We start from the raw sequence: 129,160 nt of genomic DNA, 5'->3' as shown, positions 1-129,160 counted from the left end.
AACTGGATCCCTTCCTTACACCTTATACAAAAATTAATTCAAGATGGATTAAAGACTTATATGTTAGACCTAAAACCATTAAAATCCTACAAGAAAACCTAGGCAATACCATTCAGGACATAGGCGTGGGCAAGGACTTCATGTCTAAAACACCAAAAGCAGTGGCAACAAAAGCCAAAATCGACAAATGGGATCTCATTAAACTAAAGAGCTTCTGCACAGCAAAAGAAACCATCATCAGAATGAACAGGCAACCTACAGAATGGGAGAAAATTTTTGCAACCTACTCATCTGACAAAGGGCTAATATCCAGAATCTACAATGAACTCAAACAAATTTACAAGAAAAAAACAAACAACCCCATCAAAAAGTGGGCAGAGGACATGAACAGACACTTCTCAAAAGAAGACATTTATGCAGCCAGAAAACACATGAAGAAATGCTCATCATCACTGGCCATTAGAGAAATGCAAATCAAAACCACAGTGAGATACCATCTCACACCAGTTAGAATGGCCATCATTAAAAAATCAGGAAACAACAGGTGCTGGAGAGGATGTGGAGAAATAGGAACACTTTTACACTGTTGGTGGGACTGTAAACTAGTTCAACCATTGTAGAAGTCAGTGTGGCGATTCCTCAGGGATCTCGAACTAGAAATACCATTTGACCCAGCCATCCCATTACTGGGTATATACCCAAAGGACTATAAATCATGCTGCTATAAAGACACATGCACACGTATGTTTATTGCGGCACTATTCGCAATAGCAAAGAGTTGGAACCAACCCAAATGTCCAACAACGATAGACTGGATTAAGAAAATGTGGCACATATACACCATGGAATACTATGCAGCCATAAAAAATGATGAGTTCGTGTCCTTTGTAGGGACATGGATGAAACTGGAAAACATCATTCTCAGTAAACTATTGCAAGGACAAAAAACCAAACACCGCATGTTCTCACTCATAGGTGGGAATTGAACAATGAGAACTCATGGACACAGGAAGGGGAACATCACACTCCGGGGACTGTTGTGGGGTGGGGGGAGGGGGGAGGGACAGCATTAGGAGATACACCTAATGCTAAATGACGAGTTAATGGGTGCAGGAAATCAACATGGCACATGGATACATATGTAACAAACCTGCACATTGTGCACATGTACCCTAAAACCCTAAAGTATAAAAAAAAAAAAAAAAGAAATGAAGAGCTTAATTCTTATACCACAAGTGCATCTATTCCAGCATAAACCAATTATATCTTTGACCAGAACCTATACTTTACTAATAGTGGTAGTCACCTATTTCTGAGAGTGTGTCAAGCTGGAGCAGGAGCATGGAAAATAAAACAGAGCTGGAGCTTGAATTGACACTGACATCATCCCTACCTTAGAAGACAAATATATGTATGTGTATACACACACACACACACACACACACACACACACACACAGACACACAGCAGAGCCACAGATATAGTCAATCTGAATACTTCGGTAAATTTGTCCTGGAGAGAAAACTTATCAGACAATTGAATTTGGTGCTATCTTCCTTCTTCATTCTGACTTCCAACATCAGAAACTCCATGTGCGCAAGAAGTTCCACTTTCATTTTGCTCTGAATGACAGGGGAGTGAAACCTCAGTAAAGAATGAATTTTAAGGGACAAGACAGGAAAATGGTGAATAGGAGGCAGGACTAAATTGCAGCTCCCACTCAGATGGACAGAGCAGTGTGTGGAGACTAACATTGTGAACTTTTGCTCCAAGAACTACCACAATAACATACCAGGAAAGCCAAGAGAACCCATAGACCCTTTGAAGGAAGTGGATTGCTCCTGCAGGCCCCAGGAGACAGCTGAAAAACTGTGGGTGCCCAAAGTGTGAAAGGGGGATCATCTGCCCCTGATCACTCACCGTCACTAGGGAACCTGAAGGTCTAGATCACAAGAGAAGGATGTGACTTTACTTGGAGCTGAAACAAAATTAGAGAACTGAGTGAAACACAGGGGTAGAAGCAGCAGTGGGAAGAGCCCTATGCATGCTTGGTCCCCAGGGAAGCCATTTCTGACTTTGTCTCAAAGAGGTCCTTGGGGAAGGTTGCTAGAGGAACTAAGACCACAGAGAGAAGGAAATGTCCAGCTGAACTTTGTATGAATTTTGACCAAATTCAAAATTTCTTGTACAGAACTCCCGGGAGGGGGTGAATCGGGAGTGCAGACACAGCACAGAAACCACATTAGGTGCGGAGGCACAAAACCTGAAAGCACTGCTTGCTTTCTCAGCTAGGAGGCTGGTAGGCTGGGGCAAGTTCTCAGCCCTGCTCACCAGCTGCCTGGAAATAAACTCAGTGCAGCTGGGGGAGTACGGTGGGCGTGAGACTGGTCTTCTGGGCTGTGTGTGAGCTGGGTGAGGCCTGGCCTATAACTGCCAGCTTTCCCCAACTTCCCTGGCCACCCGCATGACTCAGCAGAGGCAGCCATAATCCCCCTGGGAACATATAACTCCATTGGCCTAGGAACCATAATCCCATCCCTCAGCAGCCACAGCAAGACCTACCCAAGGGGAGTCTCAGCTCAGACATGCCTGACCCTGCCCCAACCTGATGGACTTTACCCACCATGCTAGCTGAAGACAAACGACATAATCTCTTGGGAGATCTAGGGCCCCACCCACTGTCTGATCCTCCGTATACTACCACAGCTGATGCTGTCTTGAAAGCACCACCTCCTGGCAGGAGGCCAACCAACACAAAACTAGTGCAATAAACAAAACTACAACTAAGGATCCTCACAAGAGCCCATTTCACTCCCCTGCCACCTCCACAACAGTAGGTGCTTGTATCCATGGCTGAGAGACTTGAAGACTGTTCACATCACAGGACTCTATGCAGACTCCCCCAGTACCAGCCCAGAGCCACGTAGCTCTGCTGCGTGGCTAGATCCAGAAGAGAAGACAATCACTGCAGTTCACCTCTCAGGAAGCCACATCAGTAGGGGAAGAGGGAGAGCACAACATCAAGTAGTCCCCGTGGGACAAAAGAATCTGAACAGCATCCCTAAGCCCCAGATCTTCCCTATGACATAGTCTACCCAAATGATAAAGAACCAGGAAAACAATTCTGATAATATAAAAGGTTCTTTAATGTCCCCCAAAAGATGATACCAGCTCACCAGCAATGTATCCACGCCAAGAATAAATCCCTGAATTGCAGAGAAAGAATTCAGGTTGATTATTAAGCTAATCAAGGAGGCACCAGAGAAAGGCAAAGTCCAACTTAATGAAATAGAAAAAAAAATGAAACAAGACACGGAAGGAAAAATCTTCAGTGAAATAGATAGCCTAAATAAAAATTACAACTTCTGGAAATGAAGGACACTCTTAGAGAAATGCACAACACACTGAAAAATCTCAGCAATAGAACTGAACAAGCAGAAGAAAGAACTTCAGAGCTTGAAGACAAGGTTTTTGAATTAACCCAATCCAAAAAAGACAAGGGAAAAAGAATTTTAAAAAATGAAGAAAGCCTCCAAGAAGTTTGGGATTATGTTAACCAAATGCAAGAATACTGGTGTTTCTGAGGAAGAAGAGAAATCTAAAAATTTGAAAAATATATTTGAGGGAATAATTGTGGACAAATTCCCTGGCTGTGCTAGAAATCTAGACATCCAAATACAAGAAGCTCAAAGAAGACCTGGGAAATTTATCACAAAAAGATCATCATCTAAGCACAGAGTCATCAGGTTATCTAAAGTCACAACAAAGGAAAGAATCTTAAAAGCTGTGAGGCAAAAGTGCCAGGTAATCTATAAAGGAAAACCTATCAGATTAACAGCAGATTTCGCAGCAGAAACCCTACAAGCTAGAAGGATTGGGGCCCTATGTTCAGCCTACTTAAACAAAAGAATTATCAGCCAAGAATTTTGTATCCAGTGAAAATAAGCTTCATAAATGAAGGAAAGATAGTCTTTTTCAGACAAACAAATGCTGAGAGAATTAGCCACTACCAAGCCAGCACTACAAGAATTGCTAAAAGGAACTCTAAATCTTGAAACAAATCCTTGAAATACACCAAAATAGAACCTCCTTAAAGCACAAATCTCACAGGACCCACAAAACAAAAACACAATAAATAAAAAACAAAACAAGGTATTCAGGCAACAAATAGCATGATGAATAGACTAGTACCTCACATCTAAATACTAATGTTGAATGTAAATGGCCTAAAAGCTCCGTTTAAAAGATACAGAATGGCAGAATGGATAAGAATTCACCAAACAAGTATCTGCTGTCTTCAAGTGACTCACCTGACACATAAGGAGTCACATAAACTTAAGGTAAAGGGGTGGAAAAAGATATCCCATGCAAATGGACACCAAAAGTGAGCAAGAGTAGCTATCCCTGTATCAGACAAAGCAAACTTTAAAGCAATAGCAGTTAAAAAAGAAAAAGAAGGACATTATAAAATGATAAAAGGACTTGTCCAACAGGAAAATATCACAATCCTAAATACATATGCACCTAACACTGGAGCTCCCAAATTTATGAAACAATTACTATTAGACCTAAGAAATGAGATAGCAACACAATAATAGTGGAGGACTTCAATACTCCATTGACAGCACTAGACAGGTTATCAAGACAGAAAGTCAACAAAGAAATGATGGATTTAAACTATACCCTAGAACAAACAGACTTAACAGATACTTACAGAACATTCTTCCCAGCAACTGCAGAATATACATTCTATTCATCAGCACATGGAACATTCTCCAAGATAGACCGTACGATGGGCCACAAAACAAGTCTCAATAAATTTAAGAAAACTGAAATTATATCAAGTACTCTCAGACTACAGTGGAATAAAATTGGAAATCAACCCCAAAAGGAACTCTCAAAATCATGCAAAGACATGGAAATTAAATAACCTGCTCCTGAATGATCATTGGGTCAACAATGAAATCAAGATGGAAATTTAAAAATTCTTTGAACTGAATGATAATAGTGACACAACCTATCAAAACCTCAGGGATACAGGAAAGGTGGTCCTAAGAGGAAAGTTCATAGCCTTAAATATCTATGTCAAAAAGTCTGAAAGAGCACAAATAGACAATCTAAGGTCACACCTCAAGGAACTAGAGAAATAAGAACAAACCAAACCCAAACCCAGCAGAAGAAAAGAAATAACAAAGATCAGAGCAGAACCAAATAAAATTGAAACAACAAAAAACAATACAAAAGATAAGTGAAACAAAAAGCTGGTTCTTTGAAAAGATAAAACTGATAGACCATTAGCAAGATTAACCAAGAAGAGAAGAGAGAAGATCCAAATAAGCTCAATTAGAAACCAAATGGGAGATATTACAACTGATACCATAGAAGTACAAAAGATCACTCAAGGCTACTATGAACACCTTTATATGCATAAACTAGAAAATCTAGAGGAGATGGATAAATTCTCGGAAATATACAACCCTCCTAGATTAAACCAGGAAGAAATAGAAACTCTGAACAGACTGATAACAAGCAGCAAGATTGAAACGGTAATTTAAAAAATGGGCAACAAAAAAAAGTCCAGGACTAGATGGATTCACAGCTGAACTCTATCAGACATTCAAAAAATTGGTACCAATCCTATTAACACTATTTCACAAGACAGAGAAAGAGGGAATTCTCCCTAAATTAATCTATGAAGCCAATATCACTCTGATACCAAAACTAGAAAAGGACATAACAAAAAAGGAAACTATGGACCCTGATGAATATAGATGCAAAAATCCTTAACAAAATGCTAAGTAAATCCAACAGCATATCAAAAAGATAATCCACCATGATCAAGTGGGTTTCATACCAGGGATGCAGGGATGGTTTAACATATGCAAGTCAATAAATGTGACACACCACATAATGGAATTAAAGAAAAATCACATGATCATCTCAATAGACATAGAAAAAGCATTTGACAAAATCCAGCATCGCTTTATCATTAAAACTCTCAGCAAAATCAGCATAGAAGGGACATACCTTAATGTAATAAAAGCCATCTATGACTAACCCACAGCCAACATAATACTGAATGGGGAAAAGTTGAAAGCATTCCCCCTGAGAACTGGAACAAGACAATGATGTCCACTCTCACCACTTCTATTCAATATAGTACTGAAAGTCCTAGCCAGAGCAATTGGACAAGATAAAGAAATAAAGGGCATCCAAATTGATAAAGAGGAAGTCAAACTGTTGCTGTTTGCTGATAATATGATCATACAGCTAGAAAACCCTAAAGCCTCCTCCAAAAAGCTCCTAGAACTGATAAATGAATTCACCAAAGTTTCAGGGTATAAAGTTAATGTACACAAATCAGTAGCTCTGCTATACACCAACAGCCACCAAGCTGAGAATCAAATCAAGAACTCAACTCCCTTTACAATAGCTGCAAAATAAAATAAAATACTTAGGAATATATCTAGCCAAGGTGAAAGACCCGTACAAGGAAAACTACAAAACAGTGAATAAAGAAATCATAGACAACACCAACAAATGGAAAGACATCCCATGCTCGTGGATGGGTAGAATCAATATTGTGAAAATGACCATACTGCCAAAAGCAACATACAAATTCAATGCAATTCTTATGCAAATACCACCATCATTCTTCAGAGAAATAGAAAAAAAATCCTAAAATTCATATGAAACCAAAAAAGAGCTCACATAGCCAATGCAAGACTAAGCAAAAAGAACAAATCTGGAGGCATCACATTACCTGACTTCAAACTATAAGGTCATAGTCACAGAAACAGCATGGTACTGGTATAAAAATAGGCACATAGAGAAATGGAACAAAATAGAGAACCCAGAAATAAAGCCAAATACTTACAGACAATTGATCTACAACAGAGCAAACAAAAACATAAAGTGGGGAAAGGACATCTTATTCAAAAAATGGTGCCGGGATAATTGGCAAGGCACATGTAGAAGAACAAAACTGGATCCTCATCTCTAACCTTATACAAAAATCATCTCAGACGGACGAAGGACTTAAACCTAAGACCTGAAACCGTAAAAACTCTAGAAGATAGTATTTAAAAAGCCCTTCTAGACATTGGCTTGGGCAAAGAGTTCATGACCAAGAACCCCAAAGCAAATGCAATAGAAACAAAGATAAATAGATGGGACCTAAACCAAAAAGCTTCTGCAAAGCAAAAGAAACAATTAGCAGAGTAAACAGACAATCCAAAGCATGAGAGAAAATCTTCACAACCTATACATCTGACAAAGGACTAATATCCAGAATCTGCAAGGAACTCAAACAAATCAGCAAGAAAAAAAACAATCCCATCAAAAAATGGGCTAAGGACATCAATAGGCAATTCTCAAAAGAAGATATACAAATGGCCAACAAACACATAAAAAAAATGCTCAACATCACTCATTATCAGGGAAATGCAAATCAAAACCACAATGCAATAACTTACTCCTGCAAGAATGGCCATAATAACAAAATAATAGATGTTGGCATGGATGTGGTGAAAAAGGAACACTTTTACACTGCTGGTGGATGAATGTAAACTAGTACAACCACTATGGAAAACAGTGTGGAGATTCCTTAAAGAACTAAAAGTAGAATTACCATTTGATCCAGCAATCCCAATACTGGGTATGTATCCGGAAGAAAATAAATCATTATATGAAAAAGATACTTAAACATGTATGTTTATAGCAGCATAATACACAATTGTAAAAATATGAAACCAGCCCAAATGCCCATCAATCAACAGTGGATAAAGAAATTGTGGTATATATACAACATAGAATACTACTTGGCCATTAAAAAGGAAGAAAATGATGGCATTTGCAGCAACCTGGATGGAATTGGAGACCACTATTCTAAGTGAAGTAACTCAGGAACGGAAAACCAAACAATGTGTGTTCTCACTAATAAGTGGGAGCTAAGCTATGAGGATGCAAGGGCATAGGAATGATACAATGGACTTTGGGGACTTGCGGGGAAAAGATGGGAGCAGGGGTGAGGGATAAAAGACTATACATTGGGTACAATGTTCACTGCTCGGGTTATGGGTGCACCAAAATCTCAGAAATCACCACTAAAGACCTTATTCATGTAACCAAACACTACCTTTTCCCCAAAAACCTATTGAAATACATAAAATAAAATTTTAAAAGAATGAACTTTATAGTATCAAATAAGGAAGAAGTTTCAGTCTGAGCCTGGGGGTTAAGTCAGAATGTTTAGGCACAAATGCAAGTCAGACTGATGTTAATTTGGTATCCAGTTATTAAAAAGCAGACAATCCCTAATTAGATACCTCAATGTAAGGACTACAGGAGAACTTAATCATGTTTGTCCTGCCTTGAAGAATTGTCCTGCCTTAAAAAGTCACTGTCCTGTGACTTAGTTGGAAACAGTTCCTTGAAGCAAGTCAGATTAGTAAAGAATGCTGGGGCCTCTCCTAAGGTATAAATTTACCTAATAATGTTTTAAAGTCACCATTTGTCTTCATTATCTCTCACTCCAAATTATTCTGTATTGTTTCCAAGGTTACTCTCATATTCCATTGTTCTATAGTACACTTTAAAGATAAAGCTATGTACTTGGATAGCTAAATTTTCCCATCAAATTGCAGTGTATTCTAAGTATGCTGAGTAATATAGCAAATTTCAGGTCTTGTTTTGGTTGCAAGGAGGGTTGCAAAAGAGATTCCCTGTAAATTTGTTGTCTAATAAAGGATATGCCCTGAACAAAAACAACTACCATGTAAGGCAGCAGTATTTAAGGAGCACCATGAACACGGTGTGTGCAGAAGTACCATATATGTTCAGTACAATGGTGTGGTAGACAGTCATTCTCTTGGTACAGATCTCCAGGAACATTTGTAATGTCTTTTCCTAACCCTTTCACAATGACAAAGGTGTTGACCTCTCCTACAGTGTGATCTTTTTTGGGTTTTTTAAAGAGAAGACCAAAAGGAATAAAAACTAGAAGCAGAAACCATAAAACAAATTGGCACTCAATATTGGCTGCAAGGATTACACCACTTACTAGCTATATGACTTTTAAAATTCTACTTATGTTTTTCTCATCCATAGAATGGGGATATTAATAACTTAATATTTGTAAAACTCTTAGAATAGTCATATGTAGCAAATGCTAAAAGTTTTTGTTCAATTTTTTTGTGGGTGTGAATTAGGAGTCATCCAAAGTTGTTCTCCTGTATCCAACTTCATCTAACCTAGGAGACCTGATATGGATCAGTGACTGTCACTTAGAATTATGTTCAGCTGGGAATAACAAATACCCCCACCCCACCCCCAGTAACAATGAATTCACCAAGATAGAAGTTTTTTGCCCTCACATGTAAATCTCAGCCGTAGGCAATTTTCAAGACTCTTTTCCAGTCTTCAGGGAACCAGGTTCCTTCCAGCTTACTTCACTTCCTGGGCAGGTGCTGGTGTGTACAGCATGGGCCAGTTCTGCTCCAGTCTTAGGGTGTCACTCCCCATTTTCCTTGGGCTCCACATTTACTTCTCAACTGTAGAGTGGTATATTGAGTGCCATGGAGAGTGTGGGTTAGGCTCAGAGAGTTAATCTGCCCAAGGTTACATGGCTGAAATTCAAAGACTTTCTGGTGCCAAGACCCACATACAGTCCACTATTTATGCTTTTTCGTAACATACTGTTTCTATCTTCTGCATAGCTGATGCTCAGATTTGCTCTTCATAACTTTCACAGTCATTGTTTGGAGACAGGTTTGGGGAGGGGGAGGGTCAAGGAAGGGTCTGGTGAGCAGTCAAGCAACATCACAGAACTGTGGTCTGAATGATGGCAAAGAGGTGGAATGGTGTGAATGGATTCAAGAGATATTAGAGGTGAGTGGTAGAAGAGGGTCACAGGTAACATTTAGGTGTCTTGTTTGATAACCTGGGTGTTCAGTGATATTATTTACATAATTATGGAACCCTGGAGAAGAGAAAAGCAGATTTAGAATATGGGAGATATAAAGTGCAGCCTCTGATAACTGCCAAGTGGGGATGGCTAGAGGGCTCTAAAGTGAAATACGAAAGTGCAGACATGAAAGTGAAATACGAAGTTATTCTGTAACTATTTCCTGTCTATATTAGCAATTACTATCTGCACCACTCATCATTTAACTAAAACCTGCATTCTATTAATACCCTTTTGTGGGTAGATACTTAGACACCAGACACTTCATCATTTAAAAGTAGAAACCAACCCACCCTGGTGATGTATTTCAGAAAGAATATCAGATCAATTACAGGAAATAATGAACTTATATTTTCTTTGAACATCTTGCATGGAATAGGTGAATCTGTGACTATATTACGCGCAGCTTACGCTTTCACCAGTCATCCACATAATAAACATACCTGTTGAAAGAATTCAAACCTGACCACCTGCCTTCCAGCCAGGAAAGGGACTGTAAATATTAGGATATGAAAGAAAGGCAAGGAGCTGTTGTGGCTACAACCCACAGAAATGAGGTGGAGCCTGTCTTCTCTACCCTCCAGACTAATCCACCAATACTAGACTTCAACACTAAGGAGTCACAGCCTGTATCATCCACTTTTCCAAGTGTTTCTCCTTCAGTTACCTATCACTGACGACCTTAAGCCTAGACATCTCCTCAGGTGATTTCAACATGGCCTTTATGTTGACTTTATGCCTATCTTTTCCTTCACTCTCCTGGTTACTTGTTATCCTGATTTGCTTCATGTTTCCTTGGTTTTCTTTACTCCTCTGACTTCTGCTGCCAACTCACACAATCACCATAGGATACATCTATCATTTCAATATTCAAAGGCACTGCTTCACCTCTGGTTTTTCTTTTATAGCACTCTCCTTCAATATCCATGCCTGACCCTTCTCACTTACACACAATCCGATCCAGTTTTACACCAATGCTAAGGTTTTTAGTCTCTTACCACCTATGTTTTGTTTAGATCATTCTTACTTCATAGGCTGTGTCACTAGTTTGAACTATGGAGTCAGCACCATTCTATGGTTACTATGACACTGCTTGCATCTTTAAAATGGCATGCTCCAGAGAATTGTTTTTTAAGAGGCAGGATTTCCTTCTTTAAATGCACAAAATAGGCGGGCATGGTGGGTCACGCCTGTAATCCCAGCACTTTGGGAGGCCGAGGCAGGCAGATCACAAGGTCAAATCGAGACCATCCTGGCCAACACGATGAAACCCTGTCTCTACTAAAAATACAAAAATTAGCTGGGCATGGCAACACGTGCCTGTAATCCCAGCTACTTGGGAGGCTGAGGCAGGAGAATCGCTTGAACTAGGGTGTCGGAGGTTGCAGTGAGCCAAGATCGTGCCACTGCACTCCAGCCTGGCCACAGAGCGAGACTGTGTCTCAAAAAATCAATAAATAAGTGCACAAAATAGTCTATTGAACAAATACATGATTTCCCATGTCTGACACAAAATTTGACATAGACAAAGGTACTACAGTTCAAAATTTTCACAGATAATTTTTAACATTATTTGTTAACAATAGTCTTTGAAACTCTATATAAATGTCTGATTTTTTAAAGTATTATTTAATAACTTCATTACATATATCAGATTTACTTTGGGAGGGTACAACAGCATGTACAATTATTATTTTTCTATGTCTTATTAATGTCTGCACTATGTCCATTTTATGTGCCCTAATCTGACAGATCAGCATTGTGTTCCAAGTAGAAATGTGCAACAAATCTCCGAAAATCCAAGGGGTCTAGAGAAGCACCTGGGTTACAGGCTCTGTGTAGTAGCCATGCATTGTTCATGGCCACATCAATCATGTAGCTCACCAAAATTGAGTACCATTTCTTGCTTCTTATCCTCACCCTGTATTTTGAAATAATTTGATCCATTTTAGCTACACCTTCCTTGCATTCATCATACACTTTTACTATGGATGGTTGACTTATCTGAGGGATTCCTTCATTATCAGCATCACAACAGCTTACCTCATTGACTGGTTCTATGCCCACAGCATTGGAGCACAGACTGATAATGCCACCCCCATACCAACGACACAAAATTATCTCATTGTTTTCTTCTACTCGGAAATCAAAATACCCTCTCTTCATTTTCTTCATATGGTCTACATTCAGAAGGGGACATTTTTCGGTCCTGTTCTCACGAATTGTTCCTGTTGCTCTCACCCCCTTCTTCTTCAAGGCTGACAACAATTTGACACTTGTAAAGAAGCTATCAAAACACAGGTGATAGGGATACTGACCTCTCTCTAAAAGAACATTAGCGAAGTTCATCACTAGATTTCCACCTAACCCAAGATCAGGATCCTCATCTACCTTCGTAGTTGATTCTTCTTGATAGGGTTCAAACCAAACCAGATAACCCTGTGTGGTTGTACCACACCAAATTTTATAGCCAATTCTGATAGGCTTTCCATTCAGGAATTGATCACTATCAAAGCATTCACACATTGACTTATCAAAGCAATAGTATTCTTCCAGGGGAGCATACAAGAGGAAATTTTTATTCATTTGTTTTATAAGAGGTCTCAACTTTGTAAACTTATCTTTTTGATCTAGGTGGCCATTATCTGCAAAATGCAGGTTTGAGAAGATCAATTCAAATCTGTCCCTTCTGATTGCATCTCTAACCAGGTTTTGATCGGTGTCAGAGATTTCCCAATACATTTCCCTTCTAGGATGCCTCATAAATCCACTCAAAAGTAAGACACCAAACACACACCTCATTTCCTGAACTGTGACTTCCAAGCTGACATTTTTCTGAGAAGCATAATTATTGGTTTCACTGACAATTAAGTTGAATGTTTCATCATCAAAAAATAATTCAAAAAGCTCTACTGGGTTCAACTTTTCACTCTTGAGATTCAAAAGTCCAGAATCCAGTGCTGACCAGCTTGGAAAGTTGGGTTTAATGTCTCTTTTGGTCCAACTCTTTTCTGGGAAACATGATACTTTTAACTTCTTTTGAGCAGGCTGGATCTGGATCTCAGGCTCATTATCTTTTTCCACATCTGAGTCACCAGAGAATGAGAGGCCTTGGAGCAGTTCACTCACTCGAGCTTTGTCTTTTTTTCTCCCTTTTCGGGTAATGTCTCCTGCAGCATATTCCAAGGATGAGATGTGCATCCGGGCCCACAAATCACCTGGGTGACGGTCCTTCAGAGTGTTCAAATGTGCAACTGTCCTTTCAGTAGGGATAGGAGTACTACAAGCAATCTGGGGTGCACACACTCTGGGAAAGAAAAAAAGAACATCTTATAAAAATCCTCAATCATATTCTCTCACACATGATAAATCTGCTGAAGCTTAAATCTTTTGGGGCTTGGGGTGGGTGTGGGGGGATACTTACTTATTTCTCTTAAGTTTCCACGGGGAGGACTTTGGCTAGATTGAACATTTCTAACCTCTCTCCACCTCTCACTCACGCCTCAGGATGGAACTAACTGTTGAGCCTGGGAGAAAGAACTGAGTATCCTTGGTACACTCCTCCCTCTGTCCTCTTTAGGAGCAGGATGCAGACACCCCATGCTCCTTGGTGCCCCAAGTTGCATTGAGAAGACCTATGCAGAGGGACATCTGCTACAATCCTCCTCTGCCAGTACAAGCCTATTTAGCTCTGCCTTTAAGCCGTTTTTATCCGGTCTAACTTCTGTCAGTAAGAAACTCAGGTTTCCAGAACCATCTATTTTACTCCTGCATCCCTGTCAATTGGTTCTGAATCTGAATAAGAAAAAAAGGTTATTATTTACCAGGTCTTCTGACATCTCTCACAGAATTTCTGAACATGGAAGGACTTAGTCCCTGCTAGTTCTACATTCATCTGATGGACATACTACTCTGGGGAAAAACAAATGAAACTCAACTCATTGCACTTGGACTTATTTTTATGGGGTTTACAAGGAAGTAAGCTAAAGTTACAAAGGTGAAAAGTTTTTTTTTTTTTTTTTTTGTGACAGAGTCTAGCTCTGTCACCCAGGCTGGAGTGCAGTGGCATGATTTCAGCTCACTGCCACCTCCGCCTCCCAGGTTCAAGCAATTCTCCTGCCTCAGCCTCCCAAGTAGCTGGGACTACAGGCACGTGCCACCATGCCTAACTAATTTTTGTATTTTCAGTAAAGACAGGGTTTCACTGTGTTGGCCAGGCTGGTCTCAAACTCCTGACCTTGTGATCCACTCACCTCGGCCTCCCAAAGTGCTGGGATTACAAGCGTGAGCCACTGCACCCAGCTGAAAAGTATTATTTTACACAAAGTTTTTAATTTTTAGATATGTGCATTTAATTTATTAGTGTTCTGTTGGTAAACTAGTCAAGTTTTCAAAGACATTTAAGAAGCATGAAGAGTATATTTTAATATAATTTACACTACATACATTTCTTTACGTAAAGTGTTTATCATCCAGGGTGTCTTCAATGTCTGCATGTATTCAACGCACCCATCTTAAAGTTCCCTGACATCCATAACTTCAGTGACATTCCTTGATCACACTGAGTCTTTCTACTGTTGACATCTAAACTCTAAGAACCACAGTGCGTTAAGCCCAATATTGTGAGGGAAGGAAATGGGAGTGAGAAATGGGAAAAAAGAGCTAAGAATGTGGGGTGGAGGTGAGGGAGGGAGACTAGAAGGAGGGCAGGGGGCTAGATCTTTGATACCATGGTTAAGCTACTGCACCAAACCTGAAATAGCCTACCTTCATACTTTTTGTTATATGAATATCTTTATTCTTATAGGCACTATGAATTACCTGTTAGTTGCCTGATACTAAATGCACCTCACAGGCACAATAGCAGATTCCTATTCTCCAGTTGCATAACTCTGCTCTAAGTTACTGAACATCATTTCTCTTCCTTTAGTGGAGCCTGGCTCAGTCTTCACTAATCTTAATGCAAAATTTCACTTCTCTTCTTAAGCTTTAAGACATTTCTACTTTAGCTGAGATTTAGCTCCCAGTTTCTCTAAGTTGAACAAATGTGAATAAGGAAAATTCATACCCCCTTCTCAGCTCTTTAGCCAAGTAGCACACCTTGCTTACTCTCTCTTTTCTCAAGTCTCTGAGGACCGAATGGCGTCACCAGAAGCCAACCCTCTGCTTGTGATTTCTTCCCTTTCTTTCTGCAATCCTGAGAAGCCTCGGAATGTTGGGCATCCCCGAGACTTCTCCACCTTGTTCCATTTCTTCAGAAGTTTCTTGCTTTGCATAGGAGTATCTGTTACAAGTTCATTCATTCCCACAACCAGCACATATGAAGAACCCACCACTGTCATTCATTTCTACTTCATCAGCTAACTTTCCTTTTGACCTATACCTTGTTCAGGTCTCCTACTGGCAGTTGAAAATACAGGTTAATTTTCCCTTATCTGAAATGCTTGGGGTCAGAAGATTTTTGAATTTTGGATTTTTTTCAGATTTTGGAATATTTGCATTATACCAGTTGGGCATCCCTAACCAAAGATCCGAAATCCAAAATGCTCCAATGAGCATTTCCTTTGAGCATCACGCTGGTGCTCAAACAGCTCAGATTTTGGAACATTTCAGATTTGGAATGCTCAACCTGTACCCTGCTTGTCCTCTTCCGCTCTGACATTTCTTTCTTAACTGTCATGGCAGCTTCATCTGTAGCCCTCACTCTTGTTAAATTATCTGCCTTCTGGCTTCTCCGCAGCTCCATAAAAATGTAAGGGAGCCCAGGGAAGGGTAATCAAGCAGGACAGACTGGATCAGGATAGGCTTCTTGGAGGAAACTGAGTATCAACTGAAGGTTTTGTATATTTATTGCATACTGAAATTTTGAATAGGTCACTTTCTTGGCACGGACCTCCTATGATCACAGAAGTGAGTGGCAGTCGTCATATCTTATTCCAGAGAAGCAGGCTTTTGACCAATTGGTTTCTCTGATTCCATTCCAATTTCTTGTATCTGCAGGATTTGATTCACTGAGGACCATGGACACTCACCTGTTGGGCTTTCCTGAGGCTTCTCCACTTTGTTCCATTTCTTCAGAAGTTTCTTGCTTTGCATTAAACAATCTATCTTTAGTTACAGTTTCTTCAGCTAAAATATAACATTAATGATTTAAATGTCATCTGTTACGCGAATTTTGAAAAAAAAAAAAAAAACTTCCAGGGTAGGGAATAGATGTTCCAAATCAAACAAAAAAAAATCATATTGGTGTTTCAAGGGTGCACAGTTTCAGCAATCCTACAAAATGTGGCATGGTATGGGAAAATGATAAGAAAGGTGCCTTAATTATAAGGCACCAAAGCCCTGCTGGAGAGAGGGCCCAACAGGGCAGAGCACATTTCAAGAAAATTAGGCTGGGTGCTTTGGGAGGCCGAGGTGGGAGGACTGCTTCAGGCCAGGAGTTCAAGACCAGCCTGGGCAACATAGCGAGACTCCGTGTCTACAAAAAATTACCTGGGTGTAGCCCCAGCTTTTTAGAAGTCTGAGGTGGGAGGATCAGTTGAGCCCAGGAGTTTGAGGCTGCAGTGAACTATCATCGTGCCACTATGCTCCAGCATGGGCAACAAAGTGAGACCCCATCTTTAAAAAAACTAAAAAAATAAAATAAACATGAACCGTAGTGTTCTTAGAGAGTGAAGATGACCTCCTCTGAGGCAAAGACAAGATCAGACAGAGGTGTTCATGGGGCTTCCAAGTATGAAGGGATATCTGAAAGACAAGTTATATGGAATCCTTGAGAGGGAAGAAAAAAGGGGAAAAGGATACAAAGGAGTCACTGAAGGAATCAGGGAACTGGAAGGCATGATCAGAGAAGATAACCACAAGAATCAGTAAGCTGATTAGCAACAGAAGAAAATGTGATTGGGAAGGATGCAAAGTGATAAGGGCTAGGAGAAGTCTGGAGGCAGAGGCTAGAAGAAGGGAAAGGAAGGGTGTGGGTCTGTAGGAAAAGTGGCCTCCCAAGGGCCAAGCCAGGGTGAGTGACGGGAAAATGAGAGTCCAGACAGGGGTCCAGTCAGAGGCCTGGCCTTACTCATCAGACTGAGGCTCGTAACTGTCTCCTGAGCTGTGTTCCCACAGAGGTTCCTCCGAGCCAGACTCAGATGTGACCACTTCTCTGCAGCAAGGGCCTGGGCTGTTTCTTCCTCAGTCTTCACCAGTGTCTAAAAAGACAAAAAAAGAAAATAGCCTCTTTGTTTTCACATGGTAAGGAATCCAGTTGTGAAGGGTGTTGAATACCACACTGTAGACCAGTAGTTCCAGCCCCTCAGGGCATTTTGTAAATTTGTGGGAACCTTTCTGATTATAACAATGAAGTCCACCACCACCTCAAGCCAATGCCATTCAGAGGGTGAGGCCAGAGATGCTAGGCATCTTGCAATATGTGGGACAGTCCTACACTACAAAGAATTCTTCCACATCCTGCAGGACTTTTGAGTGTCCTCCTGAACCAAACCTACAATCAATAAATTAGCTACACTGAAACATAGGAATCCTGAAGAGTTTTTACAGGATGATACTGGAAAAAAAGTCAGTAATTCAAGAAAGTTAGAGAAGGAAGCTTACATCGATTAAAGACATTGTCACAAAAGTTGACTCACTTGGATTGTTCTACACACTATTTTACAGCATTTTCTATGTATTTGGTTGAACAGCACTTCAATATAATATTGTAGTTATAACAAACTCAATTAAACTGACTACAAATACATAATGGAGTTTTGAGACTTAATAGACTTGGAATCTAATGTAAATGCATAAAGCTCACTGAATTTCATGAACAAAGATTGTTTAAAAATATTTCAAAGCTAGTAATGATATGTAGGCTGGAAAAATCATACACCGAAATTATTTATTTTGGGAACTGTCTGATTTTCTATCTCTCTGACACTGTCCCAAAAGGCTACCACATGGTTTCATTAGCCTCTTGATTTTCTCTCATTTTCCAATCTACTTTCTCTTTCTTGTTGCCTGAAAAAGGATACAGTGCCAGTCTTTTAAAGAATGAATGTCTGTTTTGACAAGGAGGGGGTTTCAAGACAGAACATGTTTTCTCTTTAACTCATCATCACCCTATCCCAAACTACAAACAGATAATTATTTTGATAATAAAAGGCAAAGCCCACCTCATTTAAACATAGGCCTACCTCAGAGATATTGCAGGTTCAGTTCCAGACCACCACTTATAAGGCAAATATCACAATAAAGCAAGTCACAGAAATTTCTTGGCTTTTGAGTGCATGTGAAAGTTATGTTTACACTATACTATGTAGTCTATTAATTGTACATAAGCATTATGTCTAAAAAAGTATATATCTTAATTTAAAAATATTTTGTTGCTAAAACATGCTAATAATCATCTGAGCCTTCAGAGAGTTGTAATCTTTTTGCTAGTAGAGGGGCTTCCTGCAATGTTGAAGGCTGCTGACTAATCAGTGTGGTGGTTGCTGAAGGTTTTGGTGGCTGTGGCAATTTCTTAAAACAAGACAAGAGTAACGTTGGCCACCTTGATTGACTCGTCCTTTCACAAAAGATTTGTGTAGCATGGGATGTTGTTTGATAGCATTTTACCCAGAGTAGAACTTCTTTCAAAATTGTACTCAATCATCTCAAACCGGCTGCTGCTTTATCAACTAAGTTTATGTAATATTCTAAATCCTTTGTTGTCATTTCAACAATCCTTCACCAGGAGTAGATTCAATCTCAAACTACTTTCTTTGCTCATCCATAAGAAGTAATTTATCTGTTTAAGTTTTATCATGAGATTGTAGCAATTCAGTCACATCTTCAGGTTCCAATTCTAATACTAGTCCTTTCCACCACATCTGCAGCTACATTATCCACTGAAGTCCTAAACCTCTCAAAGACAACCATGAGTGTTGGAACCAATTTCTTCCAAACTCCTGTTATTGCCGGTATTTTTACATCCTCCCTTGAATCACAAATGTCCTTAATGGCATCTAGAATGATGAATCCTTTCCAGAAGGTTTTTAATTTACTTTGCCCAGATCCATCACTATCTACGGAATCACTTTCTATGGCAGCTGTAGTCTTACAAAATGTATTTCTCAAATAATAAGACTTGAAAGTCAAAAGTACTCCTTGATCCATGGGCTACAGAATGTGTATTGTATTGGCAGGCTTGAAAACATTAATTTCCTTGTACCTCTCCTTCAGAGCTCTTGTGTGACTAGGTGCTCTGTGAATAAGCAGTAATATTTTCAAAGAAATCTTTTTTTTTTTTTTTTGAGTACTATGTCTCAACAGTAGGCTTAAAATATTCAGTAAACCATGCTGTAAACAGATGTGCTATCATCCAGGCTTTGTTGTTCCATTTCTAGAGCACGGGCAGAGTAGGTTTAGCATAATTCTTATGGACCCTAGGATTTTCAGAATGATAAATGAGCACTGGCTTCAACTTTAAAGTCACCAACTGCATAAGCCCCTAACAAGTCAGGCTGTCCTTTGAAGCTTTGAAGCCAGGCACTGACTTCTCCTCTCTAGCAATCAAAGTCCTAGATGGCATCTTATTCCAATATAAGGTTGTTTCATCTTCATTGAAAATCTGTTGTTTAGTGTAGCCACCTTCATTAGTGATTTTAGCTAGATCTGGATAACTTGCTGCAGCATCTACATCAGCACTTGTTGCTGATGCATTTTATGGAGATGGCTTCTTCCTTACACCTCACGAACCAACCTCTGCTAGCTTCCAATTATTCTTCTGTAGCTTCCTCACCTCTCTCAGCCTTCACAGAATTGAAGAGAGTAAGAGATGTGCTCTGGATTAGCCTTTGCCTTAAGGCAATGCTGTGGTTGGTGTAATCTTCTATCCAAACCACTAAAACTTTCTCCATAACAGCAAAAAGCTATTTGCTTTCTTATCATTCGTATGTTCACCAGAGTAGCACTTTTCATTTCCTTCAAGAACATTTCTTTTGCATTCACAACTTGCCTGTTTGGCACAAGAGGCCTCCTAGCTTTTGGCCTATCTCGGCTTTCAACATGCCTTCCTTACTAAGCTTAATCACTTCTAGCTTTTGATTTAACCTGAGAGGCATGTGACTCTTCCTTTCACTTGAACACATAGAGGTCACTGTAGTAGTATTATTATAAATGGCTTCATTTCAATATTATTGTGTCTCAGGACATAGCAAGGACCAAGGAAAGGAAAAGAGATGAGGGAACAGCTGATCAATGGAACAGTCAGGACACATACAATGTTTATCGATTAGGTTTGCCATCTTAAATGGGCATGGTTTGTGGCACACCAAAACAAATTCAATAGTAACATCAAAAATAACTGATCACAGATCACCATGACAGATACAATAATAAAGGTTGAAACATTTTAAGAATTACCAAAATGTGACACAGAGACACAAAGTTAGCACATGCTGCAGAAAAATGTTGCTGACAGACTTGTTCCACACAGGGTCGTCACAAACTTTCAGTACTGCAAAGCACAATAAAGTGAAACACAATAAAGGAAGTGTATCTGTAATACCATACCTCCTTATTTTCTCCCTTCATCAGTCCATCATTTGTTTTGTAACTTATATTGCTTTCCTACGGCTCTCGTAACAAAGTACCACAACCTCAATAGTGGAAAACAATAGAATCGTATTCTCTCATGGCTCTGGAGGCTAGAAATCCAAAATCAAGATATCAGTAGGGCCATGTTATCTTTGAAAGCTCTATGGGAGGCCCGGCGTGCTGGCTCATGCCTGTAATCCCAGCACTTTGGGAGGCCAAGGTGGGCGCATCACTAGGTCAGGAGATCCAGGCTATCCTGGCCAACATGGTGAAACCCCGTCTCTACTAGAAATATAAAAATTAGCTGGGCATGGTGGCACATGCCTGTAATCTCAGCTACTCGGGAGGCTGAGGCAGGAGAATCACTTGAACCAGGGAGTCGGAGATTGCAGTGAGCCAAGATCACACCACTGCACTCCAGCCTGGCAACAGAGCAAGACTCTGTCTCAAAAAGAAAGAAAAAGAAAGAAAAGAAAAAAGAAAAGGAAAGGAAAGGAAAGGAAAGGAAAGGAAAGGAAAGGAAAGGAAAGGAAAGAAAAGAAAAGAAAAAAGCTCTATGGGATAATTTTCCTTGCCTCTCTCCAAGTTTTTAGTGTTTGTCATCAATTCTTGGTGTTTCTCAGCTTGCAGATGTGTTATACAAATCTTTGCCTCAGTCATCACATGGCATTCTCCCTGTGTGTGTTTTCACTTGGGCATTTTTCTTTCTTTTTTTTCAACCCCTTGGTCAATTTGCAAATATGGACTTCTTATAAGAATATGAGTCATTAGATTTAGGGCTCACCCCATGAATTTTTTTTTTCTGATTTTTGTGAGGAATGTCATTGGTGTTTTGAGAGTGATTACACTGAATCTGTAAATTGTTTTGGGAAGTATTGTCATTTTAATAATATAAATTCTTCTAATCCATCAGCACGGAATATCTTTCCATTGTTCTTGTGTCCTCTTCAATTTGTTCCATGAGAGTTTTAGTTTTCCTTATACAGGTCTTTCACTTTTTAGTATTTAAATTAAATGCTAAATTATAAATTATAAATACTAAAAAATATAAAATACCTAGGGAATTTAAACACTAAATTTAACTTAATTTGGTGTTTAAATTTTTAGTATTTAAATTCCCTAAGTATTTTATTTTTTTGTAGCTATTGTAAATGCGATTATTTTCTTGATTTCTATTTCAGATTGTTCACCATTGAAGTATATAAATGCTACTAATTTTTGAGTATTGATTTTTTATCCTGCAACTTTACTTAGTTTGTTTATAAGCACTAACAGTTTTTTTGGTGTAGTCTTCAGGTTTTTCTAGGTATAAGATTTTATCATCTGCGAACAGACTAACCTGACTTTTTGCTATCCAGTTTGCATGCCATTTATTTCTTTCTCTTGTGTAATTGCTCTGGCCAGGACTTTGGGTATTATATGGAACAACAGTGGTGACAGTGGGCATCCTTGTCTTGTTCCAGTCCTTAGAGAAAAGGCCTTCAGTTTGATGTTAGCTGTGGGTTTGTCACATATGGCCCTTATTTTGAGGTATGTTCCTTTTATATCAATTTTGACAAGGGTTTTTATCAAAAAGCAATGAATTTTGTCAAATGCTTTTCAGCATCTATTGAAATAATCATATGGTTTTTGTTCCTGATTATATTGTGATATATCATTTATTGATTTGCATATGTTGAACCATCCTTGCATCCCTGGAGTGAATCCCACTTGATTATGGTGAATGATCTTTTTAATGTGTTGTTGAATTCAGTTTGCTAGTGTTTCACCGAGAATTTATGCACCTATGTTCATCACTGATATTGGTCTGTAGTTTTCTTTTTATGTTGTATCCTAGTCTGGTTTTGGTATCAGGGTAATGCTGGCTTCCTAGAATGAATTTGGAAGTAGTCCCTCCTCTTCAATTTTTTTTTTTTTTTTTGAAGAGTTTGAATAGGATTAGTGTAAGTTCTTTTTTTAAATGTTTGGTAGAATTCAGCAGAGAAGCCAGCAGGTCCTGGGCTTTTCTTTGATGGAAGACTTTTTATTACAGACTCTATCTTGTTACTTGTTATTGGTTTGCTGAAGTTTTCTATTTCTTCATGGTCCAATCTTGGTAGTTGGCATGCATCTAGGAATTTATCCATTTCTTCCAGGTTTTCAAATTTATTGTCATATAGTTGTTCATAATAGTCTCTAATGGTTTCTTTGTATTTCTGAGGTCTCACATGTTATGTCTTTTTCATTTCTGATTTTATTCATTTGGGTCTTCTTTTTTGTCTAGCTAAAGGCTTGATTTTGTTTACCTTTTAAAAAAAATCCAACTTCTTCTTTCATTGTTCTTCTGGGGTTTTTTTGGTCTCAATTTCAGTTATTTCTGCTCTAATCTTTATTATTTGTTTCCTTCTACTAATTTTGGTTTGGTTTGTTCTTGCTTTTCTAGTTCCTTGAGGTATATCATTAGGTTGTTCATTTGATGTCTTTTTACCTTTTTGATATAGGTGTTTATTGCTATAAATTTCCTTCTTAGTACTGCTTTTGCAGTATCCCACAAATTTTGATATGTCACATTTTCTATTTTCATTAGTTTCAAGACATTTTAAAATTTCCTTCTTAATTTCTTCCCTGACAAATTAGTTGTTTAGAAGCATGCTATTTAATTTCCATGCATTTGTGTAGTTTCCAAGGTTTTTCTTGTTTTTGCTTTCTAGTTTTATTCCACTGTGATTAAAAAAGAACTTGATATGATTTATATTTTTTAAAAATTTGTTCAGATTTGATTGTGGCCTAAGATATGGTCTATTCTTATGTTCCATGTGCTGATGAAAAGAATGTGCATTCTGTAGCAGTTGGGTGACATGTTCAGTAAATATCAGTTAGGCTTATTAGATCTAGTATGTAGTTTAATTCTACTGTTTCTTTGTTGACTTTCTGTCTGGATGATGTGTCAGTTACTGACAGTGGGGTATTAAAATCTCCTACTATTACTGTATTGCAGTCTAGCTCTCCTTTTAGATCTATTAATATTTTCCTTATATACTTGGGAGCTCTGGTGTTGCATGCATAGGTATTTATAATTGTTATATACAGCCGGGCATGGTGTCTCACTCCTGTAATCCCAGCACTTTGGGAGGTCAAGGTGGGCAGACTGCTTGAGGACAGAAGTTCAAGGCCAGCCTGGGCAACATGGCAAAAACCCAGGTCTACAAAAAATACAAAAAATTATCCAGGCATGGTGGCACACACCTGTGGTCCCAGCTACTTGGGAGGCTGAAGTGGGAGGATCACTTGAACTTGGGAGGCAGAGGTTGCAGTGAGCTGAGATGATACCACTGCACTTCAGCCAGGGTGAAAGAGCGAGACCCTATCTCAAACAACAACAACAACAAAAAAAAAAACCTCTGTGGCTAAGTGATTTTCTCTTACAGTATGCCTTCATTTGTTGCTATTTTTAGTGAGTTTATTATAGGTTTTTGCATTGTGGTTATCATGAGGCTTACAAAGACCTTTAGATATAATAAGTTATTTTAAAGAGATGACAACTTATCTTAGATCCCAAAAACAAGAGTAGAAACAAAGGCAGAAACACACAGAAAAAAATTATCGGCTTTAATTCCATTTCTCTAGATTCTGACTTTTCGTTGTCTAAATTTATATCTTTATATTACCTATCTCTTAACAGGTTGCTGGCTATTATTGTTTGTTTTGTTTTGTTTTAAAGATATGGTCTCACTCTGTCTCTACTCTCCAGGTAAAGCGTCAGGGTCTTACCATATTGGCCAGGCTGGTCTCAAACTCCCTTGTCTCAAGTGATCCTCCCACTTCAGCCTCCCAAAGAACTGGGTTTACAGGCATGAGCCACTGTGTCCAGTCCTATTATTGTTTTTGATAGGTATGTCTTGGGACTTCACAGTTGTGAGTATATTATATGTCACTATTACAGTAATAAAGTATTCTGGGTTTGTCCATGTACTTAGTTTTATCAGTGACTTTTATGCCTTCAAAAGTTTTCTTTATGCACATTAGTCTTCTTTCCTTTTAGATTGAAGAATTCTTTAGCATTTCTTGTAAGATGTGTCTGGTGGTGGTGTACTCTCTCAGCTTTTTTTGCCTGGGAAAGACTTTCTCCTTCATATATAAAAGATAATTCTGATGGATACAATATTCTTGAATGTCAGTTTTTTTCTTGGAGTACTTTGAAAATGTCATTCCACTTTCTCCTGGCCTGTATGATTGCCATTGAGAAGTCTATTGCCAGACGAGTTGGAGCTCCTTATTTGTTTCTTTTCTCTTGCTGCTTTTAAGATCCTCTCTTGTTCCTTGACAGCTGAGTTTGATTATTATATGCCTTGGAGTAGTCTTATTTGGGATGATTCTGTTCAGTGTTCTCAGATCTTCCTGTACCTGGACATTTATATCTTTCACAAGTTTTGTGAAGATTTTTGTAATTATTACTCTATTTATTAAATTTATTTTTAATTTATTTTATTTTAATTTTTTTGAGATGGAGTCTTGCTCTTGTTGCCCAGGCTGGAGTGTAATGGCATGATCTCGGCTCACTGCAACCTCCATCTCTCAGGTTCAAGTGATTCTCCTGCCTCAGCCTCCCGAGCAACTGGGATTGCAGGCGCCTGCCACCACACCCGGCTACTTTTTTTTTGTATTTTTAGTAGAGATGGGGTTTTGCCATGTAGGCCAGGCTGGTCTCGAACTCCTGACCTCATGATCCACCTGCCTCAGCCTCCCAAAGTGTTAGGATTACAGGCGTGAGCCACCGCACCTGGACTATTCTTTTTTTTAATAGATACAGGGTCTTGCTGTGTTGCTCAGGCTGGTCTCAAACTCCTGGCCTCAAGCAATCCTCCTGCCATGGCCTCCCAAAGTTCTGGGATTACAGGTGAGAGCCACTGCACCCAGCCTATTGTTATTTCTTTGAATAAGCTTTCTATTCTTGCTCTTGCTCAGCTCCAAGAGCAGGCTGTTTAAAGGATGGCTGCCTCTAATGTGTGGTCTCCTTGCACACACTTGATTCTCCATCATTCCACTTTCTGCCATGACCTAAGGCAGCATGAGATTCTCACCAGATAGGTTGATGATCTTGGACTTCCCAGGTTGCAGAACTTTGAGCTAAATAAACCTCTTTTTAAAATAAATGACCCAGTCTCAGGAATTCTGTTATTAGCAACACAAAATGGACTAAGACAGAGCCTGTTTCCAAATCAGGTCACATTCACAGGTACTTGGGGTTAGGATTTTCATATATCTTTTGGAGGGACATAATTCAGTTTACAATATCTAAGCCTTACTTCAATTAAGGACTCTACTTTCTCTGTCTAGTCTTGTATTATCTGACTCAATACTAGTTTCATTCCACTGTCCACCTATACCATTGCCCTTTGATTTTCTTGGGCTTCTGATCTTCTTATTCCTCCTTAATTTGAACTTACTAACTATATTTCAGTGCAAACACCTGACTATGTTGTAATTTCCTTAGTTATAATCACATCAAGCACTTGCATTTTGAAACACTACTTTTAAAACAAATAACTTTTTGTTTCTACATTATACCATTATATTACATTTAAGGGAATTATGTTGATTTTCAGAATGTGCACGAGTAGGTTTTATTTTCTAGACACTTCTTTTCAGGAAGTATTTGTTAATAACAGGAGGCACTGGGTCTGACAGAATTAAAAATCAATTAGAAGCCATAGAAGAGGACTGAGCAAGTGTCTTGAGGAAACTGATGTGGCAGCAGTATGCAAGAGGACTTAAATGAGAGACTTACTTTTTTTTTTTTTTGGTAAATAAATGACTAGGAAAATGAATGAACCACTGATAAGAAAAAAAACCAGAGTCCATTTTGTGAAGAAGATGTTAAGTATTACCTTGGATATATAGAATTTCCATTATTATCACCAAGCATTAATTGCATATGTGCTGAATATAAAGTAATGTGAGAAAGGGCCCTTATTCTAAGGCTGGGGAGATAAACCAGAGACTTCAAAAGAGAAAATATCAGTTACTCAACATCAAATGAGCGGAGCACTTTCTGAAACCAGGAGCCTCATTCCACCCCTCACTCCCATGCCTTGAGATTTGGATGTGCCTCCTAAACAATGAAATGAGGCAATGGCATGTAATCAATACAAGCTCCTTGAATGATGCAACACACTTTGTGATATTCTGTGACAAGGTGAAGGCAGAGGGACTATGCCACCTGAATGGCTCTCAGGATGATAAGTGTGAGCCAAGAGAAGGGCAAGGAACATGGAATGAGGGAGAAAGACCACTACTGACATTCCTAGAAGCTTGGCATCCTACTTACCTGGGACCTGACTGGGTTAAACACAGACACTGCAGCCTTGTCTCCGGGGTTTTTTTCCTGGAGATGAGCTGATCCGTGGGGAACAGGCCCTGTAGAGAGAGAAGGCAAGAGTCCTAAACGAGACATGATGGCCTTTAGCGTACCCTTTTTGGAGACCTAGCCTTTTCCCCCAAATGTTATGTTTGTTAAACATTCAAGAACTAAGACGTAGATTTTACTGTGTGAGAAAGAGCATCACAACTGCTTTCATTCTGTCAGAAATTCTAAAATTCTACAACTTTAGGGTCTCTCACCCAAAAAATGGAGTGGGATTTAGGAACTCATAAGGTGCTTTACAGGCATGCACTTTAACATAAAGAAAAAATAAAAATCATAGATAAAAATAAAGGGGAGGAAGAAGCTGGTGATAAAAGGAAGGATGAAGGAGAGAACACAGAGGCAAAAGAAAGGATGTGGAGAGTAGAGAGATGAGACTGATGGGAAACAGGAAAGCAGAAGAAAGGAAGACGGAGAGAGAGACAGGAAAATAAAGATATTTTAAAAAATAGAGAAGAGATGTTAGCCATGAACTAGAAAAACTGTTAGGAGGTACTGATCCCAAAGAACCACCAATAATCAAAATGGCGATGATGACTGCACAATGCCAGCCACTGTGCTGTTACTTTAAAAGATTATTTCCAATCCTCAAAATAATCAAGAAGGTCCAAATTATTGCCTCCAAAATCCTAGGCACATTCAGAAGAATCACAGCTGAGTGCAGAGTACACACAGAGATCAAATAGATAATTGTTGACTAATTGAATAACCTATTAAATGACTTGCCTAGGTCACACAGTTGGCAGTTGGCAGATGGCAGAGTACAAAATTATCAAATGAAGAGCACCTGTGGTAATGTTAACCCAAAAATATAAAACAGAACATCACTTTTCTTTGCTCTGCTTTTCTTTGCTTCCATAATGGATCACTATGCAATCTTTTTATTGCTGTTGTTGCATTTCTAGAAGGAATAAAGTTTGCTGGAAAAAAACAGCTTTGCCCCGACACACTTTTACTATCATACGTACTTGTCCACAACACATACATACTAAATAAACCAGCTTAAAAAGCATACTGTAAAATAAAGCAGGTCTTTAAAAGTTTGTTCAGATACAGGGTTAGACAAAAAAATAAAACTTGATGTTGGTCAAAGGGTACAAACTTGCAGTTATAAGATGAGTAAGCTCGGCCGGGCGCGGTGGCTCACGCTTATAATCCCAGCACTTTGGGAGGCCGAGGCGGGCAAATCACGAGGTCAGGAGATCGAGACCACGGTGAAACCCCGTCTCTACTAAAAATATAAAAAATTAGCCGGGCGTGGTGGCGGGCGCCTATAGTCCCAGCTACTCGGAGAGGCTGAGGCAGGAGAATGGCGTGAACCTGGGAGGTGGAGCTTGCAGTGAGCCGAGATTGCACCACTGAACTCCAGCCTGGGCGACAGAGCAAGACTCTGTCTCAAAAAAAAAAAAAAAAAAAAAAAGATGAATAAGCTCTGAAGACCTACGTACAGAATGCTGAGTATAGTTAGTAATAATGTATTGTATATTTGAAATTTCATGAGAGTAGATTTTAGGAATTCTTACCACAGACACATAAAAGGTAACTATGAGATATGTAAGTTAGCTTGTGGTAATCATTTCACAATGTATACAAACTTGAGGACAAGAAGGCTGTGCAAGTGTCAGTGGCCAGCTCCCAGTGTCCTCACTAAACTCACTCTAGCACTCACCACTCACTTCTTGGGGGTTCTCTTGAGGAAGCTGTGGAGGTTCACACTTCAGGGTGGTTACCCCAAGCAGGAGCTGCAGGCTCTGACACTCCAAAGAGACTCCTTGATATTCTGTCACCATTGGGTGCATGTCCTGTCCCTGAATATAGACAGAGGCCTGGAAACAAAAGATTTATTTTGAAAGGGCATGCATATATGGACTGCATGATAAGAGCCAGGCACTGTTCTATATGCTGGGGATACAGCAGCAAACAAGGCAGAAAAGACAGGCAAAGGATCCCAGCCCAGAAAAACAAAAACAACAAACAAGTGGATGTTTAAACTAGCTGTTTAAAATTTAATGAGGAACAGGATATGTACACCACCTCAAAATGTCTTAGTAATTACAAAGGGGAAAATGGTAACTTTCTAGTAAAGAAATTTGACAGGTACCACCATAACCTCATCAGTAATGGGACAAATCATCACTATGCACCTCCTGAAGTAATGCACTAAGAACACACATTACTTCTGTGGTATTCTAGCCAAAATGTGCAGCCTGAATCATGAGGAAATATAGGACAAACTCAAATTCAGGGATTCTCCAAAAAAACTAGCGGTACTCTTCAAAAATAACAATGTCATGACAAAGACAGCAGCTACTCCAGATTCACAGACTAGAGATACGGCAACTAAGTGCAATATGTGATGCTGGCTTGTATCCTGAATCAGAGGAAAATTATCATAAAGAACATTATTAGGATAACATGGCAAAATATGAATAAGGACTAAGGTTAGATGATAGTATCATAATTTTAATTTCCCTAAACTTGATTTTTGTATTCTGGTTATACAAGAGAATATCCTCACTCTTCAGAAATACACACCGAATGGCTGGGTGCAGTGGCTCATGCCTGTAATCCCAACACTTTGGGAGGCCAAGGCAGCATGATCACTTGAGGCCAGCAGTTCAAGATCAGCCTGGGCAATACAGTGAGACACCACCCCCTCTACAAAAAATTAAAAATAAATTAGCCAGGCATGGTGGCATGCACCTGTAGTCCCATCTACTCAGGAGCCAGAGGTGGGAGGATTGCTTGAGCCTTCCACCATTGCAGTTCAAGGCTGCAATGATGCTATGATCGTACCACTGCACTCCAGCCTGGGCAACAGTGAGGTAAAGGGATATAGTGTTTGCAACTAACTCTCAAATAGTTTGAGGAAAAAAAAATACTGTATATGTGTATGTATGTGTGTGTATGGGGGGGAATGCACTTCCTTGCACGAGTGTGTACACAACAATGGGACTTCATGAAACAAATGTTAACAACTGGCAAATTTGGATGAAGGGTTTACAGGAATTCTCTATTCTTCTAATACTTCTATAAATTAGAAGTTATTTCAAAATAAAAAGTTAAAAATAAACCAACACATGTCCCCCTTTTCTTCTCCCACATCACCACACACATTCTCTTCCCACCTGTTGTCCTGTGTCTCCACTTCCTGTCTCTAGATTCTCCAGCACTGTCACTGCCTCCTCTCCACTCTCCAGAGGATATGTCTTCACACAGGGCTGGAGCTCCTTGGGCAGGATGGTCAGGAACTGCTCCAGCACCAGTAGTTCCATTATCTGTTCCTTGGTGTGCATCTCTGGTCTCAGCCATTGATGACAAAGTTCTCGGAGTTGGGCCAGAGCTTCCCGGGGTCCGTGAGCCTCCTGGTAGCAGAAGTGCCGAAAGCGCAGGCGGCAAATCTCCTGACTGTGGGAGCTGCCCTCCTGTGAGTTGCACACCTGCTCCCAGGTGGGATCTTCCTCCTTCACTTTCACAAGGCCATCTTCATTTTCAGGAGCAGGGCCTGGCAAAGCTTCATACATGTTGAGCTTAGAGGCTAAAGCTTCACTTAGCTTGGGGTCTATATTCAGAAATAGAGATCTGAGGCATAAGAATTGATCAGCAACATGCAAATTATAAGAGCTTCCAAACTGTATGTAACCTACTTACATTTTTGTCCCCACTGTAGGTAATGCTCAAAAGCTGAGCCTGCTTGCTTCTATTATCAGTGAAATGAATCAGAAGTATATTTTGAACTAGTACTAAAGGGCCTGAGTCCAGAGATAATGGATGTATGACATGAGGGAAGAAGGGTTAGCAATAAGAAAGCTTGAGTAGCTTGCACTTCAGCTGGGGAGAAGGGATAATTTTACCCATTAAGGAGGCAGATGGCTGCCTTCATGGACAAATAATACAGTCTCAAAGGTCATCTATATCTGTGTAACTCTCATTGAATATTCCACTTTAAATGTAGGAGATTTTGCCACTGTTCTTGAAGGGTGACAGGCTGGTCAGAGACGACACCGGTGGCAGCCAAGAGATCTTTATTGGAGAGGTAGAGGTCAGGTCGCGCGGGGGAGAAAGAGAAGAGAAGAGAAGAGAGCTGTTGGTGTGCTGGGTTTTATATCCCTTGGGCCTACGTGGGGCGGGCCCAAAGGAAGGGGCGAGATGCTTCTTTCTGATTGGCCCTCCTTTGGCGGGTTCAGACAGTGCCCGGTCAAGGAGGGGAGAAGAACCTGGAACTGGCCCCATCTTAAGGTACGGCGCCATTTTAAGGTACCCCATGTTACCTAACAGTTCTCATCAAGGGGTGGAGTCTATTTTTCCTTCCCTTGAATCTGTTCTGGCCTATGACTTGCTTTGACCAATGTAATACAGAAGAAATGACATTGTAAGAGAGAGTGCTGCTGTAGCTCTTGGCTCACTGCCATAAGACTGCCATGCTGTGAGGAAGCCCAAGCTAGCTATACAGAGGTCATGTGGATGAGAACCAAAATGCCCAAGCTAAAGCCCAGCCAGGCCTAGTGCTCAAATAATTCACCAGCTGAATGCAGCGCTATTAGTAACTTACAGGTGAGACTAGTAGAACTGCCTAGTCAACCCGCATAATCCTGAGGAACAATAAGCTGAGCTTGTTTTCTGCCACTAAGTTTAGTTTTATTTTTGATGCAGCAATACATAACTGAAACAGTAGACATGCATCAAGTTCTTTTATTCCCTCTTCTCGTTTTTTCCTTTGTGATCTCCTTAGTCACACTTTCAATATATCTCTGTTCCAAGAAGACTCAAATCTTTGGCTCCAGCTTGCTTTTTGCACTCCAAACCCACATCTTGAAATGCCAGCAGCTGTGGGCCTCTCCTGCACTATAATTTCAACAGATCTCAAACTGAGATCAGAGTCCCTCAAAGCTGCATTCACTCTGTATTTCTCCATTTCTACTAGCATCACCATCATCTTCCATGCATTCAGTCTTTTAAACAGCCTCTATATACAATCAGTGAGTCATGTCAATTCTTAAAAACGCCTCTTGCAGCCATTCTTTTCTTCTTATTATTTTACTGTCATTTTCATTTACTGTTACAACAATGTTCTGTTATGGCATTCCTGCCCAACTCCCCGCTTCTATGGTCACTGGATTAATATTCCCTGAAGCACAATTGTGACGATATTCCACACACACATAAACACACACAAAAGTTTTCATTAAACTCGTTGAAGTAAATTCAAATTCCCCAGGATCTAATCTTTACTGGGTTTTGCTGACTTGTCACTCAATAAACATTTGTGGAGCATCTCATTATTTTCCAGGCATAAAGCTAACTCTGGAATAAAAGACTTGGTTCCTGCTTTCAAGAAAGCCATGGTCTTCCCAAATTCCTTATGTCACTGCCATGCTAAGTACTCAATTTTTTTCCACCCACTCTATACAGTCAGGACTGCCCTTCTAAGGGTAAATTCCCAAGGCCCAGAGCAAATGTGCTATTGTAAAACCTTCCCTGGCCACCCCTAACCCTAACATATAGACAGGAAAAGTAAGCCACACAGGTAGAGATGGGGTGTTCCCATGGAAAACTGCACCTAACTCTCATCTCCATCTCGTATTACAGATCCCCCACCCCATCCCCACCCGGGTTCTTGAGGACAGGAGTTTATCTCTGCATAGACTCTACATGCCCGGCACGTACCTGGTATTCAACAAATACTGATGGGCTTCTTCACGAATGCACGTAAAGCACCTGAGATGCCAGCAGCCAGCACCCTCAGGCGATCCCCTGAATGTATTTCTCTAAGATTACACCCAGCATCTAGCACCGCGCCAGGCACTGAATACCTGCGTGTCTAACTGTTGGTTAACGGACCAAAAGTTCAGGAACGCGCACAACAAAGACGTAGCTGACCTCGTGAAAAGCTCCCGAGGGAGCGCAGACGCCCGGTGCTCCCCTTTCGGGAGCGCCGGTTTCCCCAGAGCCCGGGCCGCTGGGCTGGCGGGGTTGGCGGGTGTTGCCGGCGCCTCCCGCAGCTGGGCCGCCACAAAAGCCACACCCCGCCCCGGCCGCGCCCGCAGCCGAGCGGCGGAGTCTGGCGGGTTCCCTGCCTCTCTAGGAACACGGCCGCTCGTCTCTCTGGTTAACCGGGAGGACCCCCGCTGCCACCTCCGGCCCCGCCCAGGTCGCTCTCCCCCGCCGGACCCCAGGCCCATTCGCACGGTGCAAGCACGACCCAAATTTATGTACATCATTTCGATTAAAAACCAACAGAATGTCTGACTTCGGAGTCATCACTGGCTGGTAGGCGAGACAGATCAATAAAAAGACCATTATAGTAAGCTGCACAAATTATTTTAAGTATACATAATATATGTACAATAAAAAAGTCAAGTTGCAAAAGGACCATAAAACGAACAGTGTCCCCTCTTTAGAGCTAACTGTTGTATTTTGTTCATGTTTATCTAGGACACTACCTGCCACACAGTAGCACTTAATGAACATTTTGTTTAGTGAATAAGTATTTACACATTTTAAAACACTTATGGTATCATAATGTAATTTTGCACCTTAGCTCTTTTCGGTTAAGACAGCTTGGAGATCTTCACAGATCAGCTTATTCTTTAACAGCTAAGTAATATTGTATGGGTGTTCCATAATTTACTTAACTATCCTATTGATGCATACTTAGGTTATATTTTTTCTTTAAAAGCAATGCTAGAGGGAACACCATTTAATACCTTTACGTTCTTTTAAGAATATATTTCTAGGATAAATGCCACATACTAGAACTGATCAGCCAAAGGACATGTGCATTTAAAATGCTGAAATGCAAGTTCCCTATTTTATTTTTAAGGGCACTTCTGTTTAAGAGTAAAAGGAGACTTTAGTAGAAAAATTAGTAAAGGATATGAACATTACTATACACAAAACAAGATAAGTGACAAATTAACATGTGAAAAGATGTTCAATAGTAAAAATATAAAACACTCTTTTAAAAACAGACCCATTATTTATTCATTTACCTACTGAGTTTTGGCAATTATGAATAAAGCTGTTATAAACACCTGTGTGCAAATTTCTGTGTAGACACTGGTTTTCAGCTCCTTTGGGTAAACACTAAGGAGGGCGATTGCTGGATCATACGGTAAGACTATGTTTAATTTTGTACGAAACTACCAAACTGTCATCCAAAGTGGCTGTATCATTTTGCATTCCCACCAGCAATGAATGAGAGCTCCTGTTGCTCCACATCCATACCAGAATTTGATGTGTCAGTGTTCTGGATTTTGGTCATTCTAATAGATGTGTAGTGGCATCTCACGGTTGTTTTAATTTGCAATTTCCCTGATGGGATATGGTGTGGAGCATCTTTTCATATGCTTATTTTCCATCTGTATATCTTCTTTAATGAGGTGTCTGTCAAGGTCTTTGGCTCATGTTTGAATTGGGTTCTTTCCTTACTTCTGAGTTTTAAGAGTTCTTTCTGTATTTTGGATAACAGTCCTTTAACAGATATTTCTTTTGCTGTGGTATATGCAGACAATGGAATATTATACAGTGCTAAAAATAAGCTGGCCAGGCACGGTGGCTCAAGCCTGTAATCCCAGCACTTTGGGAGGCTAAGGGGGGTGGATGGCTTTGAGCTCAGGAGCTGGAGACTAGCCTGGGCAACACAGCAAAACCCCATCTCTACTAAAAATACAAAAAATTAGCCGGGCATGGTGGTGTGCGCCTGTGGTCCCAGCTACTCAGAAGGCTAAGGCTGGAGAATTGCTTAAACCCAGGAGGCAAAGGTTGTAGTGAGCCAAGATCGTACCACAGCACTCTAGCCTGGGCAACAGTGAGACCTTATGTCAAAAAAAAAAAAAAAAGAAAGAAAGAAAAAAGAAATGAGCTATCAAGTCATGAAAAGACATGGAGAACATTTAAATGCATATTACAAAGTGAAAGAATCCAATCTGAAAGCTTGGATGATTTCAACTGGAGTTACTGTATGATTTCAACTACAAGTTGAGTGTCCCTTATCTGAAATGCTTGGGGCCAGAAGTGCTTCCAATTTCAGATTTTGGAATATATACATAATGAAATATCTTAGGGATGAGGCCCAAGTCTAAACATGAAATTTGTTTCATATATACCTTACTCACATAGAGCTAATTTTATACAGTTTAAATAATTTTGTGCGTGAAACAAAGTCTCTTTTTTTGAGATTGAGTCTTGCTCTGTTGCCCAGACTGGAGTGCAGTGGCACAATGTTGGCTCACCGCAACCTCCGCCTCCTGGGTTCAAGCGATTCTTGTGCCTCAGCCTCCCAAGTAGCTGGGACTACAGGTGCATGCCACCACACCCGGCTAATTTTTATATTTTTAGCAAAGACGGGGTTTCGCCATGTTGGCCAGGCTGGTCTCAAATGCCTGACCTCAGGTGATCCACCCGCCTTGGCCTCCCAAAGTGCTGGGATTACAGGCTTGAGCCACTGTGCCCAGCCGAAACAAAGTCTTGACTGCATTTTGTCTATGACCTGTCACATGAGGTCAGGTGTGAAATTTTTCACTTGTGGCATCATGTTGGTGCTGAAGTTTCATATTTTAATGCATTTTGGATTTTGGATTTTCAGATTAGGTGTACTCAACCTGTATACATGACATCCTGGAAAAGGCAAAACTATAAAGACTGTAGAAAGGTCAGTGGTTGCTAGGGGCTGGAAAAAGGGAGGGATGAATAATAGGTAAGGCACAGTGGATTTTTAGGGCAGTTAAACTGTAATGGTGGACAAGATATTATGTATTTGTCCAGACCCATAAAATGAATACCAAGAGTGAACACTAATGTAAACCATGGTCTTTGGGTGATAATATGTCAATGTAGGTTCATCAATTGTAACAAATGTCACCCTGGGAGGGGATGTTGATAATAGAGGAGGCTATACATGAATGGGAGCAGTGGGTATATGAGAAATCTTTGTATCTTCCTCTCAATTTTGCTGAGAACTTAAAACTGCTCTAAAAAAATGGCCTATTAAAAAAAAGCAATCCATTTTGTACACATCAGACTGTCAAATATTCAAAAGAATAATTCCCAGAGTTTATGTGGGTATAGAAAATTGGGCATTATCACAGGCTGCTAACAGGGTGTACAAATTAGTGTAACTTTTCTGGAGGGCATTCTGGAAAATGCATCAAAAGCCTTAGAAAATATGCCTACCTTCTGCCTCATTGATTCTCATTATGGGAACTGAACAAAGAAAAAAATTTTGTAAGTATGCAAAGTTGTATATACAAGGATGTTCACTGAAAAATTGTTTATGGTGATCAAACTGTAAATGACGTAAATGATTAACACTGGGGACATATACCATAGAATATTGCACAGCTTATATAGAAAATTATCTTCTATGAAGACTTTTAATAAATCTGCAGGGATTTGTTTGAAACCTTTATTAGAAGGAAACAGTATTCTATGGACTCCCAAGACCAGGGTATATATGGATTGCAGAGGCTGAGGGCTGAAGTTGCCCCACTTGATTCTCTCGGAGCCCTCATGGGATTCCCACTTCAGGAGTCCGCTTCATTTTTTGTTTCTCAGTTTGTCTCTATTTGGTTTTCATCTGGCCACAAAAATTGTTCCAGTGTGCGCTTGTGTCCTCTCTCTCTTTTTCTATGTATATTTTAGACAGAGTCCTGTTCTGTTGCCCAGGCTAGACTGCAGTGGTGCAATCATGGTTCACTGCAGCCTTGATCTCCTGCACTTGAATAAGCCCCCCATCTCTGTCTCCCAAGTAGCTGGGACTACAGGTGTGCACCACCAACCTAGCTAATTTTTTTATTTTTTGTAGAGATGGGGTTTCGTCATGTTGCCCAGGCTGGTCTCGAACTCCTGGGTTCGAGTGATCCTCCCATCTTGGCCTCCCAATGTGTTGGGATTACAGGAATGAGCTACTGCATCTGGCCTCCAACTCTGTATTACTTTTGGGTTCAAATACCTAATAAACACCAATCAAAATCTGTGACCCAATGTCAAATTTTTATGGGCATCTAAAGCCTGGCTTGAGGGTCCCTTCTTGATCCAATCATCAGTGGTGGGGGACAGGTCACATGGCAGGCTGCACACTCAGAATTATGGCAGGAGTGGATTAGAACAGGATGTGAGGATAGGTAAACTGACTATCCTGTCTGGTACAAATAAAAATTGTTCATGATATAAAGTCCAGTGAGAAAAGTCAATTGTTTATGAGTGAAAAAGACCAGTTATCTACAAATCTACATTAAGAGGTTATATTTGTACCATGAACAAGATGATTTGTTTTCTTTACATTTTTCAAGTTTTTTAAACAATGGATATGAACTTCTATCAGACATAATTTAATAAGAATTTATGAAGATATTAATACAGACTATTAGGGTTATTTTTCCCCTTTCCTATTTTCCCATACTACTTTTAATAGCAAACTACTTAGTAACTTTATCAGTTTTTTAAACAAGTGAGTGAGTGGGAAATGGAGAAACAGTGACTTCCCACTTCACTGTATATTTGGATATTACAAGATACTACTCAAACAGAAATGCCTGATCAGTAGAAAATATTGCTGCAATACATCCCTCCTGGGTTCCTGTCCTCTGAATAGGGATTTTTAATTTACCTTTCAGGGTGTCTTCCACTGCAAGCAAAACCTTGAGATTTGTTATGACATTTGCCCTTTGTTAAATGTTTCTATAACTTTTAAGAATTACGTAGTAAGAAGACATTATTAATTAAATATACCTCTAGTTGACATTTATGCCCAGGTGGATATGGGTCTGACCAAAGGGAAATAACGAGAACACCATTTCCTTTGGATCTATAAGGAAGAAGTAAGTTGTTTAAGGTGTCAATACATTTAGAATGTTTACACCTGTTCTATAAAATCATCATGGAGAAAGCCAATATACGTCTTCCAGATAATTGTGAGGGAAAGTACTTCACACTTTGAATCTTTTCATTTTCATAATAATAATATATTCTATGTACTTTCTTAAACTGAACAGAATCAAATAGATTTAAACTATGAGATGGTGCTAAATGTTTAGATACCGATCTTAACATAGTCCTCAAAATACTTGGGGGAAAATTCCGGACATCAACTTAATTTTACTCATAAAGGCAGAATAAAATATACATAGCTTTCTGGCTTCCTAAGCAACACAATGCAACTGATTTTACATGAAATCTTTTAGTGTCTCAAAAAGTTATAGCTGAAGGCTGGGCGCTGTGGCTCACGCGTGTAATCCCAGCACTTTGGGAGGCTGAGGTGGGTGGATCACCTGAGGTCAGGGGTTCAAGAACAGCCTGACCAACATGGTGAAACCCCGTCTCTACTAAAAATACAAAATTAGCTGGGCGTGGTGGCACATGCCTGTAATCTCAGCTACGTGGGAGGCTGAGGGAGGGGAATTGCTTCAACTCAGGAGGGGAAGGTTGCAGTGAGCTGAGATCGCATTATTGCACTCCAGCCTGGACAACAAGAGTGAAACTCCGCATGAAAAAAAAAAAAAAAAGCTACAGCTGCTTCTATGACAGATTTGTTTTCCCTCCAAGAAATTGTATTGATTGTTGCTTTTGATCAGCTTAACTCTCCCCTTTATCCTTAGTAATGGAAGCCTAATTTTCAGCTGGGCACTCTGCAATCCAGAATAAGACACGCTTTCCAGCCTTCTTTGCCTAGGTTTTGCCTATGACATACTTACTAAGTGATTTTTGGAGAGGCTGCTCAAAAGGAGGTGACTGAACTGGGATGAGCCTCTTTTTGTTCCTCTGCCTTTTGTCCAGATTTTGCATGTGATAACTGGAGCTTCAGCAGCCATCAAGGATGGACTAATTATCTCCAGCCCTTTTCTATTAGAGAGAAAAATAAACTTGTATGAAGTCATTCATGCTTTTTTTTTTTAAATTATATGCAGCTGAATCTAGTCCCAATCACTACATGAGGGTTCACTGATCTTTTCACATTGGAAGACCGAGAAGTTTTCTCGTGACAGGAATACCCTCTGCAGCTGCTAACGATAAGTAAGTGGTATTTGTCACTCTGGTGATACGTTTTGGAGTGGACGCCCCTAATTTTAATATTCTTCATCTGTGACATTCTGGTATTCACAATATAAAGATCATGATCTCCTCTCCAAGCTGACTTTATTGTTTAACTTCCGAAGTATTCCAGAACAAGCAACATTTCAAAATTGCATCATCAATATTAAAGGGAAAAAGTCCAATTTCTTTCATCAGGCATTTACTGAATAGTGTCTATGCAGCAGCCACTATACTGGCACTGGAGTTATCAAGTCAGACGGTTGCTATACAGATTAATTCAGCAAGGTTCATTCAAATTACTCATGAAATCTCTTTCAAAGTCTAAGTAAAACATTGATTTATAACTTGAATCTTGACATAATGTGGTGGGGAATGGGGATGGGAAATGGTAAAATTACATGAAGCTAACCCTGAAGGCAAATTCTAAAGTTCACCAGCGAAAATTATCTTTGCTTTTGAAAATGCTTCCACTGGGGAAGGAAGGGGTAAAGCCAGTGGGAGGAATGAGGTGAAGCCACTGGGGGAAAATGTTCACCATTAACCTGTACTTTAAGACACCTTTGAGAGTAGTATACTTCCAAACATCATCAGTTTTATTTCATAGGAGTAAGTTGCTATAGCATACGCAAAAATATCAATCTTCCCTTGTTCTGCTTAAGCCTGCAAATCTGTGGGCACTTGATTCACTGCTGACTTCAAAACCCTTAGTCATGAAGCTCTCTATTGCTTAGAGTATATAATCATGCAGTTATGTTAAATGCTCTGAGATGTCCTGCAGTGAAGAATGCTGTTTAACTTTGATCCTAGCATATCATCTAGAGTGAAATTATTGTGGTCCAAAGCTGACTTCAAGGAAAGCAAAGCAGAGGGAATAGAGGCAGGGAGCCTCCAACTCAGCCCCCAAGAATTTTCTGATGCCACAGTGGGCTACGGTGACTTTTCTTAAAGTGCTGTTTGCTAGTCAGTGTGCCCTCTCTGATGTTCTACAAGGAAAGAACACCTCATCAAGCCAGTTTGTCTTTGTGGTGATATCTCTGATGTTGAAAAAGACCTGACCTTTGCCTGAAGGCTTCTCCACATTCACTACACTGATAGGGTTTTTCTTCATTGTGGATTCTTACATGCTGAGCAAGGTGTGAGTTTAGTCGGAAGGCTTTCTGGCATATGTTACACTTGAAAGGTTTTTCTCCAGTATGAATTCTGTGGTGTCGAATAAGGTCTGAGGTCAAACTGAAAGCTTTTCCACACTCGTTACATTGATGGCTTTTGGAGTGACTATGGATTCTCTGATGGTGGGTGAGGAGTAAGGCCTGACTAAAGGTTTTTCCACACTCCTTGCACTCACAGGGCTCCTCCTGACTGTGAATTCTCTGGTGTCGATTAAGGTGAGAGCTGCGCCTAAAATTTTTTCCACAATGGATACATAGATAAGGTTTCTCTCCAGTATGAATTCTGAGATGCTCCAAAAGGCCTGCATTCTGGCTAAAGACTTTGCCACACTCATTGCACTGATAAGGCTTCTCACCAAGATGGATTTTCTGATGTCTGACGAGGTGTGAACTCCTCTGAAAGGCTTTCCCACACTCATGACACTGATGACCTTTCTTTCTAGAGAGGACTTTCTTATGTCCTGTAAGACTGGAACTCTGACACACATCAGACTCGCAGAGTTTCTTTCCCGTGTGTGTACTCGCATGTTCAATCAGGTCCAAGTGCTGGATGAATCCCTGCCCACGTTCTGAGCATTTATACTCAGTCTTCTCTTTGGGCTTGGCCTGCTGCCTTTCCAAGTTAGAGCCCTCATTATGAGCCTCCATGGGTTCAGATATTTTCCCAGATGACTCTACTCTTCCACAAGAGTCTGTTGCTACAACAAGCTTCCCATTCTCAATCCTTGTCTCCTCACCTGCAATATTAAATATATACCACCAATTACTTGTCTTTTGATGCTTGGGGAAAGGAATCTGCAACTAAAAGGAAAAAAAAATTTAACGAAGCCATGTGTGCAAAGTAAAAACATTGTGGATGCTTGTGATTGTATAAAATAGTTACAGGATGGTACACAAGACATTGTTAACTGTGACTGCCTTTGGGGAAAGATGGGGAATTCTGGTGGGAGGTGACTTATTTTAAAGTTTAAATTTTATCATGGGATACCACACACAGAGAACCTAGCAAGCAAGCAAATAAACTGCCTTAAAGGGCATGGCTGTACAGTCTTGAAGATAACTTGTCACATGGAAAATAAAAAAAGCTAGGTTAATTGAGGCCCCCAGGGCCCATAAGAAAGGGACAGCATTTTAACTGAAAATGAAGAAATGTAGATGTGGTGCCAATTTTATCACTAACTGTGTAATCTTAAAAAAGTAAGGTAAATTATCTGGGCTCTGTGTCCTCATCAATAAAGAAAGAATAATGTACTATAAGACCTTGACAATAACATGAAGTTCACAAAAATGCCTTCGCCTTTCCTAATCTCCTTGGACAGCAGTAACTGCTCTCCTGTGTGGTTCAACAGAGCTTTTATCTCAACGCTGTGATAATTTATTCATGTCTATCTCTCTCCCTGCACCCCTGATGCACAATGCCCCAAGAGACTGTAAGCACATGCAGAGCAGACTTTGTTTTCTCTAGCACAGAGCCTGGTACATAACAGACATTAAACAAATGTTTACTAAATAAATGGCCTGTGTCCTAAGGGTGAAATTAAATGAAAATAGAGAAAACTTAAGCTCAGATACACAAGCAGACGGGTGAGAAGAATGTGAAGTTTTTTTTTGTTTGTTTCGTTTTATATTTTCATTTACCAGTTTTTCTTGTAGCTGAGGATAACTCTTTAAAGGCTAGGAGCATGACTGGGGATGCAAAGTCAGAATGAGAGAGTAAAAGGAAAGCTGGATGGAGAAAATAGAAGAGACTCTAAGCAGCACTAATAACAAACAAAAGAGGGTTAATCAGTGTGAGCAAGTTAATTCAGCAGATAATTAAAAAGGAGAGAGTGGATGACAGCTGAAAGGAAAAGTAAAAGTAAAGGGATTAGTAAGGAGACATCAGAGAAAGGAAGGTCACAGGTGGGGAGTGAAGAAATTAAATAATGTAATAATGTACTGTGTACAAAGACCCTGTACAACAGAATGAAGTATTCAATCCTACACAGGGGCAGGGGGCAGGAGTGAGAGATTAAGGGAAAGGAATAAGACTCTTCCAGTAATGACATAATCACATATACAACTTTAAAAAAGCAAGAGAGGATGAAACCAAAAAACAACCTGAACTTTGAATACAAAATAACATTTTTAACAGATCCAGAGGGTAAGGGACATTTTCAAGAGTCTACTGACATTACATTCACTTTTTTTGAGACATGGTCTTGCTCTGTTGCCAAGGCTGGAGTACAGTGGTGCAATGGCATAGCTCACTGCAGTCTTGATCTCCTGGGCTCAAGCAATCCTCTTGCCTCAGCCTCCCAAGTGGCTAGAACTACAGCTGCATGCCACCACGCCTAGCTATTTATTTATTTTTTGTAGAGGACAGGGTTTCACTATGTTGCCCAGGCTGGTCTCAAACATCTGGCTTCAAGCAATCCTCCCACTTTGGCTTCCCAAAGTAGTGGGATTATGGCAGCCACATTTACTTTTTGTATTTAAACTATACACCCATCACTGATTACATGGTAATCATTTCTGCAAGGCTAATTCATTTCTGCAAGGCTATTGAGAAAAGGTAGGCCCCTTTCTTTCAGCTACTTTATTCAGGATGCTCCCAGAAGAAAGGTAACTTTGAAGCTGACTTGGAAATTGAACAGAAGAATAGCTAGCATGTAAAGCATGATTTTAGATATAAAACCAGCCATTCATCAAACAGACATTTATTGAGGGTCTACGCTAGGCCAGACTGTAGCTGACTCAGAAAACAAAACAAAATCCCTTCCCTTTTAGTCTGGCAAGAGAAAAAGAGAAGCAGACTAGAAACTACAATATAATGTAATTAGTTCTATGACAGAAAAAAAAAAAGAAGAAATGAAAAAATGTTAAGGAGCAAAAATTAGGAAGAAGAATTTCAGTGACAAAGAAAATAAAGGAGGCTGGGCGAGGTGGCTTGCACCTATAATGTCAGCACTGTGAGAGGCCCAAATGAGAGAAATGCTTAAGACCAGGAGTTCGAGACCAGCCAGGGCAACATAGGGAGACCCTGTCTCTACAAATAATAATAACAAAAAGCCAGGTGTGGTGGCACACACACCTGTAGCCCCAGCTACTTGGGAGGCTGAGCTGGAAGGATCACTTGAGCCTGGAAGGTCAAGGCTGTAGTGAGCTATGACTGCACCATTGTACTCCAGCCTGAAGACAGAGCAAGAACCTGTCTCAATAGAAAAACAACAACAAAAAAGAAAATATAGAACCAAAAAAAAAAAAAAAAAATCCAGGTGACATTTAGAAATGAAAGATAGTGGCCATTTACAATAATTTGAAGGAAATTTTAAAAAATGAGTAATGAAGCATGTGGCTTTCTTTGCCTTGATTAAGAAACTATCACTACTTTTTTTTTTTTTTTGTCCTGGGTTCAAGCAATTCTCTGCCTCAGCCTCCCGAGTAGCTAGGATTACAGGCACCCGCCACCACACCTGGCTAATTTTTGTATTTTTAGTAGACACAGTGTTTCACCATCTTGGCCAGGCTGGTCTTGAACTCCTGACCTCGTAATCTACCCGCCTTGGCCTCCCAAAGTGCTGGGTTTACAGGCATGAGCCACCATGCCTGGCCACTACTTGCTTTTTTAAGAGATGTTGCCCAGACTGAAGTGCAGTGGCACAATCATTGCTCACTGCAGCCTTGAACTGGGCTCAAGCGATCCTTCTCCCTTAGCTTCCCAAGTAGCTGGCCTAGCACTGCTTTTTTTATTCACCACTACAGTAAGAGGAAGAAGAGCAAGGTGAAGGTCCAGGTTCCCTTTGTACCCTTTCCTTGCTATTTTGTTCAACTAAAATATTTGGGGTGATAGACATCTCTTATCTCTTGATAGTGGTCCTGATTAGACCATAATTATTTTGCATTTGTGAAAACTCATTGACCTGTACATCTAAAAAGAGTGAATTTTACTACATGTAAATTATGCTTCAGTAAACCTGACTCAAAACAAAAGCAAAAAACAAAATACAAGGGTGCTAAGCACAACCTCAGAGGGAAAGGCACAGTCCATCACATCTCACACACAGAGGATGCAATCCAATTCTTACCCTTCTCTTTCTCAGGCTTTGTAACTTCACACTCAGGCCGAACCTGCTGTTCCTGTACTCCTCTCAGAGGGGCCATCTCCTCCACAAGCATTTTTTGTTTCTTTGCCTGGTCTGGGTCCTAGGGACAATTAGGTATATGGAGGCATAATTAGATATATGTGGGTTTAGGAAGCTGCTGTTCAGTAAAACACCTAGATGTTAAAAAACAGAACAAAGAGAAACCCCAGAGGGGCAAAGAAAAGAAGATGGGGAATCTGCTGCACATTCAGTTTTCTCCCAGCAAGGGCCAGGTAAGGTTGAGGTAAGACCTATAGAAATTAACAGCTAGACTGGAAAAAAACTGAATCAAAGCTTAATAATTCTCCTTCCGCTGATGAGCCCATGTCCACCTGTCTGGCCAGAGATCTCAATTCCTGCATTCCTGAAAAAGAGCACATCTGACCCTTACCACCTGTTGTCCTGTTTCTCCAAGATCCAGCTGCAAATCCTCCAGAACAACAACCACGTCCTCCCCGCTCTCTGGGTGATGCTCCTGTACCCAGGCCTGGAGCTCCTGAGGCAGGATGATCAGAAACTGCTCCAGCACCAGCAGCTCCAGGATCTGCTCCTTGGTATGGGTCTTGGGCTGTAGCCACTGTTGACAGAGCTCCCGGAGCCGACTTAGTGCTTCTCGAGGTCCTGTGGTCTCTTCATAACGCAACTGCCTGAACTGTTTGCACAATGGCTCCTGTCCAAGGCCTTTACTGTTTCCTTGCAGCTTGAATCCCTGTTCCCAAGTAGAGTAGTGATCCTCCCTCACTACCCGAAGCCCCTCCTTCTTCAGATTCAGGGGAGCCAGGGAATGGGCACTCACCAATGCTGTCGCCATCCCCAGCTTCAGACTGCTCTCCTTATTTTGGAGAACTTTCTTTGGACTGTATCTTCAGAGACACTCCTAAAAATATAGTAACAAGAATGACAGAAACAGTAATAGTACTGCTAACAAGAACAATAACATTTTCTTGGGTTTATAAGTTTCCTATTATCCATTTTTTCTCTCTGAAACAACCATTTCTAAACACACACAGAAGGAAAAAACTATCTTACAGAATACCATCTAATGTAGAAGGAATAATAGATTTGAAAAATCACCATTTTGTAGCCCTCAAAATAACTGAGGCTAGGCATTGTGGCTCACATTTGTCATCTCAGCACTTTGGGAGGCTGAGGTGGGAAGACTGCTTAAGCCCAGGAGTTTGAGTCCAGCCTGGGCAACATAGTGACACCGGGCATGGTGGCACATGCCTGTAATCCCAGCTACTCGGGAGGCTGAGGAGGGAGAACTGCTTGAGCCCAGGAGTCTAAGTTCAGCCTGGGCAACCATAGCAAGACCTATATTAAAAAAGGAAGAAAAGAGAAAAAGAATCAAAGAAAGAAAGAAAAAGAAAAGAAAAAAGACAAGTGAAAGACAAGGAAATAAAGTTTTTTCAGACAAAGAAAAAGACAGCATAAAGCTGCTGGATGTTCAGTGTAGTAGTTATGGCTGGGAAAACGTTATATGGAGCCGGAATCCTGGGAAACATCTACACGTAAGAAACAGACGTGAGATGGGACTGGAAAATTAGGAGGAGAAAAAAGACAATAGTATCCAGAAGGTCAAGGAGGTCTATTTCTGTAAATGTGGAATGGTGGAAAGACCCTGGGCCTTAGACAGGCCTGGGTTCCAATCCAGCCCTGTCACTTACATGTTGTGACCTGGGGCAAGTTACTTATCCTTTTGGACTTAGTTTACTCATTTGTAAAGTGAAGATAATACCTAATTCACAGAAGTTTTGAGGTAAATGAGAGAATTCTAAAGAACAGAAGGAATTCACTGATTTACAAGGGAAATGATATGAACACAGTGTTCAAGAGTGTGAAATGCTATAAGATGGTGAATTAATCTAAGACCTGGCATAGACACTTGATTCAAAAACAAAGATGTCATTAGTGACCTCTGTGAAGGTCATTTTGGTAGTAAGAATAGCTAACCTGCCACAGGAAATGAGAAAATGGAGAGTGAGCATAAATGACAAATTTCAAAAAAGTAATACATTGAATGGAACAAGAAAGATAGGGCAGAAACTAGAAAGGGCTAATGTAGAGTATAAGTATGTTTGCGACTTCAATTACTTTCCTTATGCTGATGATTTCCTTATTCTTCAGGTCAGATATATCAAGTGTCAGACTTGAATTTCCTTCTGGCTATTTGGGACCAGGATACCCTACAGAAGCCTCTCAAATCCAACATGTCAAAAATGAACTCAGACAATTCCCTATCATCCTTTGGGGCAGGCCCTTGGTACGTGGGGATTTAGCATTCTTGATTTTGACTATGCTTAAGTATCCCTATAGATCAGTGAAATACCATCTGTCAGCTGCTGACACATGCCTTTGAATCAATGTGCATGCGGTAAGTGGGAGAACGGGAGAAGGCTCACTTAATCAGTGGCTTAGCCTCCAAACAGTTTGCTGTTATATATTGCTGAATGTGTACATAGTTAACACTTCCCAGCTAATAATTATTTTTCTTAGTCAAAATGAACTTAAACTTTAAAAAGCCAATTCCTAGTATTCTTAATATAAGTAAAAAAGTCCAAGAAGTGATGGTTATCAGTGAAACCCCGTGTCTACTAAAAATACAAAAAATTAGCCAGGCGTAGTGGCACACGCCTATAGTCCTAGCTACTTGGGAGGCTAAGGCAGGAGAATCACTTGAACCCGGGAGGTGGAGGTTGCAGTGAGTTGAGATCACACCACTGCACTCCAGCCTGGGCGACAGAGTGAGACTCTGTCTCAAAAAAAAGCGATGATTATTAGCCAGAAAATAAAAGATTGGTATTGTAATGGTTAATTTTATGTGTCAACTTAACTGGGCCACAGGGTGCTCAGATATTTGGTCGAACATTATTCTGGATGTTTCTGTGAGGGTGTTTTTGGAATGAGATTAACATTTAAATTGGTAGACTGTAGACTAAAACAGACTGCCCTCCATAATGTTGGTGGGCCTCATCCAAGCAGTTAAAAGTCTGACTAGAACAAAAAGGCTGACTCATCCCTGAGTAAGAGAATTCTTCCTGTCTAAAATGCTTCAAACTGAATCATCAGCTTTTTTCTTGCCATCAGACTTGGAAATAAAACAGCTCTTACTGAATCTCAAGCCTATGGCCTTCAGACAGGAACTACACCATCAGCTCTCCTGGTTCTCAGGCCTTTGGGCTTGAGCTGGAACTAAACCATTTGCTCTCCTGGGTCTCCAGCTTGAAAATTCACTCTGAAGATACTGAGACTTGCCAGCCTCCATAATGACCTATGCTAATTCCCTATAGTAAATCTCTTTCTAGATCTCTACCTATCTTTACCGGTATAGATACCCTAGTTATACAAATAATGACACAAATACAGGCATATGTATATATATACATAATTCGTATTATTGTTTATGTATATATACCTGTATTCGTATTTTATGTATATACCTGTATTCGTATTATTATATCTATAGAGATATCTATACTGATATCAGTATATAAATATATCTATACCACATACATATATATATATACTGGTATCTGTATCAGTATTGGTATATAAATAAACATGTGGTATGATGTTGATATGTATATATAGGGTATGATGTGTTTTTTCTTTTTTTTTTTTGAAATGGAGTCTGCCTCTGTTGCCCAGGCTGGAGTACAGCGGCTCAGTCTTGGCTCACTGCAACCTCCGCCTCCCGGGTTCAAGTGATTCTCCTCCCTCAGCCTCCTGAGTAGCTGGAATTACAAATGCCTGCCATGACACCCAGCTAATTTTTGTATTTTTAGCAGAGACAGTGTTTCACCACGTTGACCAAGCTGGTCTTGAATTCCTGACCTCAAGTGATCCACCGTCCTCAGCCTCCCAAAGTGCTGGGATTACAGGCATGGGCCACCGTGCCTAGCTGGGTATGATGATGAATTAGTGGTGAGTTCATTTCTATAATGTGATTAAATATATCAAACACAATATATAATAAATAATTTGATAAACTGTTTTGGGAGGAGCTCCATCTACCCAGCTATTTGAGCCAAAACACTGACCATTCTTTCCTCCTTTCATATCTCACGTATCTGATCAATCAAGTTCTATTGATTCTATTGCTTAAATATCTCTCAAATCAATCCACTTCTCATCCCCTTTGCCATCGTCTTCTACCCAGACTACTGTGACAGACTGTCACCAATCTATTTTCCACATGCAAACAGTGATCATTCTAAGGAGGATATGAAATATTATGATGTCCCTGCTATGCCTGTTACATATAATGGCTGATTATTACCCTTAGGATCAAGTTCAAAACATTTAATATGGTTTAAATTGTTTTTTGATCTAATGAAGTACTTTATTTCCTCAAATTTGCAATACTCCTTCTTGCTCCTTGGCCCTTCCACAGCTTATTCCTTCTGCTTGGACCACCCTCCAACCCTCCAATTTTCTTCTTGTTAATGCCCACTCACACTTCATGTCTCAGCATAATAAAACAATGAGCCAGGACAACTATACTACATGTTTCACATATATTAATTATTTAACCCTCACACAACTCCATAAAGAAGACACTATTCCTAATTTCATCGTGCAGAGAAGGAAATTGAGACGGGGAGAGTTGAAGAACTTACACAAGGTACCAAAGCTAAACCTCAGATCTTTCCTCCAGTATCTCTTGCACCTACAGGCCCAAAACCTTGGATTTATATTTGCCTTCTTACTGTCACACCCTACATCTGACCCAGTAGCAAATATTATTGTCTCTATTTTCAAAGCAGATCATAATCTGACCACTGGCTCAATATCTTGAGCCACCTGAATTACTTATCTCCCACCTGAATTACCTGGAATTTTAAAAAATTACTCTTAACTTTTAAGTTTTCTTGATTCCATTCTTGCCCACTTACAATCTATTATCATCATGAGTCTCCAAGTAAAGATGCTTTAAAACGTAAGTCAGATCATGTTTTCTTCTGCTCAAAATCCTCCAAAAACACACACCAAAAAAAGACAAAATTCCTTACACGATACAGTTCTCATTTACTCTACACTCTTCCTCTCCATACCCCAATCTCTCTGACATCATTCCCTACAAAGGTCGCCTCTGTTCACTGCTCCAACCACTCCAGTCTTCCCGTTATTCCTCAAATATGCCAAGCAAGCTCCTGCTTTAAGACCTTTGCACTTGCTATTGCCTGTACCTAAAAACTTCCTGCCCGCAAAAGCCACTTAGGTGTTTCCACCCACCTCCTTCAGATTTCTGCTCAAATATTACCTTCTCGGTGACGCCTACCTTTAATGTCTACTTAAAATTGCGCTGAATGGATGAAAAATACGCAGCAGAAGGTTGTACTCCGTTAACTAGATCCACAGCTTCATCACTCTCATAGGTCCCAGGGCCGACACCTCCGCTACAGACCCCGCCCCCTCGGTAGAGGGAAGGTTCTCGGCACCGGCCGGGAAGTAGCAGCTCCCTAGGCCCCTAGGCCGCAGTTCCGCCCCAGCCCGGGGCCCAGCTCCAGGGTCCGCTCACCTGGCCAACGGGCCTTAGAGGAACCAAACGCTCTGAAACACCGTCTTAGCTCATCGCCGAGTGTCAGCTCTAGCTCTTCGGAGCGCTTTCTTCTCCGCTCTAGGAACGCTGGAGGACCGTGGCTCGATGGTGCCGCCGCTTAGGCATGCAGAAGGAGACTAACATGGGTACCGCCTGCTGAGGATGGCTGGGAGGGTCATTTCGTTGTGAGCTGAGATTGTTGGGGTTTTTTTGCTTTGTTTTTGTTTTTGTTTTTGTTTTCTCATTTTAAAGCGGATGTTTATTTTATTCATGTAAAAACAGGCCAGCTCCTTTGAGTGTTATTACAAATAGCCAACATTTCCACTTTGCTCACATAAATAAAACACACATACTTCGCCATTTTTTCCCAATTTAAAAATTCATCAAACACAATGGCAAAAATGATTGTCAAAGTATTTCGAAAATTAAACTAAACAATGGACATATGTTTGGATTGAAAGGTTTAAGGTAATAAGAAATTAGGGCTATTACTGTGAGAAAAAATAAGTCAACAACACTTTGCAATCAATGTAAGTTCCAGGGGGAATAAAAGCAACAGATATCACTTTATCAAAATAAATTCTACAACAGAGAACAGAAATAGTCTCTCTCTTGCCCACAGTATCACAAACTGGGTTTTTATAGTTTTTGAATAAGATAAACTCTTTGAATGCTTATACATTGCTGGTGGGAATGTAGATTAGTTCTGCCACTGTGGAAAGCAATTTGGAAATTTCCTAAAGAACTTAAAACAGAGCTCTCATTCGACCCAGCAATTCCATTATTGGGTATATACCCAGAGGAATGTACTGTTCTACCATAAAGACCCATGCATGTGTATGTTCATCACAGCACTTTTCACAATAGCAGAGACATAGAATCAACCTAGATGCCCATCAATGGTGGACTGGAAAAAGAAAATGTGGTACATACACCATGGAATATCATGCAGCCAAATGAATGAGATCATGTCCTTTGCAGCAACATGGATGCAGCTGGAGGCCATTTATCCTAAGCCAATTAACACAGGAACAGAAAACCAAATACTGCATGTTCTTACTTATAAGTGGGTGCTAAACATTGAGTAGACATGAACACAAACGGGAACAACAGACACAAGGACTTCTTGAGGGTGGAGGGTGAGAGGAAGGTGAAGATTGAAAAGTTACCTATAAGGTACTATGCTATGACCTTGGTGACAAAATCATTTGTACACCAAACCCCAGCAGTATGCACTTTATTCATGTAACATACCTGCACATGTACCCACTGAACCTAAAACAAAAGTTGGAAGAAAGAAAAAACCCCTTCAAAAAATCTGAACAAACTTTTCTGTTTAACTGATCAGTTGACAGAAGCTTTGAAATATCATTAAATATACAAAACATTGTACTGACATGTAATTTATTCAGTGTTTCAAGCATTGAAATTACCACAACAGAAAAGAAAAAACAACCAGTTTCATTATCACAAGCAGTTATCTTTTCTTCTTAGGTGTCTGAATATATCTTTGAAAGCATATTTTTAAAGTAAAAATTAAATATGTTTACTTTAAAACTTTTCATTAGGCCAACAAATCACAAATCTAGTCAATATAAATGTGTTACTAATTAGAAGTCAATATTCTTTCTTGAAGGGAAAACTCATATATCTTATTTTTTAATATCTAGAAAAGGACTTTTTCAAAAATTACATAAGGGATAAACATAAAGAAAATTTAATTTAAATAGAAAGTAAATACTATATCCTATTTACTCCCCCTCTAAAATTCCCTACCATGACTAGTTTCTTAAATCTGTCACTTTTATTATCAAGGCTGAGATTATTGGCATGGCATTGGATATCCCATGAAAATCAAAACCTTTAAAGTAGCTAGACAAAGAAGAGTTTTTTTAAATTTTCAAGGTGTGCATTTTTCATTTAAACAGTCTGTATCTTTTGGGAGGGGTAGGGGTAGATAAGGTGAGAATAACTCAAAACACTTATCACTAGGAGAGACAAAATACTAAAATACAAATCAATTTTCAAACTTGAGGTTTTCATTATCCTTATTTTTGTAAACTATAGTGATCCCGTTTCTGCCAGGTTCATTCATAGGATATTCGAGATAAGAACTTTCTTTTCCATATTATCAGTAGAGATGCTATTGCATTACGAGTCATGCCACCATGCTGCAGCATAAGATTTGCAGTTCTTATCTTCTGGTAATGATGCTTCCTGCTCTTCTCTCTGCTTCTACGTATACAGCAAGGTCTCATTCATTACTCTGAGTTTTTAAATAAATTATTTGTCCAGTGATTGTTTTAAACAATCAAAGCCTACAAATGAATCTAACAAATTTATAGCTTAATATTAGGAAATCTATAACTTTAAGTCACCCATATGAGTAGGCTGATAAAGAAAAATCATATAATCTCCACAAATGCTACAATGTCATTTCATGAAACTCAACATGTATTTCTGACTAAAAGCAGAAACTCCTAATAAAAAATAGATGGATGATTCCTTTATAAGGCAAAAATAAATACATCTCAAATATACCAAAAAACCTCCCTTATATTTGATGGTGACATCTTAGACATATCGCCCATAAATTCAGATTAAAATCTAGCTGAATTGGTTAGGCTAAGAATAAAAAGAGCAATTTTGCTAAATCTATAATTTCTTACTCCCTAAATTGCTGGTGGCTAGGTTAAGAAACACCTTCCCTTGTGCTACAGAACTTTAAAACAAACATGAAATACACATTAGACCCCTTATGCCAGTGGGAGATTTTTATATTTCGTGAAACACTACTTTTGATAATTCCACAAAGTCATATAATAATGGTCTGTGAGAACATTAATGCTATTTCATAAAATGTATCAATTGTAAATTAGCACAGCCTCACTAGTTTGCTTTCTTAGGCTGTTTCTCAGCACTGAATAAAACTCAGTGTAACTCTACTGGCTAAGACAAGTTATTTGATCTGTTCAACTTCCTGCTTGAGCAGAGTGAAATAATAAAGTGATTCTGATGGTTTCTTGAAATGTAAACATAATACAAAATTTTCGTTATACTGTTTTTCTTCTATTTCACAATCCATAGCTACATACTCTGGACAAAACTACTTCAAAGGAAAAGTTGTAACCCTTTTTATTAGCTCCCCTGAGACAACAGTGATCTGCAGTCAAATTCCAACTCTTGAAATCTCTTTTAAGGCAGATTTATTGGCCAAGTCCCTCTCTAATAGCAACATTAAATGGCAAGTTAAGCATAACCACAGCAAAAAAGCTATCATGAGTATTCCACTGTAGGCATTAGATATACTATTTGTTGCATGGTGTGTATTTTATCTTTCTGGGAAAGAAGCTCACCAATCTTACCTTGGCTTACTTAGAAGTCAGTTTCTCAGCTGCATCTTCTAAGTGAGAAAGATAAAGATATTTGTTTGGCTACTCTTAGAAAATCTTTTTAGGCTTTAAAGGGCATTATAGTCAAGTGTCTCCCAGAAAAACAAGTCAAAGGTAAATAACATGGAGATATATTTGCAAGATATTTGATAAAGATCTAATTTATTAAAGAGTTTTTATGATCAGTTAAGAAAAAAACACCAACAACGCTATAGAAGAATGGGCAAAGGTTATCAGGGGAGCAGTTCACATACACACAAAAGAATTTCAAAAGACTCGTAAATACATCTATGAAGGCCAGGCGCGGTGGCTCACGCTTGTAATCCCAGCACTTTGGGAGGCCGAGGCGGGCGGATCACGAGGTCAGGAGATCGAGACCACGGTGAAACCCCGTCTCTACTAAAAATACAAAAAAAAAATTAGCCGGGCGTGGTGACGGGCCCCCTGTAGTCCCAGCTACTCGGAGAGGCTGAGGCAGGAGAATGGCGTGAACCCGGGAGGCGGAGCTTGCAGTGAGCCGAGATTGCGCCACTGCTCTCCAGCCTGGGTGAGAGAGCCAGACTCCGTCTCAAAAAAACAACAAAAAAAATACATCTATGAAAAGATGTTCTATCTTACTCTTAATAATAAATAAAAATAAAATGCCATTTTCACCTTAGATTGGGAAATATCAAAAGGTTTGAAAATACAATATTGGTGATGATGTTGGTGAGTGTGTAAACATAGAAGGTGGTGTTGCAATATCTATTAAAATTTAAAAGCACACAGAGCTTAAATCTGGCACTCTTAGACTTTCCTTGACCACTATATCAAAAAAGTTCCCCCCAATTCTGTCTCTAGCCCGTTACTTTCTTCACATCATACTGTAATTTGTAATTTTTGTCTGTTGGCTTTTGTAAGTCTGTCTCCCCCAGTAAAATGTAAAATTCTGTGATGGCAAGGAGCAAGTCTAACTTGTTTCTTGGTTTATCCCCAGTACCAGCCATAGTGCCTAATACATAGGAAGCACCTGATATTTTCCCTTTGTTTCAATAATTCTATTTTGAAGTTAGCATTTCTAGATGACCAAAAGGATTCTTTTTGGCCTAATATTCATCTATTTTTAGATGAATATGCTACAGATATACTGTCACATATCCACAGAGGCTTTCAATATAGTGCTCTGTGATAGCAAAATACAGAAAAACATCTTAACCATCCAACAAAATATGGTGCTTTCATATAATGGAATACTACAAGGTTATCTAAAAGAAAGAAAGATTCATATGTATTGATATAAAACATCTCCAGGATGTATTAATCGAAAAGAGCAAGGTGTCAATCCATGTGTATAATGTGGTATAGTTTGTTCTAAAAATGGAAATTCGCACATGTAACAGCATGTCTATCACCAATATGCCACAACCCCCTTTGGCGAAAATCTCAAGCTGGTGTGGTCCAGTATCAGCCATGTCACATCCTGTGGAAGGGTAAATGTGCCCTGCCACTTCACACTGCCCTGCCAGATTCTAGAACCCCATTTCCTCACCTTCAGTTCTCTGGGGGCTAATCAGTATTTTGAACTTTGAAAAGGGGGTTATCCAAATGAGATAGTTTGGCTAGTGTTGAACTAAAGTCTCAGGGGCCAGGCACATGTCACTGAATGACAACAAAGGCCTTTTAATAGACCATGAATGGAGCTCACTCTGAAGTATTCCCAAGACTGGTGCTAGCCAGTCTCTAGATGCTAATTCTCCTGTCCTTGTGGTCCCTCCTGACCTGGTCTCCTCCTCATGAGTTCTGCCAACTACCTTATTCTTCTTCTAGTTCTGTCTCTCTTGTTAGTTCCAACTGCATCATTTTGTAAGTCTCCCACCATTTCTCAGACCTTGATCAAAGTGAATCATTCCACGGGGGTTCAGGCTGTGAGAAACAGCCTGCCTTTTATCATATTCTGCTGGGAAAAACTGCACGGAACATCATATTCTGTGGGAACAAGAGCCAAACTGCCTCATCATGGGAACGCCTTACCAACACATAGCAGTACATAGCAGCAAGCCATACTGCCCAGACCCCTCCCACCTAGGCCTATAAGTACCCCAGCCTGTAACTGGTGGTGGGCACTGGCATTAGGCTGGTTCCCCACCTCTGTAGGTGTTATGCTGGACATAAAGCCGGCATTTCCTGTTGAACTGCCCTCTGTGTGTATGTCTTTCTTTAACCCTTATCTTCCCTTCACAACCTAACGTGTGTGTGTGTGTGTGTGTGTGTGTGTGTGTGTGTGTGTGTGACTAGGTCTGGCTATGTTATTCAGGCTGCTCTTGAACTCCTAGCCGTAAGCAATTCTCCCACCTCAGCCTCCGAAAGTGCTGGGATTACAGGCAAGCCATCATGCCTGGGCCTCCTTCTTTATACCTTATCATTTTTTCTTTCTCTTGCTAGTCTAGGTGGCCCTAATCTACTCAAGCACTCTGATCTTCATCTTTTATATCTCTTTTTATGAATAAACCTTATATCCTCTTAAATCAGAATTCGACTTCTAATAGTCAAAGCCAAGCTTTTCTTCAAGAAAATGTTCACTTTTAGCACATGTACTTTCATTATATGTTTTTTAAAAAATCATTCGAAACTGTAGTAGGCATTTATTGGTTGTCTATCCCCCTTGCCCAAAACTGCCCTGATTTTCATTCAAGAATCCATTCCTCTAGAACTGGTTTATGACTCCACAGATAAGCCATTCTATTTCCTAAGCAACAACACTTGTTTTGAGTGGGTATGTGACCCAAGCTTATCCCATTATGGTGAATCTCTGGATTCTTGGTACAATTAGCAACTAAGAAATGTTCTCTTCAGAGGTGGACCAGAAAAAAGATAACCAAACTTAGGAGCTTTGGCAGCCCTTTTGTTATGTAAGGGAAACCGGCCCAAGGAAAATGACCCTTAGAAAAAAAAAGTGGAGAAGAAAGCCAAAGTCCAATTAAAACCATGCAGAAAATCCATCCTTCTTCTAGACTTTTCATTTGTAAGAGCCACTAAATCTTTTCTATTTTCTAAGCCAGTCTGTTAACTGAAAGTAGAAGTACACACTTCATTGAATCCTTTGTTCTTTCTGGGCTTCTTTTGGTCCCCCGGGGCAAATGAATGGCAAAACAGAGTAACAAGAGAAAAAACCTTTAATAGCTTTTAATCTTTACGCTGCAACATATACCCTTGTATATGCACAGAATGTATATTCTGTATATAAGACACCAAACATATATATTTTTGGGGGGAAAGGTGTCAGGGGCTAAAGTGAAAGATTCACTTTTTACTAACTCTCCTCCTATAATGGTTGAATATTTTTAAAACCATGTGCATATATTACTTTTTAAAGTTAAAATAACAAAAAATAAGCTGCTAAAGATATCTCAAAAGAAGCTTTTTCCTGAGGGACTTACTAATATGGTAAGTACAGTAGCACTGTAAAGCCTTTTAACACTTTTGGTCATATAAAATTTTTGTTGTTAAAAGTCCTGCTGTGCAACAAATAAGTCCTTACTTGTCATCTTTCCCTTTTGTCTTTTTGTACACCATCTCTCGGAAACTGGCTAAAATCTTATTTTCTCTCTTTCGTCTCTCTTCTTGGTTAAAGGATGCAAGAGCTCTCTTCTCATCAGCACTGTAGATCTGGTTCTCCTTACGCAGTCGTACAGCCTCCATTCTGCGATGCCTGCTACCACTCATGACATAACCTGAGCATTCAAAAGAAGCGATCTCCTCACTTGTCAACCCAATTTCACCTCTGCGTGGGATTCGCTTTCCAGCTTTTACATACTCAGCCATAGCTGCACCTTCACCTGGGAGCAAAGCATGGCCATAGTTCAAAGGTTTCTCATCTTGAGAGGTATTTATTATAGGTGCTTCTGGCCCTATTAAATCCATAGTATCTGCCACATTTGGCTGCTCCATCCAGGTATCTTCTGACAACTCCTCTTCTGAGTCTTTACAGCTTGAGTCACTGGATTCTTTTTTGGTCTTCTTATTCTTCTTTTTCTTTGTTTTGTGTTTCTTTTTCTTCTCTTTCTTCTTGGCTTTAACTCTCTTTTTATCATCATCAGAGTTAGAATTTGTGTCAGACTCTGAGTTACTGTCACTATCAGAATACTTCCTATGCTTTCTTTTAGACGACTTATTCTTTCTTTTTTTCTTGTTTCTTGAACGACTGGTCTTCTTTTTCCTATGTTCTTCCGAGTTGGAATCTGAACTGCTGCTTTTCTGATGCGTTACCTCTTCTTCATCCTCAACTGGGCTATGTTCGTCAGAATCTGGCTCAGGGAACTTTGGACACGGCCCCCACACTTCAGGCGCTCCCAACTCCCCAATCCTCTCTCTCTCCTTCAGCCTCCTCTGCCGATAGCTCTCTTCCTTCTCGTAGTCTTCCGCCGACTGCCGTTCTTCTGCACAGTAGTGGTGATGGCAGCGATATCCACTATACGAGGTCGACAAAGAGGACGCGAAGGCGTAGTTGCGGAATCCTGGGGGCCGCCCTCGCGACCCAGAGCGACTAAAGGGGTAAAGAGCGCCCACGTCCGACTCACTCCAAGGAGGCCTGAGGCCCTCACGGCCGCGGGAGTGAGAGCAGGAACGGCCATCCCAAGAGGAACATCTGCTCTGCGGGGATGGTGGGCTCCCCGAGGAGCTGCGTCCTGTTCTCCGAGAGCCCATGATGTCCTCGGAATAGGTGGACCGGGATACCGGGGGCATGAGCCGCGCCTCAAGGCTGGGCGGTTACTACAGACCCAGAGGCTGGCTGGTGATTCGCGGCCACGCAGGCGCACTAGAATCGGCCTCCCACGCACGGCTTCCGCTTCCTGTCAGTTACCAAACGGAAAACGAATCCGCTCGTGTGCTATGCGGCGCGCGCCTTGGCTGCGTGAAGGCTTCTTGTGGGAAGTAGGTAGGATTGGGGCGCGCCTGTTTTTAGGACTTACATTCCCCAACTTGAGCCGTGTGGGAACATAAAAGGACGAATTTACGTTAATGATCCCCTCTACTGTTGGAACACCCACTTCTCTTTTTCGATTTCGCCTTTTACCATTTTGCTTCTCACCCTTTGTTCTTCCCTTTCATTTCCACCTCCTTAACTTTACCCCTCTGTGGAACATCCCTACTACCAACGCTCCTCCTTTTTTCCTTCCTAAAAAAGGAATTTGTCCACCCTCTTCGTGGAGGAAATATGTTTAATTAATCACTTCCCAACCCCCCTTGTTACCATTGGAAGCAAGAACCAAAACTTCTTTTGGAATCAGTTTGAGCTCACCCTCTAAGCTAGGTGAAGGCCAGAGTCGTACTTTTTTGTTTTGTTTTGTTTTGTTGACAGGATCTCACTCTGTCGCCCAAGTTGGGGTGCAGTGGCACGATCATGGCTCAGGGCCGACTTGACTTCCTAGATTCAAGAGATCCTCCCGAGGAGCTGGGACTGCAGGTGCCCACCACCACGCCAGGTTGATTTTTTTTAATAATTATTTGTAGAGACGGTTGTCACTTTGTTTCTGAGTCTGGTCTCAAACTCCTGGGTTCAAGCGATCCTCCCACCTCAGCCTTCCAAAGTGCTGGAATTACAGGTGTGAGCCACCATGCCCGGCCCAGAGTCGTGATTTTAATTATTAAATTCACAGACTTTTCCACCCTAGAAACACACAGAAGCATCCCACTCGATCTTGTAGACAGATGTCTTTCTATCTAGGGAGACTTCTTCAGAAACTTCGTAGTTTGGAAACCACTTTCTCGATACACATTAGATCTCACTCTCAGAAATGATAAACATTTTATGCAAGATCATTTAACTCTCATCTTAAAATGTAAATAGGCATTAACATCATCTTGGTTCTCTCTAATTAAGTTGATCTGCTCAGTTGTTTGACAGCCAGGTCAAAACTTAAGAATGCTGCCTTCCTGATGCTAGAACTCTAAACAACAAAATGGGGGAAATTAAATTGAATAAGACCAAATCATATCATTTGCTCTAAGTAGAATTTTAGCACTTTGATTGAAGGGGATAAGAATTAGTTTCATACATAAATTATGTGAATTTAGGAACTGGTAAACAGCAGGGAGTATTATATGTGAATGGTCACATGTATAGTGAAAATATCATATGGATAGAGTGAGTACTATAGAGTTTGTGTAAGTAAAGAAAATTTTCTTTTGGAGTTATAAACTACTTGATAGGCCAATGAAATTGATATGTCTTACTTGGATAATTGTAAATTTAAGCCATTTAGTATCTGATGTAGACTTGAATTACCAAGCTGGTTGATGAAATACTTCTTTCAGGTAGCGACACAGGAAAATGAAATTTAGAATATATTTTTGATCTTTAGAAAAGTTATGACCTAGACTAGGGGCTGGCAATCCTTTTCTGCAAAAGGCCAATAGTAAATATTTTAGGCTTTGTGGGCCAAGAGGCAAAATTGAGGATATTATTACATACTTTTTTAAGACAAAATGTACATTTATTTTAAATGATAAAGCATAATCAATAATTTGTTCAATTATTCCAAGGAATAGATAACTGGTTTTTTTAAATTTTTATTTTAAGTTCTGGGATACATGTGTAGAGTATGCAGGTTTGTTACATAGGTATACACATGCCATGGTGGTTTGCTACACCTATCAACCCATCATCTAGGTTTTAAGCCCCACATGCATTAGCTATTTGTCCTGCTGCTCTCCCTCCCCTCCTCCACCCCCCACAGGCCCTTGTGTGTGTTGTTCCCCTCCCTGTGTCCATGTGTTCTCATTGTTAAACTCCCACTTATGAGAACATGCAGTGTTTGGTTTTCTCTTCCTGTGTTAGTTTGCTGAGGATAATGGCTTCTAGCTTCATCCATGTCCCTGCAAAAACATTATCTCATTCCTTTCTTACGGCTGTATAGTATTCCATGGTGTATATTACATACTTATAACAAAAGAAAAAGCACATTTTCATTGATGCAATATAATTATATTATTATTCAAACTATAATAATTGAGTATAATTTTGCAATGCATATTTTCTAATGTTAAGAATGAAATTGCTTTTTGGATGAATAACCTTTTGCTTAATTAGGGTTCTGCCCTTGTAGGTCAAAAGTAGCCATAGACAATATATAAGTGAATGAATATGGCTGTGTTCCAACAAAACTTTATTTATAGCCGCTGAAGTGAATTTCATATGATTTTCATGTTACTAAATTTTATTATTCTTTTGATTTTTCCCCAAGCCATTAAAAAATATAAAAATAATTCCTCACTCAGACCTTTAAAAAACAGGCCATGGGGCAATTTTGGTCTGTAGGCAGCAGTTTGCTGACCCTGATTTAGCAGAAAAAACAGTGGTGCAAAAATTATGCTTATAGGGATAAAAATAAATGCCTACCATACCTTTTTAATGGGAGGATGGGCTTTTATTTTCTAAAGTTTATTTATAGATGAGCAAATGTTCATTTGCGCAGAGCATAGAAATATATTTGAAGAACTTTAAGAAAAAAGGGACAGTTTTTGAAATAACAATACATTTTAATCGTCAAGGAAAGTACCAGATGTTGAATGCTCAGCTAAAATGGAATTGTTCTCACAGGTAACCTTTTACTACCTTTCTTAAAATTTCTCAAAATTGTTTTTCATAAATCTTTCTTCTAGTTTTTATTTTATTTTATTATTTTTTGAGACAGGGTCTTACTCTGTTGCCCATGCTAGAGTGGAGTGGTACTGTCATGGCTCACTGTGTACCCTTGACCTCCTGGGCTTAAGTGATCCTTCCATTTCAGCCTCCCGAGTAGCTGGGACCACAGTTGTGTGCCACCATGCCCAACTGATCTTTGATTTTTTGTAGAGCTAGACCCTGTCTCTAGACAGATATTGCCCAGGCTGATCTTAAACTCCTGGGCTCAAGTGACCCTCTGACCTCAGCCTCAGAAAGTGCTAGCATTACAGGCATAAGCCACCATGCCCAGCTCCCAATTTTTCTTTTAAAAACTTTCAAACCTACAGAAAAGTTCAGACACCCATATATCATTTACCTAGATTCACTAGTTGTTATGATTTGGTTTCTTACTCAATTGAAAGAAAATTGCAGACATTATGATGCTTCCCCTCTAACTATTTCAGTCATGAATGCATAAAAAGAACATTTTCCTTCATAATCACAATGTCATCCTTACCCTCAAAACATACAGGATATGTTCAAAATTCTTCAATTGTTCCAAAAATGTCCTTGAGGTGGGATTGGGTATTTTGTGTGTGTTTTTAAATCTAGAATCCAAGGATCATGCATAGCATTTATCATAACATTTTAGTCTCTTTAATCTAGAACAGTTTCTCTGCCTGGTGTGAATGTTTGTGTCCCTTCATAATTCATATATTGAAATCTAATCACCAATATGATGGTATTAGGATATGGGGCTTTTGGGAGGTGATTAGGTCATAAGAGTGGGTCCCTCATGAGTGGGATTAGTACCCTTATGAAAGAGGCCACAGAGAGCTGACTTGCCCCTTCCACCATGTAAGGACACAGGTAGAATATGCCATCTATGAACCAGAGGGCGGGCCCTCACTGGACACCAAATCTATCTGCACCTTGATCTTGGACTTCTCAGCCTAAGACCTGCAAGAAATAAATTTCTGTTGTTTATAAGCCACCCGGTTTATGGTATTTTGACATAGTAGTCCAAAGGGACTAAGACAGTCCCCTCAACTTTTTTTTTTAATTTCTTGACATAGTTTTGAAGAGTCCAGGGTGATTTTTTTTTTTTAATATCTCACAATTTGAATTTATCTGATTCTTTCTTCAAGATGGAATTCAAGGTAATCCTGTTTGGCTCATCACATAGGTGATATTATATATTTCTTATTGCATTACACCAGGAGGCACTTAACATTAGTTTGTCCCAATCTATACTTACACTTATTATTAAGAAATTCCTGGCTGGGCGTGGTGGCTCACACCTGTAACTCTAGCACTTTGGGAGGTCGAGGCAGGCGGATCACTTGAGGTCAAGAGTTTGAGACCAGCCTGGCCAATATGGTGAAACCTTGTCTCTACTAAAAGTACAACAATTAGCTGGGTGTGGTGGTGCATGCCTATAGCCCCAGCTACTTGGGAGGCTGAGGCAGGAGAATTGATTGAACCTGGGAGATGGAGGTTGCGGAGAGCCAAGATCATGCCAGTGCACTCCGGCCTGGGTGACAGAGCGAGACGTGAGACTCCATCTCAAAAAAAAAAAAAAAAAAGAAAGAAATTTCTAATAAGCAAATTTATAGAGTTCTGGAGACAAACTGGAATTCAATTCCTTTCCAAATTACTTCAGACTGCCTTTACACATATATTTAGTGACCTTTACACACAAAAACAACAATAAAGGCAATATTTTGCTTTATGTCAATATGAGACATTCACTAATGAGAACCATTTTGAAGCACCTAAAACAAAAACAAAAATTAAAAACAAAAACAGACATGGGATAGTGTTTATAGCATAAGGTTAGGTAAAAAAAAATACTATATCAGCCATAAAAATGAATGAAATTATGTCTTTTGCAGCTACATGGATGGAGCTGGAGGCCATTATCCTAAGTGAAATAACTAAGAAACAAAAGTCAAATACCACATATTCTCACTTATAAGTGGGAGCTAAACCATGGGTACATATGGATGTACAGAGGCAAATAATAGACATTGGAGACTCCAAAAGGTGGGAGGATGGAAGAGGGGTGAAGGTTGAAAAATTACCTACTGGGGCCAGGCACAGTGGCTCACACCTATAATCCCAGCACTTTGGGAGGCTGAGGCAGATTGCTTGAGCCCAGGATTTCAAGACCAGCCTGGGAAACGTGGAAAGACCCTATCACTGCAAAAATAAAAATAAAAAATTAGCCAGGTGTGGTGGCATGCAACTGTAGTCTCAGCTACTTGAGAGGCTGAGGTGGGAGGATTGCTTGAGCCCAGGAGGTCAAGGCTGCAATGAGCCGTGATCATGACACTGCATTCCAGCCTGGGCAACAGAGGGGACTCTGCCTCAAGAAAAAAAAATTACCTATTGGGTACAATGTTCACTATTAAGGTGATGGGTACACTAAAAGCCCAGACTTCGCTATGCAATATATCCATGTAACAAAAGTGTACTTGTACCCACTAAATCTATAAACAATTTTTAAAACTGCATCAATATTCTGTCTGTTCAGTGATTAAAACTGGGCAAAAATTGTGTATTTTGACAAAGACTAAGAAAGAACTTGGAGTAATATATGCCTCCTTTAAAAGACTTTTAAGTCATTGGCATTTCCACATTTATTTTTATACTTTTTCTAAAAAGACCTTGCTAATGACCTGATCATTACTGAAATGGTGTCCCAATGAACATGAATCATTCAGATAAACTTATTGAGAAAGTTTCAATACAAGGAGTAGCCAACCAGTTTAAAATTTGTGTCTTTTTTTTTTTTTTTTTTGAGATGGAAGCTTTCTCTGTCGCTCAGGCTGGAGTGCAGTGGCACAATCTCGGCTCACTGCAACCTCCACCTCCCAGGTTCAAGCGATTTTCCTGCCTCAGCCTCCTGAGTAGCTGGGATTACAGTCACCCACCATCACACCCAGCTAATTTTTTGTATTTTTAGTTGAGATGGGGTTTCACCATGTTGGCCAGGCTGGTCTCGAAATCCTGACCTCAGTTTATCCACCCACCTCGGACTCCCAAAGTGCTGGGATTACAGGCGTGAGCCACCATGCCTGCCTAAAATTTGTGTCTTAGGGGCAGTTCAAAGTGGTTATAGCAGCTCCATGACATCATGAATATTCCATGTTTCTTCTCTTTCTGCTTCAATATTGTTCAATAACTTTCTGCCTCCAGCAAATGGCTTTCATCTTCATGGTTGCCTCCTCATGAAAAGATGGCCATTCTACCAAGGGACTCCTCTCTAAATTCTAGGAGGAAAGAAGGGCCAAAGGTATGGGCTGGTTGAGTCATTATTTTTTTCTTTTTTCTTTTTTTGGTCATAAAATATACAATTTTCCTAAAAACTCCATTCAGTGGTTTTGCTTTCATCTCGTTGTCTAGAACTGGGTCAAAAGGCTTCCTCTATCTTCAAGTGTTTGGAGAGGTAAATATTTTTAAATGGGCACATTGTTATCCAGAAAAAAAAAAAAGAAAGAATCTCTTAACATGACAGAATAGGGGACCGGGCATTTGATAGTCAACCACAGTGTCCTGTGGGACACTGAAATTGACAGCTTTGAAGCACTGTGTGTAGTCACTTTCCAGAAGTTACCTCAGTTCATCTTCACAACTCTGAGATGCTGGATGGAGCTTTATCATAATTCTACAATCCACGAGAATACACTTTTCATCATCTTTCACCTAACCTACATCCAAATCTCAACATTCTTGCTTTAGATAAAATATCTTGATTTAGATAAAATCAGCCTGTTTTGGAGTGGAAAAACCAGGATGGATTCTCCAGGATGTCCCTGGCTCCTGGATAGACAAACAACAGAAAATTGATTCTTTCCTTTAAGTTCCTTTCCTGCCATGGGCAGTCAAAGAAGCCAGACTTCTGAAACCTGCTCTGTCTAGCTGTGCCTGTAGCTCGAAGTTCCCCAAGCACCAGGAGACATCAGACTGCAGAATAGGATCCCAACTACAGGAAAGGAAATGGGCTGCTGGTGAGCAGGAGGTGGGGATTCCTCAGGCCAACTGTCCACCGAACCCCGAGGCAGAGGTCCCCCTTCCAGGGTCCCTCCTGGCATCCTGGCTCCCTAGAGCCCCAGGCCTCAGCTTCTGCTGAGAGGCAAGTCCTCACGGCCTCGTTGACCCTTCGCAAACCACAAAAGATTTACAATCATGGCTCATCCATCTTCCGCAGTGATGAGCCACCTAAGCCATTTTCCAGGTTTCTCTAGGAATGTTGCATAACTCTGCACAACACTGTCCAACAGAAATACAACGTCAATTACAATTGCGACTGCACAAATAATTTTACATCTTTTCAGTCACCACATTTAAAAAGGTAAAAATAGATAAAATTATTATAATATATTTTATTCAATAGACCCTAAATGTCATCATTTCAACATATAATCAGTATAAAACATTATTAACATATTATGTATTTAACAACAACAAAAAAAACCCACTAAGTCTACAAAATCCAGTGTGTATTTTGCACTTACAGCTCATTCAGTTTAGATGAGCCACATTTTAACTGCTCTATAGTCATGTGTGCCTAATGGCTATTGTATTGGGCAGCAAAGCTCTAGAACAGAGGTATCCAATCTTTTGGCTTTCCTGGGCCACATTGGAAGAAGAAGAATTGTCTTGGGCCACACATAAAATACACTAACACTAAAGATAGCTGATAAGAAAAAAAAAAAAGTAAGGTTAGGGTTAGGGTTAGAGGATTAGGGTTAGGGTTAGGTGAAAAAAAAATTTAAATACAAAAAGAAAATAAAAAGAAAAAAAACACACAAAATCTCATAATGTTTTAAGAAAGTTTATGAATTTGTATTGCACTGCATTCAGCGCCATCCTGGGCTGCCTGCGTTGGACAAGCTTGCTCTAGGAGTTGCCTTTATCACCTCCCCACCATACTACCAGCTGCCTGCTGTTCTCCATCTGTTCACCTGTGTGCATCCATGCAAATGTGTGTTCTTTGTGGAGACACACTTCTAGACACTGGAGATATAGTGGTGAACAAACTAAAAATCTCTGCCATTATAACCAAAACAATTGAAATAAAATGCAAGATAGTAGTAAATATTGGAAAAATTTTTGAAAAGGGAAAAGAAATATGAAGTGCATATGTGTGGGGGGCAGGCAGGTAATGGTAAAAACTTTAGGTGGCATGGACAGGGAAGATCTTACCGAGAAAGTGTCCTTTGAATCAAAATCTGCAGGAAATGAGGGAGCTAGCCTTGCTGATATACAGGAAGGGCATTCCAGTGGAGGGAACACAAATGCAAAGGCTTTGATCTAGGAGGATGTTCATCAGTAAGACCTGTTTCAAACAAAATATCAAAATATTAAATAAAGACGGGATTAGTAACAGTGCTTTGCCTGGCTATATTGAGACCTAAAGCAAAAGGAAAAATCCAGTAATAATGATCCCAACTTTATAATTTTGATATTTTGCTTATCATGGATTCATTGCATTAATTTTGATTTATTAAAATATTATTTATCTTAACTAATAAGTTGTTTGGCACTTTGTTAAATTTTCCACCCAAGGCAAGCCTCCCTTGCCTTACCTTAGTTCTGGGCCTGCATATTGCCTAGAGTGGAATGACCTAGGGAAGAGAACAGTAAGTAGATGAAGCCAACGTAATTGTTCCACCTAAAAGAAGCACCATGATAAATAAATGGTCCCTTGTATGCCATCCCTTGCAGTTCACTCCACCCTCAGTCTCCTAATTGCACTGGATGTAGCAGACTCAGGCAAAATACATGTCTACGTATGTTGAGAAACAAGTCATTTAAGACAGTCCAAATCCTCACCCAGCTCACATGTTTATTTTGGGCCTTTTTGTCAACCCAGAATTTCATAGAGGTGTGTAAAGCTATTAGAGATGCCTGAGTATGGAGGAGCACTGGAAAGAGAGGGAAGAACAGTCTCGATGTTGAACTCCTGAACCAAGAGAAGCAGCGGGATGAGCAACAAGTGAGAATAGCTGTAAGAAAGGTGTGGGAGAGGAAGCTTGTGCTCACAGATGAGAACCCATTATCAATCAAATATTCCTTGTCAGGCATGACATTAGAATTAGCAAAATTGAGGAAAAGTGCATAAAGAAAGTAAAGCTGATGAGCCTTGACACTAATTTTAATTTCATGAATAGGTCACTTTTTAAAAACAGTAGATATTAATAGGATGAATTTCAAGGCTCCCACCAGAATCTTAGCGTTACCAGTAGTACAGTACTTTCGAAAAACACCAAACCAGCCGGGTGCAGTGGCTCACGCCTGTAATCCCAACACTTTGGGAAGCCAAGGTGGGCGGATCACCTGAGGTCTGGAGTTTGAGGCCAGCCTGGCCAACATGGTGAAACTCCGTCTCTACTAAAAATACAAAACTCAGCTGGGCATGTTGGCAGGCACCTGTAATCCCAGCTACTTGGGAGGCTGAGGCAGGAAAATCGCTTGAACCCGGGAGGTGGAGGTTGCAGTGAGCCGAGATCACACCACTGCACTCCAGCCTGGGTGACACAGTGAGACTCTGTTTCAAAATGAAAAGAAAAACACCAAACCTATTCAGGAAGGACATGAACTCTACCACATAAAATTCTTTCCATTTTAAATAACCTAATTCATGATTTGGATAATAAGTAAAAACAACTAACATTTATTCAGCATTCTGATTTACATTTTAAAGTGTTTTTACAATGGTTATCTCATTGGATATGCCCAAGGTCACCTAAATCTATATTGGATGGAGGAGACAAACACATTATCACTCTAAACTCCATGTTCTTTTACCACCACCCACATTCAAAAGTCATATTCAAGTTCTCTGTACTTTCTAGTGTTATTTTCTGTATTTTAAATCTTGCCTTTTTCTCTGACAAATTTCTAGGCATCACAAGGTCAAGGACTATGTTTTTCATTTATTTTGTAGATTCTACAACTCTACTTTGTATCTGGTATGAAATAAACATACACAGATGAGCAGATTATGTAATAATTAGTCAGGAACTCTTTCACTATAGAAACAATATTATTTAAACACAAAGTTTTCAAGAGAGAAAGTGGTAATGCAAGTTAAGAACCAGGTGTCAAGGGATATGTATAAACTCTTAGCAATGCCACTTAGCAGCTGTTATCTCAAAGAGATAAATATAAAAGGTCTTAATGAATGAACTCTAATGTTAACTAAACACAGGGCTGGGGCTAGAGTGAGGCAAAAAAGGCACTGAGGGCACAAAGAGTAGGGATGAACCCACTCTCTTAAATTTTGTGACTTAAATGCCTCTCTTGCCTTATCTTACTTCCAGCACTGTTTAAGGATAAGTGATAGACAAAAGATCATCCCATTTTTTCCCCATTTAACATATAAAGGAAATTCCAGGAGGCATCTATAGTCCCACAAAGAACATACAGAACTAGAAAAAAAATGCTGTGGATTGTTGGAACAATATACAGCTTGTATTGTAACAGTTTGGTAAGATCTCTATGATTTGTACTAAGTGAGTCAAAAATACCTGAAGAATTAGACATCTTTAAAGTTTCTGTGGAATTGGGAGAATTGTTTCCCTCTATGTTGTTCTGAAGACTTGTACATACTGATCCCTGGAAGGATCAGACACCCTCTAACATTTATAGCCAACATCTCAACTGTTACTTGGACAATTAATTTGATCATAATATTAGGATGTGTCAGAATTAAGTTTTTATATCTTTAAGCACAAAAGAAATGTACCTCTTGTGGGACTTTTAGAGACCTCAGTGTTTAATCAAAGATCTTGTGTAATATTCTATATAATGATGAATTTCATGACACAAGTGGCAGAAAATAGGAATGATAAAAGGATGAGAAGCTGTGGGAAAAGGGAGAAGCTCTTAACACCCATAATCAATTATATAGGGTTTAAACACCAACAACGAATAGTTTGCTTCCTAGCAAATTTAATTATGTGAATTCTAGAAATGTTTCTAGAAAGTTTAATTATGGGCTTTCTAGGAAGTTTAAAATTGGCTTTCTAGAAACTTTGATTCAAGGCTGGGTGCAGTGGCTCACACCTGTAATTCAGCATTTTGGGAGGCCAAGGTGGGAGGATCGTTTGAGCCCAGGAGTTAGAGACCGTCCTGGACAACATAGTGAGATCCCCTCTCTACAAAAAATTTAAAAATTAGGTGGGCGTGGTGGGATGTGCCTGTAGTCTCAGTTACTTGGGAGGCTGAGGTAGGAGGATCGCTTGAGCTCAGGAGATCAAGGCTGCCATGAGCCATGATCACACCACTACACTGTAGCCTGAGAAGCGGAGTGAGACCCTATCTCAAAAAAATAAAATAAAATAAAATGTAAAAAGAAACTTTTATTCCCAGGAAACTGCCTCAGAGGTATGGAATTTAACTCTCCTCTTCAGTAGTAGGTTGTATTGCATGCATTTTGGAGCCTCTGGTATTAGCTCATCTTCTGTTCATTTTTAGTGCTTTGACACCTGAGTTTTTGTAGAAGACATGTAGATGTCTAGAAGACATCTAGACATCTTTTGTCTAAAAGACAGAGTTCCCTGTTGAGAACACTCTCATGTTGAACGATGCTTGACCTCTTCATGAAGGCCTTTCCCCATTCTTTACATGGATAAGATTTATCTCCACTGTGGAGTCTCTGATACAGAACAAAACTGACAACCCCACTGTAAGCATTCCCACACTAATCACATTTTTAAGGTCTAACTCCAGAGTGTATTTTCTGGTGATAACAGAATACCAATCATGAAGAGAAAGCTTCTATGTCCACTTGACATTTAAGAAGCTTCTCTCCCAGGTGAATTCTGTAGTGGTAAATGAGGCTTGTATTTTGGACAAAGCTTTTCCCAAATTCATTACATTTGTGTCATATTCTTTTTAATGTGAAAGTCACCTGCTGATGTTCTACTCATCCATTTTTTTTTCCACACTCAGAATCCTGGTACATGCTCCCATTGAGTGTTCCACGTACCTTCCCATATAATCCTGTTTTCTGTAATTTCCTTAATTGGAGCTGCTGTCCTTTTCTCAGTCTTCACCTTACCATTGGAAACAATAATCCAATGGAAAGAAGGGATTTATTATAGGAGAGAAAAACCTTCCTAATAAAATATGAGAGTATGAGGTTTGTGTTTATCTGAAAAGTATATGAAGGAGGCATAACATGAGGAGAACATGAGAAAGGTGAAATCTATGGTGCCAAAACAGGAAACACTGGCAAAAAGGCAGTAAGCATATATGTAGGATAAGGAAAAGAGGGAAAAGAATAGAGTGAGAGTCAGTTCAAAAAAGAACTGGCTGGGGTGTTATGAGAATGTGAGAATGTGGAATGTGGAATGCGAATGAAGTGGATTTGTATTGAGGTGATCATTCATAGATCAACTCAAATTTCTGATTAATTCATTCAACAAATGTTTACCTGGTGTGTACCATGTGCAGTATTGGAGCCATCGGTATTAGAACAATAAACAAAACAGAAAAAAATCCTGCATTCACACTCACATACCTTCTATGGGATGTAGGCCAATTAACAACTAAAAAATAAAGTACATAGGTGGTAATAAGTGCTATGGAAAAGAGGACAGGGACTTCCATCAGGCAACAGGGGGTGAAAATTTTAAATAGAGTGATGAGGAAGGCCTCACTGATAACCTGAAGGAGGTAAGAGAGCTAGTCATGTGGTTATCGGGGGCACAGAATCCCAGGCAGAGGAAACAGCAACTGCTAAAGCTCTGAGGCAAGAATATGTCTACCATTCAAGGAACAGCTCACTGGCTGTAGCTGGAGCAAAGTGAATGAGGGAGAGCAGTGGAAAATCTGATCAGAGAGGAGGCAAGTAGCCAGATTATATAGTTCGAAAACTGTAAGAACTTTGGTTTTTATTCTGAGTAAGTGGGAAACCATTCGATATTTTTGGATAGAGGAAAGTTAAGATCTGACTTGGGGTTTAAAATGATCACTGTAGTTGTTGTGTTGAGAATAAAACATATGACAGACAAAGGTGCAAGCAAGAAAACTCAGAAAGGGGGCTACTGCAGTAATCCCGGGAACATATAATGGTAATGAAAAACAGTGGTAGCAGTGGAGATGGTGAGAAGTGATTTAGTTTGTGGATATATTGGGAAAGTAGTTCTAATGGGATTTCCTGATTAATTGGATGAGACATGAGAGACGAGTAAAAGATAAGAGTGAAAAAAGCAGATGAGCAGTTTATAAACAAGGCGACTACTACTCAAGGGGCAAAAGCTGTGCAGAAGTTAAAATATGTCTATAGTGAGTACTGGCCTATTATCCCTGTATATGTTTATGCCTTAAGGGAATTATAATTATCAAAAAAATAGTTAGGCATGCAGGCTCTATCATCATAAGACTGAAAGGGAATGAATGAGTCTAAGGAAAATTCATAAATAGTGCTCCCAATTGTGAAATATATGTGTATGCATAATCAGAGTAATGGATACAAGAACAAGCAAGACTAGAGGGGCTTCAACAAGAACTGGTAGGTGCAATCTTAGATTTTGGGGGTCTGAGGTTTGATTTTACTCTACCAACAAGGCAATAGCTTAGCCTGTCATTAGAATCTGGCATAAGAATCTGGCCTAAGTCAGAAACAAAATAATTTTATATGATTACAAGGAAGCCCTATGACTTTTACACTTTGCCTTCAGAATTTCATTGCCTTTTTCTACTGCATTAATAACCCACCCCAAACAGTCCTACTATTTCAAAGTTATAATTGTTATTTTTTTTCCCCAATTAGGATAGGCTAGGCCCAGTGGCTCATGCCTGTATTCCAGCACTTTGGGAGACTAAAGCAGGAGTATCACTTGAGGCCAGAAGTTTGAGACCAGTCTTGGGAACATAGCTAGACTCCATCTCTATAAAAAACAAGACCAAAAAAACCTTATTAGGAGAGACAGTCCCCCTTGGGCCTTTTGTGCTTCTGTGCATCTTGCTGTAGGTGCCAAGGATATAAGGCTCTGATCATTTTTTTACCAGTCCATTTCCCATAGATAGCAAGCCTGCCATTTGTTACTCATAGATATCAAGCAGCTATCATATTTGCATCAGTTGCCACTGCCACCAAGTCTCAAGAAGGTGACATGATGGGCCCAGATGGATGCTATGCACACAGTGGGTTTGTGTTGCATCCAGAGAAGCCTGAGCTTAGAGAATCTGCAGCTTTTACAGCAAGGGGTTAAGTAAGCCTGATAATTGTACAAGGCAAGACATTATCTTTCAAGGTCACCAGCTGCATAAACAATCTGAGGAATAGACTGGTTTAAAAAAAATGACTAGGGTCTTGTATCCTGATTTTCTTTTTTTTTAAAACCATCATTCTCATAACTTTCTATTAAATTTTATGTATGCATTCTGCTTATGGTTTATTCTATTGTCAATCTCCACTGGAATATTAACACAATGAGGGCAGAGACCTTTGTCCCTTTTGCCACTGTGGTATCCTGAACACCTAAAATAGTGTCTAACCCAGAACAGTAACTCAACATCCTTGTTCTGTACAAGGTTAAATAATTTAAAGCTTATTGAGCCCTAATGTGTAATGTGTGTATCATTTTCAACTTTACCATATATTTTGAAATTGCTTTTTAAGATAAATGTATGAATTTATACACCCATCAGCTGTGTAAGTTTTTTTCCACACATTTACTAGCAAATATTATTGAAACACTTTTACATTTTGCTAAGGTATAGGTATGAACTGGCTTAAAATTTGCCTTTTCTAATTACAAGGCTAAGTAAGGATCTTTGCTTATGTTTATTGGCCATTTAAGATTCCTCCTCTCTGAATTGCCTATGCATATTCCTTGTTAATTTTCTGTTTGATTGTTGGCTTTTCTCTTGTTCATACATAGAAGTTCATTATATATTCTGGCTATTGATCTTTGTTGATTATATGAGTTGCAAATATCTTCTTTCAGTCTTTTGTGTTTTCCACATGTTTCTGGTGTCTTTTGATATAGCTTTAAATTTTAATGAGGTCAAATTTACTAATTTTTTTCCTTCATAGTATGTGCTATGTATTTTAAAAGAATTCCTGCTTTACTTAAGATCATAAAGAAATACTCCTAATTTTCTTCTGAAAGTGTCAAAGTTTTTCTATTTAAATTTTTTTTTTGAGAAAAGGTCTCACTCTGTCATCCAGGCTGGAGTGTACTGGTGCGATCATAGTTTTCCCAACTGTCTCAAATATGTCTTTTTGCAATTGTTTTGTTCTTATCAGGGTCCAAATAAGGTTTACCATTACCATTACATTTGGTTGATAAGTCTATTCAGTCTCTTTTAATCTGTAGTTCCCCTTTCTCCTCCGAATGTTTATTAATGCCATTTATTTGTTGAAGAATCTAGGTCTTCTTGAGGTAGGACGCTGGACTTGACTTCAGAAGTGGGGCTGACACCAGGCCAGATTGAGAACTAACCAAAACAGGGAAGAGGGAAAAGCACCTCTCTGTGAGACATGCTCAGCAATGTGCCATGTCAGTTTACCACTGCCATGCTACCCCTTTCCATGGCAACAACCTGACGACCAGGAAGTTACTACTCTTTCTCTATAAATTTCTGCATAATCTGCCCCTTAATTTGAATATAATTAAAAGTGGGTATAAATATGGCTGCAGAACTGCTTCTGAGCGACTACTCTGGACATGCTGCCTATGGGTTAGCCCTGCTCTGCAAAGGAGCAGTACCTCTAGTGCTGCTGTACATTACTGCTTCAATAAAAGTTGCTAACACCACTAGCTCACCCTTGAATTCTTTCCTGAATGAAGCTGAGAACTCTTGATTCATACATTTTATGAAACAAGCAAAAATTTTAAAAAAAGAAATAAAAAAAGACCCTCCTGGTCTAAGCCCCAATTTGGGGACTCACCTGTCCTGCATCATCTGTCAACCCAGATGGGATGAAGACAGCAGAGACAGTGGAGAAGGAGGCAATCGGCGTTAAGGCAAGACAGTAGTAAGGCAGCGAGACAGAAGAGATGATCAGTGATCAGCAGAGAAGTGGTGATTGGCAAGAGATGATGAGAGATGGTAGTCAGCAAGATAGCAAGAGACCAGTGAGAGATGGCGATTGGTGAGAAAGTGAATGGAGAGATGGCAAAGCAGTCTGTGATTAAGGCTGCAAGAGCTCTAACAATAAAGATCTGCCAACACTACAGAGCTATAACAGTAACCAGAGGCTCTGTTCAGAGCCATCATTTTCCCTGACAGGTGGAGCCAAGTGGATGTGTAAGCGGTCATAACGCTGCTGCCTCATATGGGACCCACTGCTCCAGCCAGCAGGCCAGTGGGTTACCAGTCCCATCCTGGTCCCCCATGTGACAGCTAAGCCCACCTAAGCTGAGGAAATCTGGAGAGACTTTCACCTGGGTCCCATGTGAAAGATCAGTCAGAGCCTTTTGACTCTTGAGGATAAGTGAATGTTCCCTGTGTTCTCCCCTCTGACCCCCCAGTATCGGGTAAGATAGGAAGTAAAAGCCTTTGGATAGGTGGTCAGTTAAAAGTCCCCTGTTTGAGTGCCTTGAAGCACATCCTTGCCACATCTTCCCCCAGTTATTTCTTCTCTGACTTCATTTTATTGCTCCACCAGTCATTTTCAGTCCTAAAATATATGTTTTGTTTTCAGTCTTTTTTTTTTTTTCTTTTGAGACCGAGCCTTGCTGTCACCCAGGCTGGAGTGTAGTGGCGTGATCTTGGCTCACTGCAACCTACGCCTCCCAGGTTCAAGTGATTCTTCTGCCTCAGCCTCCTGAGTAGCTGGTACTACAGACGTGCACCACCAGGCCCAGAAAATTTTTGTATTTTTAGTAGAGATGGGGTTTCACTATGTTGGCCATGCTGGTCTCAAACTCCTGACCTCAGGTGATCCACCCATCTTGGCTTCCCAAAGTGCTGGGATTACAGGTGTGAGCCACCATGTCCAGACTCCATGGGGTTTTCAGTATTTGGTGAGGAGACCCTCGCTGGCTGAAACTCAGGCACTCCGGGTTTTGGTATTTTCGGCTGCCCCGGCAGATGTTCTGGGGTTTTCAGCATTGACATTCCCTCTAGGATTGTGGATTACAGTCCCTACCTCTAGGGAAATATTGGTCTCACCTTTGTCTGCCCTAAAGTTAGAAGTTACTTCCCTAATAGCCAGTTGCAGTCCCCTTCCTTCATGCTGACTTATAACTGCCTTGCTCAAGCCCTCTTGGCTGAAGAAGCTGGGAGTACCCAATCCCCTGGCATGACAGCCAGCCACCTACAGCAGTAAACAAGTGGCCACCCAAACATTTTTTTTCAGTGTCTCTGCTAGTAGGTAGGTTCTCCAGCAAGTCAGGGCCTCCGAGGTTTCCCCTTGGGCAACCCCTTTTCCTTTCTCCCTTCCACTGTCACCATTTGTTTAGCCTCTCTCTGCATAACCCTTGCTGTCTGCAAAATTTAGGCTCAACATTCTATTGCCCATTCATAGCTCAGCTTATAATGCACTTTTGTAACACTTTGCTCCCTCCATTCATGTCTTCTCTGTAGAACAAAGTGAGAAATTAAAAGGGAAAAGTAACCAGGCATTTGCTAAACTTAGGCTAACCAGGCCAGGTACAGTGGCTCGTGCCTGTAATCCCAGCACTTTGGTAGGCTGACATGGGTGGATTGCTTGAGCCCAGGAGTTTGAGACCAACCTGGGCAACATGGTGAAACCCTATTTCTACTAAAAACACAAAAATTAACCAGGCATGGTGGCGGATGCCTGTAATCCCAGCTACTTGGGAGGCTTAGGCATGAGAACCACTTGAACCTGGGAGGTGCAGGTTGCAGTGAGCCGAGATCGCGCCATTGCACTCCAGCCTGGGTAACAGAGTGAGACTCGTTCTTAAAAAGTAATATAAAATAAACTTAGGGTAACTGAAACCCCTGTAGATATCTTCATTAAACACGGGGACAACGGCGAGCATCCCAAGAGACTCGCCACTAGGGTGCCTTTTAGACAACTGGAGTAAATTTAAACTAGAGAAATTATTTTAAAAAGAAACTCATTTACTATTGCAATAATGTTTGCGTTCAATACAGATTGGCCAACCAACAGATCTGGCCTAGGCATGGTTCTTTACATCGTAGTGATATTTAACAATTAGTTTTGCTCTGTAAAAAGGAAAATAGAGATCTCTTACGCACAGGCTTCTATGGCTCTGTAGTGGCTCACGTTACTTCCAGACACCAGAAAGCCACACCTAAGGGATCCTCTCCAAGCAGCTTCCCCTAGAAGGCCTATGCCCTCTCTGAAGTCTCCTTAATCCTATTCTGAGAGTAGTCCCATTAGTTTTCTAATGAAGGATTCTAACTCAAGGTCATCAGGCACCCCTTCCCCTTATCCAGCTAGCCCCAGCCTTTACCCCCCAGGGCCCAAAAAAGTAAGCCCAACCAGGACCACCAGGAGTAGGGCCCCATATAAGCCCCTAAAGTCAAACCTGTGTCCATTGCAGGAGGTAGCTGATGGAAATGGAGGAACACTTAGAGTACATGGGGCATTGTCTGTCTCTAATTTGGCTTTATACAAGGAAAAATTTGGCCAGTTTTCAGAGAATCAAAAAAAAGGTTTATACATTTTACCATATTCTTTAATTTAACTTGTCATGACTTGCAAGTATTGTCATTTGCTTGCTGTGCCATGAAAAAAAAAGGTAAGGAAAAATTGTGTGGTTAAGCCAATCATTTATGACAAGGTTATGGAAATAACTCAAGGAAAATGAGAAAATCCCACTCTATTTCAGGGTCATTTTGGTGAAACACTCAGGAAATATACTAATGCAGACTCAGACTCCCAAAAAGGACAAGCTCTCCTAGGTATGCATTTTATTACTCAATCTGCCCCTTATACTAGGAGGAAGCTACAAAAAGCAGCAATAGGACCTCAAACCCCTATGAGCCATTTAAATATGGTCTTTAAAGTTTACAACAATAGGGACAGGGCAAAAGAGATTTAACAGTAGCCAAAAAGTGCAATTATTAGCAAATGCTTTAAGTCCCCTGACCCCTGAGGGTTACCCATCCTGAAATAGTGTCACAAGATGGATGTCTGGAATGCCCAGAGAAGAGCCCCTGACTTGCCAGCCCCAATGTATAGGTTATTTACTAGCCAAACAAGATGGAGCCTGTGCAGTTATTAATAAAACCTGCTGCACATGTAGTAACAACTCTGAACAAGTTGAATTTAACATTCGCAAGATCTATAAGCAAGCTAACCGGTTACATATCTATAGTCAGGGCACTGACCCCAACTATATCTGGTCAATTATCAGAAGTGCCATCCAAAGTCTCACCTAGTTTTTATCTCTCCTAGGACCTTTAATAGCCATCTTGTTATTACTAATCTTTGGCCCTTGCTTGTTTAACCTCTTTATAAAATCTGTGTCTTCTAAATTACAACAGTTCCAGATAAAGAAAATGCTATCACAGGGCTTCCAACCCATCCCATCTACTGACCCAGAAAATAAAAGCATACTGCCTTTAGATATGGTATCCAGAGATTTTTACTCTTCCAGTGCTAGGCAGGGCCTATGCCCATAAACTAAGCAGGAAGCAGTTACAGAAGATGGACCACTGCCCTTCTGCAGCCCACTTAAAATTAAGAAGGCATATCTAATCTCTGAGGGAGGAATGAGGTAGGAGGCAGAATTCAACTCCAGAAGTGGGGCTCCAACACCTGACCAAATTGAGGACTAGCTAAAAGAGGGAAGAGGCAATATCACCTCTCCACCAGACATACCCACCAGTGTGCAATGTCAGTTTACCATTGCCATGGCAACACAGGGAAGTTGCCACCCCTTTCCATGGCCATGACCAGGTGACTCAGAAGTTAACACCCCTTTGCTAGAAATTTCTGCATAATCTGGTGCTTAATTTGCATATAGTTAAATGTAGGTATAAATGTGACTGCAGAACTGCTTCTGAGCTGCTAGTCTAAGCACACTGCCTAGGGGGTAGCCCTGCTCTGTAAGGAGCAGTACCTCTGCTGCTGCTGTACACTGACACTTCAATAAAAGTTGCTGCCTAATACCACTGGCTTGCCCTTGAACTCTTCCCTGGGCGAAGCAAAACATCCTTTTGAGCTAAGCCCTAATTTTGGGGCTCACTTGTCCTGCATCATTCTGTTCTATAGAATGTCCCACATGCTGGATTTGGCTGATTGATGTTTTAAAGTGTCATTTAATTCCTTAACTCTCAAACTCACCTGCATGTTGGAATCACCTAGGAAAGTTGGCCAGGCGTGGTGGCTCACACCTGTAATCCCAGCACTTTGGGAGGCTGAGGTGGGCGGATCACTTGAGGCCAGGAGTTCGAGACCAGCATGGTGACGCATGTCTGTAATCCCAGCTACTTGGGTGGCTAAGGAACTAGAATCACTTGAACCCAGAAGTGGAGGTTGCAGTGAGCCAAGATTGTGCCACTGCACTCCAGCTCTGGGTGACACAGCAAGACTCTGTCGCAAAACAAACACAAACAACAAAAAAATGTTATTCATGCCTGAGTCCCATCCTGTGACATTCTGATTTAATTGATCTTGGTTGCAGCCTAGGTATCAGGATGTTTTAAAAGCTCCCCAGTGATTCTGTGTGACACAGAGTGTGAAAACTGCTAACTTAACTTATTTCTGTAAATATTAGGATCTAGAAAAGTACTTAGATTCAAGTTCACTTATAAGGATACTTCATGGGCAGTGCCCTCTACCTTCTGTGGTAGCTCATCAAGAGAAATATATTTTGTAGTATTTTTCATTTGCAACAGTCTTTGGGATTTCTCATTTTCTTAAGTTATGTTATTTCCTAATTCTTGGAATGTAGAGGCATAGGCAGAGAAAGAAAAACTCAGGAAAGTACTGACATGATATTTTTTCCCCTAATAAACTACTGAACTTGCATTCTGTAGCTTCTCCATTCCACTGGGCAGAAAGGGGCTTACTGAAGTGTCCAGTCAAATAACTTACAGTCAATTATGGCCTAAAATCGAGTCCCATCTAGTTCAAAGAATTCTCAGGGCTTTCTTCTATTATAGGATAGGCCTAGTTTATCACATGCCAGGTACTATTCTAAGCACTTTACACGAGCGCTCGCAACATTATCTAATCCCTAGTAATGCCTACAACATCCCTATCTTCTATTACTTTCCCTATTTACAGATTGGAAAAGTCGGGCACAGGGAGGGTAAGCCAGGGTTACACAGGTAACCTGGCTACCTGCATATCTAGCCACTGTGCTTGACTGTGAATGGGGGCTGGGAAGAAATAGGAAAGAAGAAAACAGAAGAGAATGGGGTCCCTGAAGCCAGAGACTAGAGAGTTTCTGGAGGTGGAGAGCAGCATAAGCCTGATTGCCAGAGAAGCAGCCATGGAATGTGCAAAGTGGTGAGTGGGGGAGTGGGGCAGTGTGTTGAGGATTAGTGGGAGGTGAGGGCTACAGTCAGGGTAGGGAGGAGTAGTTTGGCCTTAAGGAGGAGGAAAAAAAGTGACAGATTAAGGGGGTGAGTGGGGAAGGACCAAGGGCAGCCACTGCTCGCTGCAGGCAAGTGCCTGGTGATGTGTTCTGCTGCTTTGAGGTTTCTGAGAGAGACTAAAGGTCCTCCTGCCCGGGTTCTTAGGGCTCTGGGGAACCCCTGCTTTCCAGCTCAATTTTAGTGTCAATTTTATGCCAGCTGCTTAAGCAAGCTTTACATAGGAAAGAAATATGAGCCACAGCGGCATCCTTACAGGATTTAAAGGCTCAGTCCTATTTCTTATGATCCAAGGTCTGTCATCCTTTCCTTCTCTTTTCCTTAACTGCCTTCCCTTGCGTGGAGGTAAGGACAGGGTAGCTAATGGGTTAATTCGGAGACAACCACTGAGAGAAGCTTCCTAGAGAGCCCAGGAAGTGGCCTTAGTTGCCATCGAGGCTTCCTGTGCCCCAGCCTCAGCTTCCCTCCTATGTCTGGAGAGTGATCACTTTCACGCCCAAAGACATCCTTTGGTGATACTTACTGTGGGATTCAGAGTGGGATGCCGAGGACGACCCTGCAAAGGCACGGACTATAAGAGAGATCTGTGCAGCTGCGCCTCAGGGTGTGTCCTGGGCCCCTGGGCATGAGAGGAGGGGGACCACTTGCAGTTTTACTGGAAAATTTACCACCTTTCCAGAATCCTCTGAAGATATACAGGTCGCAACTAGAGTGAGACCTGTGTACTGCCTTGGGTCAGAATGGCTAGAGAACCGAGAAAAAACGCAGCCCTGGACGCCCAGTGTGCAGAAGACCAGACGGGGCTCCTGACCGTGAAGGTGGAGAAGGAGGAAGCCTCCGCCTTGACGGCGGAGGTGAGCGCACCCTGCAGCCCTGCTCGGGGCCCCGAACGCTCCCGCCAGCGCTTCCGAGGCTTCCGCTACCCGGAGGCTGCGGGCCCCCGCGAGGCGCTGAGCCGGCTCCGAGAACTCTGCGGACAATGGCTGCAGCCTGAGATGCACAGCAAGGAGCAGATCCTGGAGCTGCTGGTGCTGGAGCAGTTCCTGACCATCCTGCCGGGGAATCTGCAGAGCTGGGTGCGGGAGCAGCATCCAGAGAGCGGGGAGGAGGTGGTGGTGCTATTGGAGTATTTGGAGAGGCAGCTGGATGAGCCGGCGCCGCAGGTAGAAAGAACAGGTTTAGTATCTGAGCTCTGTGGTCTGTTTCCTCCTGAAATCCCAGATCGGAGTGAGGGGCATTCCTTTAAGATCCAGGAGTTCCTCATCTCTTTTTGTACTGTGAACCTCCTTGGCAGTAAGCTGAAGTCCCTTGACTCCTTCTCAAAATTATATTTTTAAATATATAAAGAAACTATAAAGGATTACAAAAGAACACAACTATATTGACATACAGTTAGCAAAGAATTAAATTTGTATTAAAGTCATATATGTGGATTTTTATTACTGCACTAAATAATAAGACCTAGGTACAGGGCTTATAATTGGCAATTTCAAAATGGTGATAAGCATCTATTTGCCTGGTTGTAATGTGGTGTGAAAACATGTGCAGGTTTTGTTGGTGACAAAATCCTGGGTACTGCTTATGCTACCTTGATTTGTTGCTTCCATTCATAACTGAAGGAAATGTTAACTCTCTCTTAAAGACCAGTAAAAATAAGATTAGTTTTTGTCCTGTCTAAGTTCCTGGACCACTTGGGAGAAAGTCCATGGACCACTGGTTATGAACCTCTGGTAGAAAGTGGGCAGATTTTTACCTCCATGTTCTTCCCTGTTTTATGAGGGACTGTTTCCTCTTTGCATCGTCCCGTGTCCCTGTGCACACACCTTCAGAGGACCTGTGTGGCCAAATCTTCTAACCGGTGAGCTGGATACCAAGGTTCTTGACTTAGGTCTATTGCACGCAAGCCCTGTAGCAGTGGGAAGTCATTGCAAATCTCTTAGCTTCATTCTTCATAAAATATGTGGGAAATTCTGAGCTGCATGTGAGACAGTAACTTGAAAACTGTAATTTAACTATAAATGTCTGGAAGAAAACCTACTTTTAATGAGGACATAACTATGTGCCAGGCCCTGTGTTAGGTGGTTTCACATGCTGTGATCTTATTTACTGGTCTCCAAAACCTCATAAAATAGAAATTATTGTCCTCATCTTTCAGATTAGAAAATATATTAGTATTCTTCGAGAATTTAGCACCAGTGTCCAAAGGGTTTTCGTAAACACACAGATGTATATAATGAGGGAGCCTAGAGTAATGGTAAGAACACGGGATCTGGAGTCATTCTGTCTGAGCTCCCATCCTGGTATTGCCACTTATTAGCTGGGTGACATGGGCAAGCTGCTTAAACGCTGTCCACCCTTGGGTGGGTGCGGTGGCTCACGCCCGTAATCCCAGCACTTTGGGAGGCTGAGGCGGGCAGATCACCTGAGGTCAGGAGTTCGAGACCAGCCTGACCAACATGGAGAAACCCGGTCTCTACTAAAAATACAAAAAATTAGCCAGGCATGGTGGCATATGCCTGTAATCCCAGCTACTAGGGAGGCTGAGGCAGGAGAATCGCTTGAACCCCAGAGGCGGAAGTTGCGGTGAGGTGAGATCATGCCATTGCATTCCAGCCTGGGCAACAAGAGTGAAATTCCATCCCCCCCTCAAAAAAACAACAACAACAACAACAAAAATGCTGTCCACTCAGGAGAGAGGATCAGGGCCACATCTCCATTTTCAGCAACTTATCATAAAAATCCAAAATAATAGCTCATAGGGTTGTTATCTATATTAATTGTGTTAATATCATAAGGCTTGTAGGAACAGTGCCTAGAAAATAGAAATCACTTGCACATGGAAAACATAGAAAAGTTGTGTAGATAACTAAAAATCGTGACTTCTAGGTTCCCGTTGGTGACCAGGGACAAGAACTGCTCTGTTGCAAGATGGCACTATTGACACAAACTCAAGGGTCTCAAAGTAGCCAGTGCCAGCCAATGAAGGCTCTGTTCAAGCATGAATCTCTGGGATCCCAGCCCTTACAAGACAGAGGTGAGTATTCTCTTCTGGGTTGTATGAATTCTATAGACTTCATCCAATTTCATTTAAGGATCACCTAAAAGATCCATTTACAGTTACTTTGTATACTCATCACAGAGAGACTGTATTTTAAGACTGAGACTAAAAGAGAAATTTCAAACAATGGTGAAAAACTTTCCTAACCAAACTAGGACACAGTAAATCTGATTTTATTAAAATTGATGTCTAGAAAGAATCGGTTTTTTAAACAACATGGTAATCTCCATTCATTAAAGATATATTTAGGGAGCCCTCATCTATGGTAGCCAGTGTTGTAGGCACTGGGGAGAGAGCCACCAATAAGACAGAATTCTTGCTTTGATGGAGCTTACATTCTAGCAGGGAGGATAGCAAATAAATTAATAATATAATTTTAGATATTGGTAAGTGCTATGAAGAAAATAAGGCAGAATTTGTAAAGCCAGCCAGAACATTCCAGAGATAGTAAGACTGCTGCAAATAAAAGAGTGTAAATCTAAACGCTGTAAAGTCTAACTAGAAGAGTGAAAATCACTTAATAGGAAGCAGCTGTGTGTTCCATGCTGTTCCTCATCTGCTGTGAACATCTGGGCTGATTCCTAAGACATACAACACTTGGACATGCCATCCAACATGCAATCTTTATTTCTCAGCAGAGTTTCTGGCCTAAACCAACTTATTTTCTGCCCCTTGCAAATTGACTTATTATAGGGAAACCTAGGGTTTCTTCTACTTCTGAGTCTGAGCAAGTTCTATTTAAGCAGTCTTCCAGTCTTCCATTGCCTCCTTTCTGGACCCAGCCTTATTTGACTCCTCCTAGTTTTTCTTTTTCTTTTGTCTTTTTTTTGAGATGGGGGTCTCACTCTGTTACCCAGGCTGGAGTGCAGTGGTGAGACCTTGGCTCACTGCAACCTGTCTCCCAGGCTCAAGCAATCCTCCCACCTCAGCCTCCTGAGTAGCTAGGACCACAGGCCCATGCCACTACACCTGCTAATTTTTTTGTAATTTTGGTTCAGACGGGTTTCTCCAGGTTGCCCAGGATGGTCTCAAATTCCGGAACTCAGGCAACCCACCTGTCTCAGCCTCCCAAAGTGCTGCGATTACAGGGATGAGCCACTGTGCCTGGCCTCCTCCTAGTTTTTCATACCAAGTGGAAAGCATCCTAATATCTACTAAAGACATTTTAACCAAAACAAAACAAAAACAAAAAACCCTCTTTACTCCCCATCTCCTAGCAAAATTCAAAACCCAAAGGTCTTCAAATGGAAAGCTTTGTTTGTTATGTTGCTTTCATTTCACTAGTCCTACCAAGGATTCTGCACGTGGTTTTTGTATATCTGCAGAGCGCACCAGACTTCTTTCGGCCCTAGGGCTGGAGCTGGTGGGAATCAGGCAATTTTGAAAGGAACACATTCTGTATAAACTTATTGGCAAGAACTTACTGCCCCAGTTTTTGAACTTGGATTTTGCAAGGTGGGGAGCCTGAATACTAGGGTAGTTCTCATCCAGAGCTTCTTTCTTTCTTAGTTCTCCAGGTTCCTGGGCTTGCCCAGGGAGGGTGCTGCAGAGAAGATGCAATGGTAGCTTCCAGGCTCACTCCAGGGTCCCAGGTGAGCTGGAGCTCCTCTCCCTCCCCAACGCCCCATACCTTTCACTACTGTTGGGCTCCGCATTAAGTTCCTCCCTCCCCGGTCCTACCCCACCCCTATGCTAGATCTACATGAATTTGAGTTTCCTCATCTATTCCAAAGTTGCATATAATTGTCCACCTTCATTTTGGTGCCCACCTAAGAGGACTTTCCTGTTGCACAACAACCTTGGAATTTTCTTTGTAATTCTCAGATCTTTCCTACTATATTTCTTCGGTCAGCCTCTTCCTCAATGTGATTTTTCTCCTTCAACAAGGGCAGTTCCGCAAAAGCAAACTGAAGGTTTTGTTGGGATGGTCATTCTGTTTCGCTTTTTAAGATATAATAAGCTGTGCTGTTGGTGAGGCATATAAAGGCCTGGCCCTTGTCCTCAAATAACTTATACTTGAAAGGTCAGATAAGGCATAGTATCTTGAAGTTATTTGTATTACAATATGAACAATCTTTTCTCAACCTAGATTTCAATTTACTACTCAGCCTTTCCTGTCCTGCTTGAAGATCTCAGTGTTTGAGGCTGTGTAGTATCCTTTTTTTCCCCTAATTTTTCTCACTTCAGTCCTAGATTTCATTGTATTTTTGAAGCTATTAATGTAAATGAACCCCTACTCTCACTTTGCCAAAGCATACTGCAAATCTTGAAAATTTTGGACATAGTTCCATTCCTTTCGCTACATTGACCCTTGTCTTCCAACCCTTTTTACTTTCTGGACTGTTTAGATATTTATATGAAAGTACTTATCCTAAAATATGTGTAATATTTCTTTCATTTGGCAGGTTTTTTTTATAAAGATGTTATTAGAGATAAAGCTAAATTGGTGTAGGTGTGCCACACTTGCTCTTTTTTAAAGAGCCTCTTTAAAGGGGATGTTCATTCTTTGCTTTGGGGGTAATTTTGGGCAAGAGGAGCTAGTTAGGATTACCTGTTGTTTTAGGGGTTGCTGAAAATGGAAGATGTGGCCCTGACCCTCACTCCTGGGTGGACACAGCTGGATTCATCTCAGGTGAACCTCTACAGAGATGAAAAGCAGGAGAACCATAGCAGCCTGGTCTCCCTTGGTAAGACTGAGACACTAATTTGTCTTAAGATTTCTTGGCATTCTTTGCGTATTAGAACCTATTGGGCTGTTAGAAGCTGTTGAGGCCCCATTATGTTTGGATTCAGAATCACCATTCCTGAAAGCCTGTTACTGACTACTAGCTCCTTACTCCTTCTGACCTTGCTTTCTCCTCTGCCATGCCAGTGTTCTAGTTAGGATAAGTGGGATGAAATTGACACAACTCTTTGTACAGGTCTGGCTCATAGGAGATGCTCAGTAAATGTTGATGTCCTCTTGTTGCTATCCCTGACTGAAGAGGAAAGCTGGGGGGCCTCTTCAGGAAATGGGCCATGGATTCAGAATGTGAGAGCTAGAAGCAACCTTAGATATCAACTACAGACCCTGACCTTAGGGGTGAGGGTGCAGAGGCATAGATTACCTCACTTGTTTGAAATCTCATAGCTTATTTGCGGCACAGTGGGGGCTCTAACTCAGAACTCCTAGCGTCAATGCCAGTTCTGTTTGAGAACTTTGCCTCTGCCTGGGGCACAGTTAGAGACGACGGCCCATGTCATTGATCCATCACCAATTTCTAGTCTTTGCTTTTGCCATTTCTTGCAGATGCTTCAGAAATCCTTCCACTTGCCCTGTTACTATCACCCTCTGCTCAGCCCTTTCAAAATCTAATCCTAGGTGCATGGCCCTGCCTTACTATTCTTAGAGCTTAGAACTACCACATATGTCCCCTGCATAGTCCTGGGTCCTCACCATTTTCCCTCCACTCCCAGTTTGTACCCTTCCAATGGCCCCATTCTCATTCTCAGGTCTCCTTCCTCCCCAGCACCCCTGTTCTCCCGTTTTATTCCCATTCTTATTCTAGCACTTAAATCCTCATCCTGGGCATATATAGACTTCTGTAATTCTTGCCTCCCTGGTACTCATCACAGAGCTTTCCTCCCATGGCAGGACATAACCCACAGTTGCCGGCCATTTGTTGTTTCAGGTGATGGAATACAGACTAAGAGCAGGGACTTGCCTCCAGTCAAGAAGCTTCCAGAAAAGGAGCATGGGAAGATATCATGCCACCTGAGGGGAGACATTGCCCAGATTCCTACATGTGCAGAAGCTGGTGAACAGGAGGGCAGGTTACAAAGAAAGCAGAAAAGTGCCGTAGGGAGTAGGCGACATTATTGCCATGAATGTGGAAAGAGTTTTGCTCAAAGTTCAGGCCTGACTAAACACAGGAGAATCCACACTGGTGAGAAACCCTATGAATGTGAAGACTGTGGGAAGACCTTCATTGGGAGCTCTGCCCTTGTCATTCATCAGAGAGTCCACACTGGTGAGAAGCCATATGAGTGTGAAGAATGTGGTAAGGTCTTCAGTCACAGTTCAAACCTTATCAAACACCAGAGAACCCACACTGGGGAGAAGCCCTATGAATGTGATGACTGTGGGAAGACCTTCAGCCAGAGCTGCAGCCTACTTGAACATCACAAAATTCATACTGGGGAGAAGCCATATCAGTGCAGTATGTGTGGCAAAGCCTTTAGGCGGAATTCACATCTCCTGAGACATCAGAGGATTCACGGTGATAAAAATGTTCAGAATCCTGAGCATGGGGAGTCCTGGGAAAGTCAGGGTAGGACGGAAAGCCAGTGGGAAAATACTGAGGCTCCCGTGTCTTATAAATGTAATGAGTGTGAGAGAAGTTTCACACGGAATAGAAGTCTTATTGAACATCAGAAAATCCACACTGGTGAGAAACCCTATCAGTGTGACACATGTGGAAAAGGTTTCACTCGAACTTCATACCTTGTTCAACATCAGAGAAGCCATGTAGGGAAAAAAATTCTTTCACAGTGACCCATGGTATTCATGCCAACATTGGTGCTCATTTGTCACTGAACTGAAGCCACCCTGGAGCCCTTAATGGTTACAGAAATTGTGGACCAGGGCTTTATTTACCACTATACATCATCGGGTATTGGAAAATGTAGTCTGGCTGAGATGATGAGTTATCTTCTACATTCTAGAAAGTAATTGGAAGAAGAAGTCATTTGATAGGAGGCCATGGGAGAGTGGTCTGGAAGTTGTAGGACCTAAAATAGTTTGTTCTCACCCAGTGGATTTAAATGGCCTTCTGGACTTGTTAATTGCCCTCAGCCAGCACTTTAGGACATCTGGTTGGGTGGCTCTGGTCTGGGGGGCTGCTGCTCTGACCATTCATTTTGCCTCTAATGAATCTTTCACAAATTGGTCAGATCCATGAGGTCTTTTGCTCTTCTTTGTGCCTTGTACGATAGGTGCTAATAAACATTTATTAAATGTACCAGTAAAATGGCCTTTGTAGGTCCAAAAATTTGATGTTGTCTATATTTCTGAGAAATTTCTAACATGCCATTTGGGTTTATGTATTATTCTCTGAAGTTCTAGATTCTGGGTCAATCTAGTGTATTTGTTGCCACGTACATACTGTTTTCAGAATTGGGGTGGGGGGATCCATATTTCTCTACCATGATAGTACAGATGAGAAGAATGCCTTAAACAGCTTCTTTATCATTAAGACATTGTGAGATTGCTCCATCCGTAGAACTCCACTGTTTAGTCAATGTTGTTAGTTTACATTAATTTTGCTACTCTTCGGGGGAATCTTTCACATTCAGGTAAATAAAAATCAACTTATCGAGTTAGATCAAAATGATTATTATGAATTTTGAACACATTATGTAACACTTGCCATCTTGTTTCTTACCTTTTAGTTATCTTGGGCCTAACCAAGTGCTAAGATGTCATCTGTGTCCCTCTTCCCCAGTTTATAGCTGACTGTGCATCAAGGCTTATGCCAGCTAAGCTTAAACTTTCTCCAGGTCCGAAGATTCATACCAAATATTTATAATTATTATTCATGGTTTCAAAACTTCCCTGTCAGTTGGGGACAGGAAGATCAGGTTACAGGCAGCCTATGAGGATAGAAACTCACATCTGAGTGGTAGGAGAAAATGTATCTGTTCAGGCTGGGTGCCATGGCTTACACCTGTAATCCCAGCACTTTGGGAGGCTGAGGCGGGCAGATCACATGAAGTCAGAAGTTTGAGACCAGCCTGGTCAACATGGTGAAACCCCATCTCTACAAAAAATACAAAAATTAGCCAGGCACGGTGACACATGCCTGTAATCCCTGCTACTTGGGAGGCCGAGGTAGGAGAATTGCTTGAACCTGGGAGGTGGAGGTTGCAGTGAGCCGAGATGGTGCCACTGCACTCCAGCCTGGGTTTCAGAGTAAGACTCTGTCTCAAAAAAAAAAAAAGAAAAAGAAAATGTGTCTGTTCAGAAGCACATTGGGAATCCTAGGTATCTGATGAAAAAGATTGTACAATATCCAGAGTGTTGATATGTGATGTCAAGTCTCAATGCTGTGAGTTATTCACAGGAAATAAGAATTTTTTGATATCTTCTGCTTTCACCCAAATCACCTGCGATGCTTAAAGACTGATTTCTTCCGAAGTGCTCAAGTGCCTATTACTATCTTCCAGCATTGCCAGACTGTCATGAATGGATCCTGCTTCTGATGAAATCCCTGACCATGTTTTATTCAGTCAGCAGCATGGTGTTCTTGTCTATCCTCAAATACCCTTTCTTGATTTCTGCTCTGAAATACCACAGGCTGACCAGAGACTTATAAAACCATAGAGCTCTCTCTTTATTAATTCCCTACAATCTTTTATTGCCTTCATTATCTCTTTCTTTTCAGTCTAATTTAAAACTTCTTTAGCATTCCAAAGTTCTGTAGACTTTCTCCACTCAATATTTTCTAGCCTTTTAAAATTTCTTTAAAATCAGCATTATTTATGTTATTTCCACAAAGCTAGCCATTTCCTTTTCTCCTTTTTCACTTCTCCTAAATATTTGCTAAATAGCTCTGATTTTACACACTCAAACTCATTACAGACAACTCTATTCACTTTTCTGTGATATTTGTTTCTGATGTTACATGAAGAGATATATGTGAAAGCCTTTTACAAACCAGAAAGCATTATACGAATATAACTTGCTGAGATTAACTAAGGACCACTGTGCCTCCTTTCACTCCTGTGCCTCCAAGCCTAAAAGTCTTCTCTGTAGAGGAGGGAAATATTGTAGAAAAGTACTTTTCAGTGTCTGCTATGCTAGAAAAGGGAAGAAATAAAGCCTCTATTTGTGTGTGTGTGTGTGTATACACACTTAGGCTTAGGCCTTTAGTACAATCAGGTTGGTAAGACTTGCACACAAATAAGGCAGTGTAACGATAAATGCCTTATGAGTGGTAAACTGAGGCTTGTAGAAATTCGGAGAAGGAAAAGGATACTTCCAGCTGTGCAAGCTATTATTATATGGACAGGGTGACATGTTAGAAAGCTGAGTGGACTCACAACAACTTTGTCCAATTGAGTAAATAAAGCAAGTTTTAAGAGATAGGGACATTGTAGGGGCCTTCAGTGCCAGAGCAAAAAGTTTAAATTTTATTCAGTAAGCACTGGGGAGCCATGATATTTTATAATCAAAATATTATCTAGGAAACTTTATCTGGTGTATTGTATAATATCAAATAAGAAAATTATTTTGCTTACAGTCTTTTAGATACTCCACTTTTGTATAAAACAGAGGTTTATAAATAGCTGAATTATAGAATGAGTTTATCTGTAGCCTATTGAAAAGGATGGCCAAAAAAGTAATTTTCCGATGAAATTAGATCCAGTAAAATAAACTACTTAGTTAAGATATAAGCAGTATATAAAGCACAATAAAATGCCACTTTTCATATTTTCTTAAATTGTTTTTAGGAATTTTAGTGGTGACTAGTCTGCCATTCTATTTCATTTCTGTAACTGAAGCAGTGCGGAAATCTTCTATTTTCTTTTTTCTCCCTTTGCTTGAATAGTAACTGGTTATAGCACTTTTTCTACTTCGATAGAATGAACGGTTATAATGAAAAAAGCTTTTGATGAATGGCACTCTTGGATTTGTTCTTAATTTTGGCAAAGATGTATATAATTCTGCAAAAGACTTTCTCTGCCTCTTCCTTTAGTGAGAAAAAAAAAGTAGGAGTGACAACTTACCTCATAGGATTCTGAGGATCTGCTTATACAAATAAGAAGTGCTATGTAAAAACTCTGAAAATGTTGCTAATTGGTAGAGAAATGGAGATTAACACTATGTTAATGGAAACCTCCATATAAAGGGATTATAATTGTTTAATAATAAAGACTATATTTTAAAAGTGTCCTGTAACTATTTGACAGTATTGGTCTTCTTATCTTCTAATAATTTCCCAAGTCTATCTGGTACCATTTCCTCAATTATTCATGATAAGAACTTTAACCACTAAGTAAATTCAGTTTATCTACTTTTCTCTAAACACCTGTTTTAGTCCATTCTTTGTTTTTCCTCATGATAGTCAAAATTGGGTCTGATAGATTCAAATGAGGAAGCTTTATTTTTCAGTCAGCTTTGTATAAGTAGTGTCTATTTTGTACATTTTAAAGGGAGTTGCTATGACAGAAATTTTTCGGGATGACTACTTTCCAGGACTACTTTCTTGTGAACTTTTTTGTTATGTATCATGTTCCCTTATTATAGAAATATCCTTTCATTGTTGTATTTACTCAGATTTCTTACTTGGTTTCTGGCATTTGCAGTCCCCTTCTATTTACAATGTCAACCTATGACCCTGGAATTTGAATGCAGCAAGATTTCCTGGACTCCTTTCCCAACTGATGGTTGAACATTGGGGTATATTTTTTGAATTGGAATATTACCCAAAATCCTCTGCACACTTCTTCAAATTCCTGTTTTTACTGCCATTTCTAAGGTTGGTACTTCAAGGTTTTCAGGGATCTAGGAAAGCAATCCTAATGTAACGTATTTGTATACAAGTAATAAACCATATGATTATTCTTTTCCTCTGAGTGAATTCTTAAATAGATAATGGATTGCATAATTTCCAAACTGTCAGAAAATAACTATCATTTCAGGTATTAACTAAAGCATTAAAACCTTTAACAATTTTCTCCCTTTTTTCTTTCCCACCAGTTCTGCCCATAAGCATTGGGAGCTTGGGAAATGGAGTTTGTAGCCTTACAGACCCACTTACAGCACAGGATATATAAGGCCTGCTGAGTGGCCGAGAGATATGAGGGATACAAGAGATATATGAGATATATGACTGGCTTTTCATTGTAACCTCAGCACCTAAAAGAGTTCCTCTTAGATCAGTGAATGTGGAAATTGGCTGACTCAACTTTTTCTTTTGTATTATTTAAGTAAATCAAGATTCCTTGCCAGCCAAAGTATTTGCATATCTGCTTCCAGAAATACTTGGCTTTCCCTATTTCTAAACAAGTTATGTATTCCTAACCATTCATTCAACAACCCCCAATTGCTTATGTCATGTCTATGCTCAGGCACTAAGGCAATAAAGATGAACAAGATGTTGTCTTTGCCCGGGAAAAGCTCGAGAGCTACTCTCTATTTTTACCTGCTAGGTTTTGATTTGTAGCTTACTTTTAAGGTAGATTCAGAGGCTGATCATTTCTCACCACCTCCACTGCTACCATCCTGATCTGAGCCACTCTTGCTCTCCCATGATTATTACTATGGAAGCCCACAAATGAGTCCCCTTACAGTTTCTTCTCAATATATCAGTCAGAGTAACCCTTTTTAAATTCCTGCATAATCTAAGTTGGATCACACACATCATTCTTCCACTCAAAACCCTGCAATGGTTTCCATTTTCACCAAAATTAACAGCCTAAGCCCTTACAGAAGTAGGCAAGGCTCTTCACAGTCTGGCTTCACATTACCTCTCTGACCTCAATGTTTTTTGTGTGTTTTGTTTTTTGTTTCTGTTTTTGAGGCAGGGGTCTCACTCTGTTGCGATTTACCTATATAACAAACCTGTGCATGTACCCCTGAACCTAAAATAAAAGTCTAAAAAGAAATACTTAAAGTGTTAAAGAATACAACTGTCAATCTTCTGAGCAGACTGAGTTAATGAGGGCTCTCTAACTTACTGCAGACACATGGAAACTACCATTCAGGGGTGACGGTTAAATGAAAACATGTTAACACAAAGCCTGAGAGAATCTGCAGTTGCTAAACAAACCACTGAAGCATGTGCTTCAGTGAGAAGAAAAATGAATCTTCAAGAAAGCTCCAGTGAGTAAAACCAATTTGTTAAAATGTATACATGGAAATCTACATTAATGACAAAAATCCAATAATAACAACAATGATAATAACAATGATCACTTTGGGGGAAAGAAAGCTTAAAAACAAGTAGAAATAAAATATTAATCAAAAATGTTATATAATATTGGAGGGGGTTGATAGGAGGCATTCCAAGTTTTGTATAATATGGAGAAGGGTGAGGAAAGAGATTAGTTTCATAATCTCACAAGCCAGGTGGGCAAATGGACATTTTATGCCCATGTGTAAATGTATAGTTTTCAGACATGTAAATAGGGGGAAAAGAAGAAAATATAACCAACACAAGACAAGAACTAACAAAAAATCAAAGAAAGATCATGAAAAATAGAATGACAAAATCAGGTGGTGGAAATAAATCAGTAATCATTAACAAATATCTATGGATGAAATGGATTCATAGTTATAAGATTTGGACATACAAATATTGTAAAAGGATATTAAAATCAATTAAAAAACATACTGCTTAGGAACGCATATATATGCAATAAAATTATATATAAAAAAGGAAAGCAAGAAATGATAAAATTGGGATTCAGGATGATGTTCCCTCAACTGGAAGAAGTCAGGTGGCTGAAATAAGGAGTACTAAATGATTAGATGTATATGTGGTTTTCAAGGTCTTTTGTTTTGAATGGCAGGTTAAGGAGTGCTAAATTAATTATTAAAAATAACTACTTAAATTAAGAAAGCAATCATCAAAAGCATGCCATTCGTGGGCTGACATCGTTTGGATCTGTGTCCCCATGAAATTTCATGTCAAATTGTAATCCTCAATATCGGAAGTAAGCCCTAGTTGAGAGGTGATTGGATCACGAGGGTGTGTTTCTCATGAATGGTTTAGCACTATCCCCCTTGGTATTGTCCTTGCAATAGTGAGTTCTCGTGAGACTGGGCTGTTTAAAAGTGTGTGGCATCTTCCCCCTCTCTTTCTTGCATCTGCTCTGGCTATGTGACATGCCCAGTCCCTTTTCACCTTTTGCCACGATTGTAAGCTTCCTGAGGCCTCCCCAGAAGCTAAGCAGAGCCAGCATCATGCTTCCTGTACAGGATACAGAAACATAAGCCAATTAAACCTCTTTTCTTTATAAATTACCTAGTCTCAGGTATTTCTTTAGAGCAATGAGAGAATAGACTAATACATGGACCAATGATATTAGCATGTTATGAATCACATAAAGGAATATAAATAATACAATTCTGTGCACTTGATATCCAAACGAAATCATTTTTTAAAATGCAAAGGGATGAGAAAGAGATACTAAGCTAATAATCTCTGAAAGATTTTGGCCTAGTTACATTAATATCGGACCACACAAGCATTGTTAGCAATAAAAAACATCATGACTAAAGGAATAATTCCTCAAGAAGACATGCAATTCCTGAACTTCTATATACCTCAACTCATAACCTTAGAATATGCAAAGCAAAACTGACATAATACAAGGAGAAACTGACAAGTCTTTTCCCCACAGCAAAGTATTAACAAACCTCTCCCAATAATCAATAGATCAGGCCAGGTGGAGTGGCTCACACCTGTAATCTCAGCACTTTGGGAGGCCAAGGCGGGTGGATCACTTGAGGCCCAGAGTTCAAGACCAACCTGGCCAAGATGACGAAACCCCAATTCTACTAAAAATACAAAAATTAGCCGGGCATGGTGACATAAGCCTGTAATCCCAGCGATTCAGGAGGCTGAGGTTGCAGTGAGCTGAGATTGTGCCACTGCATTCCAGCCTGAGTGACAGAGCGAGATTCTGCCTAAAAAAAAAAAAAAAATCAGAGGGCAAACAAAAACTTAGGCTATAGAAAAATTTGAATACAGTTAACAAACTCAAAAAACTGATATTTTAACAACAGAAAATCTGTTAATTCACTACATTAAGATCAAAGGAGGAAACGCTATACCATCATTTTAACATAAGCAGAAACATTATTTGATAAAATTCAATACTCATTTGTGACAAAGACTTTTAGTAAATGAGGACTAAATGGGAATGTTCTTAATATTATGGAGGATAATTATCAGAAACTCACAACAAATATGATATGAATTATTAGATGAGTCCATTCAAAATCAGGAATAAGATGACTATTAGTATGATTTCTACCTAACATTGTCCTGGAGAGATTGGCCACTGCATCAAGACAAGAAAGGGTAATAAGAAAGGCAAGAAATAAAACCCTCCTTATTCACAACAATATTATTTTAAAAATTCAATGTTAGTTCTCAAACAGAGCTAAAGAAACAATTGAGGGAGATGTTTTGAGAGCAGAACAGAGGTAGTGAGTGGGGTGGGAAGAGCAGGGAAGGAAAGAAGTTAGGATCAAAGAACATTTAGATGGATTAGTTGAGACTATTGCAGAACAAATGGAATTTACGTAATGATTAAATGATAAGTTAGGGTATAGACATATATGAAAAAGAGAATTTCATTCAATACAGAAACCTTTACTTTTTAATATTAATTTACTTTTAAAACCCATGTGAGTACAGTCTGTAATACACTTTAAAAAAAAAAAGAGGCAAAAGAAAGTCTCACAAAAACTCCAACTTAAAACTCTCTCACTAGTATGTCAGATACTCCTTTTGCCTTGGCACATTATATGCAAATTTGGTAGTATCTCTTTCTATTTGTTTGATGCAGCATTTTATAGATTACATTGTCCTTTCATATAGTCATGTGCCACATAATGTTTCAGTCACCTAGTGACATTGTAGCTATCTTAACAGCTTAGTGTAATGCATTATTCATGTGTTTGTAGTGATGGTGTCAACAAATATTTTAAAAATAAATTTGGTGTAGTCAAAGTGTACAATGTTTATAAAGTCTACAGCAGTGTAAGGTCTTCACATTCACTCTTCACTCACTCACTGACACCCTGAGCAACTTCCAGTCCTACAAACTGCATTCATGGTGTCCTATACAGGTATACCGTTTTTTTATCTTTCACATTGCATTTTTACTAGATTTTTCTATGTTTAGATACACAAATACAGCATTGTGCTACAAATGTCTGCTGTATTCAACACAGTAGCATGCTGTACACGTTTGCAGCCTAAGGGCAACAGACTATACTATCTACCCTCGGTGTGTAGTAGGGTATACCATCTATGTTGTTTAAGTATATTCTATGATGCTTGCACAGTGACAAAATCATACAACAGCACATTTCTCAGGGTGTATCCCTGTCATTTATAGGACTGTAATTGCTATCTGCTGTTTTTCAAAAACAATCCTGCAAATAGGAGGATAGGTGAAGAAACTGGGGCCTGAGAGGTTAAGTGTGGTGATGGATGCCAGTGGTATCCTGCCCAGGTCCCCTTTTCCAAGTCAGTACACCCATTCTTCAGTTGCCAGGAAGGTCAGTGCACCCATTCCCTGATTATCATGAGCACTGGCTGCTAATGGCTCACAGTCATCACCTTCTCTGAAGAATTGTCCTTGGACAAAGGGAGATAATCTATTCTCTCCGGGAAGTCCTCAATCCACAAGGCACTGATTGAGGTGCAAAAGGCTGGCCCCTTGCCTCAAGGGTAAGTTTTGTTCCAAAGATCCTTCTTCCAAAGTAGACTAAACTAGACTTAAGCTCAGACCATATCTTGCTCAGCCCATTTCCTCTTCCATATCTTGCTTCCCTCTCTGCCTTGCAGCTTTTTTCCTGCAGCTTATTTTGCCTCAATAAATTCCCTAGACTTGAATCCATGCCTAGGCTCCACTTCTAGGAAACCCAACCCAAGTGACTTATCCAAGGTCCAAACTCTAGAATTGATTAGGCATGGACTCCATCTCAGGGGTCCTGACTCCTGGTTCACTCGTTTTTTAACTATACCATGTGGGATTGAGAGGTAACAAAAAAAGAGAAGAGGCTTACTTTAATATTTAAATTTTTGAATTTTAACTCACTCAGGACGATTAATGTCATCAGTAATAGGTAATTCCCATACCATTTGTTTGGTATAGGAAGGTATTATATTTAACATTTCTGTCAGATGATCCTGGAGTTTATCCTTTAAACCTACTATGACACGAAAATTCTTCTTAGGCTTCCCTACAATGTGTAGAACTTTTTCCTGATGCAAAAGGAGAAATGGGTGTCTTAGTTTAAGCTGATATTTTGTGGAGATTTTAGGTGATGCTACATATTATGTAATTTATTTTCCCTCTGATGGGAAAGTGTTGCTAAGGGTTTTGCCTTAAAATCCAACTTCCTTGGCCACTCATTCAGCGGAGAAACAAGAAAAAAGAAACATTTTACAATCTGCTCTGTCTCTGAAGTCTGCTACCTGAGAGATTCCTCTGCACAATAAAACTTGATCTCCACAATCCTTTACCTTAGCCTAAACATTCCTTTCCATTAATCCCAGGTCTTCAGATAAACTCAACCAATTGTCAAGCAGAAAATGTTTAAATTTACCTATAGCTTGGAAGCTCACGCTTTGATTTGTCCCGCCTTTCTGAACCAAACCAATCTATTTCTTAAATGTATTTGATGGATGTTTCATGCCTCCCTAAAATATATAAAACCAAGCTGTACCCTGACCACCTTGGGCACATGTTCTCAGGACCCCCTTGAGGGCTGTGTCACAGGCCATGGTCACTTGTATTTGGCTCAGAATAAATCTCTTCAAATATTTTACAGCGTTTGACTCTTTCCGTCAACAAGTTCATGGGGTTCACTATGCTATTCCACTTCTGTTTGAATCTTATATAAAAGAGTTAAATTACACAATCCCCAATTCAAGATTTGGCTGCTCTGCAACACATTTAGGAGTTACTGAAAACAGTGCAAAACTCAACTGTGTGTGGACTCATCCTGAGCAAATTGCAGCACTTCTCCTTTTCCACCTCTCAGGAAACCTCTGAATATTTAAATCAAATACATGAAAGGGAAGAGATGGGGTTGCAGCCTTAGTAATCATAAAAGGGAGTAAGGGAGGGCAGGCAAAGAGCCTTGGGAAACCTCAAGCCTCAAGTCTTTAGCCCTACGAAGGGGAGATTCCTCCTCTCCATGAGTAAACTTCACTGAGAAAGAGCTTCCTCTGGGGCAGAACACTTAAGGCTATGTAAGTATTCTCCAGTTTTTAAAAAAATTTTCTTCCTTTTAAAATTTTTTGATGGAGGCAGCATAATTGATTTTTTTTTTTTTTTTGAGACAAGGTTTCTGGGTTTGTTTTGTTTTGTTTTGAGACGGGGTCTCTCTCTGTGGCTGGGCTGGAGTGCAGTGGCATGATCACTGCATCTCAAACTCCTGGGTTTAAGTGATCCTCTCACCTCAACCTCTTATCTGGGGACTACAGGCACACACCACTGCACGCAGCTAATTTTTAATTTTTTTTTTGTAGAAACAGGGTCTCACTATGTTGCACAGACTGGTCTTGAACTCCTGGCCTCAAGCAATACTGTGGCCTTGGCCTCCAAAAGCTCTGGGATTACAGGCTTGTACCACCACACCTGGCGTACAATTGATTTTCTTAAAGATCTACACAGGGAAGAAATTTTTTTCTCTAGACCTAAGCCAAGCAAACAGAAGAGAAAGACTGAGGACATTTTGGACAGTAGCTAGCATCTTACCTGGATTAATCCAGTTCTCTGATGTGGCCTGGTACTCAGGATACAGATGACTTTCTAACACTGAAGATGTGATAGAAAAACTCTAAGGGAGTTCCAGGTGACTAAAATGTAGGAATCTGATATCAGTATAAAGCCTGACATCATAAAGAAATTGAGATTTGGAGTTAAAAGCCAAGGTTTAACTAAAAAGGTGTGATGTTATAAGTTAACATTAGGGGAACCTAGGTGAAGGGAATATGAGAACTCCATCTCTGCAACATTTCCGTAAGTCTAAAATTATTCCAAAATTAAAGCATTACTAAAAATAAAAGTTCAGGATTTCAGCCTTGGCTCTGATGCTTGGATTTTCTGAGCCTTAGAGTCCTCATCTGTAAAATGGGATAATGATAACTAGCTCATTTCCTTGTGTGGCTGTTGTGAGGACCAACTATGGTTAAGTAAGTGGACACACACTGTAGACACTGAAACACACAGCCAATGCTGGTCACTTTCCAAGGGAGAGTCACGTAGGTGTCAGAGAGAAGCAGTAAGGTAGAAAAGGTGTTTATAATGTAGACCCTGGTCACAGGGAACACCAAAGACCCAATTGTTATAAACCATCAGTAGAACTCTGTTATCCTTTGTAGTTAAACACAGATACCAAATCTTTCAGGCATGTTGGCTGTGGCAGTGTCATTTATTATTAGAAGGGTTTAGCAGCCATCTCAAAAAAATAAATAAATAATAAATAAGAGGGACACAGCTAGTAAGAATAAGAAAGAGGTAAAACGAACAAAAGAGAAAACAGTAGCTTCAAACACCCAACTTTCCTTTAAGGAAGTCCCTGGGCCATAAGTCAGTATTTGTTTCAAACACACTTCATGGAGAAATGAAGAGACAGGCATTTTCTAGTCTCAACCTACCCCACACGACTTGGCTGGTGATCTGGAAAACTTGCTCATAGCAAGCCCTAGACCAGCTCAGCCACTGTGTGGATCTTCTGATGGCGAATGAGGTTGCAGTGTCGATTAAAGCTTTTCCCACATTCAATGCACTGGTGAGGTCGCTCCCCTGTGTGGCTTCTCTGATGTTCAATGAGAAATGAACGCCGACTGTAGCTCTTACTGCACTGGCTGCACTGATACGGCTTTTCTCCTTTGTGGATTCTCTGATGCTGGATAAGACCCGCACTCTGACTGAAGGCCTTCCCACACTCCTTACAGTGGTACCGTTTCTGTATATTGTGGATTCCTCGGTGATTAAAAAGACCAGAACTTCGACTGAAGGCTTTCCCACATTCATTACATTCATAAGGTCTTTCTCCGGTATGAATTCTTTGATGTCGAATGAGACCTGAGCTCTGAGTAAAGCTCTTCCCACATTCATCACATTTGTGTTGCCCCTCTCCTAAGAGGTTTCCCCACTGCCTCTCTATCCTATCCTTATGTTCACCAACTTCTCCATGTGGGGGATCCTGCTGTGATACCTCCCAGGTCTGCTCATTAAACATTTTCCCATGTGGTTCCACTATCTTAGGACAGTCTTTCCTTAGCACCAACTCTCTGTCCTCAGTCTTGGTTAGTTCATCTGAAACAAAGAAAAAGGCTAGGTAAATGTCACTTGTTCCCTGAGCCTATGGGAAGGTGACTATGTCTATAAAAATATATCATAGAAAAGGAAGTGGGCTAGAAACAGAAGGGTTAGTGTGGTAACACCTTCCCCTAGGTAAGGAGGAAAGTTTGCCCTCTTTGGCAAAATGCAGGTCAGTCCATCCCCATGTAAACTTGGCCTGGGGAGTTGTTTTTTGAGCCAGAGTGTCACTCTGTAGCCCAGGCTGGAGTGCAATGGTGTGATCTCAGCTCACTGCAGCCTCCATTTCCCAGGTTCAAGCAATTCTCCTGCCTCAGTCTCCTAAGTAGTTGAAACTACAGGCACGCACCCCCACGCCCAACTAATTTTGTATTTTTAGTACAGACGGGGTTTTGCCATGTTGGCCATCCTGGTCTTGAACTCCTGACCTCAGCTGATCCACCCACCTCAGCCTCCCAAAATGCTGCGATTACAGGCATGAGCCACTGTACCCAGCTGGCAGTATTTTTTTTATACTTCTTCATGGGGAAGGATGGGTAAAGATTAGGGTGGCTTCTCTGGAGTATTCCCTTATACCTCTCTCCCCTTTCTGAGATAACCTCAAAGTGACCCTTTCCAAGGAAAGTTACTTCATGTATTCATTCATTCATTTTCAGAACAAGTATTAAACTTCTACTATTTAGGTGCTTCAGGCAGTACAGTAGTCCCCACTTATCTGTGGTTTTGCCTTTACAAAGTTTCAGCTACCCACAGTCAATCACAGTTCAAATATACTAAATGGAAGATACCAGAAGCAAACAATTTTTTTTTTTTTTTTTTGAGATGGAGTCTTGCTCTGTCGCCCCTTGGCTCACTGCAACCTCCGCTTCCCGGGTTCAAGCGATTCTCCTGCCTCAGCCTCTCGAGTAGCTGGGACTACAAGCACACATCACCATGCCTGGCTAATTTTTTTTTTTTGGTATTTTTAGTAGAGATGAGATTTCGTCATGCTGGCCAGGCTGGTCTCAAACTCCCGGCCTCACGATCCATCCGCCTTGGCCTCCCGAAGTGCTGGGATTACAGGTGTGAGCCACCCCAACCGGCACAAACAATTCTCAAGTTTTAAATTTGGCACCATTCTGAGTAGTATGATGAAATCACATGCCATCTGGCTCTGTCTCACCCAGGACATGAGTCTTCCTTTTGTCCAGCATATCCACACTGTACATGCTGCCTGCCTGTTGCACACCTAGTAGCCATCTTGGTTATCAGATTGACTGTTGCAGAGTCTCAGTGCTTGTATTTACATACCCCTTATTTTACTTAATAATGGCCCCAAAGTGCAAAAGTAGTGAGGCTGGCATATTATTATAATTGTTCCATTTTATTATTAGTTATTGTTGTTAATCTCTTACTATGCCTAATTTATAAATTAAACTTTTTCTTAGGTATGTATAGGAAAAAAATAGTATATACAGGGTTCAGTATTATCCTTGGTTTCAGGCATCTACTGGGAGTCTTGGAATGTATCCCCCTTGAATAGTGAGGACTACTATACTTTAGGACTTTCAAATCCACAATTATCCAAGGTGCATTCCCATCATAAGACCTTTGTTCTAGTGCTTCTCTCTTCCTGGAAACTTCTCACCTCAAATGAAAGCAAGGCCCACTCTCTCGCTTCCTTTAAGTCTTTGTTCAACTCACCTTCTCAATAAGGTCTATCTTAATTCTATTTAATATCACAATCTGTTTGCCTTATCCATAGCACTCTTAATCTCCCTTATCCTGTTCTATTTTTGCCTTATTCCATAGGCTTATCACCTTTTAACACATTGTATCATTTCTTTACTTTTATATTTATTATTATCTCCCTCTTGCTACAATATAATCTCTATGAGAGGAGAATCCTTCTGTTTTATTCCTGAGAATCATGCCTGGCACATAGTCTGATTTCACTTTGCAACCCAGAAAAAGGCCGAGGACAACAGACCCAGGCCTCCTCTTTTGACCAAAATATTTGCCTCTTTCTCCCACATCTAACTGTCCTGTCTCTCACACACAAGAATAGGTACCTCTTAGGACTCCTCTGTTGTTAGGCCGTGTTTCTCCTCCTCCTTTTAGCTGGGGGATTACAACAGTTTTGGAAAATAAAAATGTGTCTGTAGAGAACAGATGGGCCCCAAGTGGGATCAGTACTGCCCTCCTGCTCAAACTTCTGAAATCCATAAGGGAGCTGGGTAAAATATAAAAAATCAGACATTTCCCACCTTTTAATGATTACCATGTATACAACTTTCATGACTTATGAAGCACTTTCAGATATATTATCAAACTGACTCACCACAAAACTTGATGTTATTATCCCATCTCTTTAAAGAACTATAGAAAAATATGGGCCAGGCGTGGTGGCTCATGCCTGTAATCCCAGCAATTTGGGAAGCTGAGGCGGGCGAATCACGAGGTCAGGAGATCGAGACTATCCTGGCTAACATGGTGAAACCCTGTCTCTACTAAAAATACAAAAAATTAGCCGGGCGTGGTGGCTGGTGCCTGTAGTCCCAGCTACTTGGGAGGCTGAGACAGGAGAATGGCATGAACCCGGGAGGCAGAGCTTGCAGTGAGCCGAGATCGTGCCACTGCACTCCAGCCTGGGTGACAGAGCGAGACTCCGTCTCGAAAAAAAAAAAAGAAAAATATGGGAAGATACAGATATATGGGTAGACAGACTATATAGAGAAATGTCTGGAAAATATGCAGCAAAGTGACAAGAGTAGTTACCTCTAGGGAGTAGGATTCGGAAAACTTCCATTTTTTACTATATAAACTTTTGTATTATTTGGATTTTTAAATAATCAGCATAACTTAAAAAGAAACTCAAGCTTACCTATTAAATATTGCTTGGCTAAGAATTTGAAAAGCTGGAACTTGAATTTGGTCCTTGTAATTTCAAACACTATGTTGTTTTATAATATTTGCTTTACCTAAATTTGTAACACATACCTGCGCTGATATCCTACAAGGAGAACTCTCCAGTCTCCAGATGCCCTCTGGATATTCTCCTACAGCCATAGTAGATGCTTAATCAACACTTGTTGAATGATATATGGATAGATGAGTGGATAGGTGGAAAATATAGATGTGCTTCTTGGAAAAGGGGATTCTCAGCAGGGTTCTAGATGCAGTTTGGAAGGTAGAAGAAAGGAAGTGGCTAGAAAATAAAAGGTCCAAGTTTATAGAGAGAGAAAGAAGAAAGAAATAAAGAAATTGACTGGAAAGATGCTCATAAAGAGGGAAAATGATATCAGAGGCAATTTTAATCTGATAAAGTCACAGGAGCTATAAGAAGGTCTGCACAGAATTTACTCAACACATACACTTTAATTTAAATCAAGAGATGTGTTCCATGTAGTAGAAATCCATAATTGCTAGGGTAAATGAAATAAACAGAAGCTAGAGACAAAGAGGCAAGGGAAGTTGCGGCTTTGATGCATGTCGGGGTAATATGAAACTGAAAACAGTAGAACCTTGCTACAGATTGACTGTCAGAAGATTAACAAAAAGTCAGTAAGAGCGTATGATTTTTTGTGTGGGAAATCAGACAAGCTAGAGCCAATTCCTGCAGGGAGGGCTAGAATGGGAAAGCAGCTGACTCAGTCCCAGTGCTCAGTACCACAAGGGTGGCCACTGCCACCTCTCATAAGATTACAGAGAAGGAAATGGCAAAATTTGATTTCACTGGATTCTCCCATACAGTTCTGCCACTTACTAAGCATATCTCATATCTTTCTACTGCAAGTATGAACCCAAATCAGCAAGGGTGGCACTGGTGATTTGTGACAATAGTGATCATGTATTAAGCATAATGCATGCCAAGTGCTTTTCATAAATTGTATTCGATACTCACAATGACTTTCTGAGGTATATACTGGTTATGGACTAAATCGTATTCCCTCACATATGCTGAGGTCCTAACCCCTCAATATGATTACATTTGGAGACAGGGCCTTGAGGAAGGTATTAAAAGTTAAATGAGGTTATAAGGTAGGGCCCTATCGGGTAGGAATGGTATCTGTCCTTATAAGAAGAAGATGAGAGAGCTTGCTCTCTCTGTGTGTGCACACAGAAGAAAGGCCATGTGAGGATACAGCAAGAAGATGGCCATCTATAAGCCAGGAAGAGGCCTCACCAGAAACCAAACCTGATGGCATCTTGATCTTGGACTACTAGCCTTTGAAAATGTGAGAAAATAAATTTCTGTTAAAGACAACCAGTCTGTGGTATTCTCTTAAGGCAGTGGAAGTAGACTAAACCAAAGCTATTATCAACCCCATTTTGTAGATGAGGGATCTGAGGTCAAGTGGTTAAGTAATCTGCCCAATACAAGCAGCTTCCATGAGGCGATGCCAGGATCTGAATCTGTCTGTCAAACCTTGAAGTCCATTCTCTGAAGCTGTGCTCCACAGTGATCCCTGAAAGCCTTCCTCATGTACCATGCATCAGAAGTCCAGAGGGCTTCCAGGACGGTACTCAGGGAGAAGTCTGCACACAGGGAGAAGGGTCAAAGATGAGCACACTAGGCCCTCAGAAGCACTGACCATTACTGCTATCTGGTAAGAAGTCTTTGGATCTCCTGTTTTCCCAGCTCTGGGTTTACTGTTTGTTTTTGCTTGACCAGGTGAGATTCATTCAACATCAAATAAATGCTGTTCCTCACCTGTCTCTTCAATAGAATGGCACTTCTGAGCAGAGTCACATGTGAGCTGTGGCTCCTTAGGCTGGGACTGAAGGCTCAGTGGTGTCTGCTCTGCTAGAGGCACCATCTCTTTACAGAGGATTTCTTGTCTGTGTCTGTGGGCCACCATCTGGGGACAAAAAGACAAGATTTGACTTTTGAAGAAATTAACTGTCTGAAATAAACACTTCCAAGAAAGAAGGAAACAGGAAGGAGAGTATTTTATCACCAGTGTCAAGGAGACACAAAGCAGAGGATACAAGGATTCTTCGCATGCCAAAATACACATTTTTCTCTAGCAAATCTCCCTTCCTACCTCACGTTGTGGTTCATCGAGCTCTCTCTCCAGATCCTCCAGCAAAATCACAGCCTCTTCTCCACTCTCCGGACAGTGTTCCCTCACCCAGCCCTGGAGCTCCTTGGGCAGAATGGATAGAAACTGCTCCAGCACCAGCAGATCCAAAATCTGCTCCTTTGTGCTCACATGCGGCCTCAACCACTGGTAGCAAAGTTCCTGGAGTCGGGTAAGAGCCTCCCTTGGTCCAGGGGTCTCTTGGTAGCACAGCTGTCGAAAGTGCCTTCGGAAGATTTCCCTCGCCAGTGGATTATTGCGTTTCAGTCTAGATTCCTGCCTTTGAAGGTGACTTTTTGCTTCCACTTTCACTGTCAGAAGTTCTTCCCATGCCTCGGGAACTTGAACACCCAGGGATAAAACCTCCTTTGAGTTCGTATTCATCTTGACCTTGAACAGCTTAAAAGGTACCCTCCAGCTGGAGCTATGCTTCAAGACAAACCTTGGAGGCGCCTGCCTAAGCAGTAAAAATAAATTATTTATATAGAAAAATTATAATAGCTGATGACAGAAACTGATAATACAAGCAATTATCATAGGCCCTAAAGCTCTTCTCTGAAAAGTGATTTGGTGACCAAAGGATGGAAATAATGGAAATATGTATCTTCATCATGTGCAAAGAGCATAAGCTTTTCAGTTACCCAGATATGGGTTTTCTTTCTTTCTTTTTTTTTTTTTAAATGGGGAATTTCACTCTGTTTCCCAGGCTGGAGTGCAGTGGCATAATCACAGCTCACTGCAACCTCAAACTCCTGGGTTTAAGTGATCCTCCCACCTTGGCTTCCCAAAGTGCTGGGATTACAGGTGTCAGCCACCACACCTGACCCAGACCTAGGTTTTATTCTGATCCTAATATTTGCTAATTGTGTGACCTTGTGCCAAGCTTTTAAATCTTCTTTCAAACTTGGTTTCTTTATGTGAAAAAGAAATAGCAATAATACTTTACAGAGTTCATGGAGGAAAACAGCCCATGAATTAGGGACTGCACCGATCACTCAGAAAGTCTGAATAAAAAGTTTGAACTCACTGTATAAACATCAACTTAGAGAAAGAATAAATGGAAATATTGTTACTGTCGACTAAATGAATGAACCAACATTTACTTTACTATTTACTTCAGTTTTCTTAATCTTCAAAACAACCATTTAAGGTTGGTATTATTTTCACTAAATTTACAGAAAGAAAGACTTAGGTGGATTCCAAGTCCTGGAGCTTTCCACACCGCCCTGCTGCTACTGAGGAGTAACAGTCAACACTGCACAAGTCTACAATATGCTTTCAGATACAAGACTATATTTCATCCTCACAATTACCCACTGAGGTTTCATTATAATAATTATTTCACTAGATAACAAATGGAAGCCAGGGAAAGTTAGGTAGATTGCCCAAGGTCAACTTCTTTTTGAGGACAATCCTCAGAAGCCAAAGAAGCCCAAGGGAGAAGTTTTCTCCACAGACCCAGGAAGCGCCTGAAACCCAGGGGGGTGTTCCCAAAATGTGTATCTCCAAAATGTCAGGAAGCACAGCGCAGCAGCTGAATTCCAGCTTGACAGGCCCTATGGCAGACATCTGGGGAATCTGAATTGGGAGGTGGAGAGAAGTACAGGGAGCCCCAGAATATGCCCTTTAACGGACTCCTCAGTGATTTGTATGTATTATAAGGTTTGAGAATCAAAGAACTAAGGAAAAGGGAATCGGGAACTGCTACATTCTGCGCTTGAAAACCAGTCCATTCAACGCCCCTTAATTTGCTTTTAGAATCTATTGGTGAGAGGGTATACAGGTTCTCCATCGTGAAGGCTGCCAAAGTCTTAATTGTCCTTAACTTCCTCTCCCGGGTGTTTCTTTCCCTGAGTCCTAAGTCTGTTGCCGTTATTCACCGAGGTGACCCTTCAGCCTCGCAGTCCTCCTACAACCCTTTCTTGTACAATGTCCCCACAGCTGGGGATGACCACTCTGGTCTAGGGAACACCCGAAGCCGCCCGGCACTGACCGCCGCCCCCTCCTCCGGCTCCCACTTCCCAGCGGCTGAGGTTCACTTTCCACGCCCCTTTCCCAGCCCCATCCTCCCTGACCCGCCTCCATTCCCGGTCCCCACAGCCAACTCACGAGACCCGGAACGCGCAAGGAGGGAGAGGGGGTTACCGGCCCGGCGTTGCTAGAAGCGCGGCACGAACAATGGCCGGGCGGGGAAGAAAGATGCCGACCTCTCCTCGAAGGCGGACGGAGCAGAGGCACTTCCGGGCCGGTCTAGGATTCCATGTCTCGATGTCCGGCGTTCACCTTGCTTCGGACTCAACCCCCAATTTCCTGCCGTCCAGTTCTTTTTCAGCAGTGAATCACATAACTAGAATGTCATACGTGTGTGGGCCGCACACAGGTTTTAAACGGAAAACGTTGATGAAGCATAGACCGTTAACTATTGAAAATGCTGATTTTTAAAAGCATTTTTAAAATTAATACATTCTTTATGGTTAAAAAAACCCTCAGACAATACCAAAATTAATAAAGTAAAATGTCAAACCCCACCTACCCCTCCTTAGTCCCACTCCCTGAGGCAGCCACTGCCACCGTTAGCCTGGAATTTGTATATCATTGTGATCCTCTCTCACACACACAAAGGTATTATTTTATATTTAGCCTTTTCTCCCCCGCTTATTTTAACGTCTTCACTTCATGTATCCTAAACAGCTTTACTCATCACGTAAGTCTAACTTATTCTATGGGTGGATAACAGTCCATAAAACTATTTATTTGTCCAGGCCCCTACGTATTCTTTATTTAGGCATCTGCCTGCCTGCTTGCCTTCTTTCCTCCCTCCCTTCCTCTTTTCCTACCTTCCTCCCTCCCTTCCTGCCTTTCTCCCATCCTCCTTTCCTTTTCTTTCTTTCTTGTTTTTGTTTGGTTTTTGGTTTTTTGCTGTAAAAGTTTTCTGGAGTTTTAGTAATAATAATACAAAGTCAAACCAAAACCAATTAAATAAATTTGTCACCCAGGCTGGAGTGGAGTGGCATCATCATAGCTCACTGCAGACTGCAGCTCCTGGCTCAAGCAATCCTGCCTCAGCCTCCTGAGTAGCTGGGACTACAGTCCCACACCACCATGCCCAGCATTTTTTTTTTTTTTTTTTTTTTTTGGTAGAGACCAGGGTCTCACTTTGTTGGCCAGGCTGGTCTCTAACTCCTGACCTCAAGCGATCCTCCCACCTCGGCCTGGCAAAGTGCTGGCACAGGCATGAGCCACCATGCCCCAGCCTTAAATAAATTTTATTGGTACAAGAGAGCGTAATTGTAGGTACTGTTAGTCATTCATCAGTTTTACTATGCCAACCAGAATGATGGTGTCGCGTAGATTAAACTATATTCTGTTTGTTTTAACAGAATCTTATCATTTATTTTATTAAAGTAGTAAGAAAGTATCTTGTGTGTTAATGTAGGCTCCATGATCTGTTTTAACTCCAAAATGGTAGTAGCTCGGAACATTTCTGTATTATTTTCCTCAACCTAGCCTTCTGAGGGCATTAAATAAACCCGAGCTTTATGCTTTACTTCTATTTCTTTCAAATATCCAATAAGTATATAATCAACAAGAGCACTAACATGCAGAAAATTTGCTCAAAAATCCTCATCACTTTTTCCACCATACCATGTTCACTTGCAAATCCCTCATTACAAACTTTCCTAACAAACTATGAAATGAGAGTAAATACTCAATTTCTCTTAGACTTGAATAGACTGTTTAAATGTTATTCTTTTCCATTTTGGATGACCATCTGTGACAAGTAAATGCAATTTAATATCTCTATGAAACTTCTTAAACGTCTCACTGGCAGTTGGTTAGGGTCTCTCACTGGTTTATATGTGCTTGCTAAGTGGGTCAACTATAGGGCTCAGGCAGGCTCCAGCCCAGAGTCAAGTGGGCAACACATTGGACTTCACAATGGTTAGTCCTGAGAGAGACTGGCTTTCATTTGTCTGTTTCCGGGAATATTCCACTATGGCAGTATTTTGATGAGTGTCCTGGGACAGAAGGGATTATTTTAACATATGACTGGGAATCTGTACTGAATACTGAAAATACCACACCAACTCAAAGACAAGAAATACTGACTGCAAAATCAACCAAAAAGGTTAAGGATTACCTGAATCTAGAAGCAGGCATATTGGGATACTAACTTGGCTGTGGGTTATTCCATAATCTAAAAAATTAAGATGAAATAAAGCAAAAAGAAAGAGAGAAAGAAAGAAGACAGAAAGAAAAAAAGAAAGAAAGACAAAGCAAGCAAGAAGGAAGGAAAGAAAGAAAAACAAAGAAAGAAAGAAAGAGAAAGGGAGAAAGAAAGGAAACGAGGGAGAGAGGGAAAAAGGAAGGAAGGAAGGACTTGGAGGATTGGTGACAAAGAGATTATTGATGGAACTAGCTCATATGTGGATAGATCTCTTAGAATAGATACCAAATGTACAAATATTTATGTCCTGTATGAATCTTCATTAACCCACTGTGTCAGAGGGTTTCAGTAAGCAAGTGAACAAGATGATGGTGAAACAGAACATGGACTCCTCCTCTTCACAGCTTACTGGGATCCCTCCTTAAGCATGAAAATAAAGGAAAAATTGTGAGTCCCTTCAAGGGAAATTCCAGGCACCCTGCAACCAGCAACTAGGGAAATAAATTAATAACCTGCTAAGCAAGAAGATAATAATAGCATAAACAATAGTCACCCAAGTGAGTCAGAGTCATGAGATGTTTGTTTCCTTATAGAAACTAAAGATAACATTTGATATATGTCCTTGAGTTGAGTTGTTTTTCAGAAACCAGTACCCCCACCAGATGGAAAAGGTTGATCACTGTCATATAGACCTTGACAGACAGGAACCAGAAGATGGATAAGGAAGTCCTAGAAATTTTCCAGCCTCTGACTCACATTGGAGAATCTCCTCATCCATGCCTTAAAAACTCTTGCTTGTAAGCCGTCTTACAAAGAGTTCAGATCTTAAGTGTTAGTGGCCCAATAACCTTGCTTGGTGCTCTACAATAAATGCCTTACTTTCTCTCACTGCAAATCCTAGTGTCAATGTTTAGCTTTGCTGCACTGGAGAAGCAGACCCAAGTTTTGTTGCTTAACAATCTGCTCTATGGGTATCAGCAACTCTTTTTTCAGCTATCTCAGCATTTGCTCAAGAAACTTTTGAACATAGTGACCATGGCTGCCATGATGAAGGCTGTACATAGGCTCAAAAAACAAGACAAAACCTTTTCTGTTGAAATCCAATTGCAAGAGCCAAAACCAATCCTAATCCCTAGAAATGATATAATATCACAGTGGAAACAGCCAGCCACCTGATGGTAAATTGATTGCATTCAACTGTTTCCATGATGGAGAGGACAAAACTTTTCTTCAAAGCAATAGACACTTTGGGATTTGGATTGGCTTTTCATCCCTACCATGCTCTGTCAGTACTGACTTGTTGAAAGCCCCACTTACACCAGCCTCAACTTAGGTGGGCATTAAAATAAAATGATTTGGTCTTTTCCTTTTTTTTTTTTTTTTTGAGACAGTTCAACTTGTTCTTGTGAATCCTTTCCTGTCCCTTAATGATGTCTTGAGCAGCTCCCATAGCTTTCTGGCAATTTTAAGTATTAAAGGTCTTATTCAGCTTATTTTTAATTTTAAATTTTATTGTTTATTGAATAAGTTACATAGCCAAGGATTCAAAATATAAGAGGTACAAAAGGGCATACATTGAAAAATCTCTGTGACATTTTAAATTTTGTTATGTGTGATAATGATATTGTAGTTCTGTAGGAAAGTGTTCTTACTTTTTAGAGATGGGTACTGAAATATTCAAAGATGGTATGCCATGATGTCTATAATTTAATTTAAAATACTTCAGCAGAGAGAAAGGCGGGGAGTTAAATATGACAAAATGTGAACAATTATAAAATCTAAATGATAAGTATATAGATGTTCATTACATGTTATGTAACACAAACTAGAAATAAAATCCAATCCCCACCCCAACGCTGGCCAACTAAACAGACCCCTTGTGGCAAAAGTGATACCAGAAAAAACCTAAAAACTGAGTTCCCAGCCCTGACAGACTGAGAGGTCAGACACGACTCATTATGCCCTGCTCCCTTGTGTGGTTTAGACACAACTGACCAGCATTAAAGTTAAAGTAGAGATCATAAGACTGATAGAATAGACTCTTTGTGGCAATAAGATATCAAATTATAAGCGGGACCTAAGTCCATGCCAGGGAAGGGTTAAGTCACGCTTCCTTTCACTTAAAGAAGAAACTATGTTCTAACTGCCACAAGGTTTTCCTTTTTCTCTAGCAGCTAAACAAGCACTGCCCCTGAGATAAGAAATATTCAAACAATTTGCAGCTCCACTAGATGCTGACAAACTGTACCCCTGTTCCACCAACTGTAACTATAGCTTTGACTGAACATGAGACTGATTTTAGTAACTTTCTCCTGATAAGACCAACCATGGACTCATTCTCGCCCTTTTACAGAGATTGTGCACTTCTGTGCTCTCATGTCCTAAAGTGACCGTTTGATGTATAGACCCTAGTTGTAATACATGCAAATGGTAAGTCTCTACTTCAAAGTGAACATGTAACATGCATGTTTGTTCAATGTGCATGTGTCAGGACCCCTTCCTGAATATTCATAGCTCCTTCAGTAACCTGTTGAAATGTATGTTTGGTCAACTCATTCAGCATAAAGCTTCTACCTCAACCCCTCCTCCTTCAAATTGCCTGTCTCTGGATGTGGCCGGAGGAAGGCTTCCCAGCCTGTAGTTTGGCCAGCTTGCAGGCTGTAACCCTTAAGAAGAAATAAAGTCTTTTCTCTCTTTTTCTAAATTTGTATCTTGTGATATTTTCTTTAAGTTAAAAATACATAAACCTTTGGGAGCACATACATTTCCAAATTCAGGTTTTTGTTTTTTTTATTTTAGAAAGATAATGTGCATACACTGTATATTATGTAACTTTCAGCAGAGTTTCAGAGCATATCAAACACCTCAATATTTCTGCTTTGAGATTTATGATTAGTCACTTTAAATGAGTTAAAGGCTATGAACAAGTTCAGTTTTCCCCTCAGATAGATTGTAGTGCCAAATTTATGGAGGAAAGATTTGGAGTTTTTAGAATTTTATGGATTTTAGAACTGTGATTAAGGGATCCTGATATGTACTAGTCTATTTTCTGTGTTTTTTGCATATTTAAACATTTTCAAAATAAAAATTTGTTAAATAAAAATATACAACTTATTCCTACCACTAGTCACCTAATTTCATCCACTAGAAACAGCCAAAGGTATTGATATCTTTTTTTTTCTTCTAGACAGGATCTCTGTCTGTCACCAAGGCTGGAGTACTGTCACCAAGGCTGGAGTGCAGTGGCATGATCTCAACTCACTGCAACCTCTGCCTCTCAGACTCAACAGATTCTCCCACCTCAGCCCCCCAAGTAGCCGGGGACCACAGGCATGCGCCACCATGCCTGAAGAATTTTTGTAGTTTTAGTAGAGACGGGGTTTTGCCATTTTGCCCAGGCTGGTCTCGAACTCCTGAACTCAAGTGATCTGCCTGCCTCCTCATCCCAAAGTGCTAGGATTCCAGGTGTCAGCCACCATGCCCGGCCTTCATTTCTTATATAGCCTTTCAGAGATATTTTAGATATGTAGAAGCAAATATTTATATATAATTTTGCCCTGGGATTTTACAGAAATAGTAGAAATTTTTCCTATAGCCATACATATAGAGCTGCATCTCTATTTTGACAGCTGCATACTATTTCATTATGCGCCAGTCATTTATTGATAAGCAATTAAGCTACTAATATTTCCTATCACTTTCCATTTATAAACACTGCTGAGCTTCAGACACGTATTATCTTACATATGTGTGAGTCTGTCTCTAGGATAAATTCCTAGAAGTAGAATTCCCGCGTCAAAGAATATGCACATTTAAAAAATATATAGACTTCGGGCCGGGGCGCGGGAAGGTGCGGGTCGTCGGCGGAGAGAAGACAGCAGCTCCAGCGACGTAGGGCCAGGAGCGCAGGACCGCCCCGCGGCCCCATCCCAGAACTTCTTCCGCCCCCCCGCCCCCGCCACGGGCCACCCTCCAGTCCGTTCTCCCCGCCCGGTCGCCGCCCGCCAGCCCTTCGTCCCCCAGCCGCCCAACCTCCTAAGAGCTGAAAGAATTATTTTTGGGAGTCATGACCACAGCTGCCTGCTTCCCCCAACCCTCGACGACGAAAAGGACTTCGGCCCCCGGCCCGGCGGCTCCGGGGAAGGAAGAGAGAGCGACCTCCGCCCAGCGCTCAGGGCCACTCTAAAGGGAGAAGCTGCCCCGAGGCCGGCAGAGCGCCCAGCCGCGGCGGCGACTGGAAGCCTTCTGGAGCCAGGGCGGTGCACGTCCCCTATGCTGACTCTCTGCCTAGGAAAGGACCATGCAGCTGGAGATCAAAGTAGCCCTGAACTTCATCATCTTCTACTTGTACAACAAGCTGCTCTGGCGCCTCTGAAAAAGAAATAAGAAGCCCACTGGTACCCTGACAAACCACTGAAGGGCTCTGGCTTCCACTATGTCCACATTGAGGAGATGGTGGACCCCGTTGGGGAGCTGGCCGCCAAGCTAAGTGGCCTGACAGTGGAAGATGTGCGGGCCAATGTGCCTGAGGAGCTGAGCATATGTATTGACCCCTTCGGGGTGTCCTACCAGATTGGCGAGAAGGGAGCAGTGAAAGTGCTGTACCTGGATGACAGTGAGGGCTGCGGGGCCCGGAGCTGGACATGAAGATCAAGAGCAGTTTCAGCCCTGACGACCAGATACTCTTTCTCCTCGGAAGCCAGGACATCTCCTTGTCCAACTCCCCGTCGCTATGCTTTGCCCATCACCCAGCCCCACCTTCATCCTCTGCCTCGCCCAGCCCATCACCTTCACCATGGACTCCTTTGCTGCCACCAAATTAGGTTCCACTAAGATGAAGAAGAGGGGTGGGGCAGCAAGTGGTAGGGGTGCAGCCAGTGGTGAAGCAGGTGGCCAGCAGCCACCACAGCAGCCTCCATGGCCCGCTTCAACACCAACAGCTTGTTAAAACACAAGAGTCTTTCTCTGTCTGTGCATTCATTGAACTTCATCCCGGCCAACCGGCCCCTCAATCCCAGCTCTGGCCCCAAGGCCACGAACAGTCTCAAGTACAACAGTGGTGGCTCGCCCAGTTTCTTCTTTGATGGGGCCAATGGCCAGGGCAGTGGCACCCCAGCCCCCTTTGGAGGCAGTGGGGCTGTCACCTGCAACGCCAGCAGCTTCTACATGGTCTGGGTATTTGGAGGTGGCACCACCCGCCTCTTCCTGGAGAAGCTACCCTTCATGGAAGGCCTCAGCTACAACCTGAACACCATGCGATATCCTAGTCAACCATTCCAGTCCGTGGTGCTGGCCGACTGACCGTCTACCTGCCCTGGGGCCAGGAGCACCCAAGACCACAGAAAAGAGAAAGAAAAGGAAAGGCCAATAAAAAAAAGGAGGAAAAGAAAAATGTACAAAAAGATTTTCGATTTTCTCACTCTCACTTCTAGAAAAAAAGATCTAGTGCAGGCACGGAATGGGAGGGGCTTCCAAAGCACCAAAATGTGTTTAACCAACCCCCCTACCACTTACAATTTGCCCATCGGCCTGTAGTTTGGTTGGTTTGGGTTTTATATTTCTTTTTTCTTTCTTTTTTTTTAACATGTAGTTCTTTATATAACATCTTTAATTGGTGGCTTCCTTTGCTAAGAATGGGCCAGAAATGAATTTCTGCTCCCTGTTCCTTCCTTCCTCCTCACACTCCTGGTTTAGGATTGGTGTGTCCAAGCTCACAGGGAAGAAAGAGCTGCAGCGGAGCCTGACCCTCCCTGGAACAGGGACAGGCTGACCTGTGTCACTGCCTCTGTCACCCAGCTATTCTCACACTGAAAGCCATCCAACCTTGGCAGGCCTTCTCAGTCCCTGTGACCGAAATAGGCCTGACTCCAGCCCCCACTCCCTTTCAGGCTGGGCCACAAGGAGCTGCCAGCTGGCCACTTGACACCCCCCCACACACACCCTAGAGCTGATGTCTGTGACTACAGGAAGGTTAAGCACTTTATCTAGTTGAATTCCTGTCATCTCTGTCCTGAGGCCCCGCCTCACCGTTCCCTCGAGGCCCAGACCATCATCAAGGCCCTGGCCACCTAGCCACTGATGCATGTGGCCTTTTCTTTCTCTCATGCAGCCTCTTCTCCCCTGGGGCAGAGGTTGTGGGGAGGAAGGTGGTGTGTGTATGTGTGTGTGTGTGTGTGTGTGTGTGTGTGTGTCTGGTTTACTGTCCAGTTTTAAAGGATTCCAAGCCATGTGAAACTTCCTCACTAGATGTGATTCTGGGTTGCGGCAAGTGCTTATTAATGACTGAGGCTGGGGAATGGGCTGGGGGTATTAGCAGTTCTTTTGCAGTGTATGTGGTGAGGTCACACCACTATGGCTAAGCCTAAGACACTCCCAGAGAGAAGCACTGCAGAAGGAACTGGTTTCCAGACTGCAGAGGGATCTGCATTTTTGTTTTTGACCACCCCCACCAAAAAAATAGGTTAGCTCTGAAGGGCAAAGGGAATATCCAAGCCTCTGATGCCTATGAGAAGTCCCTGGACTTTGACCCTCCTGTTGTGTGATGTTAGCCCCGTGGGGAGCTGCTCACCTGAGCACCTTTGGGGGTGAGAAGGGAGGCAGGGAGGCAGGGTGGGATATTGGAGTCAGTGTCTGTAGTGGGTAGCCCCGAGCCTGGAAGAGATACTTTTTGGTCTTTTGGTTGTAGATGTTATTTGAGTACATTTGTGCCCCTGCCTGATTGAGAGCTTCTCAGTACTTCTTGCCATCCCCCTCACTGCCCTGACCCAACCCCACTGGACCTTAATACAGTGAGGGGTAGTATCCTGGACAGGGACTCTGCACTCCCAGCTGACGTGTTTGGATCACAGAAGAGTGTTTGCTCCTCTGCCTTTGCCAGAAGAGGGTTTGTTTCTCCAACCCTAGAAGGCCAGGCAGACGTGGACAGGAGCCAGGGAAACAGGGTAATGAACTTTTTTTTCTTTGGCAAGTGGGGCACTTGGCATCAGGGACCCATCACTAGAAAGCACCAAAGCCCCTGCCGCCACACCCACTCCATCCTCCCCAGGGACCTCAAGTGGGCAACTGCCGTGGCTGTGGGTCCAGCCCAGGCAGGCACTGCCAGCCTCCTCTCCCTGCACTAGGCACTAGTTCTACTTCCCCCAGCAGGCAATGCCCTGGTTTCTCAGCCCAGCACTATCTGCTCCCCTAGACTTCTCAGGGGCCAGCCCAGTTTGGGCCGCCCTCTCCCTCATCCACGGCTCCCACATAGGTGACAGGCCCAGCAGATAGCTTCTCTCTGGGAAAGGTTAGATGCTGCCTTACATCCCCTTCTAGCCCTGCTATCATCCACACACACGGGCATCCACCCACATCTAGGTCGGCTTGTTTCTCACCACATGTAGGGAGAGAGGGGTGACCAATCTCTTCGTGTCTTTTGAAATATGAGGAAAAATGTGTGTTCAGGAGCATGACTTTAGTGCTGGGCTCTAGGGCCCAGTTCAGTCTGTCTTGTCTCAAATCTAGGTATTTTTGCTTCAATTTTATTTTTTTAAGAAAACAAAAACAGAAACCTGCACTAATTTACCTGGTTTCATAGGAAAACTTTTGAAAATTTTTTTAACATTTTTTGATGTCCATTTGTATTGAATAATTTGCTATATTTGTGAGATGTAAGAGATATATATAATAGATGTATATTTCTAACATAATAAACATAATTTTTTTCTTTTCAAGATTTTTCCTTAAAAAGATGAGAGAAACATTTTTTTTTTCAGGAAAACAAACTTTAAAAAAGAGAATAAAATCTTTACTCCCCTTTCCCCATCCTGTCTCTATCTATCCCTCTTTTCCAGGAACAAATCAGAAGGTGGGTTATCTTGTGAAGAATGTAAACTGTTAGTCTGGAATGATGTCTTTTCCTCAATGCAGTGAGCTACAGATCCTCTAGTTTTCTCTCTAGGGATGGGGAAGGGGGCATTGAGGCAAGCCTGGAGAGGAGCCAGGGGAGCAGGGTCATGAGCTTTTTTCTTTAGTGAAGGAAGAATACAATCAAGGGGTTTGTATTCAGAATGTTGTGCAATATTTTGGAATGGGACATTGGTATGTTTAGAGATTTTTAGTTTAAAAACAAAACAAAAAGATTTATGAAATCTGTAGAGTTTCTACTATTCCATATTTTTTTAAGTTTGTATGGAAAGCATGATATATTATATAATTTTTAAAAATGTATACATACTGCTAGATTGCCCCCAAAGTAGTTATAAAAATTTACAGCTCTCTAACAATACCTGACAGTTATTTCCCCTCCCACCTTCACCAAAGTTTTTGATCTTTGACAGTCTGATGGGTAAAAAATGGTATATTATTGTGGTATTAATGAACATTTTTTTAAAAACTAGCTCTGGTGAGTTTCTTAAAGGAAATTTTTGCATGGTTTACTTTTCACTAGTCTGTGCTGGCATGCTTCTAATGATACCAGAATCACCTGGATCAATGATAGCAGGTGTTCATACTCTGTAGTATTTTCCGCATCCTGTGGCCAGTTCAATATTATTGCTGCTGTAGTGATGGACACCAGTTTTGGCCAAAATTATGTAGTACTCTATTTCTGATTTCTTCAAAGGTGGGCAGTTGTTAGCGAGAATGACTAATTTCACTTTGCCTTGTCTGATCATCTTCAGAGTCCGCTTGTACCCCAGCACATCCTTTCCACTTTTCATAACAAGTTGGAGCCTAGAGTTGCTGGATTCCAGTGATTTTTTTGTTTTCTTTGTGGCCACCATCTTCCTACCTTAGGTGGCAGATGGCCTCCATCCAAGAGCAGCCACCAAGATGCTGCAAGGGAGTGAGAAAGGAACATTTCTTTAAATATGAATGAGGTTGAATGAATTAGTATTCATGTATATTTCCTTTCTGTAAATTTTCTGTTTATGTCTTTTCCATTTTTTCTCTGTGTGACAGTGTTTCTTTTTGTTTTTGAGACACAGTCTCCCTCTGTTGCCCAAAGCTGGAGTGCAGCGGCGTGATCTGGGCTCACTACAACCTCCACCTCCTAGGTTCAAGAGATTCTCATGCCTCAGCCTCCTGAGTAGCTGGGACTACAGGCGTGTCCAAAACACCCGGCTAATTTTTGTATTTTTTGGTAGAGACAGGGTTTCACCATGTTGGCCAGGCTGGTCTTGAACTCCTGAACTCAAGTGATTCGCCCACCTCAGCCTCCCAAAGTGCTGGGATTAAGGTGTGAGCCACTGTGGCCGGCCTGTGATAGTATTTCTTTTGTTGACTTGTATGATTATCATGCATTAGGGAAATCAGTCCTTTGTGATAAACACAGACTTTTTCTATTTAACTTTGCTCGTGGTTTTTGTTATACAAAAATTTTAAATTTTTAAGTAGTTTAATTTAATAATCTTTTATGTTTTCTAGGTTTTGTGTGATACTTAGAAAGACCTTGCTCATGCCAAAACCATAAAAGAAAATTCTCTCTTTTATTTATTTTTTTTAGTGCTTCTATGGGATTTTTTTCTATTGAAATGTTGAACCCCTGCTTGTGAGATGTGAGGTGTGGATTATGCTCTATTTTTTCAGATGTCTATCTAGATATTCCAGTACCCTTTATAGCATAATTTATCTTTTCTCTACTGCCTTGAAATGTCAACTTTATCAAATGCTTAAATATTTGTGCCTGCTTCTGGATTTTCTATCCTATTTGTACTACAAGGTTTTATTCACTATACCTTAAAATATGCCTAAATACCCAAAAGGTGTATGTCTGCCTCATTATTCTTTTCTGAATTTTCTTAGCTACCAATGTTGTTTATTTTCCACATAAACTTTAGAAGCAATATATACAGTTTGAAAACAAAACTCTATTTTAATTTGTATTGGCATTATATTAAATATGTAGACTAACTTGTAGAGAAGATTAACAAAGTGTTCTTTATATTCGTCTTGTAATTTCCTTCTAAATTTATTTCTCAATGTTTTATCTCTTTTGTTGCTATTGTAAATGGGATTTTTCTTCCACTGTGTGTATGGGTAGGAAGGCAAGTGATTTCTCTTATTTGTATAAATATATTTAATTTCATAAATAAATCCTAGTGTACCTTCATATATCTAATGTAATGACACTTTTATCTCCTTCTTTTGAATTTATTTATTTAAATAATTCTAACCCAAAACACTACAAAATACTTGTGATGAAAGTGGACATCTTTCTAACTTGTTGCTAACTTCAAAGGCAATGCGTATAATGTATTCTCTGAAAAGCAGGATGATGACCGTTGATGTAAGTTAGATATATTTCCTAATGTGAAGTAAGGAGCTATCCTCTTTTATTAAAAGTTTCAAAAATTATTACTAAAAAAATGGATCTTAGTGCAACCAAATGCCATTTCCACATTTACCTAAATCCTTTTATGCTTTTTCTCCTCACATATGCTAATATGGTGAATTATGTTTAAAGATTTTTCCATTTTAAATAATACTTATGCTCATCTCCATTTTGTCATTGTGAATTATTTATTCCTTTAGTGTGCTGCTGGATTATGTTTGCTCCCATTTTATTTAGGATTCTGCGTAAGAAAGAATAAAAAATGGGGTTTTCCTACTGGTAATTATCTTAAGTTTTGAGATTATTCTTAGAATTGTTTCTGAAAAAAATCAAATATTCCCTTTGCTTTTTACGTTCTGGAATCGTTTTAAATGCATTGAAATTATCTGTTCTATAATGGTTTGTGAAAATTTATCTGTGAAACTGTTATGTCTGATGTTTTTTCTGGGGGAAGTCTGTTGACAACTTTTATCTGTTCTGTTGTAATTGGTATGTTTGATTTTCCATTTCTTCTAAAGGTTGTCTGGTATATTTTCTAGAAATACATTGCAACCGGGTTTTTCAATCATATTGCAGAGCACTGAAAAAAAAAATCTTTTACTTTCTTCTGCATTTGCGATTATAAGCATTGCTACTACCATTGACTCTCTGGAGTGAGGGCAGTTACAGGAACTAACCACTGAGAGAACGGCAGAGCTCAGAATAGAAACTGAAGCGGAGAGGGAACTCAACTCCCATCTAACGCACGGTTTTGGCAGTGCGCGCTTTGTCAGCTAGGGTATTTAAAGTTCGCGGGAAGTGGAGGTGCAAAAGGAAGAAAAAACCAACAGGTTGGGCGCGGTGCCTCGCTGTAAACCCAGCGTTTTGGGAGGCCGAGCGGGAGGATCACTTGAGCACAAGAATTGGAGACTAGCCTGGCCAACTCGGCAAGACTCAGTCTCTACAAAACGAACAAACAAAAATCAAGGAATTGGATCTGGATCAAAAAGGAAATTCCTTGAAAGAAAAAGGTCCGGGCCGCGAGATTCTGCCAAGAGTGGGGAAGCACAGGACCCACTGCGTGGCCAGCCCGGATCGCATCTCCTGCACTCACTGCGCTCTCCAACGAGTAAGAGGTTCTTGAGGAATATTTATTAAGTAGATCTTCCTCACTCTGTTGTTTTCTTGCTTTGGTCTCCGATTCTTAAATTTTGGTCTTTCTGATTCAGACATTTTAAACCTAGAAGGACCTGGGAACGCATCCAGTAAAGATTGCAGGTCGGCGCACCCACTGCTCTTTGCTCTGAGATTCCATCCCCCAATCCCACCTTAGTATCCTACCTTGAGGTTCCTGGATGGTCACCAGAGAATCTCCGAACCCATGAATTTCAAGAGTCTTTCCTCAGATCGTTAAAGGGCTACCCAAATTGTCCCGCTGGACCAAGATCAGACCTCCCAATTCCTTTGCCCAGACACTACTAACACCGCACCCCCACCCCCGCCCCGTGCTTTTTAGCACTCCCACCTCCCATCTTTGCCAGGCAAAGGACGACAAATCTTTTGCAGGTAGAAATTCTACCTTTCACTTCTTTCACAGTCTTCACACTACCGTCACCACTGAGATCAACGCAGTAGTTGGTCAGCGCCGAATGTAACATTGACTCTGGAGTCCTATGTAAGTGACTATTAATTGTATTATACAGATTATTTATTTATTTATTTAATGCTGGGTCTCTCACAGTCTCCCAGGCTGGAGGGCAGTGGTGTAATCCTAGTTCAGGGCAGCCTCCAGCTCTTGCGTGCGAGCGATCTTTGCGCCTAGGCCTCTCAAAGTGCTGGGATTACAGGGGTGAGCCACCGCCCCCCACCCCAATTTTTTAATGATATAAAGTTACATGCTCCTCTGCCTGCCAACCCCTTCAGACGTTGCAAAAGCAAATTTGGTAATAATCAAAAAGTCCTTGCACCCCGCATTCAATTCCTAAAAATAAAAACAGTAATAATCTGCAAGAGTTTGGCTTTGGCGTGTATTCCTCAAAGCTACTTAAAAATGAATATATAATTGTATGTATACTTCTAGACTTATATTTACAAAAACAGAAACTGCTACACAATATTGTTCTGCAGCACACTTTTTATGTCAGTTACTACCTGTCTATTTTATTCTTTTTGATGGTTATATGGTAGTACAATTAAGTTGATTCACCATAATTGGTTTAACCAACCTTATATCAACCCTCTATTTCAAAGGCTGCTACCTTGAACATTCTTTTATGCTCTTGTGCATATCTTGTTGAATTTATGCAAATATTTCTGTAGAATAAAGCTTTAGAAGTGGAATAGCCAAGTGATGATCTCTACCTTTTAAAAAGTCAGCTTTTTGAAGTTTAATTTCCATACAGTAAAATTTACCTTTTTATATGTAGTTTGATGAATTTTGGCAAACACATATAGTCATGTAAAGACCTCTACAATAACAAGATATACATTTCCAGCATCCCCCCAATATTCTTCCTCACTTCTCTTTAGTCAACCTTTCCCTCCACTCCTAGCCTGACAATTACTGATGTGATTTTTTACTTTATCTTTTGTCTTATCTGGAATAGAATCATACAGTATAAGCATTTAAGTCTGGTTTCTAGTCTCTTTCACTTGGCACACTGCTTTGAGACTCATTTATGTTGCGTGTATCTGGTTTGTTTTTTATGTTGCTGAGTAATATTCCATTGCATGAATGTACCACAATTTGCTTATCTACTCACTAGGTGATAGACATTTGGATTGTTTCCAGTTTTGGCAATTATAAATAAAGCTGCTATAAACATTTGTGTACAGGTGGACATATTTTCAATTTTTTTGAGTAAATATCTAGGAGGAGGATTTTAGGTCATGAAGTAAGAATATACTTAACTTCTTTTTTTTTTTTTGAGACGGAGTCTCGCTCTGTCGCCCAGGCTGGAGTGCAGTGGCGCGATCTCGGCTCACTGCAAGCCCCGCCTCCTGGGTTCACGCCATTCTCCTGCATCAGCCTCTCTGAGTAGCTGGGACTACAGGCGCCCACCACCACGCCCGGCTAATTTTTTGTATTTTTAGTAGAGACGGGGTTTCACCGTGGTCTCGATCTCCTGACCTCGTGATCTGCCCGCCTCGGCCTCCCAAAGTGCTGGGATTACAAGCGTGAGCCACCGCGCCCGGCCGAATATACTTAACTTCTTTAAAAAAACCTGTCAAACTGTTTTTCCAAGTGGCCATACCATTTTTGCATTCTCACTGGCAAAGTATGAGAATTTCAATTTTTCCATATCCTCATCAACACTTAGTATTATCAGGTTTTTAAATTTTTTTTAAAGTTTTGCCATTGTAATAGGCGTGCAGTGGTTTTAATTTGAATTTGCCTAATGACCAATGATATTGAAGTTTTTTCATGTGCTTGTTTGTTATCTGTATATCATTTTTGTTGAAGTGTAATTCAAATCTTTTCCCCATTTTTATTGTGGAGAGTGGAATTGTTTTCCTATTGTTGTGCAAAATCTACATATGTTTTCTCTGAGTCTCAGAGTTGTCCATTTTTACTAACAGTCCCTTTCAAAGAACAGAAGTTTTTAATTTTGACAGCCAAATTATCAATTTTTTTATGATTTACGTTTTTTGTATCATATTTAAAAATTCTTGTCTAACAAAGTCATAAAGATTTTCTCTGAAGTGTTCTTTTAGAAATCTTAAAGTTGTAGGTTTAGTTTTAGGTTTTATTTTGGTCTGTGGGCCATTGTGAGTTAATTTTTGTATACAGTGTGAGGTAAGGATGGAGATTCATGCTTTTGTTTTGCTTTGTTTTGTTTTTGCACATGGCTCTTGTCCAATTGGTACACCACCATTAGTTGAAAAGACTTTCCTTTCCCCTCTAAGGATTAACTGAATCACCTTGGCAACTTTGATGAAAATCAGTTGATATCATGAGCCTATTTTTGAACTCTAATATCTACTTTTAAATTGTGATAAATGATAGGCAAATTTGCCATCCCCACCAGAAAAGTGTGACATCAACCTTACAGCTGACTCCCAGTTCATTTGGTCCCTTGCCTCTTCCTTACCAGAAACAGAAGTAGGGCCGTGTGCTCCAGTTTCTCTTCCCTCAGCCCAAACCCAGCTCTTCTTAAAGTCTCATGAGCTGATGCCACTGCACAGCTTGGTAGCAGACAGCATAGCAACTTCTACATTCGCCAGAAACTCTTTATGAGGTAGCCAATTCATTTCACTACACTAGGTATTGCGGAGGCAACTGCTCTTGGGTTGGGTAAGGATTTATTACTGCGCTTGGAATCTGGGGATCTGAGTTCAAGACTCAACCAGACCTGGAGGTCTAGTTTTGTGTTTATCTCTCCAGTAACTGCTCATTTCTCTCCTTTTCTGAGTAAAACTCCTTTACAGCTTAATGATATATTTAATTCCAAGGAGTGAGAATGTTGTGTTTCAAAAAGAAAGAGTTCTCACGTTGTAATTTAATGCCTCTTCTCTGTGAATCAAGTTGGACTGAGCCCTGGAGACCTCAGAACAGGTCTTAGGTTTATCAGCTCCTCGGCAGCCAGGTGGAAAAGCCGAATGGGAAGCTTTCTCGGGATGAGACACCCACTGGCCTCATCTTCAGAAGATAGGAGCGCTCCTCCCCTCTCTCTTTGCCCCCGTAGCCCGCTCACGGACGCCCAGCCGCACCAGCTAGTGTTGTTTGATTTGTATGCAAAATGTTGTTCTTCCTTTATCTGAAATTCAAATTTAATTGGGTGTTCTGTATCTTATCTGGCAATCCTACCGCCAACCCGACCTCAGGCCGGAGGAGGAGAAATTGCGTTCCGGGTAACTTCCCACCCCATTGAGCCGGAGAACAGTTTCCTAAGTTTTGGGAAGAGTGAAAACCTGTCACCACGAAAAGAAAGGAAATCTCCTCCAATTGAAAACAAACAAACAAACAAAAAACCAAAAGCTGTTACCAGGGGCTCGGAGGACAGGTAAAGCCAGATGCAAAGTTAACAGGAAACACTGTTTTCCAAGATCATGCAGCAGCCGTAAAATGTCGCAATGGTCCCCTCTTTGAGCAATTGCTCCCTTTTTACGAGTGTGCCGACCCGCTTTGCCACACCCATCCATGTACTACTGGGGATACCGAAGATAACTCTTTCCTTGTGACAACACCCAATCCCTAGCTAATCCCCACTACTCCTAACCCCACCTCAGAAACACCAAGCAATCCAGAACTGATCCTGCTTCTCTTAGAGACTCCCCAGAATCCTCGAATGGGAACCCAGACCTTACAAAAGACAGTTCTCCCCAGCCTCTTGTTGAACTGCATTTCTCCGTTACTCTGGAATATCCTGTCACTTCATCTATGTATTAAATCTGATTTTGGTTTGTTCCTCGTGGTCTTTGGCTAGTGTCTTTAACACCACATTACTGCTCTGTGGACCCCCGACAGTGCAGGAGTTAGCGGGATTAATCCTGGCAGGATAGACACTCAGTTGATGTTGGAATGATGAGAGGAAGGTGGATCCTGAGAGAGAGATTTTACCAAATCAGACAGAATCTAGATTAACCACGTTTCAGAAGGGGAGGGGGAGACAAAACAAAACTGGAGCAGCAGTGTCAAACTTTAGCATAAACCAGGATCACCTGGAGAGCCTTTTAAAGCACCAATTGCTGGACTCCAGACCTAGCGTTTTTTTCCCAGGTGATAATGATGTTATTGTTCCAGAGACCACACTTTTAAGAACCACTGCATTAGAGCAATCTCGTCGGCATAATAATGCTTTTTTTTTTTTTTTTGAGACAGAGTCTCGCTCTATCGCCCAGCCTGAAGTGCAGTGGTGTGATCTCGGCTCACTGCAACTTCGCTCTCCCGGGTTCAAGAGATTCTCCTGCCTCAGCCTCCTGAGTAGCTGGGATTACAGGCATGTGCCACTGCACCCAGCTAATTTTTGTATTTTTAGTAAAGACAGGGTTTAGCCATGTTAGCCAGGCTGGTCTCGAACTCCTGATCTCAGGTGATCCACCCGCCTCGGCCTCTCAAAGTGTTGGGATTACAGGCATGAGCCATCGCATCAGGCCAAAAGCTAATAATGCTTTGAAGCCAGTGATCCAATTTCAGACCTCTGACTTAGACACTTTAAAATTCTCATTCCCATTTAAAACAATCAAATGAGTCGTGCTCTCAAATCACACAAAGCCCAACACCATTAATCCCTAAAAATCCATTAAATATTGAATATTTATGAAGCCCAGTGTATAAACTGCCAGTAGTTACCCAGAAAATCTGTAATAAACCAAGGTCACTGAATTTATGAGAATCCAGGATTCTCAATCACTCCCTCCTCACTGTGAGTACTTGAGCTTCCATTTAGATGATCTGGGACAACGCTAGTTGAAACAATAATCTCTCTGGTAAGGGCTGCATAAGCAGGTGTGGTCTGATCTCCTTTTCACTTTGTTGGGAGGGTAAATCAACACAACTTCTATGGAAGAAATTTGACAGTATCTTACAAATGAATATTACCTAGGACACAGTATATCTATTCCTAGACATTTATATTGTAAATATAGACACTCACATAAAATGCTATATTCAAAATTATATATATATGTATATATATTCAGACACAGGTATGTTTACCTCTTTTTACAAGTAGCACCTATACATATTGTCTTGCATCATGCTTTTTTTCACTTAAGAATATATCTTGGGGAGATTAGTAGTCTTATATATGCAAGTCTTATAAATAATAGTCTTATATATGTTTCTGGAAGGATACATGAAAGCTAATAAGAGTGACCTACTGGTGGCAGTAGGTAATTAGTGACAAAACTTTGCTATACAACTTTTCATACTTTTTGAATCATGTGAATGTAGTACTTATTTTAAAAATGAAAATAATTGAATAAACTGAATAAAATTGTGTATTCCTTTTTTTCTCTCAAAAGATCAGCCAAGATGGAAGTTACAAACAGAAACTACATAATACTGACATTCTTCTTTCCTTTCTCAGGAGGAAATGTTTAGTCCTAACTAGAAATGTTCTATGGAATGTATTTGTAAGTTTTGTTATATCTCTAAGAGACACTCTCACTCTCCTTCCTTTTTCAAAGACGGAATCCTTAGACAATAGTGACTGCTTTAAAAGTTAGCATGAAGATAATAAATGAAAATTGCAGTAGAGATATACAATTAGGCTGAAAATGCCTTAAGTAACCCATATGGTTCAATACACATAATGTGTATGTAACGCTTTATTTTTTTTTTTTGTTTTTTTTTGTTTTTTTTCTTTGAGACGGAGTCTCGCTGTCGCCCAGGCTGGAGTGCAGTGGCGCGATCTCAGCTCACTGCAGGCTCCGCCCCCCGGGGTTCACGCCGTTCTCCTGCCTCAGCCTCCCTAGTAGCTGGGACTACAGGCGCCCGCCACCTCGCCCGGCTAATTTTTTGTATTTTTAGTAGAGACGGGGTTTCACTGTGTTAGCCAGGATGGTCTCGATCTCCTGACCTCGTGATCCGCCCGCCTCGGCCCCCCAAAGTGCTGGGGTTACAGGCGTGAGCCACCGCGCCCGGCCCGCTTTACGATTTTATAAGTACCTTTACATTTTTTAGGCAATGTTTTTCTATAGCCCTCAATTAAATCTTCAATTGTTTCCTCAATGGGGAATCCCGCTAAGCAGAACTTGTGAAGGAATGAAAATTTGCATGAGAATGAAGCATGAATCAAATAAATCAACTAACAAATTACATTCACAGCCAAGACAAGTGTTACTAAAGAAGCAGAGAACAGGAAAGATCAGAGGGAATTATTGAAATGGCTGGTGAATACGGAATGAATTTGCCAAATAAAGTGCTTACCATATCATTTGTGATTCCTGGAACAAAAGGCTTACCCTGCACCCGACGAGGATGGGATTCGAACCCACGCGTGCAGAGCACAATGGATTAGCAGTCCATCGCCTTAACCACTCGGCCACCTCGTCACACAAAGAACCGACAAATTGAATTTCTTCCTCTGTGTAGTACTCCCAGTGAGTCTTGTAGCAACACGATCTAATCGTTTTTTCCTGGTTTAATCCCCATAACCACAGTCTGAGTCAGGTGTCTTAATTAAGGCACATTTCACAACCACCATAAAAATGACGACTGTCACTTAGAGTAGTGAAGTGACTTGGCAAATATCTAATAATAGGTTGAACCATGCCGGCAATTCATTGGTAGACAAAAATCACCTGCTTTTTTGTTGACCCGGCTCCAGCTGGCCGCCCTGTATGCCCGTCAAGACACACGCTGGGACCTTCGCCGGGTCATTCTGCCGCTTTATTCTGCATTCAAGGGGTTGATTTGCTTCCCGATCTAAACTTTGTCCTTAGATTCCTGTTTTCTGTGACGTACCAGAAACCTGACTGTAATTCCTTTTCATGTGCTTCTGTAATATGCCCGAGGGCCAGGAGATGCCCTCCTTTCTCTTTTGTTACTTTCAAAAGGAAACAAAAAAGGAGTTGGTATTGATCAGTCTATGATAAATCAGCAACAGGTGAGAACATGTTTTTTTTACAAAAATTAGAGGCGCGCAGGCGCCCCGATGGCACTCCTCTTGCTTTGGTCAGGACCGTGAAAGAAAGACTTTTTGTGTTTAGCACAAGATTGGCTCAGTCCAGTTGCTACCGACACTGGGAAGGGCCTGTGAGGTGGGTAACCCCCTGGTGCGGGAGTCAGGATGCCTGGTCCTAATTATGGCTCTTAACTAAGCCACCTCACTAAATCCAACCCAACTTGAGAAACCGAACAGTAACCCCTAACGTCCCTTCCAGCTCTGACAACCTCAATTATAAAATGATCATCAAGAAAAGAAGCCTGAGGCTGGGTGCGGTGGCTCACGCTTGTAATTCCAGCACTTTGGGAGGCCAAGACGGGTGGATCGTTTGAGCTCAGAATTTCGAGACCAGTCTGGGCAACATGGAGAAACCCTATTTCTACAAAAATTGCAAAAATCAGCCGGAAGTGGTGGCCCGCACCTGTGGTCCCAGTTACTCAGGGGGTTAAGGCGGAGGATCGCTGGAGCCCTGGGGGCGTCAAGGCTACAGTGAGCCCTGATTGCCGCCATTACACTCCAGCCTGGGCCACAGAATGAGACCCTGTCAAAAGAAGGAAGGAAGGAAGGAAGGAAGGAAGGAAGGAAGGAAGACTCTTACACTCGTTAGAGTTTGTGTGCTTTTTGATATTTGGTGCAGATTTTTGGAGGGGAAAGTTTTCTTTTTCTACCAGAAGAATGTTGGTGCTTTTTTTCCTCCCTGTGAAATGTCCTATCTCTGTTCTCAGCTTTGTTGGGAGAGGCTCTTTTTTTTCTCACACCTGTGTTAAACATTAAAACCACCCAATGTCCACCAAAGTGGAATACTTAGTTAAATAAATTATGATTAAGCAAAATATGAAAGTAGTATGTGATTATTAATAAGAATAATGCTGTTCTATACATAGTAGTTTATAAATATTTTCCCACTTTTTTTTTTTTTTAATGGAGTCTCGCTCTGTCGCCCAGGCTGCATGCAGTGGGGTGATCTCTGCTCACTGCAACCTCCACCTCCCGAGTTCAAGCGATTCTTCTGCCTCAGCCTCCCCAATAGCTGGGATTACAGGCACATGCCACTATGCCCGGCTGATTTTTGTATTTTTAGTAGAGACGGGGTTTTGCCATGTTGGCCAGGCTGGTCTCCAACTCCTGGCCTCAAGTGATCCGCCCGCCTCGGCCTCCCAAAGTGCTGGGATTACAGGCATGAGCCACTGTGCCCAGCCTATTTTCCTACCTCTAAGTTTTTTTTAAAAAGGCAAGTTGCAGAACAGTATGTATAGTACGGTTGTTTGTTTTAGATGACAGAGAGTTTAGCTATTTAATATTGGTGATGGCCATTTAGCTTCAGGCTCAATTTTATGAAGGTTCTAAACATAGGCTTTTCATGTTATCTTTAAAGGAATTATGTATGTGTATGTATATCTGTGCATGTATTATACATACAACTACTGTGTATTTTTTGAGTTAAATTAAAGGTCTTCAATATTCCCAATATTTTCAAATCTTATTTGGCATTTCTTTATTTTTTTTATACACTGAAAATGAAGACGGCATGAACCTTTTGGACTTCTGGAAGGCTC

At 40.7% G+C, this 129,160-nt stretch overlaps 5 protein-coding genes, 1 non-coding gene and 2 pseudogenes across 22 annotated transcripts; 2 read left to right on the top strand and 6 right to left on the bottom strand.

Annotated features, from left to right (window-relative positions):
• Positions 1 to 11,422: 11,422 nt before the first annotated feature.
• On the bottom strand, positions 11,423 to 32,987 carry PGBD1 (piggyBac transposable element derived 1). Of its 4 annotated transcripts, none has more exons than XM_058432259.1 (7): positions 32,607 to 32,987; positions 30,068 to 30,962; positions 28,609 to 28,765; positions 26,844 to 26,932; positions 17,037 to 17,166; positions 15,997 to 16,093; positions 11,423 to 13,271 (listed from the first exon to the last, which is right to left on the bottom strand). In XM_058432259.1, exons 2-7 carry the CDS (start codon positions 30,461 to 30,463, stop codon positions 11,705 to 11,707), a joined length of 2,436 nt encoding a protein of 811 aa, XP_058288242.1. In that variant the 5' UTR covers positions 30,464 to 30,962; positions 32,607 to 32,987; the 3' UTR covers positions 11,423 to 11,704. The 4 variants fall into 4 exon arrangements, with proteins under 4 accessions (XP_058288242.1, XP_031997311.1, XP_031997312.1 ...); XM_032141420.2 differs by having other exon boundaries at positions 30,068 to 30,521; XM_032141421.2 differs by having other exon boundaries at positions 30,068 to 30,501.
• Positions 32,988 to 35,295: 2,308 nt separating this feature from the next.
• ZSCAN26 (zinc finger and SCAN domain containing 26) lies at positions 35,296 to 49,897 on the bottom strand. 5 transcript variants are annotated; one of them, XR_009211273.1, is made up of 5 exons: positions 49,547 to 49,897; positions 44,657 to 45,142; positions 44,209 to 44,326; positions 39,515 to 40,878; positions 35,296 to 38,780 (listed from the first exon to the last, which is right to left on the bottom strand). XR_009211273.1 is itself a non-coding variant. In XM_032141435.2 (5 exons), the coding sequence occupies exons 2-5, from the start codon at positions 45,074 to 45,076 to the stop codon at positions 39,977 to 39,979; spliced, it is 1,353 nt and encodes a 450-aa protein (XP_031997326.1). In that variant the 5' UTR covers positions 45,077 to 45,142; positions 49,547 to 49,897; the 3' UTR covers positions 35,296 to 39,976. The 5 variants fall into 5 exon arrangements, 4 of the variants coding, with proteins under 4 accessions (XP_031997326.1, XP_031997325.1, XP_058288243.1 ...); XM_032141435.2 differs by having other exon boundaries at positions 35,296 to 40,878; positions 44,657 to 44,974; positions 45,062 to 45,142; XM_032141434.2 differs by having other exon boundaries at positions 35,296 to 40,878.
• Positions 49,898 to 56,333: 6,436 nt separating this feature from the next.
• Positions 56,334 to 57,921, bottom strand: NKAPL (NFKB activating protein like). Its single transcript, XM_032140482.2, has one exon. It carries the CDS (start codon positions 57,919 to 57,921, stop codon positions 56,713 to 56,715), a length of 1,209 nt encoding a protein of 402 aa, XP_031996373.1. The 3' UTR covers positions 56,334 to 56,712.
• Positions 56,959 to 90,853, top strand: ZKSCAN4 (zinc finger with KRAB and SCAN domains 4). Of its 8 annotated transcripts, none has more exons than XM_058432505.1 (7): positions 57,006 to 57,061; positions 79,044 to 79,268; positions 80,034 to 80,517; positions 82,241 to 82,388; positions 83,922 to 84,004; positions 84,976 to 85,099; positions 86,084 to 90,853. In XM_058432505.1, the coding sequence occupies exons 3-7, from the start codon at positions 80,095 to 80,097 to the stop codon at positions 86,944 to 86,946; spliced, it is 1,641 nt and encodes a 546-aa protein (XP_058288488.1). In that variant the 5' UTR covers positions 57,006 to 57,061; positions 79,044 to 79,268; positions 80,034 to 80,094; the 3' UTR covers positions 86,947 to 90,853. The 8 variants fall into 8 exon arrangements, with proteins under 8 accessions (XP_058288492.1, XP_058288488.1, XP_058288491.1 ...); XM_058432507.1 differs by lacking the exon at positions 57,006 to 57,061 and adding an exon at positions 58,047 to 58,114 and having other exon boundaries at positions 80,034 to 80,208; XM_058432504.1 differs by lacking the exon at positions 57,006 to 57,061 and adding an exon at positions 58,047 to 58,114.
• Positions 90,854 to 98,531: 7,678 nt separating this feature from the next.
• ZSCAN9 (zinc finger and SCAN domain containing 9) lies at positions 98,532 to 106,740 on the bottom strand. 3 transcript variants are annotated; one of them, XM_058432525.1, is made up of 5 exons: positions 104,498 to 106,636; positions 104,164 to 104,311; positions 103,648 to 103,657; positions 101,522 to 101,664; positions 98,532 to 99,467 (listed from the first exon to the last, which is right to left on the bottom strand). In XM_058432525.1, the coding sequence occupies exons 1-5, from the start codon at positions 104,915 to 104,917 to the stop codon at positions 98,851 to 98,853; spliced, it is 1,338 nt and encodes a 445-aa protein (XP_058288508.1). In that variant the 5' UTR covers positions 104,918 to 106,636; the 3' UTR covers positions 98,532 to 98,850. The 3 variants fall into 3 exon arrangements, with proteins under 3 accessions (XP_058288508.1, XP_031996729.1, XP_031996728.1); XM_032140838.2 differs by lacking the exons at positions 101,522 to 101,664; positions 103,648 to 103,657 and adding an exon at positions 106,679 to 106,740 and having other exon boundaries at positions 104,498 to 104,990; XM_032140837.2 differs by lacking the exons at positions 101,522 to 101,664; positions 103,648 to 103,657 and adding an exon at positions 106,643 to 106,735 and having other exon boundaries at positions 104,498 to 104,990.
• Positions 106,741 to 113,001: 6,261 nt separating this feature from the next.
• LOC116460010 (protein Tob2-like) lies at positions 113,002 to 114,002 on the top strand (annotated as a pseudogene).
• Positions 114,003 to 117,115: 3,113 nt separating this feature from the next.
• Positions 117,116 to 117,463, bottom strand: LOC116460009 (large ribosomal subunit protein eL30-like; annotated as a pseudogene).
• A 9,445-nt stretch (positions 117,464 to 126,908) lies between these two features.
• Positions 126,909 to 126,990, bottom strand: TRNAS-GCU (transfer RNA serine (anticodon GCU)). The gene has a single exon. It is a non-coding gene; the product is annotated as a tRNA-Ser (tRNA).
• Between the last annotated feature and the right edge of the window lie 2,170 nt (positions 126,991 to 129,160).

Source organism: Hylobates moloch, unplaced genomic scaffold (genome assembly GCF_009828535.3).
Source record: "Hylobates moloch isolate HMO894 unplaced genomic scaffold, HMol_V3 SCAFFOLD_20, whole genome shotgun sequence".
Taxonomy (NCBI): domain Eukaryota; kingdom Metazoa; phylum Chordata; class Mammalia; order Primates; family Hylobatidae; genus Hylobates; species Hylobates moloch.
This window is presented reverse-complemented; position numbering and strand designations above follow the sequence as displayed.

What these genes read in the sequence shown, in the direction of transcription:
- NKAPL (XM_032140482.2), bottom strand. Translation starts at nt 57,921, where the DNA reads ATGCCCCCGGTATCCCGGTCCACCTATTCCGAGGACATCATGGGCTCT.
- PGBD1 (XM_058432259.1), bottom strand. Translation starts at nt 30,463, where the DNA reads ATGTATGAAGCTTTGCCAGGCCCTGCTCCTGAAAATGAAGATGGCCTT. An exon ending in GTGGAGACACAGGACAACAG is followed by an intron (nt 28,766 to 30,067) that starts GTGGGAAGAGAA and finishes TTTTGTTTCCAG; the next exon opens with GCCTCTGTCTATATTCAGGG. An exon ending in GCCTCAGGAAAGCCCAACAG is followed by an intron (nt 13,272 to 15,996) that starts GTGAGTGTCCAT and finishes TTTCTTTCCCAG; the next exon opens with AGTGTGTGCACCCCAGATTG.
- ZSCAN9 (XM_058432525.1), bottom strand. Translation starts at nt 104,917, where the DNA reads ATGAATACGAACTCAAAGGAGGTTTTATCCCTGGGTGTTCAAGTTCCC. An exon ending in TCGATGAACCACAACGTGAG is followed by an intron (nt 104,312 to 104,497) that starts GTAGGAAGGGAG and finishes TTTTGTCCCCAG; the next exon opens with ATGGTGGCCCACAGACACAG. An exon ending in CAACAGAGGAGTCCTAAGAG is followed by an intron (nt 99,468 to 101,521) that starts GTACCTATTCTT and finishes TCTTTGTTTCAG; the next exon opens with ATGAACTAACCAAGACTGAG.
- ZSCAN26 (XM_032141434.2), bottom strand. Translation starts at nt 45,076, where the DNA reads ATGGCGACAGCATTGGTGAGTGCCCATTCCCTGGCTCCCCTGAATCTG. An exon ending in GAGAAACAGGACAACAGGTG is followed by an intron (nt 44,327 to 44,656) that starts GTAAGGGTCAGA and finishes AATTGTCCCTAG; the next exon opens with GACCCAGACCAGGCAAAGAA. An exon ending in AAAGCCTGAGAAAGAGAAGG is followed by an intron (nt 40,879 to 44,208) that starts GTAAGAATTGGA and finishes TTAATATTGCAG; the next exon opens with GTGAGGAGACAAGGATTGAG.
- ZKSCAN4 (XM_058432505.1), top strand. Translation starts at nt 80,095, where the DNA reads ATGGCTAGAGAACCGAGAAAAAACGCAGCCCTGGACGCCCAGTGTGCA. An exon ending in TGGATGAGCCGGCGCCGCAG is followed by an intron (nt 80,518 to 82,240) that starts GTAGAAAGAACA and finishes CGTGACTTCTAG; the next exon opens with GTTCCCGTTGGTGACCAGGG. An exon ending in GGCTCACTCCAGGGTCCCAG is followed by an intron (nt 84,005 to 84,975) that starts GTGAGCTGGAGC and finishes CTGTTGTTTTAG; the next exon opens with GGGTTGCTGAAAATGGAAGA.